The following is a 144179-nucleotide window of genomic DNA, read 5'->3' on the forward strand; positions in this document are numbered from 1 at the left end:
GCGAGACCGAAAGGCGCCCCAAAAAGCAGACAGCTTGGAACCCAAGTTCCGATTTCACTGATGGTCAAGCTTGCATTTGTAGGTACGTCATGCCAACCAATAGAAATTGGGCAACCTCTTGATCACTATCTAGTATTCTGAATTAATCTCTAGTTTAACAGCAAATTGTCATGTATATATGGTGATTTATATATATTTTTTTTCCTTTGGTTCATCCTAGGAGGCACTGTCTTGAGTTTCCTCGAGGCTCGCTAGGGAAAAACATGGAGCAGCTCTTCTCATCGGACTCTCGTTTGTGCGAACTGGCCAGAAGGCCATTCCCAAGTTCGGGAAGTCCATTCTTTGAGGGTCCTATCACTGATGCACCGCAATCGGCACCGCATTTTATAAACCCTGAATCGGTTCAATTTGACCGTTATCTTCATCATCAGCTTCCTCCTAACCATTCAAGTGTTCCTATATGCTCAGCCGATGATGACCTGATGGTTTTGGCTCAAGAATACAAGAGACCGTTGGCGAATCATCAAGTGCCATCTCCTGGAAGTTCACTCGTATCACAAGTTTCAGGTACTTACTAATAAGTGATTTTCCATTCATCTTAGATTGGGGTTTCTGGTTTAACCATTCAAGTGTTCCTATATGCTCAGCCGATGATGACCTGATGGTTTTGGTTCAAGAATACGAGAGACTGTTGGCGAATCGTCAAGTGCCATCTCCTGGAAGTTCACTCGTATCACAAGTTTCAGGTACTTACTAAGGAGTGATTTTCCATTCATCTTAGATTGGGATTTTTGGTTTATTTGGTTAAGAGAAAGTTGCCATTCATGTTCTTTCGCTTCGCTAAATTTACTAGACTATTGTAATAAATACGAAGTGCATACTATGATAGAAGCATATTTGCACATTAATGTGGTTGTAGCAAATGTTAACATGACAAAAAAAAATTCAATGAACTTGCATCAGTTTTCACCATAAAAAAAAAAAAAACTTCACTAATTTGTTCATAAAATATTACCTTATTAGTATTCTTAATTAGATGCGATTAGTACTTGCTTTTAGTAAATGATATTTTTTCTCTGGATGCATCTGGGTGTGCATGTACTAACAATTTCTTAAGGACCTTTTACTTTAGGTCGATAAATGAAGATTATAACTGGGTACTCTATATAGGAGACAATGAGTAGTGTGTTTTTTATTATTATAAAATACATCAAGATTGCCACGTCGCCAACTAAACCAATTTGTTGGTTAGTCTTGTAATATGGACCAATGGTTTATATGTACAAATGATTAAAAAAAATATATGATCTAATTTTATTTGTGGCAAGATAAATTAAGAGAATGTGATCTCATAGTGATACAAAATGGTGCACTGTATATAACAGATATGCTCTTTTTTTTGCATGTTTTTTTTTGCATGCTTTTTAATTATTTTACCTTATGTCTTCAAACGCCAGATTATAATTACGGACCGCCTCCGTTGTTTCCGGGAAACGGAACGATTTTCAGTGGACAATCCATAGGCCACTTGCCAGGAAAGCAAATTGTAGCTTCTTTTAATAATAATTCCGGCAAAGTCACAATTGGCACAAGCCATGGACACCCCGGATATAATCACAACAACAACCCCACCAACATGATGATGGCAAGCAAGGAGCCTTCATACTCAAATGTTGGGATGAACTTCATTCATGGCGCCCCTCCATGGATCAGTCATGACATGTTCAATCAGGACATGGGGCATTATCATTCAGGACCAGGTTCGTCATCGAATGCGCCGGCGATGGATGTGCCTTCGAGCTCATCTTACTACAACATAACAAATTATCATGCCGGCCAAGGATCGCACGGGGAATATAACAATAACAAAGAGCTGTGCATGAATGAGATCAGACCCCATCACGCTCATGCTCAGGACGGACTGATCTACTCAGAGCTCGTTTCCAACCATGATCGTCGTCGTGGTCATCATCCTCAAGATCATCCATCCATGGCAGGCTACAATACACCTCACTTCCTTCCAAGCGAGTACATTATGAATGTAGATGAGGTGAGAAATTGCAGTTGTTTTAGGGGTGATAAGCCACCCCATTTCCCGCCTTAAAAGAGAGTGAGTCATAGGATTCACTTGCATATGTTATCAATTTTAAGTGCACGAATGTCCAACGCATGGAATGTATTCACCATGTTCTACACATCGAAGTTTAGATATTCTTTTTTTTTTTTTTTTGGAAGGCGATTATATAGTTTCAAAATAGATTTCTTTGTTTATCTTTGTGCGCTGATCCTTTCATTATTTCTTTTTTATTCAATTGGAGTTTGTACTTCTAAATGCTTTGGACCATGTATGAAGAGAAAGTGATACGCCGATATCAAGTTCTTTGACAAAATCATAAGTCAGTCTATTTCGAAAATTACGTGATAATAGAACAATATAATTAGGAGAAAGTGATATGCCAATATAATGCTGGAAAGCCCTTGTAATGTTTATGACCCAAAAAAAAAAAAAAAACTTGCAATGAATATCTAAAAGTTGGCCTGGAAAAGAGAATTCATCACTTTTAAAATTAAAAAAAAAAAAAAAAAATCTCCAGGCGCTACAAAATTTTTAAAAAGACAAAAGAAAATAAATGAGCTACGGGACAACATATCGCTTTTGGCACAAATAAAGCATTTTTTTTGCTGGATGGGAAGCTTTTTTTGCTCAATTGTGAACACTAACATGTCTCCACGTTAACCAATGCCATAAGTTTTTTTTTTTTTTTTTAAATGGAAAGACTACATCGAGGGAAATTTAGAAAATTCAATGACTAAATTAAACAAAATAAAAATCCAAGAATGACGAGCTCAATAACAAGTATACTTGACAAGAAAAATTTGAAAATTTCAGTGTTTACATATCATTTGCAGTTTTAACGTGGTATTTTCTTTCATGTTATCCGGAATCCATATTTTGAAAATTAGAAATATTTCTGAACAAATATGCATATACGTTCCATGATGTGTGTTCATATTCAGACACACAATAACAATCTAATTATGATGTCATTCAATTAACTGATTTTTAAATCGAATTTTGTTTTTCTACTTTTATTTGTAATAAGAATTAACTAGGGAAGAGTACCAAAAAATACAAACTTGTTGTGTGTGTGTGTGTTTTTTTTAAAGACTTGGGAACCACCTTACGGTCGGCAACCGGTGACGTAAACCCGAGGTGATCCTAGCATGGGGACCCACTTCCCACGGCAACTTATTGTGTTTATATCAATTCAATCCCAAAATTTTTAATGGGATCAATTTAATCACCGATCATCCTCTGTGACATGCTGGTGCTAATGTAGACATTTTTATATAATATTTAATTATTTTTATTAATTTTTTCATTTTTCTTTTTTTCCTTCTTTCCTTCTTTTCTTTTTTCTTTTTCTTTCTTCCTTATTTTTAGCCTCCATGATGGCCAGCAGAGGTTGTTGTTTGCTAGTGAGGGCGAGGGCCTAAATGCCCTTGTCGGCCTTTGGCAAGGGCTGAGCGAGGCCACCCCTCGCCTAGCCCCACCAGAGGTCGGTGAGAGCTAGGAACCTCTCTAGCCTCACTTGGATGAGGCCCTTCAACGCCATATGCTAGCGAGTGTAGGTGAGGGCTAGCCTCACATGGACAAAGCCCCTCGCGATCCGGGCAGGGTTGCCCTTGCCACAAGGTCCCCACACCAAATCTAGTGAGGGTTGGCCTCATTGGCCTTTGTGGTCTTTGCCAAAGGTCGGTGAGGGCTTTTTAGCAATCATTGGCCCTCCCCAAATTTGGCGAGGGCTGGTCTTGCCTATAGTCGGTGAGGACATCTCAGCCCTTTCCCTCCTTAGCAACCGGCGACCTCCGCCAACCATCATGGAGGCTGGCCAAGGAAAATAAGAAAGAAAAAGCAAAAAAAAAAAAAGAAGAGAGGAGGAAAAAAGGAAAACAAAAAGGGAAAAATTAATAAAAAGTTCAAAAAATAATGTACATGTACATCAGCTTCAGTAGTGCCATGTAGGACATCATCGTCCATGTCATCAATTCCCAGCATAAATTGATCGGATGGACTCAATTGGTATTGATGTAAAAAAGGTTTAAGACTAAATTTGTTAAATTAAAAAGTTTATGACTGAATTGAGACCGATCAATGAGCTATTACGCACTCTTTCAAGGGTGGCTGCTTCTAAGCAAACCTCATGGCTGTCTCTGCACTCCTACCTCCTTTATCACTGTCTCCGACATAAGAAAAGGTTCCATCGGAACAATTATTTAGTTCAAGGCAACCTCATCGTTTTTTTTTTTTTTTTAAAGCGGAAGTGGGGGGGAGAGAAATGTCAAGAAGGTATTGGAATTTCAATTTGATGATGGAAGCGGGAGTTAACTTTCTTGGAGAAATTAAAATTTAAAAGTCTTACTTGGTGGATTTCCTCAAATTTCAGTAAGTGAGATTCAAGGAGAAAAAAAAAAAAAAGAAACATGTAGTTATTGAGTATGAGTAGGATTAGCTTGCGGGCAAGCAAATTACACGGAGTGGTATTAAATAGACTATAATTTCCACGATCGAAAAAAAGAAAACAGCCTTAAAAAAATATCTAATGTCTATAATTATAAAGATGAAATAGGGTGGCAAATCATCTCATTTTATAAAATTAGTGCTAACTCTTCGTGTCGCTCATTTCAAGATCAAAATATTTCAATGTAAAATTTTATTGCAAATTTGTGGAAGATTGTCAAACTCGTGCCAATTTTAAATCAACCGAGTTGTTCTATATTGTGTTCAATTTAGACTCGGGTCTCTCAATAAATTCATACCTTATTCAAATCGTGTTTTCTTTTTGCATTAGAAATCATAATCCAAGTATATTTATGTTCAGTTTAAAAAGATTTTGGAAAAAAAAATGAAACCCCAATTTATCTATCTGATATGCCTATTATATAGTTACTATTCTCTACTTGTGATTTCTCAAATATCACTTGATTAGTTTCTTTAAGTAGTGGTTCTGTTGCCCTCTGCAAGTAAAAATAAAAAGGTGGTTAGAAGTTGTACCGTTACTCATAGAAAGCAACGGTACTGTTATGCCAGTTACTCTGGCCTATACAAAGAAAGTAGAACTACAATCAAGAAGTGGTTCACCTCAAATTCGTTTACATCTTCTCGTTCCCTCCACGTCTGCGTTTCTTCGTTCTGCGAGTGGGGATCTCTCTAGCTTTCTTGCTAGGGTTCTCGGGAGTTTCTGCAACTGCTTCTGATTCTTCCTGCAAAAGCTTTCTTTCACGAGTGAAGTGGAAAATTCGATGAGCACGGGAGGCGAAGAAGATTTTTGAAATCGTGGAGTGATATAGAGTTTCCATCAATTGAGGGAGATCTTTTCATCGGAGGGTTTTCCTGATAATACTCACAATTCGATGGCGAATCCTTCGAACGACAATGGCGATCTGATTGAGGGGACACATTGATCGTCGCTTAAGCAAGAACTTCAGGACCAGAAGTGGACCGTTTTCTCTCCTTAGGATTGGCCATACCAGGTACAATCATACCTTACATGCCCGTGGGTAAAGATATATACAGGATCATCGATTTGTCTTTCATTCTTTAAGATTCTCTTGTGTCATTGATGTGGAAAAATCTGCAGATACAATCTTGAACGTACCTCATATGACGGCGAAGTGGTACCACACGAGGAAACAACTGAATTAGGAGATACTGAAAGATGGTCTGAAGAAGAAAATCGTGGTTAAGTGGTCGAATATTTCAGCCATAAAATTTGTATACGGCGACGACCAAGAAGTTCTTGAAGTTGCAGGGAAGTTCTTGAAGTTGCAGGGATGGATTTGTGATTTTTACCTGGTATTTAGTCTCGATTTCACTCCTTGTGCTATTTAATTATATTCTGTTAAATCCTTTTTCACTCTAGAGATACTTAATTCTATTCTCCATAGTGCTGGATTGGAAGCTTTTCTCCCCCAATTAGGAGCACTAGTATTTTTTTTAGCAATAGCATTTGAGCATTTTCCTTTTTCTGTATGTGGAGAAATAGATAAATAAATAAATAAATAAATATTTGGTAGTATGGAAAATGAGATGACGTGTGGATGAGCTTAGTTTTACTCCCAAAATTAACTAAACTTGTGACTGGGGCATTTTGCGCTTATGTCGTTGTCTCTTCAAAATTTTCTTTTTTTGGATAACAGAAATTCAAAATTATCAAATAATATTTACTTGGGAAGGTATAAATATAAATTAAAACTAGAAGAGTATTGACTTGTTTTCAAGTGACTTAAAAATTGTGTAAAAATAAGCTTTGATACATATTTGTGAATAATAAGTATGGAAAGCGCTTATTTAAAATAAAATAAGTACACTTCTAACCCTAATTGTATCTAGTCAAGTCTAACTGGGGATTGGATCCACGATGACAAAATAAAATAAAAACTTCTTCACGTCCCATTACCATTCCTCTATATTATGAAATTTTTAGTTCAGTTTTCAAGGTATGATTTTGTTTACCATCTAGGTTTTATAGAACTAAAAATCTAATCCTTTTCTTCCTTCAAGCATTTTGCTAAACAGCACATGGGCCAAAAAGTCAACACTTGTCCAAAACATGAAGATGCTTAAATTAGTTTTCTCGTGCGCACATATTGACTAAAAGTTAGCATAAAAACAATGTTCTATTAGTACTGAAGTCAGACTTTAAAAATGAAAAAGTAAAATCCCTTAGTAATAGACTAATTAAATAAGGTAAACAAAGCTAAATTCGAAATATAAAAATACACCGAAAACATAAGTAAAGAAGAAACACTATTTTTGAAGATTTGACCTCAATTTCTCTAGAATTCTGAGATAGGATATGCTTGATGGTCATGAGATAAGGTAGGAAGGCACACCGCCTTTATCTTTATGACATTTTAAACTTTGGGTCAGAAAAATAAACAAAAATAGCTTCAAATTATTTGCCAATGCGCCTACATATTTGTAATGCCCTGAGAAGGCTTCTTTCTTCTCACTAATCCTCGAGAATATATGAACTAAAAGAATCACGTGGCATATTTATAGCTTTTAAGTGCAAATAATACCCAACACATGTGAGAGGTATATAATGGGCTACTTATCAAAGTTCATGTATTCTAATTTTTCTTTTGCCAGAGATAATTTTTTTATTATTATATTTTTCTAACTAGAGTGCGCTATTATATTATCAGAGTTTCTAGGGTCCAGCGACATTTTGTGTCTTCTTAGACCCTTCTCTTGTTCGACTGATGGGACATCCCACAATTTATTATTTATTATACGTAATTAAAATTATGGAGGACAATAAACCCAAAAGCGGATAGGGCAAAAGTGCTTTGACATTTTGTAAATATTATCTTTGGCATCTTAACACCACAAGGGCAAAAAAAAAAAAAAAAAAAAAACTAGGTACTTGAAAAAGATTTAAACTCCGGATCTCTTATTTGTAACATATAAAATTTTGTAGGACCAATTTCAATCGTTCTAAAACTTCAAACTGTTAAATGAATGAGTATCTTAATATTTAAATATTCTAATAATTCAAAACGCAAAAATCAAATGTATATCGGATAAAGTCAGCAACAAATTCAAAATTTACCCTCATCCTTTTTCTCAATGTCAAAAAAGGAGAGCCCACCTAGGATTGGAGCAGGTATATGTATCCCTCCAATTGTTTATCTTTCTCTTGTTCTCTCCACACTCACGTTCCTTCGTCCTGCAATATGCTCCACTCCTTTACCTCCTCATTTGATAAGATCTTGAGTGAGAGTGCAAGTACTATTTCCAAATCCTGCTCACCTCCCTTCAAAATCACCAAAAGCAATTCTTATTTCACGTCAATCTCCTAAAGAAAGGAAAAAAAAATCAAAATTAGCGCGTTATTGGAAAAAGGGAATAATTGGAGAAAAATGGGAGCTTTTTTTTTCTTATGAAAATAGGGTAGAGCCTAATATAGAAATTTTGAGGAGGTAAATATACTATCCCTATTAACATGAGAAAAATAAAAACAAAAGAAAAAAGAAAAACAAAAGTCAAGTTTGGTTCGGAATATGGGGAAAAGTTGTTTGTTGACTTCAGAGTCCATCCGGTACTTAAATTCTCGTTTTTCTTTTTCAGGATGTTATCCAACCAAGCTTTCTCAAGCTGCTTCTTCTTCTCCTCTCTCTCTCTCTCTGGCTTGATTATAAGTGGAGCTCCTTCGATTTTGATTGAGTGGGGTTAGTTTCTTTGGCTCTCTTGCTGGTGTTTAAGGGTGGTTTTGTAGCTATAAACTTCCTCTTCTTCTTGGGATTTTTATTTTCTTCTGTTGAAGAGAAAGAAAACACGGAGCGATATAGAATTTCCGTCACTTAAGCAGCTTCTTTTACCTGTCTGTTCATAAAAAAGCAGCTTCTTTTACCTGAGGATTTTCCGATGGCCGACCCTTTGAATGATGGTGCTGATCATCCGGGTGTTTCTGGGGCACAAGGTAACAATGCACAAGCCCCTGATCAGCAGAGTGCTCAAACAGCGGTTGCTACACCACACGCGCAGGTTCTCTCTCTCTCTCGGAGGTGTTCTTCTTTTTGCTCATAGCTGGATTATATCCTCTCATTATAGGGAGAGGACAGCAGAAAGAAGGCAAAAGTATCAGATTTCGATCAGGCATGTTGAGGGTTTTTAAGAACGTGATAGTTAATTAGATTTTCCAGAAGATATACATCGAATATGTAGCGTTTGTCAATGACATAACAGTTGAATGAGGTCTTAGAGAATCGGTCTTGGTTGCTAGCTAGACACGCTCTTCGCATCATGATATGACTCTGAAATTTTGATTTAACTGCAAGTGAAAGAAATAACAAGTTACAGTGGCCGTGCATGCTTGACCATGCGTGGCATGTATACGTACACAGGGCACTTGATCAGTGGAAGACCCTTTTTTCTTTTCTTCTTCTTCTTCTGGTGACGCGATCTCCAACTTGTTCAGGGCAATTCCAGTGGAACTCTCGAGTCCTCGACCACGCTAAACTTGAAACCAGAGAAGACAATCTATATGCTCAAGCAGACTGAAGCCATACTTCGTGAGACACAAGTCGACCGTCAAACATGTAAAGCACACAAAAAGTCTCCGAAGTTCAAGGCCACAAGTGTACCGTTTAATGTCCTCCGGATTGGTAAATACGAGGTATCTTTTACCTTATATGCATATGTGTGAACATGTATGTAAAGAAATTTCCATTCCGTCATTAAATTGGATTTCCTCTTTTGGAATTATCCCATGGTTTTCTTGAAACTATCTGCAGGCAAGACCTCAATACCCATCTAATTTGATAGCGAAGTGGCACTACTCGAATAAACGGCTGATTTGGGAGATACTCGAAAATTTTGTGATGAAGAAGATTGAAATAAGCTGGTCAGATATTTCAGCAATAAGAGTTGTATATGGTGGCAATGTGGAAATTTTCGAAGTCGAGGTGTAACCCTTAACCATAAATTTTGTTTGCTCCCAATGTCTTTTCCATGATTTTGGATTTAACGATAGTTTCATTAAGTCATCTTCGTTGCCCTTCCCATGTTTCTATAGCTCGTAAGAAGGGTATAAAATGGCTACCTTCTCAACTTCTTATTATAAGCTTTATATTGCCATGTTAGAGACTTCACATGTTCAAATCATCTATCATGAATGTGCACCGCTCTACCTCACACAAAACAACAATATCAGCTTTACTGTTTCAACGGTTTCTTTATATATATATGTAGTGCTAACAAATCAAGCTTACTCTCAGTTATCCAAGCCGCCTCATTTCTACTGTGAGACCGAAATGCGCCCCAAAAAGCATACATCTTGGAAGCCGAGTTCCGATTTCACTGATGGTGAAGCTTGCACTTACAGGTACATCTTGCCGTCCCGATCAAATCGGGCACCCTCTTGTTGCCGTCTATTATTAGATACAGACATAGAAAAAGTCGGACGATACAACCCCTCTAATTAATTTCTAATTCAATAGCATGTTATCCTGTATATATGGTGATTTATATTGTTATTTGTCCTTGGTTCCCCTTATAAGGAGGCACCATCTTGAGTTTCCTCAAGGCAAGCTAGAGAAAAACATGGAGCAGCTCTTCTTATCGGACTCTCGTTTGAGGGAACTAACCAGAAGCCCATTCCCAAGTTCGAGAAGTCCGCTCTTTGAGGGTTATATCAGTGATGCACCGCAGCCAGCACCACATTTTATGAACCCTGAATTGGTTCAACTCCCGCATCATCTTCATCATCCGCTTCCTCCTAGCCATTCAAGTGTTTCTATGTGCTTGCCCAATGACGAACTGATGGTTTTGATTCAAGAATACGAGAGACGGTCGAAGAATGATCAAGTGCTGTCTCCTGGAAATTCACTTACGTCACAAGTCTCAGGTACTTAACAATTAGTGATTTCCTAACTATCTTTTATAGTGGCTTTCAGCTTATTTGCTTAAGAGAAAATCGCAATTCGTGTTCTTTTTGCTTCGCTAAATGTACTAGACCATTGTTATAAATATAACGTACATATTATAATAGAAGCATATTCGCACATTAATGTCATGGATGCACATACTAACTTGATAAAAATTTAATGAATTCGCATCAGTTTGCACCATGGAAACTTCGCTAATTTGATCCTAATATATTACCCTATTATGTGACTAGTACAAGCTTTTGGTGTTATGTTAACAATTTGTTGAGGACCTTTTCCTTTAGGCTGACAAATGAAGATTTACAACAGGGTACTCTATATAGGGGACAATGAGTAGTGTTCTTCTCTTTTCCCGTTGTATTACTATATAATACAACAGGATTGCCACGTCCTAAATAATTCAATTTATAAGTTGATCTTGTAGAATGGACCATTGTTTTATGTATATAGATGACCAAATATAAAATTAGCTCTTATTTTATTGGTGGCAAGATAATAATCATAGAATGTGATTGCACCAATATACAAAATGATGTATTGTATATAACAAATATGCTTTTATTTTTTGAATGCTTTTTCTTAATATCTAACCATAGCAAATTAAAATAATAATAATTTCCTTGTGATTAAAAACCAGACTATGGTTATGGAATACCTCAGTCGTTACCGAGATATGGAACGATCTTCGATGGACAATTCATGGGTCACTTGACAAGAGAACAAATCGGAGCGCCTTCAAGTTATAACTGTGGTGGAGTGACATTCGGCACAATACATGGACACCACGGATATGATTACAACAGCAACGCCACCAACATGATGATGGCAAGCAACGTGACTTCAACACTTGCGGGGATGAACATTGTTCGTCACGCCCCTCAGAGTATCTTCAATCAAGACATGGGACGTTGTCATTCAGGACCAGGTTCATCATCAAATGCGCCGGCAATTGACATGCCTTCGAGTTCATGCGTTTATCCCACAATAAATGATCATGCCAGTCAGGGATCGCACGAGAGATTTAACAACAACAACGAGCCGCTCATGAATGAGATCGGACCTCATCATGCTTATGCTCAGGATAGGCTGATCTACCCAGAGCTTGTGTCCACCTACGATCATCATCATCATCGAGATCATCAGTTCATGGCGGATTACAATACACCTCATTTCCTTCCAAGTGAGTATATGATGAATGTAGATGAGGTGAGAAATTTGAGTTGTTTTAGGGATGACAAGCCGCCCCATTTTCTGCCCTAGAAGAGTGCCAGTCACATGCATGCCGCTTTCCTCCATTTTCATTGCTTATTCTATTGAACCTTTTATGTCTGATAGACGCCTTTTTCTAAACGTTAGACTTGAATTTTATCCTCCAATCATGATGATGGGGAAAGGTTTTCTCGTGTTTTACTGGAAGAACAGGTCTAAGTTTTGCATTATAAATTGTAAGAAGTTCTGGAAAATGATCTAATTTGCTCCTGATGCGTCTCGATCGTGCTTCTATTATGGAGAACACAGGGACTACAAGAATATCCTTGCATATTTTATTAATTTTAAGTCCACAAATAGCCAACACATGCAATGTATACATCATGTGCTACCCATCGAAGTTCAGATATTGTAATCGTTTTTTTTTTTTTTTGGTTAGACGTAGATTTTAAAGTTTCGAAATGGAGTTCGTTATTTATCTTCGTGCACTAATATTTTCATTATTTATTTTTATTGAATTGGAGTTTGTGTACTTCTGAATGCTTCGGGCCATGAATGAGGGGAAAGTGATATGCCAAGATCACGTTCTTTTAAAAAATTATAGCCTAAGTCAGTCAATCTCGAAAATTAAGTGATAATATAGCTAGAAAACCCTTGTAATGTTTGTGCAAAAGAAACCCTTGTTAAAATCTGTTGAATTCGTCACTTTCAAAATAAAGCAAATACAAAATCTCCAGACGCTACAAAATAAAATAAAATAATGCGTCACGCGACAAAATATCGCTTTTGGCACAAATCAAGCATTTTTTTTTCATAAAATGTTGGATTGAAAAGGTTTTTTTTTTTTTTTTTTGCTTAACGATGAACACTAGTACTTTGAGCACTTTTCCTTTTTTTTTTTATGTGGAGAAATATAAGTTCTGTTTTCTTTTGTTTATAGTACTTGACCATGTCTCCACGTCAACTAACGCCACTGGGTTTTTTGTTTTTATGGAAAGACTACATCGATGGAAATTTAAATAAATAAATAGTAACACAAATTGAAATAGTCAAGGTCAGTGAATCGTTTCTTTTTGCCCCAAAACAAAAAGTTAGTGCTCCAAATCTATGATTTCAAGTGAACTCATCAATTTGCACGGATGGAATACTTAACAAATCTCTAAACAAAAAGTTCGTGCACTTTTTTTCGTTTGAAATGCATCTTTCGATTGTTTTAGAAGTGTAGTAATTTTTATCCTACATGTATTTATGAACTTTCAAATATAACACAAAAGAATTTGAGATTTTAAGAGTGGAAAATTTTGTTGCCTTTAAGTAAAAATATGTGTGGTTACTAACTTGGCTTTTATTGTATCTATAATATGTTTAAATATTATCCCGGATATACCATAATTGAATTAAGTTTTAAGTTTTACATTTAAGTAGTTATACAAAGTTAAGACAGATTTCACTTGCAGTAATTAAATTTTCTTCTTATTGGTTTCGGTTCCTTTCCGGAAAGTGTCCAATATGTGTGGATTTATCGTCTGAGGTTCTCTCCCAAATTTGCTGCATGTCCTTCTATAAGTAGGTTCCGGTTGCCAACTAATCCTCAATAGCAGATTGTGGTAAAAAAAAGGCACCGTTATTACTTGTGAATGACAGTGCCGTTAGCTTAGCAACACTTTTTTGCATAACTCACCAATTTAATGATTGATTGTGACTTATTTGAAAGAAATAACTTACTTTTAAATCATTTGAAAGTACTATTCTTTCTAATTTTAGAGAAATTAAAATGTGGCTCATTTGGATGCTTTCCAATCTTTTTTTATTTATTTGAATGTAAATATCATTTATACGATGACATACAAAACCTTAGGGGCATTCCTTAGCATTACAAAAATAACTGAGAACGTAAAAAAATGGAGTGATGGAGTTTCCATATAGTAGCCAATATTACATTTGTCAAGAAAGGTCTGGAATTTTTATAATATGAATCTCGCCCTTTGACAAATTTACAAATTTTAGCCATGATGATGGGGACATCATTTGACTTATTTTGGAAACGTCTACGGTTAGTTCCATCCAAATGCAGTAAATTGTTGCTACTATACAAGATTCTATCCTCCTAAAGAACGACGGATTCTGTATCGCGTGAGGATAATATGGCATATGCTTCCAATCCATGTTCATTGAAAGAATAGATCATCTTAATTTTCCAAACCAAACAATCAAATATTACAATGTATTGCTACTATAAGCATCCAACGTGATATGATCTTTGCTATTGGTAGTTGTCTCTAATCCTCTTTTCTTCTTGTTTATTGTAACCTTGCAAATACAAAGGATTATTAGAGAAAACTTGATTTGGTTTAAATTCATTATTATATAAATATGAATCTTTTGATAATGTCAGCAACGCATTATTGTCCATCATTTTCTTAATTTTGTGAGCAATTATTCACATGTTTGTAAGGTTCATCCTTCTCCAGATGCTTTTTTAAAGTAGGAATACATATTCCTAGACGCTTCCTAATATAGTCGATTACATTTGGTAAGATTCATCCCCTTCCGGTAAACAAACTCTGTTAATTCAAATCTATGAAACAGTCACAAATTTCAAAAGAATGTAAATACGCTCCTAGAAGGCTTCTTCTCACTAATCATCGTGATTGTAGGGACCAAAAAAATAACATTGTGTATTTGCAAAATTTAAAGTATGTATCCCAACACATGTAATTGATATATCACATGCTACTCATCAACGTTCATATATTATAATTTCTATTTTGTTAAAGAATAATTTTAGATTTTTCGAAATAGATTCTGCCATTTTGATTATCTTAGGTTATAGGGTCCAACTAGATATTGTAAATTCTTTTACAGACTTCTCATCTTGGATTGATGGGACATCCACGAATCATAGTGTGTGCTTTGGAAAAAATTAATATTACGTTATTGTGAATTATGTAGAATAATGGTTAGGAAACCTTTATTCTACATAATTTGTAAAAGGAATCCCAAAGGTCATGGGGGAAAGGACTTAAATATCACGACACTCCTCTATACATCTAGGTTGAATTTTGATTTAATACTAAGCATGAAAAATATTATGTAGGACATAAGGGTTATGGAAAATTTGAAAGCAAAATTTCAATTTTCTGATACCATGTCGATTATCATGTCGACTACCGTTAGAAGAAGAAGAAGAAGAAGAAGAAGAAGAAGAAGAAGAAGAAGAAGAAGAAGAAGAAGAAGAAGAAGCAATCCAAAGAAACCTGAATAACACGCCAACTCTGGTTGATTTCCAGGTTGCCAGTTTAAACCGGACTCATCATCGCACTCTTCTTTTCTCTCTCTAACTCCATGGCTTCCGCTGTAGATAGAACTCTCTTCAATTGACTAAAATATTCACGTGGATGATTTCTCTGGCTCTGTTGCTGGGGTATTATTGATCGATTGCTCTCTCTATAGGAAGAGGTCTTACAAAAAGAAGGAAAACTATTAGATTCCATGGAGATGTTTCTTAGGGTCTTTAATGATACAATAGTTATCAGTCTATATTTGGAGAATGTAGGTTTTTCAACGAAAAAACAGTTTAATGAGGCATTAGAGAATCGGTCTTGCTTGCTTGCTAGTTATGTTCTTCGCATCATGATGGGCTCTGAAATTTTGATTAATTGCAAGAGAAAAAAGGAATAATTTACATGCATGAACGTGCACGACGTGCATAGATATATGCAATGGGCACTTGATTTGCGACTTGTTTTGGGGGCGATTTCAGCGTATGTGACATGTTATCTATATAAACTTCTCTCCCATCGTTGAACCGTATATCTCTCTCCTTTAGAATTGCCCCGCAGATTTCCTGTTCCTCTTTCTATAGTTGGATAAGGAAGAAAGAATCTCTACCTTGTCAGCTTGTGGAAAAGGAAGTCAAATTCTGAATTTTCATCATCATCATCGTACACTTTATTGTCATGTTCACATCCTTGATGTTCATGTTTAGACATTCGACATGCAGAGCAACCCATCGACTTTACTAGGTCAACGTTCGACATTCAACATGTGCGTATGTGTGCATACGTTCTGACGTATTCAATTTTTATTTCAGCCATACGAGCCACCATGTTTCTACAGCGGCCCCAAACTTCTCACTAGAATGCGGGTCTCATGGAACCCAAGCCCTGATTTCACTAACAATCAAGCTTCCACTCATGAGTACATTATGTCCTCCTGATCAAAGTCATTCGACCTCTTGATTTGCTGTACATTGTAATGTACTTGTTTTTTTGTATAGGATAATACAAGCCCTCTAATCATTCCTGTAAATAATTCCATACTTTAGCAAATTAATATGACGTGTAAATGTTGATCTATTTTGTTTTCATTGCCCCTTTATTAGGAATCTTGAGCTTCCTCATGGCACACAACTAAAGAGATACATGAAACCACTCTTTATCTTGGACCCTCGCTTGACGGAATCGACCGGAAGACCCTTCTCATCTTTCAGGGGTTATATCACTGGTGCACCAGAAGCACTACCACCATCGATCAACTCTCCGTTGCTTCAACATTACCATATTTCTCCTGATCATTCGAGTGATCCTATATGCTCGAGCAATAGTAAACTCATCGATTCGATATCAACCGTGCGGCAATCAGCAACTCCCTTGTTGCCTTCTCTTGAGGATCCACGGGTCTCAGGTACACAATTAGTAGACTTCATTTTTATATATCTTTCTTTTATTCATTTGCTTGTGAGAAAGTTTCAGTTCGTACACTTTCGCTGGGCTGAATTTACTGGACCACTCTTACGCTTTTCAGTGCAAAATATGCAAGCATTTCATGTCATTTTAGCTTTTATAATATCTATTGAATGACTATGCATGATGCAGAAAAAGCCAAGTAGTAAGCATCTTTTTAGACAAGCAAATACCGTTATTGCATTCTACTTTGGGTTTGGTATTACATCCATTTTTATTTTTTTTGTAACATAGGCATTAAATTCAATTTCTTGAGACAAACGATTATATATACTTAGATGAAGGATAAAACTTTGGGTATCTCAATATTTGTAAGGCAATTTCCTAGGGAAAATGCTTATTGAGAAGTAACCACTTATATATTTATAAAACCAGGTGTACTTAATTGTGACCTCATGTTTAGATTATTTAATCTGAGTAGATTGACCTATTGATAAGATATTCGAATTTTAAATGATTGAACATTGAATTAAATACACGTCAGTAGTTTGCATATAGTACGGGATTAGATTAGATTTTACGACGTTACTCTTCTGTGTACTATATGCATGATGCTTATGTTCAGTTTCCATGCTTTTATATCGAATTAAAAGGGATAAAAACGCAAAAAGGGTGAAACTTACCTGTCTGTTTTGTGCCTTTGGGAACCAGATTACGGCTACCCTCAGCCGTCATCGTCGTTGCTAAGGAGTGGAACAATACTCGATCTAGAACTGAAGCTCAGACGTTCGGAGCCGAGGAGTGGAACAATACCCGATCAAGAACTGAGGATGGGACATTCGACTCTGGGGAGTGGAGAAATATTCGATCTAGAACTGAGGCTGGGATGGTTGGCATACTGCACGACGGCTTCAATTTCTAACCCCAACAACACAAGGCATGGACGCGATGACGACCCATCGTGCATGAGAGCTGGTATGGACATGGGGCGTCATTCGAGACTTGCTTCATCATCGAATCCCCAACTGGATCTGGGCTGGCGCCTCCTTCCCCCTCGACTTGTTACCCCACGACAGATGATCATGCAAGCCATCGACTAGATGATCATGATAAGTGATACAACGACAGGAACAACCAGCAGTCGGCGATGATGACGAGCAGTGAGCCATGCACAAAGGATGTCAATGCTCATGATGGTCATGACGGGCCGATCGATTCGGAACTTGTTTCTAATCCTCAGGAAGGATCATCACCCTCTTCCGTTCATGGTGATTCCTCGCCAAGCCACCACATGAATGGAGACGAGGAGGTGAGAGAAGGAGGGAGTTGATTTTGGTAATTGCATGTTTTGATTTTTGACTTTTTTTCCTTCTAAGTTTGTCATGCGAGTTATTTCTTGTCAGTTCTCATCTCCAGCTCCGAGATCTTTTTGCATAACTCACCCATTTAACGATTGATTGTTGACTTATTTGAAAGAAACAACTTAACGTCAGATCACTTGAAAGTATTGTCCTTTTTTCCTTTAAGGGAAACACAAATGTGGGTCATTTGGATGTTTTCTAATGGTATTTTCTTCTTGTTAATTGCGGCCGTGCAATGGGCTTGGTAAATTATCAAAGAAAACTTGATTCGGTTTAATTGTTATATTGATAATGTTAGCAACGCATTATTGTCCATCATTTTCTTATTTTTTTGGGCAATTATTTAATACGCATGTGTTCCTCCTACGAACAAGTTGGTAAGATTCATCCTCCTTCAGATGCTTTTTAAGTGTGGAGATACATATCCCTAGACGCTATCTTATATAATGTGCTACATTTGGTAAGATTCATCCTCCTCCAGCAAACAAACTTTGTTAATCCGAATTGATGAACCGGTCATAAATTTCAAAAGGAATGTTAACACGCTCCTCGAAGGCTTCTTCTCACTAATCATTGAGAATATAGGGACTAAAAGAATCGCACATGCAATAGATACATCACGTGCTACTTATTGAAGTTCATATATTCTAATTTCTTTTTTGTCAGAGACAAATTTTAGAATTTTCGATATAGATCGTGCCATTTTAATTATCATAGGTTCCAAGGGTCCAACTAATGGTTTGTATTAGGCCAAAAGCCACTTCAACAAATGATGTGTCTAGGCATGAGACAAGGCTACTCCGGGCCATAGTGAATGGTGTAGAATTTACCCCTGCCACATACCATTTTCCGGTACATCTATAGTACTTTGAAGAAGAGATTTGGAAAACTGTCTTACAGATATTTGATAACAAGGAATTCCAATTTCCAGGGCATTCTAATTCCCACTGAGTTAATGAAGGAAAGGTTTCCATCCCTGATAGTTGGTAAGGACACCATGTTATAAATGCATCTGAGGCCTACCGAGGATGGTTGGATGACATCCAAAATTGAAGTGGTGAAAAAGTGGTGATGGTCAATTTGAACTAGCAAAATTAGTGTTGGCAGACACCTTTAGGCTAGGGGTGAAATGAGCAAAGAAGAGAAAAGGTTCAAACTCTTTATCCTCCACTGCAAAGAAGAAGCAAAAGAAGAAGAAGACATCACCAGCTCCTACAGTGAAGAGAGTCATCCATACATTCTTGCAAAAGACTCCTGAGATGTCAACTGAAGCCAGAGAAAAAGAGGCAGAGCAGGATGAGGAAACCAAAATTGAGAAGGAGACACCGGAATCTGAGAGGAAAGCAGAGCGAAAAGAATAGTCTAAAGAGGAAAGTGAGGCTGAAATAGAGATTGAGATGGAATTTGAAGTGGACAATGAAGTAGAAGCAGAAATGGAGGAAGAAAAAGAAGAAGATCAATGTGAGAAAACTGAGATTCTTGAGGAAGAAGGAATGGAAGAAGAAGAGAAAGAAGATGCTGAGACTCAAGGGGAAGGCAAACAAGCAAGAGAGAAGTTTTGAGACTTCTAGTTTGAAACGGTAACAGTGATGAAGAAAATTAGAGCAAACTAGGAAGAGTTGAAGGAGGAGGGTAAAGCTTTAAAGGATGGCATGTCACGCTCTGTATGGTCACTTCAGATCCGCCCAAACTCCACATTTTGAAATGCCATGATCTTGTCGTGGCCAACCTTGATCCATCATTCTTTACCAACACACCTATCTCATCAAAAGTGAAAATGAATTATATTGATGTATTTTTTATTGAGTAAATTTTTAGAAGTTGATGTTTTTGGTTTGTTTTAATGTGTTTGGACTTCAATGTTCTGGGTTAGCATACTCCAAATTGACGTTTGAACAAACTTTTGTTGAAAAAAAATTGGGGTTTTTGTGTTATATTGAGCAAGTTTAGAGATTTTAGTAACACAAAAAATGTTTAGGATATTAGTGTCATAGTAGGTATATCTTGAAGCTTTTTATGGCATTTATATACCCTTGATATTCTTCATGCCTCAAATTTGAAGAGAATGATTGCTCTATGTCCCACGGCTAGCCCGTGTGCATTGAACATGTGTAATTTTTTTGTTGGTTCGTGTCGAGCTCCTAGTCAACTCAGGTTGTGTCTAGTGGCACGGTCAACTTATTCAAAGGACCATATGCCATTTATAAGCAAAAATTAAATAAAATATCATCCTAAAAATTTTCAATATCAGAAAGAACCTTAAATTAATACATTTATGACAATTTTACCATAAATTACTTTTTTATTGTAAAAAAATGAATTGATAGATTTCTGATAAATTTATCATCTGTTAATTTTCATTAATTTGAATTAATATCTTAAAAAAATCACAAAACCTCCAAACCAGTACATCAATTAGCTACCAAGTGTTAATCAACTTAACAATTTAGTGATAAAATTTAACAAAAATTTATATAGGGTAAATTCATCATAGGTCTATTAGTTTGATTTTTAGATGTACTAATTTAGAGTTTTTCATGTTATTAACTAAAATATGGATTAATATCTTGAAAAACCCTAAACTGATATATTTGTGACAAATTTATTTTAAACTAATTTTTTGACCACAAAAAGTTCCCAACTGGTATACATTTAACAAATTTACCTCAAACTGATACATTTATGACAAATTTACCATCCATTACTAATTTGGATGACATTTGACAATGGATTAGTATACTAATTTGGGATTTTACTATATATTTGTCATAATTGTATCATTTTGTGTTTTTTTTTTGTATTATTAATCCAATTTAATAAATTATATATTTGTCATAAATATATTAGCTTGGGATTTATGGAGGTTGAAGAGATAAATTTGTCACAAGTGTATCAAAAATTAATTTGAGATAAATTTATTAGAGGCATATCAATTTGACGGTTTTTCAAGTATTAATCTTTAAAAAGAAAAGAAAATAATGAAGACATTTCATTTTTCCACGATTAACTAAAGGGTGAGGCAACGCATTTACTCATGAAAGGCAAAACGATGCGTTTTAGTCTCTCCATCGCCGCCACTGCCACAACCAAACCCTTCTTCTCCGATCTCTCCCCTCGCCTCCGCCGCGCGACCGCCATGTCGCAGCCGCATTCGATTCCCGCAAACGCCCCCGAATCTCCGACCACATACCCCGTGCCGCTCTCTCCTCCGTTGCCGCCCTTATCGAAGCAGGTGGAGCTGGCCAGAGCCATGTCCGCCTCCTCCAGATCGGGCGCCTTCTCGCTCTCCCGGAGCCACGTGGTCTACGAGGACGAGTGGCTCCTCGCCGTCAACAAGCCCTCCGGAGTTTACTGCGAGAGCGTCCTGGCCTCGGCCCCTCCCGTCGTCCTCGGCGATTCCGGCGTTCCGGGTAGGTTACCGATGGGGCGATTTGCATCCCGTCTCGTGTCTGTGCAGATCGATAATTTACTTTCGCGTTCATCGACCGGCTTGTCGCGGCGTACTGCTTGCTCTTTAGCTTCATGCTGTGATTGAAATTCTCTACTTAGCTCTGCCGATTCTTGGATGTCAATCGCGAGTTACGCGAAATCCATTTGCGGGAATGCGTAGTTGGGAAATCCGTAGTGCGAAATCGAAGTTCGATTCTATGCTCTCGTTTGGGAAAAGGAAATGCGAAAATGGAAAATTTGTAATGTTTTTACTTCAGTTCAGTTTGATGGCATTGAAGCAGTTCATATGATTTCCTGTGCTTTATTTGGGAAAATAGTAGCAATGTGTTTGCATAGTAGCAATGTGTTTCCTTAGGCTTTATTCTGCTACAATTTGGTGTAGATGTTTTGAAATGGAATTAGAGAATCCTACTCCAAAGGTTTAGAGTTGTTGCTGTTTCGGGTGTGGTGATGCTTGAGTGAATTTTCAGCTCTAGATCATAGTCATGTCGCTTGTCCTATGTTTATTAGCTTTAGAAGAAGGCTAGATTTGAATCCAGTATGTGGGTTTAGCTTATTTTTATTCAGTTCTGGCCAATCTTGAAGAGATAATTGGAGCAGATTTTAAGGCTGATTCGATCCATGTATTTCTCATTTCGGGGATGTTCTTGTCATAGAAAATGATCACTCCTTGATACCTGTCTGACTGTGCAGCTTAGCTTTGTCAATTTACGTTCCGTGAAATGGTTATTGTTGTATGATATGTGCTCAACCTACTTAATTGATAAATGTGGTTAAGATGGAGTCAAATTCATCTTTATTTCTCATGGTTTGAATACTTAGGATGCACCTATATTGTCAATACTAGAACAAGTTTTGTCAGAATTCCTGGCCAATTGCATCGTGAATTCAAACAAATGAGTGCACAGAATCCAATATTGACAGCTTACAGTTTTCTGCTGTTAGGGTGCACTGAAGCTGTGCCTGAGCTCCACCTTGCTAATCGACTTGACCGGGACACAAGTGGTGTTATGTTAATAACCAAATCGCATAAAGTAGCTTCTAGGCTTGTGAAGGCATTTACTGAGCATAAGGTGAGAAAAACATACATAGCTCTCTGTGTTGGATTAGCGCCAAAGTGGGAAACAATAACCATTCGATCAGGCCATGGTCGGTCAAAGTTTGGAGCTTGGAGGGTCTATGCAGCACCAGATGTGGGACGGACTCTGCCAGGTGGGTCTTTGGTCAGGACATGGAAACATCATTTGAGGTATTGTCTGTAAATGGTCAATTGAAGTCCAAGCAACCAGTTAAGCAGGGAAAAGATGATGAGAATATCATAGTAGTTGAAGAGAAATCTTTTATCGAGGATAATGGAACGAAAGATGTAGTTTTGGCGAGAGCATACCCTCGGAGTGGTAGGACGCATCAAATCCGCTTGCATTGCCAGTATCTTGGGATTCCCATAAGAGGTGATGTGAAGTATGAGGGTGTGTATGAGGGGGAAGGGCAAATATATGACTACCACACTCTTCATGCGGAGAGCTTGTCCTTTGAGCACCCAGTAACCGGTGTGCCCCTGATGTTTCGGGCACCTCTACCTGCGTGGGTTGCTGAGTGCTGCCCTAATGAGATCCCACCTGCTTTTTCTTCAAATGAAAGTCATGTTAGATGATTTCTTAAGAAGAGAAAAACGACTATTTTTTTTTTTTTTAATTGCACCTGCAATGGTATGTTAGCCAAAGCAAAGAATTAAGCAACTTGATTAAACCCAGCCGCTCATCTGAGGTTATTCCTCTCTATTTGCCTGTTTGTCGGAAGTTTAATCTTGACATAGTTTTAGGAACACTGTTCTTGCTGCTTAGGTTATAAATGTGCAAAACATGAAATATGTCCATTATCTTTGTTTATATGGAGGAGAAACGGCAAGTAATTTGGGACCATCTCTATTCTGGTTGGGATCAATTTCACCATAATGAAAGGTTAGGAACGTCTTATATGATTCTTCGAAGTGAAAGAGACCTTGTATAGCTGTTAATAACTCTATTTTGTGCACCTTCAGTATCCTAACCCTGAGAAAGATGGATGCGAACGGCACATTTTTTGCTTAGATAAGGTGATGCAATGACGCTGTATGATCTTTGATTGGAGGATGACGATTCCGATTCAGTGACTAGAGATTTTTCTTTCACATCGTTGTCTTGATGGAGATTCATTTTCAGTCTCTACTCTAGAAACTGATGGGGCCAGGACTTAATTTCCTCTTTAAATGTGTGGTCCATGCAACCATAAATTTGTCATGCTGTAGCATCCATTCTTGTTCGTTTTTGCCTATTTGCTGATGCTTCAGTAGATCTTTTGGGTGCCGATTTGACTACTGGATTCCAACTTTAGAATGTTTCTTGTCGTTCTTTTGCATAATGGATCCGTGACACATTTGTTATGTTAATTATTGGCAGATGAAGAAAAGGTGACCGATTTGCGTGTGTGCTCAGCATGTGAATTGCTTGTCACGGTTTCATTAGAAATGAAACAAGAATTTTTCTTGAAGGTCACCAATTACCACGGGTCTTTTACCTGGCAATATGTTTGTGCATGATTTTGCTTGGTTTTGTAAACTTGAAAGCCTCGAAAACACCTGGCTGTCAAGTGAGGAATCTTAAGGATGGATGTGGCTGTTGAAATGTTGCTGTCTGACATGTCTCCATCGATGGCGTTTCTCGGATAAGAATGAACCCTTTGAGGTGCTTATTGATCTGAGGTTGAAATGCCGAATGATCTCAAGGCATCGGTCCGTTTCGCTAGCTTTGTCTGTTTCTGGATGATTATCACTTACCAGCTCCTTTTCATTAAATGAAACTTATGGACAGGCAAAAGTGGACCCGGCTTGCCAGAAGTTTTGTGCAATTACGTTACACCAGCTCCTTCGGATCTTACGTGACTTTCTTTAGAAAGCTGGTCAATCAAATTGATGAATCTGTGCATATGCTAAACTTCTCATCTCCTTCGAGAGTAGCTTTGACCGTTTCGTTTGTTACGTGAGAGATCTCCTTGTAAAGCAAGCAAAATTAATGCTACTTTATTTAGAATTGAATTCAACTAAGCCACGGGTTGTGACGAAATTGACCTGTTATGTCTTCTTGGCTCACGAAATGTTTATAGAAGAGAAGATGCGTTTTGCTTTCCTTCTTTCCGAGCAGATTTTCAATTTATTCGTGCTATAACGACAAAATTGTCAAATCAAATCAGTCTTAAAGTTAATGGAAGAATGTCAGTTTAGTTCTTTAACTTTTCAATTTTGTCACTATAATGATGTATCTTTGTGTGAAATTTTAATATAACCCTTTTCGGCTATTAGATGTCAAAAAAGTACTGACGTGGCAAACCATGTAAGATTTCAATTTGAGTAAAGTTTTTTACATTAGAGCATGCATGTAGGACAGGCTAGGATGACTAGATATCATGTCAGCATTTTTTTACGATAATTAATTGGAACTATGTAGGCATTTAATGCAAATGTTTATGTTTATAATTAAATTGATATCCATATAATATGTTTTGAACTAATTTAGTAAATATTTCTCTTTAAAGAGTCATATGCATATACACAAAAATAACAAATTGAGCACAAATAATCTATAGTTATTGTAAAGTGAACGAAAAGGGTGTTAAAATCAAAGGAAATCATCTTGAATTGGTATAGTACGTCAGTTCTGACAAAAACATGTTATTATTCCACCTTCTTAGGAAGTGTTGCGTGTGTTCAAATGTCATTCATCTATCTTTTGTTTTCTCGAAGTCCCACGACTTAATCCGCAAGAGATGCGTGCTTTCCCACATTGAAGCCACCAATAATTATATTTAATGTGCAGAAGACGACTGCTAAACTGAAGTCAGTCATTTTCTCATGATAAAACCACTACAAATCCACATTTTCACACGGCTTTTTGCTCGTTCTTTTTTCTGAATGACGACGCCGTACGATGAACTTGCCCGGAAGCTGGAGCAAGTATGCCAGTTCAAACTTTTCGCCCACCATCATTATCCACTGAATTTACAACTGCAATCCGTACATTATTTTAAGACCCTGTAGTTGATCAACCTTACCACCGACTGACTTGGCCAAAATCTTCCTGCCTAAGCAAACACAATGTGCAAAGCTCAGAGAGAACCAATCATACATCCAATTATATAAACCTGTCATTCAAACCAACCAAGGCGCAGTAAGGGACAAAAGGGAATTGCACCACCTATCAATCAGAACTACCGGTTTTCCATTTCATGAGATTCTAGTGGCCCTGACAGGCTTCTGAGATATTTCTGGATAAGCCTAGTCCTCAGGATCTGTAGATTTTGCTTCAGAAGCCTGGAGGGTGGGTACAAAAAGGGTCCTTTTTAGCACATTCTCCTTAGCTGAATGTGTTACTAGACGCAGGCTAAAAACACAGCACTGAAACTTTGTTGGGTTCCTCAGAATGGCTGTGTTGAGTGAGGCTCTGACGCAGATCCTGATACCAACCAGTGCCTTGATTGGCATTGGCTTTGCTCTGCTTCAGTGGCTGTTGGTCTCGAAGGTCAAGGTCTCGGTTGATTATGGCAAGAAAGATGGGTACAAGGACAAGCTGATCGAGGATGAAGAGGAGGGTGCTGAGAATGCCGATGCCGTCATCAAGTGCGCCGAGATTCAGAACGCCATTTCTGTCGGTAATGAGCTCTCTCCCTCTCTCTCTCTCTCTCCCCCCCTCCTGAAACTTTGGACTGCACATGATATAGGATATATCTGTTTGGTTGAAGAAATGAACAGATTATGGTGCTTCTGATGTAATGGGTCTTCCCTTACTTGATTACATCATATACTTACCTTGTTTTTTCCTTTTGTTTTTCTGGTGGTCGTCAGCCATGCCCCTTGAGCTGTAATGAGTTTTTTAACTTCAATATGACATCTATTCTCAGTTTCTTTTTTTACTCCAGATGGAGAATGTTCTTACTCGCTTTTGAAGGATATAAGACGTATTTCTTCGATCTTTTGACTTCCCATGTCCATTCATCTGATTTGTTCGTTTGTGTGATGAGGTTTTACTCTAGGAATCCACAATACAAATTATTCATTAGACACCTAGTGTCTTTAAGGTATCATTTGTGCAATCTGAACAATTGTCGTGGATCTCGTACTTGTTAAAAGTACATCTGATTCAGTAAGGGTTAAGCTTCTGCGAATAGGTGGGAGAAGTTGGGACTAAACGTTTGGTTTTGACTATGTCTGCTTGATTAGCGAGGATCACAAATTATTCATAAGGACAAAAATGAAAAAAGAACAGAGCAACGTCTGAGATAGGCCACTGAATCCTCTCGCCCATCCTAAAAGTAGTATGAAATAAAAGTGGGAATATGATGATGTCTTTATACATAAGTAAGATCTAGAAATGTGTTTTCTTGGGGTCAAACAGATTGATGTATATATGTATGTGGATTACTTCAGAATTGATAATTATATACACGAGATTATGCTGGTGGTGTTGATCTGTTTCACACCATCCTATGGCTACAGGAGACTTGTTTGTGAAATACGAGACATTTCTCCAATTCATGCGATCTATCTTGAAAGCATTTCACGTGTCAACCATTAATTACTTTCCACTCTAGATTCATGTCCTATGGATGCACCCAGTCTATTACTATTTATCATTCCAATATTTTGCTAACCTATAATTTATGTTATTTGATCTGTTTCATACTATTCTAGGGGCGACTTCTTTCCTATTTACTCAGTACAAGTACCTCGGCATCTTCATGGTCGCCTTCGCCGTCGTCATTTTCCTCTTCCTTGGTTCAGTCAAGGGGTTCAGCACCCAGAGTGAACCCTGCACTTACAATCCAGGAAACCTCTGCAAACCGGCTCTGGCCAATGCAATGTTCAGCACCATCGCCTTTTTGCTTGGCGCGCTCACCTCCGTGCTCTCAGGTTTTCTTGGCATGAAGATTGCAACCTATGCAAATGCAAGAACCACGTTAGAAGCAAGGAAAGGTGTTGGGAAGGCATTCATAACAGCTTTCCGCTCAGGCGCTGTGATGGGATTTCTTCTTGCTGCAAATGGTCTTTTGGTTCTTTATGTTACCATCAATCTGTTTAAGCTGTACTATGGGGACGACTGGGAGGGGCTTTATGAATCTATTACGGGCTATGGTCTTGGGGGTTCTTCAATGGCACTTTTTGGAAGAGTTGGTGGTGGCATATACACAAAAGCAGCTGATGTTGGCGCCGACCTTGTTGGGAAAGTTGAAAAGAACATCCCTGAAGATGACCCAAGAAACCCAGCTGTAATCTACTTTCTCTTTGCTATTTTAGATACCATTTAATGCTATGAACTGGTGAACAATATGCAGAACTGTTTTTTCTTGACATCTTCATGTTATTAAGCAATGAGACGAATGGAACCTTTGCAGGTCATTGCTGATAATGTGGGTGACAACGTGGGGGACATTGCCGGGATGGGTTCCGATCTATTTGGTTCTTATGCAGAGTCATCTTGCGCTGCACTTTTCGTCGCCTCAATTTCATCCTTTGGGATAACCCATGACTACTCAGCCATGTCTTATCCTTTGACCATTAGTGCAATGGGCATTGTAATTTGCTTGATAACTACACTTTTTGCCACCGACCTTGCTGAGATTAGACACGTGAGCGAGATCGAGCCGTCACTAAAGCGCCAACTTTTGATCTCAACCATTTTGATGACTGCTGGCATTGCCGTGGTCAGCTTCTTCGCTTTACCATCTGAGTTTACTCTCTTCAACTTTGGTACCGAGAAGGCTGTAAAGAACTGGTATGCTTCCTTCAACCTGAAATACCATAACAAAAAATTTGAATTCTTTGCCTTTCTTTTATGTCCGTAGTGGTTACATAGTTATATGCGTGCAGGCACCTCTTCTTCTGTGTGTCCATCGGCCTGTGGGCTGGGCTAGCCATTGGATATACCACCGAGTATTACACAAGCAATGCTTACAGGCAAGTTTCCTTAAATCTGATTCATTCGATACATGGTCCGTAAATCGAGCAATGCATTAGAGTTTATCTATATTACCGATTCCAAACTTGATGATGGAAATGGTCCAAAAAATTTGCAACTGTTTACTTTCGACAGAGACTCATTTGTCGTGATCAAGAGAAACTGTGATGCTGCATTAATTGCCTGAATATATCATGTTACCATATGCAGAGTCAATAGAATTTATGAAAGCTTTTCTATTTACGTGCATGTTCGAGGCTGGAGTTTACTTCAATGCTAAATGGGCCAGTATCCTATGTCTTATGCAGTCCGGTGCAGGATGTAGCTGATTCTTGCAGGACAGGTGCTGCGACAAACGTGATATTTGGCTTAGCTCTCGGATACAAATCTGTCATCATTCCCATATTTGCGATAGCCATTGCCATTTACATCAGCTTCAGCTTGGCTGCAATGTATGGAGTTGCTGTTGCTGCATTGGGAATGCTCAGCACTATTGCCACCGGTCTCGCAATTGACGCCTATGGACCTATTAGTGACAATGCTGGCGGTATCGCAGAAATGGCTGGAATGAGCCATAAGATACGCGAGCGAACAGATGCTCTGGATGCTGCAGGAAACACCACAGCTGCAATTGGCAAGGTAAAACATGAGCAAATTCTCCGGCACACAGCATGAATAGTCTTAAGCTTCCAGTGTTCACATTGCCCTGTCCTAAGAACAGTTTTCTGACATTGATTGCCTTGATTTTAATAGGGCTTTGCGATCGGATCAGCTGCTCTTGTCTCTCTTGCCTTGTTCGGCGCCTTTGTAAGCAGAGCAGGCATCAAGACCGTGGATGTGCTCACACCAAAGGTCTTCATAGGGCTCATCGTGGGTGCCATGCTTCCGTACTGGTTCTCTGCCATGACAATGAAGAGTGTTGGAAGTGCAGCATTGAAAATGGTCGAAGAGGTCAGGCGCCAATTCAATACGATCCCAGGGCTCATGGAAGGAAGAGCGAAACCGGACTATGCCAACTGTGTCAAGATCTCTACCGACGCTTCTCTGAGAGAAATGATCCCTCCCGGCGCTTTGGTCATGCTCACCCCTCTTATTGCCGGAACCTTATTCGGCGTGGAGACTCTGGCAGGAGTTCTCGCCGGTTCACTTGTTTCCGGCGTGCAGGTACATATCGAATTCTGGTGTCTTAATAAACTCTGAAACTTTACACTGGACTTTGGTCTTCTTTAGTCTATATTTAGATACTTGAATTGTTGGGTTGCCAAAATCTCACTATGCAATTGTTCTTGACATCTTCTTTTTAAATGGTTTTCTTCACAGGTTGCCATTTCAGCTTCCAATACTGGCGGAGCATGGGACAATGCTAAGAAATACATAGAGGCAAGCTGTTCAGAATTCAAGCTCTTTTTAACGAAACATGCATTTTGATTATTATGGATTCTATCAAGATCGCGGATCTTAATGCGTTCCTATGAATTGATGCAGGCTGGGGCATCTGAGCACGCGAAATCACTCGGTCCTAAGGGATCTGACCCGCACAAGGCTGCTGTCATCGGCGACACTATCGGCGACCCGCTCAAGGACACCTCGGGTCCATCGCTCAACATACTGATCAAGCTCATGGCGGTCGAGTCGCTGGTGTTCGCTCCGTTCTTCGCTGCCCACGGCGGCTTGTTGTTCAAGCTGCTGTGAGTTGGTAGCATCGCCTTTGACTGTTTCAGCAGGTTCATATATATTTTTGGATGGAGAATATAATGAGCTAAGCCACTACCCTGTAACTAGAAGATCTGATCTGTAATTGATGCACCTGATTTATCATGAATAAGCAAGTCCATCATCCTCAAAGCTAAACTATCAGCATACATATCTTGTCTTAGGTGATGGAAGTTCATATGTCGTTTGTCTTGAAAGTCTTTATGTCCTTGTTCTTAATTTTGTCAACTAATTAGGTCACTTCAGTCCTCAATCCGGTAAGAGAAAAAGGGGATCGAATCCGGCCCAAATGATCATAACTTTTATTTGGCATTCGTAATTTTCCTCATTAATGATAATTTACATGTTGCGTACCAATTTATAACTTTTTTTGGAGGACGCAATTCATAATATTCTGAAAAAAAAAAAAAAATCCTGGATGTCATTGCTTCTTCTTGAGAAAATATGTTTATAATCTGTGGGCCTTCTAACTCATGCGTTATTGCTTCTAGCAACATGTGTAATTTATAGTAAATTTTCTTTCTTATTGTTAGTAAATTACCTAAGGAATCATAACTCTCCTGTCCCATGTAAGTGTCCGCGCTAATAGTTGTTTATCTATAAAAATATCTTTTAGTAAATGGCTTAAAATGGTAATCCTAAGTTAAATTAAAATTTACTTGTGTTATCATAAATAAACAATTCACTATTTGTAAAGTTTTGCAATCGAATAATTTTCCTTAATCGAATATAAATTCGATCGCATCTACATCGGTAACTCTTTTTTAACCGACAATAAGCCACAAATGAAAATCAATCTTACATAAACAAATTTGACGGATCACATCATTTTTCTCTTTTCATCCAACGATCCATATTGAGTGCCCGATTGAACCGTGAAAACACTAGTAACAGCTTCAGACAACTTAGATGCTATGAATTGTGTCATGGGCCAAATGGAAATCCCTTGGACTTCTAGATCCATCATCCACGATTGTGGTCTTCTATTGGCCCAATTAAGAGCAGGAATTAAACTAAAATATGAGCCCAGATAAGCAAATCGTGTTGCAAATTGGGTAGCCAAGGCCCACCGAGCTAGAACCCTATCATCAAATTGGATTGCTTATCCTCTCGTTCCTTTTGATTAATTTTAAGTCTTGAATTTGGTAATGGTTGTACTTCATCTGTGAGTTAGTAATCTAAAGTTATTTTCAACCAAAAAAAAAAAAAAACACTGGTGACAGCAGGAACTTTCCCTGATTTTGGCCAAATCCCATGGAGATGTGGCCTCCATCATGTAGACTTTAGCAGGGGCATCATCATCAGCAATTGCATGCAACCTTGGGTCAGCCCAGGGACAGTGATGGAACCATGTTACCTAGAAAATGACCATGGAGTGCCTTCCAATTCAAGCAAAATTCCACACTTGCAAAGGGGCCCAAGCAGATGCAATCAAGATAAGTGAGTGGTGTGGGCTGACTCATCGATTGCATTATTTAATGTGACTCTTTTTTTAACTCTTATCATGGCAAGACCCTTCCTTTGTTTTGTCTTTACGGGGAGTTTGGTGGATGATTCCCTTTGTAACCACAGCATATTCCCTCAACTTCTGGTTTTTTTGGCTACCAGGCCGGCCATTGAGATGAATATATATATTTGCAAGAGAAATAATCACACAAATAATTCATGAATCTTGGTCCAATATGTAATATCGTCTATAAATTTTTAATTTGTTTAATGTGGTCATTAGACTTTAGCCAGATATGAAATGTCGTCCCACAACTATTAATTTGTTTAATGTAGTTCCCAAACTTTCCGTAAATATTTAATATATTTCATTGACTATATGAAAATGTTCGATATTGATTTAAATTTGAATTAATAGAAAAATATTATTGAACATTACTATATAGTTCATGGATTATATTAAACATGTAACAAACATTTAAAGACTCCATTGAACAAACTAAAAGTTTAATGTTCACACTGTATATCAAGTTAAAGTTTATGGACGATGTTATAAATTAGGCCAAAATTCAGGAATAACTTGTGTCATTTTTCCTTTGCAAATACACATTCTGAGTAAATTCCACAATCGCCCAACATTCAGTCGGATAATTTCTCATGACCCCTTTCCTTTACCTATCATCTTCACCAAATTTATTATTCAGGACAGGTTTTCTAATTTTGGAATATGCATCTTGAGATTCTTCCGTTAGTTATGCCTGATGCATTGGAGATTGGAACTCGAACGCGAATTAAGGGAAAAATAAATAAATAGATGGACAAGGAGAAAAATTGTTTGGAGATCGAAATCGGTTCAGGAAAAGAATTTGAACGGCCATAGAATAAGAGAGACATAAACTTAAATTTAAAGTAGGTGAGAGACTTATGTAATCAATAAAAAGCTATTTTATTTTGTGGAAAGAATAGAGATTGATACAATTATGCAAATTAAATTAAAATTTCGTGAGGATGCAATATCTAAATTTGATCCATTGCCTAAGTTGGTTATCCATGATAATTCACTGATTTAACTACTTAGAGAATTGGATAGGCTCGACAAAGGATAAGGCATGAAATTAAGTCTTTTCGCTAACAAGTTCAAAATTGGTGAAGTGAAACTATCTTATCATAAATTTGAGTTCTTTCATAGAATCAAAAATAAATAAATTTCCATCGAGAACAAAGGGTCAAGTCTATTCGAGAAGTATGTGCAATATTTTTCCATAACAATTTGACTCATCAGGTTTAATGAGGTGATAAAATCATACTCTCGTCAATATAATTGCATTTGCTTTGTAATATTATTAATTCAAAATTAAGAGATGTACTTTCATAGCATGTGCACTTTGAATCAGCATGGAAGTCAAGGATAATTATCCATGCCAAGGAAGAAAAGGAAAAAAGGAAGATCTCCATGACTCCAAACTCTTGGAAAAGCATTAAAAGCACTTTGAAAAAAAAATTAGAAAGTCAACATGCTGCACCTCACGACTTCAATCTTTTGCCTTCTTCAGGGGCCGAAATGAAAAATGCCCAGAACGATGTTCTAGAAATAATAAGAGAGAGAGAGACTCAATTTAAATTCCCCACGTTTTTTTTTTTTATTTTTAAACTTTATAATTTTAAAGAATACGATCCAAGAAATGCAGCTAGGCGCAAGGAGCGAGGGCGAGGGGGGACGGGCGGGGCTTTCGGGTCATTTGCCACGCCACTCGCATCCGCCACTCCCAGCGCGCCACGTCACCCCGATGACAGCCGCCGGCTGACATGGCGCGCCCCCATTGGCCGATCCCGTCCGCCCCCACGTCGACGACGTCGCTCCAGGCGCCCCCTCTCCTCGAAACCTACTGCGAGCAAACCGCTCCACCGTGAAAACCAACGAAAAAGAAAAAAAAAAGCCGCTATTTAGCCAGCCCCCTCACTCCCCCATTTTCATCTTCCGGATCAACAGTCCCTGTAGCTTTCTCTCTAGCCTTCTCTCTCTAGAAAAGCCGGATGGCGATGGCGGGCTCGACGGGCCGCCGCCACCAGCAGCTGCTCCTCCTCGCGCTCGCGCTCTCCTCCCTCGCCGCGATCGCCTCCGCCGCCGTCTTCTTCGAGGAGCGCTTCGAAGGTGAGCTTCTCGTCCCTATCGCATTGTGCCGCCGGTAGTTTCGCGCTTCGCGTCGCGGAATTAGGGCTTCCTGAGATTTGCTTTGTGCCGCCTTTTCTGGCGGCGATCGGCGTGCGCTCGTGGCGGAAGTGCTCGTGCGAGATCTGATAGGTTTTGGGCCGGTACGTGGCTTGAGCTTTGGAGTTACTGTCGGTGGACTAGATCTGCGAGGGTTTGGAGATATTCGATCTGGTTCGGTTCGAATCTGACTGAGTTCGGTGCTTGATTTGATGTCGGCGATGTTTTGACCGTGGTTAGTTTAGCATTTTGAGTGGGATCGAGGATGGAGTGGCTGCGTGGTTGTTGACTTAGCTTCGGAAGTAGCGGCATTCTTCTTTTGACTACTGATGTAGGTGTCGGTGTGTTGGAGGTCCGTTCTGATGGTTGCTGAGTGGTGCGCGAGACTGACATTTGATTTTACTGGTGATTTGAATGTTGATGCGGACTGTAGTATGAATATTTCGATTATCGGCCGAAATTAGCTGTTCTTTTCGAGTACTTTCCGGCTGTTATGGGAATTTCCATACCAATGAGCTTACTGCAGAGCATTTGAGTTCACATGCTACTTGTCATCATCTTCGGGAGTGTAAAACGCAACTAAGATATATAGATCGTTTTTCCAAAATGTGTTAAAGTCAGAGACTCTGGAGTTTTCAAACTACTCGTTTCTTCTTTTGGCGATTTGAACATGTCGAAACTATAGAAACATTGTAGGTTATGTCTCATTCAGATAATGCATAATCTTTGCAATTACAAGAAGATTCTTCTTTGTACTTATCCCCCTTTCTCCATTCGTCTGCATGTCTGGTTATCCACAAAAGATGGATGGGAGACTCGATGGGTTAAATCTGATTGGAAGAAAGATGAGAACATGGCCGGAGAGTGGAACTATACGTCTGGTAAATGGAATGGAGATTCTGATGACAAAGGTACTTCGTAATCATCTTTTCCTTCAAATAGACTTTTTGATGCTTGATCAGAATTTTCATTATTTTATTGTGCTTAGCATTAATCTGTCATTGCTTTTGCAGGTATCCAAACAAGTGAAGACTATAGGTTCTACGCCATATCAGCTGAGTACCCCGAATTCAGCAACAAGGACAAGACTCTAGTCTTCCAGTTTTCTGTAAAACATGAACAGAAACTTGACTGTGGTGGTGGGTACATGAAGCTACTCAGTGGGGACGTCGATCAGAAAAAGTTTGGTGGCGACACCCCATACAGGTTTTGCAGCAGATCATATAATCATTTTGTGCTCAATTTGTTGTGTTTCTTGCTGTCCAGCTTATTGAATGTCCTCACCTTCATGCTTATTTATTGGGTTGTTATGTTGTTCAATGCAGCATCATGTTTGGACCGGATATCTGTGGCTACAGTACCAAGAAAGTTCATGCCATTCTCACTTATAATGGAACTAATCAACTGATCAAAAAGGATGTTCCTTGTGAGACAGATCAACTTACTCATGTTTACACTTTTGTCCTCCGTCCCGATGCTACCTATACTATCTTGATTGATAATGTTGAGAAACAAACTGGTAGCTTGTACTCTGACTGGGATCTTCTCCCACCAAAGCAAATCAAGGATCCCGAGGCGAAGAAAGTAAATTATTTACTGAATGCTTTGGTTGGTTTTTGTTGGGCTATATGTCTAGATAATGACCTACCTGGCTAATGTTGGCAGCCTGAAGACTGGGACGACAAAGAGTACATTCCTGATCCTGAAGACAAGAAGCCAGAGGTATTGATCCTTCATTCCTTGACGCTGCTGCGCAATATTCTCTGCAATTCTTTTCAAATGACATTGTGCATGTGACTGCAGGGGTATGATGACATCCCGAAAGAAATACCAGATTCAGATGCCAAGAAGGTAAACCTGCTGAATGATGATTCTGATTTGAAGCTGATCTTCTTCAAAGCTTTTATGAAATTGATGTAGACTAGTTAGATACTAATTAAGATTGTGATTTCAGCCTGAAGACTGGGATGATGAGGAGGATGGTGAGTGGACTGCCCCAACCATTGCCAACCCTGAATACAAGGGTCCATGGAATCCAAAGGTATGAAATGTTCTTGTGAGTCTAATTTCTGGACTGCATTGAGAATTTTTCTTGATGATCATGCATGTTTTGCAGAAAATTAAGAATCCCAACTACCAGGGGAAGTGGAAGGCACCAATGATTGACAACCCAGGTTCTTCATCACTACTTGCTTTCCTAAGCTCCGATATGCATCAATAGTTTTCTTTTCTTTCTTCTTGTTTGAAAGTTCTTTGAAGTCTAATCTTTAGCACTTTTTATAGACTTCAAGGATGACCCAGAGCTCTATGTTTTCCCCAAGTTGAAGTATGTTGGGATTGAACTATGGCAGGTAATTTGCCTGTGACTGTAATCTTGTTATATTTGCTAACAGTGTTCCAGGAGCTCAAACTTTGAATTACTCTATTCTTGATTTGTCAGGTCAAATCTGGAACCTTGTTCGATAATGTCTTGATATGTGATGATCCTGAGTATGCCAAGAAGGTTGCTGAAGAGACATGGGGCAAGAACAAGGATGTATGTGGTTTTGCTATTTATAATTTTTACTTGTGGAAATAGTATGAATATAGATTATTTATGGTGTTTATTTTACCTTTGCAGGCTGAGAAGGCAGCATTTGACGAGGCTGAAAAGAAAAGAGAGGAAGAGGTAACATAGAGCTGTTATAACTTTTTGGGAGATGGAAAGAATCATAGAAATTTTAAGATTAAATTGCTTCATTATTTAGTGCTACCTGAATTGTCTGACGTACTCTTTTCACAAGTAAATGACTATATACTGAAAATTAGTGAGTTGACAGGAGATCACTATGTATTTATGATGCTGGGTATTATCTATTTGCATATTTTTTCCGGCATAGCTTGGGGTTCTTGACCAGACTCAATGTACTTGTGTATATCTGTGCACCACGGGCGGGCACGGGGGAGAGAGGTTATATTCACATTGGTTTGTTCCCCTTTATCTGACCTCTGTTTATCCTTTTCCAGGAAGCCAAGGATGAGCCGGTAGATTCTGACGTAAGCCTTTTATACCTGCTCTTTAAAAGATTCCGAATGTTATTTATTTGGATGGTTCTAACCGTGCACATCTTTTTTTTCAGATTGAGGATGAAGATGATGATGCTGATGCCGATGATGCTGAAGACGATTCTGATTCCGTAATTAAAGCAGAAGCAGATGAGAGTGCTGAGTCTGCTGACTCCAAGGACGAAGTAAAGGTATAATTCTTCACTCGACATGGTCATGAACTTAAAATTGCTGCACTTTTTTCCATGTTTGTTGCATTCATTGATCTTCGTCATTTTGTGCTGTTCACAGGATGAGTTGTAGAAAGAGGGCAGGGCAATAAAGCTGATCGGTTGGGTTCGACATAAGCTTGGCGCCTTCAAAATTTTTCTTTTTCTATCTTTACAATATAGATGTAGGACATTTCTTTAGAGAGGGAGAGAACTGTAGGAAGGCTGATCCCAAGACTTTTGAGTGCCTGATTTCATCTATATCCATTGACTGATTTGAGTTTTCAGAACGAAGGCTAACGTCCATTTTCAGATCAATCGCACTCGTTGAAGAGTCTGGATCTGCTGCATATGGTCTTAAGATAATGCCATCAATCTCTATCGCTCATCTCTCTTTGATTTGGTCAGTCTCTGTCGACAGCTGATGGAAACTTTCGATAAGCCCATTCACATTTTTATTTTATTTTATTGTACGCTGCTTAATGATGAGGTCAAGCACCGTGTCCTTTTTGACAATCGAATTCTATTATTAAGATCCAATCCATTTACAAGGCAGAAAACAAAGAATATGCACATTGTAGGAATATATACACAATAAAACTCGATAATTCTGTAGAAGACAACCTAGGACTAGGACACAACACGGGAAGTATAGATCGAGGTTCAGTCGTTCCTGTTGGTTTTGGGCCTCTTCACTACGAGCACGGGACACTTGACGTTCTGGGCACAGTGATAGCTCACGCTCCCCAGAAAGGCCCTGTGAAATTTCACCAAATCGCAATTAAGTATTGACACGGATGCCACAATTTACCCACAAAAATGAAGAAAGGTTTACAATTAAGAGTAAATCCCTTATTCTACTAATTCGAATAAATCATTGAATATTGAATCAGTCTGAGAGACTTTAAGGTCGCCCACATGTAGGTAAGGACAACCTTCAACCGAGATAAGCAAGAAAAGATATAGATCCGCTAGAGATGGATTTTGAACTCAGAAGTTTAGGAAATCCCATCTTTGCCTCAATCAATATTCCACAAATAGTTTTTTTTTTTTTTTGGTCGTAATATTCCACAAATAGTTCACATGACACGTTTTTTCGAACAATAGTTACGGTACTTCAAATTTGGCTTTATTATGGAAAATTCACATGGTAGGTTCTAAATTCTTAATGTACGATATACCCGTGTTCATCATAAAACCGATTACCCATACTTTCAATGTTAACATTATCTCAAGTTAAGGCTACATAATACATGGCTTCCCTCTGAGGTGATTGATTATTAGAGCTAATGTACGGAGTTTTGAGTGATTAAACAAAATGAGTATTTGAAGTACCTTTTTATAAGACCGTAACCATGGCTCCCCATCACCAGAACATCAGGCACCAACTTCTGCGCCACGCTGCAGATGACATCTCTTGCATCCCCATTCTCCACTCTCGTCTCCACCGCGACCTATCCTCCAACAATAGCAACCACACCCTGGTCACTCGATCCCATTGATCCTTAGGCATTTTCACTTATCGAAACTTGGAAATTTATGCCTCAACAAGAACTCACCTCACCAAAATCATGGCAGATCTTCTTAGCCCTGGCCATCACACGGTCGGCCACCTCATTGTTGTGCCTCTCCATGGTGGCCACTATGTCCGAGGAAAACAAGTACCCTGAACAAAGAACGAAATGGAAAAAGAAAACGTTAAAACCACTCTATAATCGCAGGAGATGGTCGCCAGAGCAGAAGAAGAAGAACATCTTGACGTTTAGTTTTTTACCTGTGCCGTCGAGGGCTGTGTAGGCAGAACGAAGGGGCTTTGCGTAGAGGAGGACGAGGGTGTCCTTGGAGTTCTCGGAGACGACGTTCTTGAGACACCACGACAAGGCGTACATGCTCTCTTCGCTCTCGTCCACCGCCACCAGTATCTTCCTCTCTCTCGCTACCGCCTCAGCCATCCCCCTCTCTCAACAAGGACCAGACAGAGACAGGCCAAAAAAACCAGATGTTCTGTCCTTTCTTGGTACGATTTATGGACAAACTGAAGAGTTCGATGGCTTGTTGGATTCAAGGTAAGATGTGGTGAAGAGGGTAATTTATAGGAGGGAGAGAGAGAGAGAGAGAGAGAGAGAGAGAGATGTTTTGTTGTGTGCTGGTGAGAATCAGAATCTATTAGCCTTGTGTTCTTTAGAGCAGATTGAGTTTGATGGTTTTCATTTCTGAAGACCGTGGGCTCTTGAAGAGCCGCTCTTCTGTTTTAAAATTTGAAGACTGAACAAGAAAAGAATAATCATTCAGAAGCTGACTTGGTTTTCTTTTTCCTTTGTTTTTCTTCTTTCTTGCTTGGAAATTTTGTTGGATAAGCTCCCGCCGACGTGCCTTGAGGACGTTGACCTTTTGTGCCGGTCAACGTGGTGACATCATAATTTATATTTATTGGACCAATCCGGATTGCCTTTTCTCTTTACCTCTCGGAAACCATTGACATGGAATGTGTTACGATTTGCTCCGGTTAATTTCAAATTTAATAGTCTAGTGGACTTAACGCGGAAAATTATATTATAAAGTCTTAAATCTTTTAATTTTGCCAATTGAGTACTAAAATTTCTCACTTTTTATCAGTTGAGTCAATTTGACTAATTTTGATTGGAAATTGTTGATATGAAACTTTTGTCCAAAGCAATCTCAATGATTAGCACATCTCAAAAAGGTTTTATTGAAACCAAGCTGTAAGCAAGGTAAAGTTTTATGTGGGACATCATCAAAAGTAACAAGTTGAGCTATGGTTTGCGGTGCAAATCACGCTTCAAATAGAAGCCATGTTTCTCAGTCAAATTTGGAAATATTATTTGAATTTTTTTAAAAAAATTACTATATCAAATATTAATTTACGTGTCAACATTTACATGTTCCAAAAGTTTTAGGTGTGAAGTCGAAATGCTTGCGCCATGGGATTTTGATTAAATAAAAAACAAAAAGTAAAAGTCAAATTGAGATACTACCTTTAACTAATTAGTGCATCTTCTCTTTTCCCCTGTATTGATTTATTCACTAGTTCCGAATATTAATAGGGGCTGACCGGTTTTGGTTAATTTCATGCCATGTATTATCCAAAACATAAACAAATGAGTGGCTAATAACATGGGAGGCTAAATGTCGACCCCCCATTTTTATGTTTCGTGAAAGCAATGCGTTATGATATTGCCAATTCCATTCCTCATTATTTAAAATTGTAATATTCCACCACTTGAGGAAGACAAACCTAGAATGGTTCCTTGTGGATTCAACAAAAGGCACGATGAAAAGCAAAAGGGGGCTTAGAGATAGCCTTGAATTAAGAATGAATTGCTTGATAGCTCTCCTCTTATGATGGATAAAGATCGATTTCCACAACATAATTATATTAAGCTTGAGCTTAGTATAATAAGGAAACTCATTGTAAGTTATTACTCTAATTGAAGCTTGAGCTTCAGTTTTGGAATCACAGGAAGCTTCACGGAGAGCGAAGCATATCATCTTCACCGGTTGGTGATAATAAAGAAAAAAAAAAGTGAATTAGACAAAGTCGATCTTTCTTACAAGTAATAGCACTTTCGTTTGATTATAAACGTATATCATATGCGGTACTTTTGTTTTTTAAATCTCCGATCTTATCATAATGGTATCTTGGACTCCTGCCTTTCTTTTCCAGGGAAGCAAACTCGCTTTTGAATAAAAAGAAAGTAAAAGAAATCAAGTAATATGAGGGAGCGATGAGAAGAGAACCATCCCTGTCTGAAAACTTTGTCTAACTATCTTATTACGATATATTGAGCAACTTCTTGTATTTATACTATGATCTTATATTGCAGTTCGTCATGAAGAGAGATTATTCATAAAATGAGTTCTGATACAACAGGTGGACACATATTCAAAATTTCTATAATAATGCAAAACATATTGATAGAATGACTCATCATAATCAACCGGAATCTATCATTATGCCGAAGACAGGTCGTAAATTGGAAACTTCCATAAAACAAAACAAAAGGAGGAATAAAAAATAAATCACTGACAGCAATCAATAAACTAAGTACTTTGTTCAAAAGCTGATCAAAATTGGACAACGTTTTGGCATCATTTGAGCGTGCCTCGTTCAAGTCCTTCGCTTTATTACCAATATTTGTCGGGGACAAAAACCTTCTTCAGAAAACAAAATAACAAAACAAGAACAAAACAAACATAATGGCTGCACCAAACACAACAACCCACTCAAGTTCCGACTTCCTTACCGGTGCAACATTCGTGTGTCCTTGTAATACTTGCCGGACATCCATCGGGTTAGATTTCCGTAACCCCTTGAAAAGCATCTCACAATAGCAACCCCGACCACATTTACAATAATTGCGACGGTCGAGCAACCGCTTGCAACGGACAATCAGGCAACATTCTGGCATTTTCAAACAGTACTGCTCACTTGTCTTGGACCAAAAAGGACAAGTCACTAACTGAACAAACCAGATCGCACTAGGTAATTTTGTCAACCCTCCCTTAATGTCCCTCATCCTGAGTGTTGTCAGTTGCTTTAGATTGCTGAATGAATCTGGTAGGTGATCAATACTTATTCCTAACAAATCCAACTCGATTAATAATTGTAATTTCCTAATCGAGTCTGGAAGTTTCTTTTTTTTTTTTTTGGTAAGAGGAAGAATATATATTAAACTTTGGAGAAAAGAACAAGAACAAGAATTCGGCACCGGAAGTTTCTTTATCTTTAAACAACTACGTAATCTCAAAATCTCCAAAGACACCAACGTAGATAAATCAGGTACTCTCCTTAAGTTATAGCAATAGCTGAGATCTAAGACTTTTAGTTTCCTTGCCACCTACAAAAGAATAATATTTATTGAGAAATGACCTACAAAAAAATATAAAAAGAAATGATTTATGGATGCAAGGAGTGAGACTCGTATCATACTTCGATCCAATCGATACTTTCCAACATTCTACAATTTGTTAATCTCAAAATCTCCAAAGACACCAATGTAGATAAATTAGGTGTTCTCCTTAAGTTTATGCAGCTACTGAGATCTAGGACTCTTAGTTTCCTTGCCGCCTGCAAAATAATTTGATAAAATATTCATTGAGAAACGACCTGCAAGAAAAAATGAAAAGAAACGATTTATGAATACAAGGAGTGGGACTCACATCGTACTTTGATCCGATCAATACTTTCTTCTGAAATTTTGCTATTACTAAGGTCAAGAATGACTAAATTAGTCGAATGAAAGTTTTTTGCCTCAAACATGAAAGTGCCACCCTAGCAAGAAAGCCATCTTAAATTAGAGAGAAGATTATTGAAGTCTCCAACAAAGGACACCCGACTCCCTAGAAAGAGCCTCAGCTTTTCTAAATTAGCAAATTCATCAGCCTCCAATAAAGCACCATCTTCAAGAAATCCAAAAAAAAGTTCATAAGGAACATTCCGTTCTCAATCTCCTCTTGTCCCCACAGCATATTCACTGTAGCAGAAATAAATCCAATTCCCTTTCTTGCCAAGACCTTGCCCTACAAGAGAAGAATCCCATTTTTCAGCGCTGTTATCTATGACAGATTTAGGGACTAAAACATGCTTAACACCATCGACAATTTTAGGTACGTAGTACGTCATGTGTAACGTCCTAGATTGCCAATATGCTCTTTTCTTTACAAGTTCATATTCAGATCTTACTTTTTGCCCAAGAATACTTTCTTGGTTCTCTTCCTATTTCTTTCGTTAGAACTCACTATCACAATCAAATAAGCACTTTTCATTGATCAAATGGGAAACTTTGCACGTCTTGCATGATTTTCAATGATAGAGAATAATTGTTTCCATTTCGATTTCTTGCAGATGAAAGCAAAACTGCTCAATTTAGAAAGAGAAAAATTCATCTCTTTTCTTGCCCAGAAATATTCTCTGGAATAGTCTCGAAGCAGTCTTGGATCCAAGCCTACAGGAACTCGGTGGAATGTTACGTGGAAAACAAGGTCCCACATTGGCGATAGAAGAACCTTGACTATATACCGTCAAGATCGTGGGCTTTGTGACTAATGGTTACCATATAACATTTCAGATCAATAAGAGCAAAGCTGACAGGAGAAGCTTTGGATCTCGCAAACAAAGTAATATACTCACAAATTTTGTAAAGCAAAGAAAAGTCTACTAAGCATATCAGAGCAGTAAACTGACAAATCAAGGAATGATGTATTTGTGACAAACAGAATGCCAAACAATTCTTGAAGAAGAGAGCAAAAGCCTTACAAATCTTGAGGAAGAACCCCTGTATTGAGGTACTTCCTAAGATCAGCTTGCGTGACCCATAGAGAGAACACACGTCCAATTGGCAGCCCCATCTTGATGGTGCACAACTTCATTCAAATATGAAAGGACAATCAACAAAAAACAATAGAGAAAATCGCAGTTATCATGCATAATACTAAGTCGATGATGCATCCTGGGCAGCTTACCCCTAGAACTAGACATTCTCATACTCCCAAGACAATCTCCTCGCTTTAAGTATCGTGAATTTCCTTCTTTTTTGTACTTCGCATGTGATGACTGGCTTGTGTGGGCGAGAGCTTCGTGCTCCTGAAGCACCCAAAATTCTTTTGGGGGATGGGACTCTCCATTTATACAGCTGGATAACTTGCACAACTGAACATTGCTCCTCTTTGCAGCCACAACGTGCTGAACCAATCCCCACTTCACCACATCACGGATCTTGCACCTTGCCACCTTGGGCCTTGCAATCCTAGAATTATGGACTCCATAACCCATGCGAGATGGGCAGATCCCAAAATCTGCCCCGCTGCTCAACTCAATGATGAAAGTATGCTCCGGTGTCCACATTAAATTGCCAGGGATTGGAGATGGCACTTGGAAAAGCTCCTCAGGAGACAAATGGATGTTCGGCGCAAACAGATCTTGTGTGTAACCAGGAAGATGACTGCTTTCGCCAGCACTCAAACTGGACAAAAAGTCCTCCCTTGCCAAGCTGTTGAATTACAGTCAGATCAAAGATTTTTGCAGTGATATGACTGTGGCCCCAGACAACCTAATTGTCTGATCTTTGTGACATTGTAGCAGCACGATGGTGAAACCAGTGAGTAACTAAATTCAGGAGTCACTTCTGGTCTATCTGAATAATGATGCATTTCAGTTTCAGCTACCATAGACGTGCATAAAGGTGGATGTGCCAATAAAGAAATGGGAACACTAAACTGTGAAAGATTAAGAAGGCCAAAAAGGAAAAGATAGATGGAAGTGATGTAATAACACAATACCTTGGTTTAGCTCTGTGTAAAATAGATGATGAAGAGGCAGGCTCAGGCCAATTGATGGCTCTGTAGGCAAATTGGTTGGGGCTCTCAGAAGAGAGACGCTGGGCAGGGCGTCGAGCGCCACCATTGATTGTTGTTATTGTAAGCTAGCCATTTCAAGTTCTGCAACAAACTCTGTCAACAGAGCAGCGGGTTCAATCAAGTCCAAAATCAAACGGGTACTTTTTTAAGAGAAGTGCTTGCGGTATATATTCTGCCATGGAAGCAGACTAATCTGATAAATACAGGCCCTTTCTATAGGTCCAGATAGATTCACACTCAGCTACTAGATAGAGATGTTAGGTTTATGATTTATGTACCTTCTGAGAGTGGGCCAATATGTCTACCGACTGGTAAATTTGGCCATCGGGTGTTGCTTGAGCAACTTTCATGACTGAATTGAACACTATACTGGCCTTGTTCAAAGCTTGGCAGAAATACATGTTATCGTTGATCACACAGGGGCTGGCGTGTCTGACAATCGTCTCCCATGTTCGCTTGGTGATTTCATTTCCAAGTACCTGATATAACATCGCACACAAAAGAAGTAGCACGATTTGATATTGAACAATGCTTAGAATAACGTGAACTGGAAAAAAGGGAAATTAGCAATGCTCGAAGAGTAAGAGTCACTTTGTTTCTTAGAAAGGTACATCCACTTCGTACAGCTGGAGGAAATCTTGAACAATGTTGATTCCTCTCGAAGTCATGCACTTGTGCAGAGCGCTGTCTTTGGCTATTTTCTGCAAACACCATACTTCGTCGCTCAGTGATTGTGGATAGTGCTTCTTGTTCACTGCATAGAGCGCCGTATTTGGCTATTTTATCGAAACGCCATTCTTCATCGCTCAAAAATGGACAGTGGTGCTTCTTGTTCACTGCACATAACAGAGGAAACTTGTCAATCTTTAAGTATTTTTAAGATCCACAAATATTATCAATGACAAATCCAACTCAACTAAGGATTGTAATTTCCAAACCTGAGTCTGGAAGTTCCTCTATCTTCGTACACCCTAATAAATCCAACCACCTAAGTTTCACTAGCTCTCCAATCAAGTATGGCAGTTTGCTAATCTGCCTATGTGATACATCAAAGGTCAACAATGACGGCAAATTACCAAATCTCTTTGAAAGTTCATGTAGGGTATTAGGCATGACAATCTCTGCCAAAGCTTGTAGATATCCTATCTCTCCAGGTAACTCTTGAAAAGAGTCACATCCCTTTAGGTTCAATGTAGTTAGGAGCTTTAATTTACCAATGGATGGGTCAATTTCAATTAAGTTGTGACAACCTTCAAGAGTCAATCTCCCCAAGGACACCAACATAGATAAATCAGGTGTTCTCATTAAGTATTTGCAATTGTTGAGATCTAGTACTTCTAGTTTACTTGCCACTTGCAAAACAAAATATATACTAAGAAATTATTTGCAGGAAAAAAATAACAACAAGGAATGAAACATGTATGCAAGGAGTGAGATTCGTACTATATTATGATTTGATTCCAGCCAATCCATTTCTCTGAAACATCGCTATGTGAAAGGTCAAGAACGACTAAATTAGTCAGATGAAAGTTTGTTGCCACAAACTCTTAACGGCACCATCGCTACATGTAGCAGCAGCAGGCATAACATTCAAGCAAAGTTGCTAGAGGAAGTGTCTTATCTTGAGGAGAGTCAACTCCTTGTGCTAACTTCCAAATTATACCATCAATAGTATGAGAGCTTGAGGATCTAGGCTTTAGTAGATGTTTCTTTCTTTTCTGCATGGTAAAGTGGTAGAGACTATACTGAAGAACAACCAATCCTGTTCCAGGGCCAAATCATTTGGTCATCGGAACTTCTCGATCTTATGTGATTTCTCAACACCAGTCACTGCTCCTCCTGCCGCATGCTGTCTTTGATGGGGTTTAAGTTCCAAGTCTTAGTATCCGCATCAATTAGAGACTCCATTCTTAATTCCTTTATCACCTGAGTCAGATTGAAGGATGCAGCATCAAGTCTCAACTCTCCTTCACCAACCTATCCTCCCCAACTTTGACTGATTTCCCATTAGCAATTTATTATAACATGCCTTCCTTAATTAGATCTCTTCTTCCAAAACTCTACTCCATCCCCAAGACATTCTGCCACCTCTTCTAACTTCCATGAAGCTACAAAGGGTAGAGCGCTTCAAATATTTGCACCCAAAATTCCGAGGGGTTGCTTGGATTCTCCAAGCAAGCTTAGCAAGGAGGGTTCTGTCAAACTGTGATAAACTTAAACCTCATTCTAACTTTGCTTCAGTTAAGCTTTCCCAACCAAAAATTGGCTATATCTGCATCCACTTCTTCATGCCACTTCTTTCAAAACTTGAAATAAGACATGGAGTAAGTTTGCACAGCATAAGCCACTGTTTTTACCTGATCTCCCTACCAGCTTGTGACAACAATTTAGATATTCAGCTAGGCATCCTTGTCAAGACTCTATCCTTAAAAAAGCCAAGAGCTTCATGTTTGGACAGCAATCAATGAACTGAGTACTATGTTCAAAAGCTGATCAAAATTGGACAATGTTTTGGCATCAGATGAACGTGCCTCGTTCACTTCCTTAGCTTCATCACCAATATTTGTCCGGGAGAAAGCCTTTTTCATAGAACAAAAAAATAGAACAACAACAAAACAAACAAAATGGCTACACCAAGCACAACAACCAAGCCACGTTCTAAATTCCTTACTGGCGCAACATCCGGGTGTCCCTGTAATACTTGCTGGACTTCCATCGGGTCAGATTTCCATAACCCCTCGACAAGCATCTCACAATAGCAACCGCGGCCACGTTTACAATAATTGCGACGGTCGGGCAACCGCTTGCAACGGACAATCAGGCAACATTCTAAATCCAAATTCGAGGTGTCCACCAGACTCTCCAAAGACCTGCAATCGTGAATCCGCAAACACTTTAGAGATTCCAAGCGTTCCAAACCTTCCATGCTTCTTAGCTTCGGACATTTTCCCACTCGAAGCTCCCTTAGCTTCCTCGATTTCGATAGGTCTGGCAACCTTTCGATCGACCTACAATATGCGACCGCAAGGGATGAAAGGGATCCCAATTCTTCGAGGCCGCGAATCTCGACTAGTAGCTCGCATTCGAACAGATCCACCTCTTGCAGATTCTTCATATGCGACGGCTCAAGTGCTTTTGTGGGCTGATGCCGCTGTCGACGAATCCTCCGACGGTATCTGGACGGGAATTTCCTCTTTCTCAGCCAACACTGTTCAATCCGTCTTGAAAGCGTGTAATCCTGCAGATGGAGTTTCTCCAACTCCGAATCACATATACCAACGAATATCCCCATCCAATAACGACAGTCACTCAGACTCCACACTTCTCGAAATACTGAGTCTCTTAAACTAGACGGGAGCTGGAGGAGGAACCACATGTTTGGGGAGGCCAATATTTGTTTTTCCCTCTGAGATTTGCTACGCTCGAGGGACTCGCGATAAAAAGTGAAATTCTCCGGCTTATCAAGGGGGTAAAAGTTGGGCCGTCTGCTATACCACGCGTCCATCCGAAGTTCACGGATATTAGAGACGAGACTCGCCACGGTGGGTAATCCAAATATTTGGGTCCATGACAAGTCTGGCATTTTCAAACAGTACAGCTCATTATTGTGGGACGAAAAAGAATAAGCCAGTAACTGAACAAACCAGATCGCACTAGGTAATTTTGTCAACCCTCCCTTAATGTCCCCCATCTTAAGTGTTGTCAGTTGCTTTAGATTGCTAAATGAATCTGGTAGGTGATCGATATTTGTTCTTAACAAATCCAACTCGATTAATGATTGTAATTTCCCAATTGAGTCTGGAAGTTTATTTATCTTTAAACAACCATAAAGTTTCAAAATCTCCAAAGACACCAACGTAGTTAAATCAGGCACTCTCCTTAAGTTAAAGCATACGCTGAGATCTAAGACTTTTAGTTTTCTTGGCGCCTGCAAAACAATAATATTTATTGAGAAATGACCTACAAAAAAATATAAAATAAATTATTTATGAATACAAGGAGTGAGACTCGTATCGTACCTCAATCCAATCGATACTTTCCAAAATTTCACAATTTGTTATTCTTAGGATCTCCAAAGATGCCAATGTGGATAAATCAGGTGTTCTCCTTAAGTATTTGCAGAACTTGACATCTAGGACTTTCAATTTCCTTACCGCCTGCAAAACAATTTGATAAAATATTTATTGAGGAACCACCTACAAAAAAAAAAAGTGAAAAGAAACAATTTACGAATACAAGGAGTCGGGTTCGTATTGTACTTTGATCCAATCAATATCTTTTTCCGAAATGTTGCTCATTGAAAGGTCAAGAACGACTAAATTAGTCGGATGAAAGTTTTTTGCCTCAAACATGACTGAGTGGCCATAGCAAGAAAGCCATTTTAAGTTGGAAAGAAGATTATTGAAGTCTCCAACAAAGGATATCCAATCTCCTTGAAAGAACCTCAGCTTTTCTAGATTGGCAAATTCATCAGCCTCCAATAAATTGCCATCTTTAGAATCTTCAGAATATGTAAACGACATCGCTTTAATTTCCCTTCTCCCCTGACAATGGCAACACGAAGTCCACATATGAAGGTCAAAAGCAAACAATTTCAAGTGTTAATATTGATTTATTTTTTCTTTTTACAAGAATAAAATCACAAGAAAATAAATTATTGTTCCATTCTCATACCTCTTTCTGCTTCAAAATGCTTAGCACATGCTTAGAACTCCACACTCTGCTGCGCTTGCAGGGATCATCAAAATTTTCTTTTCTAACAATGTCCCTTCCGAGATCCCGCACTTGGTCATGCATCCAAAAAGTATTGTCATCCTTGATTTTTATCAAGGACATGAGAACGAGGACTTCAAGGGCATTGTGCGGGTAATATCCACAAGCATCCCACATGTAAGAAGGGTATTCTTTACACCTACCAATAAAAAAGCAAGCTATATCCAAAAATACTTGCTTTTGTAAATCATCTAACCTTTCATAAGTTATCATCAACTTCTGTTGGACTTCCTTAGGAGGAGCCTCTTTTAGCTTATTCAATGTGTCTTCCCATAATGCTTTAGATTTATTGGAAAGGAATGAACCTATAACTTCAAGAGCTAAAGGAAGTTTTCCCAAAGTATGGACAATTTTTTGGGAAAGGGAAATATACTGATCTAGTGGAGAGTCTCTTCTAAAGGCATGCCTACTGAAAAGCTTAAGAGCATGATCAAATTCCATTTCACCTACTTCGTAAGCCGAAATATTTGCAAAGCCTTCATCTGTTGCTTCTCCAAGTGTGGTTAGGACACTTTGGTCCCTAGTAGTTATGATAATCCTACTCCCGAAACCGAACCAATTATCTTTTCCTGCTAAATTTTTAAGTTGTTCTTTCTCATCCACGTCATCAAGAACAATGAGAACTTTTTTATTGCAAAGTACTCTCTTAATCATGTTGATCCCATCATCCACATCATGAATTCGGTTGAGAGAATCAAAATCAAGGTATTTGGATAGCAACTGTTTTTGCAAATATACCATACCCTGGCGTTGTGATGATTCTCCAATTTCTGAAAGGAAATTGCATTCATAAAAACTAGAAGATAGTCGGTTAAAGATGACCTTGGCAAGTGTGGTTTTGCCAATCCCACCCATTCCATGGATTCCGAGGAATTGTACATTATCGGATTCCACATGCAACATTTTGATTATAGCTTCTACACGATCATCAACTCCAACTAGATCTTCAGTCACATTTTTTTTAAATCCAATGTTCAACTTAGTCAACACTGTTTGAATTATTGATCGCTTCAGATCTTCTTGGCTGCCAAAATGTAACGACCGTGTTAGAATAAATTTTATATTTACGATTTGAAGAAAAAACGCAAAATAATTTAGGCACCAAAACAATCTGGATTTTTCCCATTCTATCTCCGCTCCCCAAATTTCAGTCACCACACCATTGGCCCCTACCACTACCTCGCTGTCTTTGACATCACTCACCTCCCTGGGCCATCGCTGTCACGTTCCAGCGCCGTTGCCCATCGAGCCCTATTGACCTGCCCGTCTAGGCCTTGCCTCAATCCTCATCATGTGGGTCGTGGCCTTGCGACCGCCAAGGATGGCATCACCGGCCTTGGGCAACACCAGATTTGGGGTTACCGAAGGTCGGCGACTCCGGATATGGGCTTTGTGATGTCGGAAATGGCCTCCTGAGCACAAATCCGACTCATCACAGTGAGTCAAAGGGAGAAATGGGGGCCGCATGGCTCAACGGCGGCTTCTGGCAGCTTGGTGCCAGCCAGCGACGAAGAAGTGACGGCGAATGACCGTCGAGCTGCTGCAATGGCTGGTCGGTGGCTTGGTGGAACTACTCAGATTTTTATTACTGTTCGTGGCTATTGTATTGGAGACCAAGTGTGTGAGGAGAAACAAAACTAGGATGAATAGTGAACTACCACCGCAATAGAACCATCAATGCCTACGATAGAGCTGATTCCGGCCAAAGTGGCCGATAGCAGCAGCGACAACGGCTACGACCACAAGTTACACTAGATAGGATTGATGAGATGAATAAACTATATTTTCACCAATGATACCACAATTAAACTAACTAGGGAGGAAAAGGAAATCTATGGATGACAAGTTGAAAAGTTTAAGACATTTACCTTTCATTTTTCTGCAAGTTCCATCCCTTTATCTTGTCCACATCAACAAGAGCCTTTTTCCATGATTCAACTTCAGTGCAAAACTTTTTCTTATGCTTTAAAAGGGCTTCGCTGTATAAGTTTGTTTTTAGCTTGACATCATCAGGCTCCACATCGAAAAAAATGGGCAAAATCTCTTTATTCCCATTCGATTTGGAGGCGCACTCAACCATGTATGCAAGCTCTCGAAGGCACCAGTGACTCGACGCATAATTCTCGGAGAATATGGGAATGTAGATCTTGGAGTTTTGGATGGCTTGTAGAAGTTCATCGCCAATTTTTTGACCGACATGGAGGGATTCATTATCCCTAAAGATGAGGATTCCGGTCTCAACCATGCCACGGTAAAGAAAATCGGTGAATCCATGACGGGTGTCTCGTCCATGAAAACTTAGAAAAACCTCGTAGGAAGGTCCAACTGATTCCCGAGAATTCGTCCCTTTTGCTGGCACTTCGCGCTTCTTCGAGGTCCGACTGAGAAGGACGTAGACGTATACGAGGAGAGCGATGGAGAGCGCGGAGAGGCTGAGGATTCCGATGAGGAAGTAGAGCTTGAGGCTGGGGAAGGGAGTCTCGCAGGTGAGCTCGTGAGGGAGAGAGCAGTCGAGAGGTCGGCGTTCGCCGAAAAACGCCATGTTTTCAAGCAGAGCGAAGAGCGAGAGAGTTGAAAAGGCTAAGGGAATGCGTGAATGCGTGAGAATTCAAGAATGAGAGCTCTGCGTAGAGAGAGAGAGAGCAAAGGAGCAGTGTAGAAGAGAAGAGAGTCACGTTCAACAATACTATTACGAAAGTGCCATTGTCATGGATTAGTTGTAATAAATCGCGATAAGTGAGAGTGATGGGGTTCAGAATGCATTGCACACCACCCAAAGAAAAACAATTGTTTCAGAAGTGGGCCCGCTTTATTGTTACGCGTGTTTGCATCTAAGCATGCCTCGATCCGGGCCTTAATCGCCTGATGGCCCACTCTAATCCCTCCTGCTCCAGATGGAATCATCCTCAGCCGTTCGATCCGAATGCCTGCTTCCAAGTCAAACCTCGTTACACAACCAGCGGGGCCCAGAGAAGGATAACGTGAGGGAAAGGCACACGAAGTGAGGGTGTCAGCATCATTGAGGACTACTCAACGACGAGGGAAAGCAAGTCAAAAAGCCTTTCCCCATCTTGCTTCAGCTGCAAAAAGAGAGAGCAAAAGCCGACAAAACCTCTCGAAAGAAAAGTGCAAAAGAAAGATCCTGGCGAGGGAAAGCAAGTCAAACGTCTGTCATCGTAAATGTCGGATAATGTTACGTAAATTCAATGTATATTGAACTCTTCAATTTATCTATTAACTCTAAATAACTCGTATTTATCGAAAGTATATATGATAATATTATTATTTTATAATTATACTATTTTTTTTAAATTGAGAAGAGTGATCAGTTCTAGTTATGGTACATGAATGTAAAACCCACGAAAATGCGATGTGTAATGTTAACACAAATATCTCATCAAGAGTTTGAGGAGAGTTGAATTTAATCTATGAAAATGTATGTTGCTTTGATCATTTGTCGACATAGCCAAGATTGGCCACATAATAAAGTTCATCAAATTTTTATCTTTATCCTAATCATCAAATTTTCATCTTTATCCTAATCCATAAAATCCATCTTCTCCCCTACTTGCTCTGCTTGTGCTGATCATGAGTTTTTTTTTTTAAGATTTACATTAAATCCATCATTTTTATGGATCTAGATTCAATTCAATACATAATTAGATTCCTAGCTTCAAAATTAGAGGATATAAGTGGAATCGGGATAGAGCATAAAGATGAATTTTCAGTTTTTCTTTATTATAATCATATTAGAGAAAATTTCCAAAATCTCCTCCAACTTTATATCTATATCAAATATGTTTCCCATTTTTTGACATTTGCAGCAATATTTGTCTTTAGAAAAATTCTTAACTAAAAGATTTAATTGCTGCTCTACAACAAATATGTATCTTAGACATGATGTAATCGATTAATCCACATGGCAGTGCACTATGCATGTCATCCTAATTGGCACTTACATATTGAAAATACTTATTTTTATTGGCTTGTCACACCATGTATAACTGTCATGTGAGACGACTGTTGCATGAAATATCTTCTACTTTACCACACATTTCTCTCTCTTTCTCTCTCCTCACCTTATAGCCAATGAATGACACCATCGACCGTCCTCGACGGTCACCGCCACCACCTTTTGTCTTCATCTCTCTCTCTCTGCGCGGCCCCCCGCCCCCCTCTTTCTCTGCCATTGCCCCACTCAAAGATAGGGGCGTCAAGCTCAAAGCTGCAACTAATGCTCGAAAAGATCTAGCGTCCAGCTCGAGCAATTATGGCATGCATCAAGCTAGAAGGTGTGACGGATTCAGAGTACTTGACTATACCCTACCTTTCTAGATAATTCTTTATAGTTGTGTTGACGAGAAATGAAATGAATGTTTTTTCTATATCATTAGTTGCATAGTACAAATATGCAAAGATATATGAAATCACAAATTTAAACATAACAACAACTATAAACAAAACATTAACAGTACTTTGAATATTGGTGAGATTCGACAGATTGCGGAACACATCAATCAAGATTACACAAATCAAATTAAATGTATATAGCATATTACTCAAAATAAGATGATAGTAATAAAACCAACTTGACTGGAGAAATTAAACTATAGAACAACCTAGATAATTAAATTTAGTAATGGAGTAAAAGTAGACTACCACGAACATTATGTTGTTGCATGAAGCAAAAATCATTTCCAACACACTTGATTTATTCATGAAAAACATCAATATAAGCAACCTATATAACATTGTCAGAGTCATAAAAAAAGGCAGCATCGGATTTCTATGGAACACCCATATCTTCGAGATGCTACCGAAGCCATAAAACTTCAATAGCTGAATTAGCTAAAAATACAATGATGTGCTTTAGCACGAGTTCAAGAATTAACATCTTGCTTTTTACTGCAACATGATATTAGAGTGTTTCTAGGAAAAAAAAAAGCCATAAAGAGATTAACATTGAGATAACCAGCATAATTGGCATCGTAGAAGTCATTCAACACGAGAAGACTTCACTTGAGTGATGAAGTGCTTCATGTAACAAATAGTGCATAGAATTATAGCATAGAGAGTAGTTCTAAACGAGACATGAATTACGCTGATAACATAGCTGCAAAAGCTATATCAAGACAATGTAAATATTAAGGTAAACTAAATTGCCCCACTAGCAGACGACCCAAGGTGGCATCTTTCAATGCTTGACAGTCTTAAGTATTCAACTAGGCATTCGGTTCGAGATGCGTCCAAGTGACCTTCTTGGAGTGAGAGTAAATCCCAGCAGAAGACATAAAGCCCTAGAGATAACTAAGTTTAGTCTGATCTTTTATCTTAAAATTTTGAATAAGAGATAGCTTAATTAACGTATGAAATACCATCAGTGTAATCATAGTGATGATCACGTTATTAACATAGATTAGCAGCAAGTTAATGCCTCGATATCAGACTTCCACAAAATGAGGTAAAGTCATAAGAGCTGGAAAGAAAACCAAACCGTTCTACAATAGCACAAAACGGTGCCTGTTTCAAATCATATACAGGCACCGTTTGAAAACAGTAGACCTTATATGAATATCAATCATAGGGCTTCGCCTCATGAAAGTCCTAATTAGAAAGCATGTTTCAAACATCAATCTGTGACAAGTCCTGACCACGTACTGTAGTAAGAACCAATAGAGTGTCGATAAATATGAGCCAAGCAATTAGTTCAAGATTGTCCTAATAGTCAATGTTATACTATTGCTTAAAACCCTTGGCTACTAGCATGCCTAGTACTGATCAATAGGATCAACAGAGTGAGTCTTAACTTAATAAACCCACTTGTTAACATTTGGTAATTAACCACTCGGGTTTATTCAAGTGGCTATCCTTCTAACATGGGAGGGGAAGGTGGGGGGTTCGAATCTTCACCTTCTCAAGGCCTTCTCAAGGGGGTTAGGGTGATGACGAATTAATTTCAATAGTGGGTTTCGACTCCTACGTCTGCAAGGAGGTAGGACAAAAGTCTGAGGGTGAGAATTAGGAAAGGAGTAGAGTAGGACTAACAAAAAAAAAAAAAAAAACGTTTGGTAATTTTTTCGAGTGGAAGATTCACCATTATCCTACACACGACTCCTTTCTAAAGCTTGCGGGGGTTCTCCAACCCACCACACTTTTTTTTTTCAAATAAAAATTGGATACTACAAAAAAATTAAAATTGGAAAATTTTACTTCAAAATCCCATTAGATTCCTTCATATGAGAAAAGAAAAAAATAACATAGAAAACACAAAATTTTAGAATAAATCAAATACCAAAATATAGATACTAGCAAGCAAAATAATATAATCCGTAGAAAAAAAAAGTTAATGTCATTCGAAAGATCAATTTAAGTCATTTTTTAAAATGGAAAAAACAAAAATAAATATTGGCTTTGAGACTAATAACAAAATTATTGTGCTTTCGAATGGCTTCTCATTCTTTTCGCTCAAATCAAGTCGCTCTAAATGGATTCTCTAATGACTAGAATTAGGATTAGTGATATTGGTAATGTATGATAACAATTAAAAAAAAAAAACCTAAATATGTATAATGAATTAGTAAACAAAAAAATTATATGTTCATTTGAATCTCATATATGAAGATGTGCAAGGACTTAACAAATTACAAGATCAATCTTAGGATGTCATGAGTGAAAGAATAAAGTTAAGAGGAATAATTCAATAACACATGACCATGTGACACCTGACCCTATGTCAATTCTTATGAATTAGAAGTTAATTTTGTGGCAAAGTAATTTTCTTCAAAACAAAACAATAATAAGTACAGTAATGATTTCTTCCTTAATTACATATTATATTTTGAGAATGCCTACGGCAACCCATTTGATCCAATTTCCAAGTGAGTGAAAATCTTTTAAATTCTCTTGATTGCCTCCAAGGGTTAAGTGACCAGGGATTTTTTTTTTTTTAATCATTTGTTATGTTTTATATTTGTTGAACAAGCAACGTAAGACTCCACAATGAAACCGCACCACTATTTAGCGGTGACTGGTCAACGACATTAGTATTTTTATTTATTGTTTTAACGTAATAACTAATTTGAAAAAAAAAATATTACGGTGCCGTAGTCCTTTTTTTTTTTTTCCTTTAGCTTTTTTTTGTCATATTTTCTTTAGCTTCCACTATTGAAGTAATTAAAGGTGTGTATCTTACAAAATTATATTTAAGTTCTTCCACAAGATTAACTAGTTGCCATGAACTTGCAAAACAAATATATGGACAGAATTGCACCTTCATTAATTATAAATAACAGTACCGTCTTCTTAGCAAAGTTCATTGAGGAATTAGTGTGCATCAAAAAGAGACAGGCCAGAGGTAGAGATGCAATCAACAAGACTGAATTGCACGCGAGAGCCACTCATAGTGCATTAGGTATACTAGGTGTAGTGGAAACAAACACTTTACTCTTTTCTAAAGGTAAAATTCGAAGTCACATGGAGGGAGAATGCAAATTAAAGAACCACAAAGAATTCCTAGAGGAACAGAAAAGGCAATAGATTGAACAGATCGCAGTAACACTTTTTCTTTTTAAAATTTTTAGGGCTAGGAGAGAGAAATTCAAAGCTAGCGTTTTTACTTGGTTTATAGCAAGAAAAATTGAATGCGAATAACTTTGGTTGTTGAACTTGTGAAAATGAGAATGCATGGTCCTCATTTTCTGAGTATCGCTCGATAAACAAAGAATATTTGAATAAAAAAATGGCACGCGGTTTACAAAATTGTCGGGAAGTTCTTGTGCATTAATCACATCTAAAAGATATTCCCAAAAACAGAATACAGTTTACAATAATTAGATACTGAAGTGCTTTCGATAGCCGAGGTGAGGTGATGGGCTGGCCCCTCATATATTTTTTATTTATGGGGCCTTGTTGCGTTTTGACAAAAACATGACCATGTGTCAAGTAAAACGAAGTGAGGACTCCGAGACGTTTCACATGACAATATCGTAATAAATCTCTGACAATAGTAATTAGTGACATTACATCTATACTTCAAGTGAATATTTAAGGTAAAAAATAAATTGCCCCACTACCTGGCGACACAAGGTAGCATCTTTTAATGCTTGACCCTCTTTAAGTATTCAACTATGCATTCGGCTTGAGTCTTGAGATGCATCAAAGTGACCTCTTTAATGTGAGAGTACATCCCAGCTGAAGACATATAAAGCCCTAAGAGGTAACTAAGTTTTGTCTGATCTTTTATCTCGATTGAATAAGATACAGCTTAATTAAGGTATGAAATACCATTAGTGCAATCATAGTGATGATCACGTTATTAACATAGATTAGCAGCAAGCTACTGCCTTGATCATACTTTTGCAAAATGAGCTAAAGTCGTGAGAGTGGAATGTAAGACTAATTTTGAATAAAACTTGACGAACTTGATTTATCATTCACGGAGAAATTCGTACAAAATTCGGGACCGATTTGCAGAAACGTAAAGTTCAACATATCTCCAACCATTGATGAAAATTTGCAAAAGCAAAAAACTCTAAAACCTTGGATAGATCCACAAAACATGAATATATGCTTATATGGAAACACCAAATCTGTACGTCTTGTTTCACTAGCCAATACCCTCATATGTGATAGTGTGTTTTTTATAGTAATAAAATTCTGACTAGACGATATGACATTTTATTCCGTTTCTTACTTTACCGACGTCTTTCATCAAAACTGTTATGGTAACATATTAACGGACAAATATCACGTAATAAATGTAGGTAATAAATTGTGCAATAAATTGGAATTAATTGGGAAGAATAAAATTGTTATCACAATTGAAATAATAAAATATATTATAACATTGGATAGAAAACAAAACCGTTCTACAATAGCATAAAACGGTGCCTGTTTCAAGCCATATAAGACTCGTTCAAAAATAGTAAACCTTATATGAATATCGATCATAGGGCTTCACCTCATGAAAGTCCTCATTTAAAAACGTATTTTGAACATCAATATGTCACAAGTCCTGACCACATGTTGCAGCAAGAACCAATTGAGTGTCAGCAAATATGAGTCGAGTAGTTGCTTCAAAATTGTCCTAATAGTCAATGTCATACTCCTGCTTGAAACCCTTGACTATTAAGTGAGCCTAAGACTGATCACTAGGTTCATCGGAGTGAGTCTTCACGATATAAATCCTTTTGCTAACCTATGGTAATTTTTTCGAGTGGAAGATTAACCAAATCCTACACGACACCTTTCTAAAGCTTGCAGTTCCTCAAACATTAGCTTTTGCCAGTAAATGTTGGAATGGGCCTCTCGCTAGGATGGAGGTTCATGAATAGTAGCAAAAATAACGATGATAATGAAGAAGGCGTATTGAAGGTTGTCCTATCATAGGGTTGCAGATAAGGTTCAAATGTAGGAAGTGGTACGATCCATTTACGACCAGATTCTGTAGGGAGAACTGATGTGAGGATCTATTGTGCATCAAGAAGAGACAAACCAGAGGTACAGATGGCATGCGTTTTACGAAATTGTTGGAAACTTCTTGTGCATTAGTCAAGTCTTAAAGATATACTAAAAAATAGAACGGATTAATGACAATTAGATGCTCGAATTAAGACGAAATGACGGGCGTGCTCCCGATTGCCGAGGTCGAGTGATGGGCTGGCTTCCCATCTGTCCATCTATTTATTTATTTTGGTTTAATTGCTTTTTGACAAAAACAGTATCATGTGCTAAGTAAGACAAAATGAGAACTCCGACATACTTCACATGACTGAGATGCATGTGCGAATCATTTGTAGTGCATATATACTAGATGTTGCGGAAGCAATTACTTTATCTGAAAAAAGCAAAATTCAAAGTCACATGGTCATGGTTGCACACAGTTTAAGAATCTTTGAACATCACATGAACCTGGTTTTCTAATTCGGAAAATGACAAATATGTTATGAAATACATGAATGAATAGAATATATGAATGAATATTCATTATATTCATCTTATCCAATGTACTTATTATGGTACATTTGTATCAAATGTTCTAAGTACATCTCCCTATACAATGAACGTTCGTCTCCCTTATCTTGTACATGTATCATTCGATACATTGATATTAATGATAAATACATTCTTGTTCTCCTATAAATAGGAGTTTAGTTTTGATGTACAAAATACAATCACACAGAAACACGACAGTAAGATACTAGAAATAAAGCTCTCTCATCTTGCTTTCTCTACTATCTCTAGTGTTAACTTGCTTTCTCTTCTTAAATCTCTTCTCTATTATATATTCGCCACGCGATATTTTACAACACGTTATCAGCACGAGGATTTACCGATTGAGTAAGTAACTTTTGCAAGCACGAAGATCTACCGACTGAGTAAGTAATTTTTGCAAGGTGGGTATTCTTTTTATTGATCAACTTATACTTCATCTTCTTCTATCAATTCTTCATTTTTATTTTTCTTGGCCCGAAGCCAAAATTCAAATCTAAAAGTATCATTCTGCTCCTGAAGTAGCGGTGGATATTTGGAAATCCTTTTAATTAATTTAAGGATTTATTTTTGCAAGGATTATGACAAATATTGAAAAGCCCAAATTCCACATCTTGGAAGTGAGTGAAAAGAATTATCTATCCTGGCGCCTTAATATGGAAATGCACCTCCAAGGGCAAGGTCTCGCTAATACAATTACAGATGATGGAACCTCAAATGAAAAGGATAAAGCATATGCGCTGATTTTTATTTGCCATCATTTGCATGAGAGCCTGCAGACTTAATATTTATCCGTTCGAGACTCGCATATCTTGTGGAAGAGGTTGAAGGATATGTATAATCATACAAAAACTGTTATCCTCTCTCAAGCACAATATGATTGGCAAAATCTCAGATTGCAAGATTTTAAATTAGTGTATGACTATAATATTGCTTTATTTGATATCGTTTCTCGGCTAGAGTTATATAGTATCAAATTCACTGATGCAGAATTGCTTGAGAAATTTTTTTCCATCTTTCATGCTTCGAATATTATATTGCAACAGCAATACCGGCAACGTCAACTTGCCACATATTCTGAATTAATTTCTGTGCTTCTTACTGCCGAGCAAACTAATGAATTACTGCTAAAAAATCATAATCTTAGACCTGTTGGCTCAAAAGCATTGCCTGAAGCACATGCTAACTTTGAGAAAAATACTGGTCATTTTAAGGGTTATAAGCACAGGCAAGAACATAATCCTAGAAGGGATGACAAGAAATTTAACCGCCCTAGGAAATCAAACCTTGGCCTGAATCATGGCAAAGAAAAGAAGTAAAAGAAGGTGATTAATGAAAGTATTTGTCATCGCTGTGGCATGACTGGGCACTGGTCATGTACCTGTCGTACGCCAAAACATTTTGTTGACCTATACCAGTCATCTTTAAAGAATACGGGCAAGCGTGGTGAATCTCATGCCATTGAAATCAATCCTACTGCCATAACCACTGTTGAGGCCAACAATATCTCCGTTGGTGGGACATCTCTTGCTCCTGAAGTAGCAAATGCATCATTGGATGTCTCTGATTTCTTTGAGGACCTCTGATTACTTTGATGAATCAGATTGGTGGATAATAATTTGAACTTTGAAATTTATGTTGTTTCGCTTTAAATGTATTACTTTTTTATTGTTCTTTATGAAATACTCATGAACCTTATATAATATTTATTTTTGAAATTTTATTCAACTATATAATTAATATGCAACTTTTATGATACTTGACACCTGAAGTTGTCAATATAAATGCAAATGGAAAATACCGAGAAAAATGAAGATGTTTATTTGCTTGATAGTGCAACAACACATACTATATTTTGTAGTAGACACTTTTTCTCGAGTATGACATTGCGTAAGGCACAAATCCATACAATATCAGGTCATGTTTTGATTATTGATGGTTTTGGGAATGCTACAATTATTTTGCCAAATGGCACAATCCTGCATATTGAGAATGCGTTTCTAAGCATTCGATCAAAATAAATCTGCTTAGTTTCAAAGATGTACGCCGTAATGGGTACCATATTGAGACTATTTATGAGCAAGATAAGGAATATATTGGCATTTCCTCTTATAAGATGGGCCTGAAGACCATCCATGAGAAGCTAGAAGCTTCTTTTATCGGTTTGTATTGTGTCATGATTGAAGCTGTTGAAACCTACGCTACCATATCCTGGAGATTGGTAAGCCCTGATCAGTTTGGACTGTGGCATGATCGCCTTGGTCATCCTGGCGCTTCAATGATGCGCAGGATAATTCAAAATACAAAGGGGCACCCTTTAAAGGATATAAATGTATTGTTATCCAAAGATTATAATTGTGAGGCTTGCTCACAAGGAAAGCTTATTATCAAACCTTCTATAACAAAGGTTAATTTTGAATCTCCTTTATTCTTGCAAAGAATTCAGGGTGATATTTGTGGACCAATACAACCACCGAGTGGACCATTTCGATATTTTATGGTACTTGTGGACGCATCCTGTAGATGGTCCTATGTTTGCCTATTATCTACACACAATGTCACATTTGCACGTTTATTTGCACACTTGAAGTGTGGTATACCAATAGGATCACAAGATATTATTCCTAAAAAAAACGAATGGGAAAGAATCAGGAATCTGCTCCAAAAGAGCCTGGCGTTGTGCTTGCTCCCAAAGAGCTTATTGCCCCTGAAGAGGCGCAAACCCATGAAAGGAGCACTAGCCCTAGGAATATTGAGAATTCCATTACATATTGTAATGGAATTTGGGATCGAAATGAAATCATCATTGATGATGCTTTTGCATTCTCAATTGCTCATAAAATTATGGATGATGATTGTGAACCACAATCTATTATTGAATGTTGTCAAAGGCAAGATTGGCCTAAGTGGGAGGAAGCAATTAAAGCTGAATTAGCTTCCCTAACTAAATGAGAGGTTTTTGGACCTGTAACTCGTATCCCCGATAACGTAAAACCCGTTGGATATAAATGGGTATTTATTCGAAAATGAAATGAGAAAAACGAGGTTGTCAGGTATAAAGCCCGACTTGTTGCCCAAGGATTCTCCCAGAGACCTGGGATTGATTATAATGAGACATATTCACCTGTGATGGATATGATTACATTTCGTTTTCTCATTAGCCTAGCAATCTTTGAAAGATTGAAAATGCATCTTATGGACGTTGTAACGGCATATCTATATAGCTCATTAGACTCTAATATTTATATGAAAATTTCTGAGGGATTCAAAATACCTGAAGCATGCACTCCCCGCAATTTATTCTCAATAAAATTGCAAAGATCCTTGTACGGGTTAAAGCAATCCGATCGCATATGGTATCAACGCCTAAGTGAGTACCTAATTAAGGAAAGGTACAAGAATGATCCTATCTGCCCATGCGTGTTTATTAAGAAATCAGAAACCGAATTTGCTATTATAGCAGTTTATGTCGACGATATAAATTTAATTGGAACTCCAGAAGAGTTAGCTGAAACTGCTGAATATTTGAAAATGGAGTTTGAAGTTAAAGATTTGGGTAAAACCAAACTTTGTCTTGGTCTAGAGCTTGAACATAAAGCAAATGGAATAATCGTCCATCAATCAACATATGTTGAAAGATTGCCTAAACGTTTCAACATGGACAAAGCTCACCCATTGAGCACCCCTATGGTTGTAAGGTCTCTAGATCCCCAAAAGGACCCATTTCGTCCTAAAGAATCTGATGAAGAGATACTTGGTCTTGAAGTACCATATCTCAATGCAATTGGGGCTTTGATGTATTTGGCACAATGTACGAGACCAGATATCGCTTTTGCGGTAAATTTATTGGCACGTTTTAGTTATGAACTTACTCGGAGACATTGGAATGGAGTTAAACATATTTTCCATTATCTCCGAGGAACCATAGAATTAGGATTATATTATTCCAAGGATTCCACTAACTCTAGTTTAGTTGGATATGCTGATGCTGGATATAGATCTGATCCACATAAGGCTCGCTCTCAAACCGAGTATTTATTTTGTTATAACGGCACCGCTATTTCTTGGCGTTCTACGAAGCAATCACTAGTAACTACATTTTCTAACCACTCTGAAATTATTGCTTTATATGAAGCTGGAAGAGAGTGTGTTTGGTTAAGATCCATTATAACACATATTCATATTTCTTGGCGTTCTACGAAGCAATCACTAGTAACTACATTTTCTAACCACTCTGAAATTATTGCTTTATATGAAGCTGGAAGAGAGTGTGTTTGGTTAAGATCCATTATAACACATATTCATAATTCTTGTTGCTTAATACCGGTTACAAATTCTCCCACTATAATTTATGAAGATAATGCTGCTTGTGTTGCACAAGTCAGGGGAGGATATATTAAAGGTGATAGGACCAAGCATATCTCGTTGAAAATTTTTCTATACTCATGAACTCCAAGAAAGTCGACAAATTAATGTTAAACAGATTCGATCCATAAATAATCTTGCAGATCTTTTTACCAAATCATTGCCAACATCAAGTTTTGAGAAATTAGTATATGGCATTGGTATGAGGCGAGTTCATAAGATGTAAGATTAATTAGCCCCAGAAGTGACTATATGGCTCTATTGAGGGGGAGATATTATGAACTATGCATTGCAGTATTGATATACAACTAGTTTACAAGATGCAATAATGATTAGTCCCAGGAGTGGCTATATATACATTGCACTCTTTTTCTTTATGTCCGGTTTTTTCCCATAGGGTTTTTCCGGTTAAAGTTTTTAACGAGGCAATCAATGCATCCATAAAAGGGAGAGATCATAACATTTGTGCTCTGTACTCTTTTTCCCTTTTGTCCGGTTTTTATCCTACTGGGTTTTTTCCGGCTTAAGGTTTTTAATGAGGCAGTTTCATTCGATGCACATTTGTAATGAATATGATGAATATTCAAGGGGGAGTGTTATGAAATACATGAATGGATAGAATACATGAATGAATATTCATTATATTCATCTTATCCAATGTATTTATTATGGTACATTTGTATCAAATGTTCTTAGTACATCTCCCTATACAATGAACGTTCGTCTCCTTATCTCCGTACATGTATCATTCGATACATTGATATTAATGATAAGTACATTCTTGTTCTCCTATAAATAAGAGTTTAGTTTTGATGTACAAAATACAATCATACAGAAACACGACAGTGAGATACTAAAAATAAAGTTCTCTCATCTTGCTTTTTCTACTATCTCTAGTGTTCACTTGCTTTCTCTTCTTAAATCTCTTCTCTATTATATATTCGCAATGCGATATTTTACAACAAAATAGACGCTAACCCCACAAACAATCACATGATTTTTGTCCATCTTCTTTTAAGTCATATAAAAAAACTCCAATGTGCGAGCAGTTGAGAAGTGAGATGCCACTAAAGATGAATCAATTGCTTTGATGCTTGCAATCTTCTCATTTAATCAATCAATCAATGGGTAGTCATCCTAGAAGTTTCCTCCTCCCATTCATCAAATAACAAATTTTAAATCTGAAGCCTATTAACAAAGCTACACAAGGGACGGAACAAAATCAAATATTCGTAGCTTTAAAAATAAAGGATTTAAAGTGAAATCAGGATAATTTTTCTTTATTTTTATCACATCAGAGAAAATTTTCAAAATCTTCTCCAACTTTACATGTGTATCAAATACATTTCTCAGTTTTTGACATTTATAGTAGTGTTCATCTTTATACAAAAACCATTAACGAAAAAGTTGAACTATCCTTCTATTAAGGAAATATATTTAATGTACCGGTTACACAATTGATGTGGTATAATTGATCAATCCATATGGATTGTGCACTATATATGTCCTCCTAATTGGCGCTTGAATATTGGAAATAATTGTTTTTATTGATTTGTCATACTACGTGTTACTACCGTCATATGAAATGCCTTTTCTTCTATCGCATAATTTATCCTTCTTTCTTCCCACCATATTGCCAATCAACGTCACCATCCTTGCCCCACACCAACATCGCCACTCCCCCGACCAGCACCACTGATGCCCTCCACAGGTTAGCCCCCACCATTGTGTGCATCTCTTCCCTTTGCCATCGCCTGACTCAAAAATAGAGTTGTTGAGCTCGAAGCCGCAACGGTGGTTGACCATATCTAGTGTCGAGCTTGTAGCGGGCATCGAGCTAGACGCTATATGTCAGACTTTGATTGCTTGACTACTTGTAATCATTTTAGATTGTCACATATAGTTGTGTCAACAAGAGACAAATAAACTGAATGCTTTTCCTATATCGCTAATTGCATAGTAGAAACATTGATGATCTTTATATTGATCTAGTTCCCAAACAAATATGGAAAGATACATGATATCGCAAATTTAACATAACAACTATATACAATTTGAGATGTTCCTCAAACATGAGCTTCTAATAATGAGTGTTGGAACAAGTTTCTTGATAGGATTGAGATTGAGGTTAATGAAGAGTATCATAATAACAACGATAAACGAGAAGACATATTGAAAGGTAGTTCTAATCATAGTGTTACATATACGAACAGATTCTGCAGGGAGAGCAAATCTGAGAAATTAAGTGTGCATCAAGAAAAGATAAATTAAAGGTAGAGACGCAAACAACGTGATTGACCTGCATGTGGGAGCCATTCATGGATGCAGAATAGAGTATTAAAGAGCCACAAAGAATTACCTAGAGGGACAAAAAAGGCAATAGATTAACCGGATCAAGGCAACCCTTCTCTGTTTTTTAATTCTTAGGGTGAGAAAATGTCGAACATCTCGAAATTTTAAAACTAGGAGACAGAAATTCAAAACCGCGTGCTTTCCATCTGAGGTCTGTCGATGGGCTGGCCTCTCAACTTTTATTTATTTATTTTGGGTCTGTTGCTCTTTGACAAAAACATGATCACGTGCTGAGTAAAGTAAGACAAACTGAGAATTACAAGATACTTCAAATGTTCACATGACATTACAGTAATACAGTTCTGATTAAAGTAATTAGTGACATTACGGTGAAATAATTCGGTTTCGGCCAATCTCCTACAGCCCACGGAAGCAGTACTGAGCCCAGTCGTGGCCCAAATTCATAACTCAGCAATTCCAGTCCATTTCCCTTACTGTGAAGAGCCCATCAGTCCAAGAAGCCTGCCAAGATCCTTGGAAGCCTTGGTGCATAAACTGGTTCCTTCTCCACCGCCGCCAGTCACCGCCTTTAACTGACGCAGTATCACTGCCGATCCTCCATCACCGGATGACGACCGACTCCGTTCTCTCTCTCTCTCTTGAGATGCCATATCTCGAACGGAGTCTCTGGGGTCACACTTCTTCATATTCGTTCTTCATCACACCCTCTTCCTCTTGCAATCCAGGCGGCTTGAACGACTTCAATCAGCAGCGACTTGGTTCTAAAATGCGTAGCCCAAATGCCTACCAACCAAATGTTTGTGAAAATTCCTGAATTATAATGGCATGTGTTTTGGTTCAAATTTTGATGGAGAGCCATCTTTTGCTTGAACGATTCACTATTTTCATTGTGTAGACTTTATTTGATAATGTTTTTTCGGGAACCTTGCCATGATTGAACTTTGATCTCGCTTAAATTAATCTCAAGTTCGATGGAACTGGAATCTTTACATGCTGACCGTGAGCTCCCTAGCCTAACTTTATGTTGATTCATCCTTGATTCTTTGCTATTTCAGTCAAGTAACCATATAAGCCAAGGGAGAATTCAGCGCCTATAACGTGCTTAGCGAAAATTTTGACTCAGTAGCGTGCCGGATCATCAATTGTTGCTCATAGCATGTCCTTTTGATTACTGTTGTATTTCTTGCTGGCTGAGTAACTTATGTGAACTTATGAGTTCTGCATTTGACCGAATGAATTTTGAATGGTTGTAAGGGAGATCTCTTGATTTTGTTTGGACGTGAGTTGGTCAATCTATGTTGTTCGACTTGTAGAAAGAGAAGGGGACAGACATGAACATCAGAACTAAACAGAAAGATAGTGAGTGTGCTAATGTGATGAGTGTGTTCTTATGAATGAACGAACGAAGGAGATGAGTGGAAATGAGTTAAGGAAATTCAGCAGAGACAGACACTAGTACTAGGGGGAGTTTTATAGAAAAGAAAAGGGTGACAAAATGGAAACGTTGAAAGAATTTTGTAGAAGCTGTGACATTTACGTGTGTCCTGAAGGTGATGGACCAAGAAGGGGACCGAATAAATAAATAAATAGATAACGACAACGACAAAAAAAATCAAAAATAAGAAAAAATTAGAATAATGTTAGAAAATATGTCTTGATTAGATGTTAAATCTTGGTATGAGATTTGGCTTAGTGTCATTTAGTTGATATTCATATGGTTTCGGGAATTTCATGGTCTTCTAGTTTGGATTAATTTCGGTAGCTTATGGGGTTGTTGTCCCGAGCCTAATTAATAAGGCCAAGTAATATTTTTCTGCCCAACTTGAATTGAGTAGCCCTTCCGCATTCTATCTTTTACTCGGTCTTTTACTACTTTTTAAGACAAATTAGTTGTGATTTCTTTGTATCACTTCTATGTCATGATTTGATTGTTTTATTTAAATGTTTAGGTTACATTTTAGGATAATAATAAACACCAAAAGAACATTGCATTGACACTTAGCGAGTAGAACCTTAGCAATCATAATTTGGTAAACTGATTATGTGGACACTTTAGTTGACAAATAATCAAGTTTAAGTAACATAAGGTCATTAGTTGAATAACTAGTATAATCAAGTTCTTGAATCTAGATCTTTGATTGCTAGGAAGTGAAATATACTCTCGTATCTTACTTGGCTCTTAGTTGATCCCAATAGGTTAGTGGTGAACCTCTTGTTGTATAGAATTTTCGTAGGATTAATCAAATGAAATGAATTTCCCAACATCGCACAAGGTAAGGATTTGGGAGAACCGGCATCTATTAAGTACCATTTGTACTTAATTTGACATTACCTATAAACCTATCTTCCCTTATCATGTCGGGAGGGTTGTCACAATACTTATGAAACATAAATTGTTTAATTTACCTCCATGAGATATGACATGTTACCTATCTTATATAATGGTGTCTCGCAGTTCTCGATTAACTAAATTGAATCAATTAATCGAGCAAATTTCAATTCTAAATAGTGTAAAATTGATTACCCTTTTTGTTATTTTCGTAATTATATGAGATTCTCCTGCCCTAAGATTGAGATCCGCGATTTAATTGAGGTGGCTATCCTTCGATTTGTGCTCTTTATCAACAAGTTCTTGAACATATATAATCAAATGATTTCTTTGGAGAAAAATGCAGGGTACGCTTTATATCAGTCCGTCCCCTTCCTCACCCTCAAGCAAACGACATGCTAAGGTTGACGATTTAGGCAAATGCAAAACAATTGCACTTATATTACATATCTACTCATGTTAGTTTTGAAGCATCATTATTTTCATTAAAACAAGTGAAATAATCAAGTCACCGGTTTGGTTGAAGATGTTTTCTCGTCCCATTCATTTAATAACAAATTTAAAATCTGAAGCCTAATAACAAAGCTACAAAAATCACAGTACAAAGTCAAAGATCCATAGCTTTAAAAATAGAGAATATAAAGTCATAATGGTATACAAGAGCTTTTCTTTTTTTAATCATAGTAGAGAAAATTTCAAAAATCCTCTCCGACTTTTTATTTATATCACATATGCTTTCAGTTTTTGACATTTGCCGCATGATCATCTTCAGACTACAATCCATAATTAAAAGATCAAACTACCCCTCTGCTATGGAAATATATTTTATGTGCTACTTATTGAGATTGATGTAGTATAGGTGGTCAATCCATGTTGCTCGTGCAATATTTGCTACTTAAATGTTGCCAATACTCAATTTTCAATTGGCTTGTAACATCATGTGTCATTATCATATGATACAACTATCACACTCCTCTACGAAATCATTTCTCTTTCTTTCTTTGTCTCTCAACCATACTTTCCAATCAACATCACCATCCATGTCCTCGATGGGCGCTGCCACTGCCTCAACCAACACCACCGACACCCATGACAATAGAGGCATCAAGCTCGAAGCCGCAACTACGCTTGACCATATCTAGTGGGTGACTGGCCGGAGCTCATTGTGCAAGTTCAAGTTCAAGTTCAAGTGGAGAGGGAGAGAGATATTTTTATGGGTGTTTGATAAGCGCGTGCCAAAACTAACGATTCATTTGGGTAGAAAATAGTACATTGTCACCGAGTGTAGACGGGACCACTCTATCTTTGCTTATGTCATCCCCAAAGTCAAGGTAATTCCGTTTGGGAAAACTGAACCTAAATCAAATGAACCATCGCTAAGTTTGGATATATTTTTTGGGAGGTGAAGAAAATGAAGAGGTTGAAAATATAGGCGAAGGAAAATGAGGTGGAAAAAATAGTCAGTTGGAAAGGTCCGAAAAACGAAGGTGAATAAATTAAGAGATCGACTATGTTTTGTTTGAAAGGAGTGGGAAAGTGAAGGTGCAAAAAAAGACGTAGATGTGAAAAAAAGACGTTATTGTTCATTAAAAGAAAATTTGAAAAAAAAATGGAAATATCACATTAAAAAAAATAAAAAGGTTGTGTGGAAAATATGACCAAGTTATCAACAATTCCCCTCAGACCAAAAAAAAAAAAAAAAATTGGCAGTAGGAGTGTATTTTTGGTCTAGTCCAAACTTTCGAGTCTGTAATTTCCAAGCTCAGAAACAAGAAAAAAAAAAAAACCCCAACCCAAAATGGATTATTTAGCCCGTCCATTATTATTTTGGTCTTTTGGGGTTAGGGCTGAGCTAGGGTTGAAAGGTAGCCAACTTAAAAAAAAAAAAAAATGCTAGAAATTTGTTCACCTGTGTAGTATCTTTTATTTTGAAACTTGTTAATAATTTTCACTATTTTCAATAGTGCAATAAATTAATTTTTTCACCTGGAAAATTTCATTTTTCTCATTTATGATTAAATAAATTAGTGAATTACTACAAATATAAATCAATAAAACATGAAAATAGAAAAATCGTGCGTGCAAGGTCATTTTGGGCTACATAGCACGAAGCCGGAAAACCTGGCCTACTTGAAATATATTTAATAAAGGTCGACAATCCGTTCTGGTCTAATTGGGTTAAAAATTTTCATGCTGATTCGGGCTAGGACAATTTTTAAGACTTTCATAATTTTATTTTCGTCCCAATAAAAAATGGACCTTCATTTTCCCTGCTTCTCTCAAAGCGGTGAAACTCTGCCAATTCTTTCCGCATACCCTTCTTTCCTCATCTTATCCACATCCCCAAGCACAGGCCACGGGTTGAAGCGAATGGATTCCTTCATTTTCAGTAAATTGAACCGAATTTAGATTTTGATAGTGTTTAATCACTTTTTATCTTTTTAAATTCAAGGGGCTAGTGACATGTTAACTCAAAATTTATTGATTAACTCTTATCTCCTAACGGATATAAGCAAGTACCGATGGTAGAGATGGAACTGGGACAAGTTTGGAATAGGTTTGCGACCAGGACACTCATCCCAAACTCGTCCCAAACACATTATGGATTTCTTAGACCAACATCACTAAAATAACCCTACACCCATTGGGTACATCCGATAATACTTATATGTAAATAAAATTATCACACTAGATATATAACAAGCCACTTCAAATTTGCAAACAAGACCACTTATTCAAACTTTGTGCATTACGGATCTTCAACTAGACAATCTTCAAAATCGCAACACTAATTCGAAAAATATTTAAGATCAATCATGATAAAAATCTAAAATCTACCAATCCTAGAATAAGAAATCATGCTTGAAATAGTGTTTGTTGTTTTTTTTTTTTTTAATAGTGTTTGTTGTTGAAAATGTTCAATTATAAGTAATTTTGAACATATAATATACTAGACAATGCACATGTATATGCCCAGTTTTGACTTGAAAGTTGTGTAGGTGAGAATATCTACTTCCCAATCATACCATGGCTGAGCAATGAATAGTAGGGTATCACGAGATATAAATTGATTTAACACAGGTAGTGATAGTCATCATGTATTAACGTGACTAATTAAGACGATTAAGTAAATGAGCGAAGAACAAATTGACGCCAAATAGAGAACCTCTCCGCTCAGGGATAGGGAAAGCAAGATCAGGCACACCCAAATAAGTCCAAATGCATTTACGGCAAAACTGGAGGTATTAAAACCCGAATCAAATCATACAATGTAAGCTCAAAACACACAAAACGTCGGCTATAATGCAAACAGATGTGATAAGGTCAGTGAATCGAGTAGGAGGATGCTCTCAGGCAAGCGAAATAACATGAACCAATCAAAAGCAAATCCAAACTATCATAGGGAACTCTCAGCCTGGCATCGACATATCGGTACGTGTGCATATAATGAGCATATCAGTAATACTGATGCAATGCATTAAACAATTCGGTTCAGTCACATATATGCCATTTACACAGAGAACTATGACACTTCCCTATAAACACGTTGACAAGAATCAAAAGACGCCAAAATGAAATCAAGCAAATTCAGAAACTCCAAGTTTCGCAATAGAATGGACATGATCAGTATGGGGCTTCGGCAAATTTTACAGAACATGGGAGTCAATTCAAACACAACTCAACTGGATAAGTTCAGAAATAAGCATACAAGTATAGGAATCACTTTGGTTTCATATGAATTCAGCGAAAAACACATTGGGATCGATTCAATTTTATACATGAGGTTCTCGGCCAGCATTACATAATCGAACACATATGGATCTAGCTCACTTTCTTCAAAATAGGCCTATATGACCAAATTCGATCGACAGTTTAGTAGTGAAGGAAATTCTCCGTTCAGGCATTTTCATCAAAGATGTGATATTCAGCAGAGGAGCTTAGATGCAAAAGTAAAGCAACGATTCACATCCTGATTACCACAAAGGCAGCGCAGGAAGTTCAGATAATTAATAGAGCCTCAATGGCAGCCGATTTTCACACAGGCTGGAGCTAGAGCCCTGGGCCTCTGCTTCATATCCAAATTAAGAAGAAAACAGAGCCGAGACTGATTACCAGGAAATGGAAAGTTTGAGGAAATGCAGATGCTACGCGAGCATGCTGGACGGAAACTCCATGGTTATAACAAAGTCGTATCCAGCCAATGACGAGAATATGGTAACGACCTGTAAAATTCATATCTACTTACGATAACAAAAAGAGAATGGGGATGAAAGTCACTGAATTCTGGTCATTCTTGGTCGAGGTCATTGGGCCAATCTTCTCAACGTACTTCTCTCTACATCATCTCATCTTCAAATTGGCTTTTGATCTTAATGGGTCGTACTTGTTCCCAATGTTGTCATGGGAAAAGCTTCTTCAGACCATCCGAATTCAACTTCAGAGAGAAAAAGAAAAAAAAAACAAAAACAAAAGGAACACAATAAGCCCAACAATAAAGACTTGATCTGACTTCCTTACAGACACAATATAGGGGCGTTCACATCATACTCACCGGACTTTCATCAGGTCGGGCTCAGTGTAACCAGCTCAAAAATACCTAGCATGGGCAGGATCAGTAAACACTGAATCTCCATTGTCATGACATCTACAATAACTGTTACGGTTGGGCAACCGCTCGCAATGTTCAATTGTGGAACATTCTAAACGCAAATTTGAGGTGTCGGCCAAACTCTCCAACGAGCAGCAATCGTGAATCCACAACTTCTGTAAAGATTCCAAGTGATTTAGACCTTCCACGCTTCTTAGCTTTGGACATTCTCCTACCCTAAGCTTCCTTAGCTTTCTCAATTTCGATAGGTTTGACATCCTTTCCATGGAACTGCAATCCACAATCGATAGGAAGCAAAGGGATCCCAGTTCTTCAAGGCCCCAGATCTCGACTAACAAGGAGCATCTGAACAGATTTACCTCTTCCAGAATCTTCATGTGCGATAGACGAAGTGCTCTTGAGGAGAACTCGCACGTACGCATCTCTAAATGCCTCAATCTTTTCGTTTGCCATAGAAACGATTCCCTTTGCTCTTTTTGTAATTGCATCATCTCTACTTGATCCGAAAAAAGAAGCACTCGACCTTTTCCTCCTCAGGGAAAACTGATATCGAACAACTTTGTAATCGCAAGGTTGACAAGTTGCTCAAAAGGGAACAATCCGTCTGTGATGTAATTGACATATTTCCAACTTCAAACTCTCTTAAACTAGAAGTCTGTGATGTAATTGACAGATTTCCAACTTCAAACTCTCTTAAACTAGAAGACAGGAGCTGGGGCCAGAATCGCCGGGTTTTGCCAAATGCTAGTTCTTCCACCTCATGTAAGGGTACGATGCTAGAGTGATAAGCAGAGTCCCCCTCCGGCATATATGTCCTGTTTCCAAAGAACTTGAGAGTATCAAAGGCCCACCTTAGACATCTCAAACTTGGGGGAAGCTGCGGCAACTCATTAAGCTTATAACATGATTCTAGATTAAGTGTTTGGAGATTAGAGAGGTAATACACAGTGATGGGTATTCTAGATATACGTGTGAATGACAAGTCTAAGATCCTTAAACGAGACAACCTCCCAATTTCTTCAGGGATTTCGCCGGTCAAGTGGTGACATCCACTAGCTTCTAACTCTTCGAGCTTCTCCACCAGCCCAATCGCTCTTGGTAATTTTGTTATCCCAATTATGTGGCTCATCCTAAGTACTGTCAATTGCTTTAGATAGCCGATTGAATCAGGTAGGTGTCCCAAACTTGTTGATGACAAATCCAACTCAACTAATGATTGTAATTGCCCAACCGAGTCTGGAAGTTGCTTTATCTTTGAACACTTAGATAAATTCAACCGCCTAAGTTTCACCAGCCCTCCAATTGAGTCTGGTAGCATGCGGATCCTACTATGTGATACATCAAGGGTCAACAATGACTTCAAATTACCAATTGTCTCCGGAAGTTTGAATGCATACGACGAACAAGGCATGAGAATCTCCGTCAAAGCATCTAGACATCCTATTTCGTAAGGCAACCCTTCAAGAGCGTGACATCCATTCAAGTTTAAAGCAGTGAGAAGCTTTAATTTTCCAATGGAAGGGTCAATTTCAATTAAATTGCAACAACCTTCAAGAATCAATCTCTCCAAGGACACCAACATAGATAAATCAGGCGTTCTCATTAAGTCGTTGCAATTGCTGAGATCTAGTACTTTTAGTTTACTTGCCACCTACAAAAAATATATATTAAGAAATGCTTTGTAGGAAAAAAAAATGAGAAAGACAAGAAAAGATACTTGTATACAAGGAGTGAGACTCATATCATACTCTGATTTGGTTCCAGCCAATCCATTTCTCTGATACATAGCTGTGTGAAAGGTCAAGAATGATTAAATTGACCAGATGAAAGTTTGTTGCCACAAACTCGAAAGGGCACCATCGCCAAGAAAGCCATCTTAAATTGGAGAGAAGATTATTGAAGTCTCCAACAAGGAACATCTCATTCCCATCCAAGAACCTCAGGTGTCGTAAATTAGCAACTTCACTAGGCGTTATGATGACTCCACGAGATCCTAGTGACAATGCTTCTATCTTCTTGCTTCCCTATCGATGGAAACACCAAGAAGTCATGTGTGAAGGTTAAAAGCAAACAATTTCAAGCGCTAATAGGGATGGATTTTTCCTTGTTCAAGAATAGGCTACAACAATTCACAGGAAAATAAGTTGTCATTCCCTTTCAATACCTTTTTCTGCTCCAAAATGCTCAAGGCTTCCTGATGATTCCACACTCGGCTACGCTTGTGAGGTTCTTTGAAATTCTCTTCACGAACGATTGCCCTTCCGAGGTCCCGCACTTGATCATGCATCCAAATGGTATTGTCATCTTTGATTTTTATCAAGGACATGAGACAGAGGATTTCAATGGCATTGTACGGGTGGTATTCACAGTCCTCCCACATGTAGCAAGGGTAGGTTTTATCCTCATTAACAAAAAAACAAGTTATATCCAAAAATACTTGCCTTTGTACATCATCTAACCTTTCATAAGTTATCATCAATGTTTTTTGGACTTCTATAAAAGGAGCTTTTTCTAGCTTCTTCAAAGTGTCTACCCAAAATTCTTTGGATCTACCGGAAAGGGATGAACCAGTGACTTCAAGAGCTAAAGGAAGCTTTCCCAGAGTGGAGACAACTTTTCTGAAAGGGAGACATAATCATTGGGTGGAGAGTCTCTCCTGAAGGCATGCCTACTGAAAAGCTTAAGAGCATGGTGAAATTCCATTTCATGTACTTCATAAGTCAAAACATTTGCACACTTTATAGGACTTTCACTTGTCGCTTCTCCGTCAATCATTAGGACACTTTTGTATCTAGTAGTAATGATAATCCGACTACCAGAACCAAACCAATTTCCTTTTTCTGCCAAATTTTTCAATTGCTTGTTTTCATCCATGTCCTCAAGAACAATGAGAACTTTTTTATTATGAAGTACCCTCTTAATCATATCGATTCCATGATCCACTTCACTAATTTGGTCAACATAACAACGATCGAGGAACTTGGATAACAATTGTTTTTGCAAATGAACCAAGCCATGTCTTTCTGATGATTCTCGAACATCCGAAAGGAAATTGCAGCCTTGGAACCGAGAAGACAATCGGTTGAAGATGACTTTGGTTAGTGTTGTTTTGCCAACGCCTCCCATTCCATGGATCGCGAGAAATTTCACACCATCATATTCCACATCCAACATCTTAATTATAGCTTCTACACGATCATCAACTCCAACTAGGTGCTCAGTCACATTTTTATATCTGACATTCAGCTTAACCAAAACAGCTTCAATTACCAATTGGATCAAATCTACTTGGCTGCCATGACATAACAACCGTGTTAAGGACAACTTTTATGTTGTAAAAAGCTACTCCTCAAGTGACTCAATTGCCCTCACATGTTGAGGAAATTAGCGAGAAAAAAAAATAGATGCTAAAAATTTCTGATTTTTTCAATCTCTCTCCACTCCCCAACTTCAGTCACCATCACCGTTGGCCCCTACCACCATCATGCCATTGTTCACATCACTTGCATCCCTACACCGTCACCATTGCATCCCAGAGTCCTTGACTAACACACCCGATTGACCCACCATCTTAGTCTTATCTCAATCCTCCACACCACACAGGTCACGGCCTTGCGATCGCCAAGATGGCGTCCAGCTTTAGGAGACACCAGATTTGGGGTCCCCAAGGCTAGCAATGCCGGATATAGGCAAGGTGATGTCAGACCCAACATGGATCTGACTTGCCAGTGAGTGAAGGATAGAAAGGATGGGAGCTTGGATAGTTGCGGCAGGTTCTGGATGTCTAGTGTCAGGCTGGCGATAAAGAAATGGCAATGATTGATGGATGAGTTGCAATGGTGGCTGGCTGGCGGCTTGGTGAAGCTGCTCAAGATGTTACTGTTTGTGGCTACTATGTCAGAGATAGAAAGTGAGAGGAGAAAGAGAATTAGAATGAGTAGGGTGTGCCACCACCGCATCGGTGCCAACCGCTATTGGCTACTACCTATGAGAATTCCATTCTCAACGATATGAATAAACTATATTTTTCACCAACAATACCGCAATCGAATTGAATAGGGAGGAAAAGAAAATCTACGTAACAATTGAAAAGTTTAAGACATTTACCTTTCATCTTTCTTCAGGTTCCATCCTTTTATCTTGCCCACTGCAATGAGAGCCTTTTGCCATGACTCTGCTTCAATGCACAACGTCTTCTGGCGCTTTGAAAGAGTTTGTTTATACAAGTTTGTTTTCAGCTTGACATCAGCAGGTTCCACATCCAAGAAAATAGGTAGAATCTCCTTGGTCCCATTTGATTTCGAGGTGCACTCGACCATGTACGCAAGCTCTCGGAGGCACCAACAACTTGAAGCATAATTTGCGGAGAATATGGGAATATAAATCTTGGAGTTCTCAATTGCTTGTAGAAGTTCAGCACCAATTTCTTCACCGACATGGAGGGATTCACTATCCCTAAAGACAAGGATTCCAGCACCAACCATCCCACGGTAAAGAAAATCAGTAAATCCATGACGGGTATCCGCTCCTTGAAAATTTAGAAAAACCTCGTATGTAGATCCAGATGATAGCTGTGAATTTGTGCCTTTCTCCATGGAAGGATCTCTAAACACCAGATATCTCAGGAAAGTTTGCTTTGGGTGTGCTTAAATCCAAGTGAGGGCTGTCAATATGATGAGCGCTCAGTCTCTGGCGTCATGGAGGGGGAAGAATCTCCGAATATCCCTTGAGTAAATATAGTCAATGCCTTGAGTCATGCGAGAAGTTTCCGAGAAGTTTCCTAAAAGTTTCCATGAATCATTCATGAATCAATCAATGGGTTGAAGTTTCTGGGTCCCATTCGTTGAAAAAAAAAATTAAAATCTGAAACCTAGCAACAAACGAAAGTGACAGCACAAATTATTGATAGATTCATGGCTTCAGAAACTCACTTGTCTAGCTCTTGTAGAGTTCCTTTTATGAATGAATGAAAGCACTACTTCATCCAAAAAAATAAAAATAAAAATAGAGTTTATAAAGTGAAACCAAAAGATAGAGCAGAAAAATGGTTTTTGAGTTTTCCTTTACTTTAATCATATTAGAGAAAATTTCAAAAATACTCTCATCTCTATCATATATGCTTCTCTGCTTTTGATAATTGTAGGATATTCATCTTTAGAGAAAAATCCTCAACTAAAAGATCAAACTATCCCTTTTACTATGGAAATGTATTTTATGTGAAATTGCCAAATACAATATGCATGTCATTTTAATTGGCGCTTAAATATTGAGAATACTCAATATTAATTGATTTATTATATCACATTTTACTATCCCATCATGCAATTATTACTTAAATTTTTTTTCTTCTTTACCATAATATTTCTCTCTCTCCCAACATATAGCCGATCAACGTCACCATCTTCGTCCCTGAATCACACCGCCACTCCCCCAATTGATCCCATCACAACCTCTACAAGTTAGCCTCCACCTTTGTCATGGCTTAGCTTGAAAATAGAGGCGTTGATCTCAAAGCAGCAACACTACTCAAACAGATCTATCTTCGAGCTTGAGCTATTCTGCATGCACCTAGCTTGAAAATAGAGGCGTCGATCTCAAAGCTGAACACTACTCAAATGATGGAGCTTGAATTTTGCTCAATCCCACGATGGGCTGTCATTGATGCTGAAGAGAGAGAGAGAGAGAGAGAGAGAGAGAGAGAGAGAGGCGAGCACAGACGTTCGTCACTCGGAAGAGCAACGGTGCGGCGACTTATAAGGGCGGCCATCAAAGCTCGCTTGAAGCATCGGCCAACACATGGGTGGCTGGCTGGGCTTCTAGCCAATTTTCGGTCTGGGCCAAGCTTTTAGGCCTGGAATTTCCAAGCCCGAAGAAAAGCCTGAACCGGGATGGACTACCTAGCCCGTCCATTTTAATTTCGGGCTTTTGGGATTCGGGTCGGGCTCGCCCAAAAGATAGTAAACTTTTTAAAAATTTGCAAATATTTTGCTCCCTTTAATAAGTGTCTTCTCCTTTTCAAATTTGCAAATAATTTTCATTCTTTTAATAGTACAATAAATTAATTTTTTAACTTGTAGAATTTCTTCTTCTTTTTTTTAACTAGGATTACAAATATTAATGAACACTATAAGGATAATAAATAAAATACGAAAAAAAAAATTGGACAAATCAATCCATTTCGAACTACACAATGTGAGGCCTCAAAGCCCAACCCCTTCTGAAATATACATAATAAAGCTTGTATCCATCTTGTTCTATTTGGGATAAAGGTTTTCAAGCCAAGACAAACTTATTTACTTTCAAACAAAGCAACGTCGATTTTATTTTACTTGAGCCACATGAGTGTCATGTCGTTTTAACATCGTTTGCTTTTCTTCATGTAGATATATTTTTAATGGTGCTTGTGAAAAAGAATGAATATGTCAGATAAGTACAAGTTGGAGATTTATTATATCACAAAAAAAAGAATAAATATACCACAATAAGTGTAATTTAGGCATTTTGATAGCTTTTACCCTTTTTATTTTCAATCTTGCCAATTGAACTTAAAAATCTCTTGATTAACTCTCTTGGAACAAATATAAATGGTGGGGATAAAGGTAGGGCTAGTTAGGGACGACCATCTTTGTCTCAAACTTGTCAAAAATCCATCTCATTAAAATAACCTCATCCCACCGACAAAAAAATAAAAATAAATAACCTCATCCCCATAAGTACCCTAATATGCCATTGTACTATTTTCATAAATAAATTTCTTGCATGGGTATATAATAAGCTACCTGACCCGAACTGAAGCATTCATGAGCTGTGCTTGGTACGGCCCGACAGGAGACCCGACCCGTATACGGCCCAAACCGGAATCGCGGTTCGGGTCGGGATTCGGGTCTCTTTTATCTTTTCTTCTTCTTCTTCTTCCTTCGCTCCTGCTGCTGCTGCTTTGATTTGCTTTATTCAGTGTTTTTCTACCAAAATACACGAAAAACTCACCTTCGAAGCCGGAAGCTCCCGAAGCCAAACTGAACCAAGCAAGATCAACATCCAGTTGAGAGTCGAGACCCAACAAATGGAAAACGATTTTCTTCCGAATAGATTTATCGTGGCCGAAGAAGCAGAAGCAGAAGCAGAAGAAGGTATGCCAGGGCTCACTCGTGCGCGCCGCTTCCAGCTTCCGTCCTCCAATTCTACGGATCCCATGGCCTCCTCTTGTAAATCAGCCATCGCCACCATCTCATTCCCATCTCCCTCTTTCCAAACCCCAATGTCAACCCATGAAGCAAAAAAAAAGAAAAAAAATCATTCGCCGTCTTCGGCCGACGATTGCGACAGCAACGGCATCGTTCGGAATCGAGAACCGGCGGACGCCGGACGGCGAGAGGACTGGTTCAGTGGAGGAGGAGTGGGCGGTGGCCGTAGCGACAAGAGAGGGTGCTCAGTGCTCCTACAGATTTGAAGAAGCGTCGACTAGGATGGAGAGAGGACAGGACGGGGGTTATCGTGGAGACGGAGGACATAGGTGGAATTTTAGAGATTTCTCTGGGCGGGTCTATTGCGTTTCGATTCGGTTCGGGTTTAACCGTAATGATACCCGAACTTTTTTGACTTTTACCGGAAACAGAACGATGCCCAATCTTAAAACGCCCTTTTTTTTTTTTTTCTGTTCCAAACCTAATCTATTGTCACTAATCTATTTTCGAAATAAAAAATTTGACTGACGTGATCAAGTGGATTTTTATTTTTTCTTCTATTCTATGTAACAAAATAACAGAAAAATTTAGGAACAGAAATGTTACGTAACAAGCCTAAGTAGACCTAAAACCTGTACTATCACCCAAAACCCACTTACATTCTGTAAAAGATAAAGTGTTTGAGATTGTTTACACCCTCAAAAATCACTTTCTATATATCTTTTTTTGCCTTTTGTTCAAGCTCTCATGGTTTCTTTGCACAACCCTAATGACCAGAGAAAATCCATCCCCCCTCAAGACTACTAATTTTGTTCAAGTACCCTACCACATTGTGATAACAAAAACTTCCCATAAAAGTCCAATTAAATTTTGAAACTTTAAAAAATGCAATCAAATTCTAAAATTTGTCCAATTTGCACAATCAAGTACTTTTGTCCAATTTATCTAACAAAAAGTGTCAACATATTAATTTTAGATATTTTTTGGCACCACAATGAGACGACAAGTAGAGGGTTCTAAGGGGACACTACACCACTGCCCTGCTTTTGCCAGCAATGGTCATCGGCCCTCATTAGGGACTCAACAATGACCATCGACTCTCTCTTAGCTAGACCTAGGTGAGGGCTCCTAGGCCCTAGCGTAGTGATGGATGAAGGCTACGCAGTGGTGGGCAAGGGCAAGGGCTTGTCAGATGTTTGTGTGGCTTCTACCCTCATAGGGGGTGGTGCCACAACTCGTTACGCAATGGTTATGTTCCTCACAAAGCTCCACCTTGAGCTCCAATTTCTTCAAATCAGGGTAGTTGTCACAATTCTACTCGCAAAAAATTATAAAAATGAACAAAGTTGATGGAACATTTTCGAATGGCAAGAAATAGAGACCATGAATCTTATAAGAGTGAGGATTTACCAAGAAATTACAAAAGGAAAAATCAAACAGAGACCACTGAAAATTGTTAAGAGTAGGGATTTTCCAAGGAAAATTAGGGAAATATTAGAAATTGATGAAGGGGAAACACAGATGGTGAGCTCGTCTCCTTCCTCGATGAAGTCGCCATGCCACCTAACACTCATAGTTGCATGGGATATAAAAGTTAAGAAAATCATTGGATCACTTTAAAGATTAAGTACAAACGCTAACTTGTCTTATAATGTTTCATTCCTTCCTTTTGTTTCCCTTATTGTTATGAAGTCTAGCTAATTTTAGTACTCAAAGAAATTTGAGAGAGTATTCATGCCTATCTAAGGGGGGCAAAGTCCCTATCAGGCAACTAAGGAGATATCCTGAGGCTTACAATAAGTTGGGTTCCTTCTCCTGATAAGCTAATTTTTTGGGATGAGTTCTTCCACTCATTGTAATGCATTAACATGTTATTAGAGCTACTCCTTGGGCGCCACCTTCTGGCACTTTATCCTTGAGTTTGCGTTCCCTTGTCAATAACCTAACACGTCGGCCTAGAGGAATTTCTGTGAGCTCACAAATTCCTTGAAGAAGGGGAGAATGAGTTCCACATCAGGCAACTAAATAGATATTTTGGACTCATAATGGATTGGGTTTCCTCTCTTGGTAAGTTAATTTTTTGGGATGAAATCTTCCACCCATTGTAACATATCATGTGCTCCTCCTGTGGCACTCATTTTGCATGTGTGATTACAAGCATAATAAAGATACGACATGGCATACCCTAAGGCCCTCATTTTACACATAAGTCTTAAATTATTCGCTTAGTACATTCACTTAATTATAAGATAGAAAAGTAATCTTATTTTGTATAAAGTTTAAAGGTTGTAATATATTCCAATATTTGATATTTTGAACTGAGTGAATTGATAAGATATAGACGTTTGTATGTAACTTATCATGGTAATAGTTAGATATATAATTCCTATTACTTCTTTTGGTCTTCATAATTCTTGCCACTTTAATATACATCAATACTAAAAAAAATAACTGGTTATTTATTTATAACTTGAGTTATTACATTATTATATTTATTTATTTCATGCGTTCTAAATCCTTTTCACTCATTTTTTTTTTTGGTAGAATCTTAAGAATAAAAATATTGCACAATTTATTTATCCATAAAATATGCGCAATTAATTCAACCTATTTTCAGCGTTTGAAATCAAATTGTTTCAAAAATATTGTATACAATTCAACCAACTCCACTTGATTGAGATTAAGAATAAAAACAAAACCTAGATTTATATCAAGATACACTTAATTTGAAATTAAATATTTGAAGGAGTCAATAAGGATAAAGTTCTTGAGTTTTAGCTTATTAGTTTGTTGTATCACCCCCATTTTCTTTCATTTCACAATAAAAATAAAATTAAAAAATAATAGATAAAGAGAAACGATCTTGAATATTAACTCAGGACATTAGAAAAAGATTGAAACAAAACCATGTAAAGAAGACACGCAAAATAAGCAAATCCACCTACTCTAAAATAATATAAATTCGAATAACGAGATAACATAACAAAAGTAGATTTTTTTTTTTTTTTTAATTTATGTATTTTTATTCATTCTTTTGAAGTACATTCAATTAAACATAACTTATTTCATTCAAAAGAAACCGCTTTGTTGAAATTAAAAATGTAAATAGAGACCCATTTAATTCAAATTGAAAAATACATTAAAGAGGCCTACTTAAAGAAGTAATGGATAAAGTGAGCTCTAGCTTATTAGGGTTACAAAGTAAAACATAAAACACATTGTCTTCCTACTCCTTCCGATCCAAATTCTTTTATAGATGTACCCAATAAAAAAGATGGAAAATTAGTTTTACTAAATTGTATGTGTTTTTGTGCAATAGAATATTATCATACTACAGCAGAATGAACATGATAAACACAGATGAACATTCATTTAAATTTTAGCAGACTGAAATTTCAATTGATAACTTAGCTTATTCGAAAACTTCCGAAAAAAATGATGAAGTTGCCAAGACAGATAAATAACCTTAAAACGAAAAATGTAAGCTGCTCGAGAATTTAGTTATCAAATATATTATACGGTTACTCTCCATACCCCTATTAGGGTCGATATTATCTACATCAAAACACTATTTAGACTTAACTTTATCTATTTGTGTTTCCCCTATTTATCAAATATGATATTATAAAATCTTTATTTCTCTATATATATTATTGTGAGTCTCCTTGAATTATGATATTCTAATTTTACCAAGAGATAAAAATAATTATCCAATAAACCTCCTCTATCCTATTAATCATAATGTGCTATATGTATCATTGGTGGCGCTACTGATAATAATATAAAAAGTAAAAAATATAAATATAAAGGAAATTTGACTAGATCAATCTCTAATTTCTTACAAATCTTAATTTTGCTATATATGTTCCTTTTTTTTTAGCTTAAATATTCTAATCAAGGATGTTCAAACACCATAACAAATTTCACAGTGGTTGCATATCAAAACGATTTAGCAATTAAACTTTCGAATTCTTTATCCTGCTACATGTAATCCCTTTTGGTGCTTGGTAGTAGATCAACAGTTCCATGATTCTATCTTACATATTACAGTTTAAAGTTTGAACCCTTCACTTTTGTATTTAACACATCTAATCTCCTATCTAATCTATTCTTTTAGAGATCTTGACTTCTAGATCTGTCGAATTAGGCTCAAATGACTAAGAATTGATTCTATGTCGTCTTCTAGACAAGTGAGAAGCAAAAATGTAGGGACCGCAAAAAGAGGAAGAACAAACGATTTTTGCTTGTATGAAATAACCTATTTCAACAATGTCCCACGAATAGGATGATTAGGAAACAAACCCATAACGTTTTCAAATTGGAATTCAATTAATTCATCACAATCGCAAAAATTAAACTCAAGGCTTAGGATAACGTTAACATCCGATTTGCCAGAATCGTCATCTTTCATTTTGAATCTTTAGTAAATATATTCTTATATTATCTTTCATTTTTTTGTTATAAGAACTCCATACCACAGAATCGCCCTTCTTCAATCTCTGGTCGAGCCAAAAGAGAAGAAAAGTTAAAAATGGGGAAGTTCAGTTTCAAGAGCCTCATGGCCGCATTCGCTGTTGCGATTTTCGTGTGGTGCATAAGTTGTTGTGAGGTTTGCAATGCTAGAGAGGTTACTGATTGGAGATCCCATGCAGCAGCCGTCGCCGACGATTCTACCACAAGGAGCTCTTTATGGCTGTGGAGAGGACGCTGGAGGATTCCTCACTTCCCTCTCCCCCCTTTCCCCTTCTACCGTCCGTGGCCTTACTTGCCCTTGCCCCGTTGGCCCTATTTGCCCCGCCCCCGCCCGGTTGACCCTCGTCACGGTCCCCATCGCCAAGGCCCTCGTCACGGTCCCCAAAGCAAATACCACCGCCAACACCAATGGTGGACCCGACATTGCGGCCACCAGTATCAATACCACCAGTGGCAGAGCCAACACCATCGCCACCCCAAGCACCGATAGCCAAGCCCACACCTTCGGCATCACCGACACCACCAGCTGTGCCAACACCTCCGGATTCACCAATAGCTCCGCCATCACTGACGCCACCGGCAGTGCCAATAGAGCCAACACCTCCGACACCACCAACACCATCAGTGCCGAACAACTCTACCACCTTCAATGTGCTAGATTTTGGCGCCAATGGCAATGGGAACACGGATGATACAAAGGTCATACACTTGTGCTCTACCTCATTTTCTATATCTTATACTCTTTAAGTTGTTCCAAAAATGTCCTGTAGATATCATGTGATATTTATTTAGAATGCATCACTAAAAGAAAAGAAAAAGATGAAACCTAATTTATGATGCAAATTAAGTGTCCGGGTAGCACTTTGCCTCGCTTCATTAAACTAAACATTAATGTCTAGAGGGTTCTAAACCTTAAAAGTTTTGAATAATCTTCCCAAATCACTTGACTAAACGAGTTCGGTAATCAAAATCTAATCCCTAGCCTTGCTTAACTGAGAAGGCACTAGTCAACATAAGCCTAACTATTAATAAAAAAACCTAATTGCTCCATGATCTCTTGTTGACGTTAAGATTTAGCTAGATAAGCAATTGAAGTTTTTATTTTCCTTCTGTTGCGTCTCACAGGCATTCCAAGATGCATGGGCAGCTTCATGCGACGTGGAGGCATCAACGATGGTGGTTCCTGCAAACCATGTCTTCCTTGTTGGGCCCATCTCCTTCGTGGGTGAACACTGTCAAGAAAACATTATACTCCAGGTACAGATATATCACAACAAACGAGAGGGAAAATATTAGAATTGCGCATTCTTTTTACAAATCTATTCAGATAACACAATTGCACAGGATCTCACCCAAAAAAAAAAAAAAAAATACTTTTGCTGTAATCCGTTCTGATCAACACTATGGTTTGGATATTTTTTCAGCTAGACGGGACGGTAGTTGCTCCGACGGATCCCCAGGTTTGGGGTGGCAAGCATTGGCTTCACTTCGACAAGCTGAGTCGCTTCACATTGCAAGGAAGCGGAACCGTCGACGGCCGAGGCTCCGTTTGGTGGCGCCGCTCACAGTCTGAGGATCTCAATGATGACTTCTCGATGTCGATAATGATGCCGACGATGGAATGGACTCCAAGGACGCCGATACACAGGTGACAAAGGCCTTCGACGGTGGCTTCCGCTCTGCTAATTAAAGATGTTTCAATTTGACGCCACTATCGACCAAAAAAATAAATAAATTTGACGCCACTATTTTTTCCTTGAATTCGCACACGACTTATTAATATTACAATTGGGAAGTAATCACTATACTATATCCGTGTCGTTGGGCTTGGGTACCATATGCATTTTCTTGCAAAATCATTGCTTGAGAATTCGACTAATCGTGTTTCCATGTCTACTCTTTTATCGAACTTGTGGCAGGCGAAAGAGAGTTGAGTTCAATGCCCCGGAACAAACCGACTGTAAGAGCCACTAGCCGATCATCCCTAGCTATAATCGCCTGAGTTTTTTTCCAAATTGTGTGATCATGCAGAAGATTGATATGGTCTCCTCTGATGGTTTTATTAGTGATGGGCTTAAGGCCCGTCTGCCCAAGTTGGGCCCAAAAAGCTCGGCCCACGGGAATACGGCCCGGGGATGGAGGGATATATAAAAGGGGAGGAGAGAGAGAGAGAACGTACCTGTTGAAAATAGAAAACGTACGTACGCATCCCTCCTTTTTTTCTCTCTCTCTCGCTTTCTCTCCCAAAAAGAAAACAGCGAAGCGCAAAAGGCGAATTTGCTTCATCGGATCGAACAGGGCTAGGTTTCTCTTTCTCTATCGGCATCGGTGTTTAATCTATGGCTAAAAAGGTACGCTCGAATCCGTGGTGTGCTTTAGGATCGGTGATACGTGTTGTTTTCCATTGATTTAGGGTTCGATTTAGTGTCGAATCCACTTTTCGGGATCCGTTATTCCCAACATTGGTACCCCTAGTTCACGTTTTCCCAACCTATTTAATGTTTTTTGATTGATTTTTTGTGAAAGTAATTCGGCCGTACGGATCGGGGCGAGAAATTCCGACACCCGAGCGCTGTTCGCCCATTTTTCCGAGTTTTTGTAAGTCAAAATCAAATTCTTATGGCATAGGGAGAAAGGGGTCGTCGAGACGAGTCTGGCGATATGTCGAACGCTGGGGAGACGCCACACACGCCCACACGCGCGACCAGAAGCCGCTGCGCGTGGGCGCGACGTGCCTGGAAGCGCTGGCTCGCCCAGCGCATGCGACACACGCGCCGGTCAGCGAACCGGCACGTGCTCGCCGCCGGCCGGTGAACCGGCACGCGCCGATCGGCGGACCGACGCGTGCGACATCGGCATGATGTCACCCAACGGTAAGTAACCGCTGGGGTGACGTCATCGATGATGTTAGCACGACGATAGTTGGCCGGGCGGTCACCGGCCGGCGACCGGCGACCCAACCTGAACCGTGGACGCCCGGCACGCACGCGCGCGGCGCGTGCCGTCGGTTCACCCTAACCGCCCGACTCCGACCCGAGTCCGACGACCGGTCCGTTGGTTCGTTGACCGACGACCGTTGACCGTTGACAAAAAAAAAGGGAAATAATGTGTTTCTTTTTCAATTAACTCTATATGGATTATTTGTGATCCCTTATTTTTTCTGCATTTGTTGCCGAAACAGTTCTGCATTTGTTGCACGAACAATGCCTCTCTTGAGGTTGCGCACACCTATTCGCGCAGTTACCGATGAACAAATGGATAGGCTGTCTAAGTTGATAGCTGAGCTGACTGATCATCGATGGGAGAGTGGTGACTTAATTGATCACGTCCTGAAAGTCAACGGGAAAATTCAACAGGTCATATGGAATGGTCGTCCTATGCCACAGTCAGAGATGGTGCGATTTTTCATAAACACTCTTCCACCTGAATGGCAAGATGTATTGAATCGCATATGAGATGTCAACGGAGCTGCTTCATATAAGAAAATTGTGATGGATTTTGTAAATGAATATTACTGCATTGTTACAAGGGAAAAGATCAAAAAATTGAACAAAATAGGATCTTTCCTAGTTCGTGTGCTGGCTTGGTGTTAGATGTATTGGCTGTTTTTTTAGTTAAGTGTGCTTTGTGGACATCTTATGTAATGCTTACTACCTGATTGTTGTTGATGTAGCAACCTATATGTTAGTTGTATTATATGAAAGCATTATTATATTGTATGTCAATTATCTGTTATTTTCTGTTATTGCTAGTTGTTGTGGGTAGTTAGCTGTGGGTAGTTATAGAAGTTTTTATAACTTCATAGAATTTATTTTGCATAAGACAATTATATTAATGATAGTTTTAAGTTAGGATTTTGGAGGATGATTGGAAACATAGTGACCTTTTGATTTTGAAGCCTTACTTGAAATTATTCATTAATATGATGGGTCTATGCAAATAGAGATGCATAAATCATAGGCATTAATAATTCGTGCATATATGTCTGATGTGTTCAGATCAATGGCTTCAGCCACGAAGAACATAGTTGTCGAGCTGAACAAAGGTGAAAAGCTCAATGGTGACAACTATGAGATATGTCACATGAAAATCCAATATGTGCTGAAAGAGCAAGAGGAAATTGAGGCTCTTAACCTGACCATGGTAGAACATGAAGAAGGAAATACTGCACAGCACAAAGAGATAAGGAAGCTTTTGCTGCATGAAACGAAAGAACTTCTCTTTCTCGCATCACATTGCTTGAGCAGCATGGAAAATGACGTCATGCAAGAGTTTAGGCGTTTTGACAATGCCAAGGAAATGTGGGAGGCATTGGCAGCTAGATTTAGTCATACTTCGGTGACCAGACTGAGACAGCTCACTATTAGGTTTGACTCCTATAAGAAGCCTCTTGGTCATACCATGAAGCAACATCTTAAAAGATGTCAAACATGATAAATGAGCTGAAAGATGCTGGCCATGTCCTCACGGAGTGAGTAGCGGTGCAAGCGATGATTTGTTCCTTGCCTTAGAGTTGGGAGCATATGAAGGTGCACCTGACCCATAATGAAAATATCAAATCTTTTGAGGATGCAAAGGCGCCATCTTGAACTGGAAGAGGACCGCCTCTTGGCGGCTAAGCCGGATGCTGAACTCTATCATGCTAGTTCTAGCTCAAATGGAGCTTCGAGCTCCAAGCGCAAACATCTTAACTGGCTTGATAAAGGAAAAGGCAAGGAAGAAGGTCCTTCGGGAAGAAACCCAAGTTTAACCAACATGGAAGAGGAAAGCGTCCTCGCATGAAAAAGCTTGCAAGGGTGAAATGCTACAACTGTGACAAGAAGGGTCACTATGCTCGCAACTGTCGTGAGCCAAAGAAGGTATGCACCCCTTGTACTTTTTAGAACTTTGCTTTTGTGTCGAGTTATGTGTTTTTAACTGAGTCTAATCCTTTGTGGACTGTGGATTCAGGAGCGACATACCATGTAGCGAAGGATAGAGGATCCTTCGTGGAATTCCGACGAGTACCAACTAGAACTAAGTGGATCTATGTGGAAAACAACTCTAGAGCTGAAGTGAAAGAGATTGGCACATGCCAACTGAATATGCGTGGTGGACGCATTTTGTTCCTACATGATGTATTGTATGCTCCGGAGATTCGTCGAAATTTAGTGTCTGTATTAGTGTTGGTTAAATTAGGTTTTAATATGAACTTCTATAGTAGAGGTGTGAATTTGTTTTTGGATACAAATTACTATGGTTGTGGTTATTTTCTGGATGGTTTCATTGTATTAGATATTGATTATGTTAATGCAAATGTTTGTTATTATTCCCTTCTCACGTCTCCTAATAAATATGATAATGATGTGAAAGTGTGGCATGCAAGACTTGGTCACATTGGCCAACAGCATATGAATAGACTAGCCAAAGAGGGCTTATTGGGCAGCATTGAAAAAGTCGATTTGTCCATATGTAAGCATTGCCTAGAAGGGAAAACGACAAGGAAACCATTTGGGAAAGGTAAAAGAGATGAATTTCCTCTACATTTAATCCATTCTGATGTCTGTGGTCCAATGAATGTGAAAGGAATGCATTGGGCTGTTTATTTCATCACCTTTATAGATGATTATACTCGATTCGGATATGTCTATTTGATTTCTCATAAATTTGAAGTAATAAGTTGTTTCAAAAGGTTTATGAACCTGGTAGAAAATCAATTAGACAAGAAAATAAAAGCATTGAGATCCGATCGAGGTCAAGAATATTTATCTGATGAATTCAGAAAATTATGTGATGAAAAAGGAATAGAAAGACAATTGTCTATTCCATATACTCCTCAACAAAATGGTGTTGCGGAGAGAAAAAACAGAACCCTACTGGAAATGGTTAGGTCCATGATGGTGCATGCTAACTTACCTATTACCTTTTGGAGTGATGCGTTGTTAACCGCTGCCTATATACTTAACCGTGTGCCTTCTAAATCAGTTACTTCCACTCCATATGAGTTATGGACAGGTAGAAAACTGGACTTAAGTTTTCTTAAGCTATGGGGTTGTGCAGCCTATACACATGAGTTCTCTCACAAGTTTGGGAAATTGGGTCCCAGAGGAAAGAAGAGTATTTTCATAAGATACTCTGAACACTCGAAATGGTATGTGTTCATAGGTGAGCAGGAAAGTGGGAGTATGACTGAATTTGAATCACGGGATGTCACATTCTTAGAGGATGAATTTCCTAAGAAAGGCGAAATAGGAGAAGATTACTCCCTATTTGAGACATTGGATCGGGATAATGATGTTAGTAGAGTTCATCCAAGTAGGAGTAATATGAGAAGTGATGAATTGAATTCAACTCATTCTCAATTACAACCACATGATGAGACGACATCATCATTACCTAATCCAAGTGGGAGCATGATGGGGAATGATGTGCAAAGTGTACAATCTCCCATACGGCGAACAAGTCGCCAAAGTATTCCCCGTCGACATTTTGACATTGAAGGGGAAACTTTTATGGTTGCTCCGCAATATGAGGATGAGCCAATAAATATTAATGAGGCTATGAATTGCCCTAGTAAGGAAAAATGGATTCATGCAATGGAAGAGGAAATTGAGTCAATGAAATCAAACAAAGTCTAGGAACTGGTTGATCTTCCAAAAGAACGCAGAGCTATTGGGAACAAGTGGATTATCAAAATAAAGCGAAAGGCTGATGGCTCGATAGAAAGGCATAAGGCTCGCCTTGTAGCGAATGGGAATAATCAACGGGAATGAATTGATTATAAAGATACGTTTTCTCCTGTAGTAAGATTTACCTTGATTCGCATTATTCTGGCAATAGTGGCTGGTATGGATCTTGAGTTACATCAGATGGATGTAAAGATTGTTTTTCTCAATGGAGAATTAGAGGAAGAAATATATATGGAACAACCTGCTGGTTTCATAGTGAAAGGCCAAGAAGAAAAGGTATGTCGACTTTTGAGATCGATATATGGCCTTAAGTACTCATCGAGACAATGGTATATACGTTTTCATAATGCCGTGATGGCATATGATTTTACAATGATTGATGAGGATCATTGTGTATATATCAAAAGATCCAATGATCAATTTGTAATCATATCATTATATGTTGATAATATACTAATTGCCGGAAGTAATATGGAGTTTGTTCATACTGTTAAGAGTTGGTTGTCTTCCAACTTTGAGATGAAAGATATGGGTGAGGCTGCATACATTCTTGGAGTTAAGATTTCAAGAGATCGTTATCTCTTTCGCAAGAAACATATATAAACAAGGTTCTTGAACGATTTCGTATGCAAGATTGTAAACCCATAGACACTTCTATTGCAAAAGGTGAATGATTGAGCCATAGACTGTGTCCAAGGACTCCATAAGAGAAGGAACAAATGAAACATGTTCCTTATGCTAGTGCTGTTGGGAGCTTGATGTACGCAATGATGTGTACAAGACCCGACATATGTTTTGCAATTGGAATGGTGAGTAGATACCAATCCAATCTAGGTCCAGCACATTGGAAAGCCGTTAAGAGGATACTTAGGTATCTAAAGGGAACTGCTGATTACAAGTTGAGTTACCAAGGAAAGGATCTGCAACTTGAATGCTATTCAGATGCTGATTGGGGGGGAGATTTAGATGAAAAGAAATCTAGCTCAGGATTTGCTTTCTTACTGAGCAATGGCGCCATATCATGGAGTAGTAAGAAGCAAATGTGCATAGTCTTATCCACGATGGAAGCTAAGTTCGTGGTATTATCAGCTGCAGTACAAGAAGGAGTTTGGCTTAAGAGATTCTTGAATCATTTAGGTGTTATTGAGAAAGCTGCAAATCAATTATTGGTTAAATGTGATAGCCAAGTAGCTATAGCATACACCAAAGATCCAAAGTATCATGGCAAGACCAAACATATAGATACAAAGTATAACTTTGTAAAAGATATGATTGCACGAAAGGATGTGAACTTACAGTACATATCTACGCATAGAATGGTAGCAGATCCTATGACAAAGCCAATACCTAGAGATGTGTTTTGTGGTCATGTAAAATCTCTAGGATTGCATAGAGTCTGATGTACTGGATTGTAATTTCCCTAAGTTGTTCACATTTATGAACTAGTGTTGTTTCATTATTAATGCCTATGAATCTTTGTTTGATCTTTATGCATCTTAATACTCAGTGTATTATTTTAAGTTGAGGAAGTATGTCGGACGATAAAAGATTAGCCCACTCACACGGGTAATCGCCTCTATTTACTTGTGTGATAAATAGAGATGAGACTGTTTTTAAGCTTATTATCTAGGTGATAATCGAGAGCTCAAGCTTAAAATACGTATGTCACCTTAACTGAGTGTTAAGATGAGGACATAATACTTACTATGTCCGAAAGTAAAATACCCCACATATTTTACTTTATCTGTCTAAGATGCCAGATGTGAGTTTTGATGAATTTTGTAAATGAGTAGATACGTGAACTCAAGTTAGACATTGGGTATGTCTGAACTATCATATGTACGATATTGAAAGGTGTAGACATACGCTCCATGGGAAAGGAGTTAATAATGTAATACGTATTTCATACTACGTATGCATAAGCCGACCAATAAGAGTGGCAAAAAGTTTGATCTCAACTTTTATGACGTGTGAGACTCTTGAGGAAAAGAGTTCCTCAAATTTTAGTGCTCTCATGACTTTTACTTATTCTCAAGGTTTCTATTTAGTGTTTGCTATCTTAGAATGTTGCCAATGGTTATGAGTTGATTCGATCTAATGGGACATTTCTAGAAAAGCAAGCTGAACTGAAATTGAGAGTTTGAAGGAAAGAGGAAGATCGATTTTGGGAAATCACATTGTAGTTTTGTATTCACTGATCGACCAATTATGACTGTCTTTGGGATAATTATAATTGCGAATACAATATATATATATAATATATATATATATATCATGTTTAAAAGAGATCAAGAGAGATATAAAATGTGATCGATCGATCTAGGGTACTGCATACTAAATCTATTCAAAGCGTGACACCCATTATGAGCTGCTATATATTCATAACAGATGTATAGCAATGAGCTCTCAAAGTATACTGGTCGCACGGATTATTCACCGGTATGAATGTTGAAAGAGGTAAAGAGAATCTTGTTCGGCTCACCATGTGCGAGTGGGAGATGATGGTTTTATTAGTGATGGGCTTAAGGCCTGTCCGCCCAAGTTGGGCCCAAAAAGCTCGGCCCACGGGAATACGGCCCGTTGATGGAGGGACATATAAAAGGGGAGGAGAGAGAGAGAGAACGTACCTATTGAAAATAGAAAACGTACGTACGCATCCCTCATTTTTTTTTCTCTCTCTCTCTCTCGCTTTCTCTCCCAAAAAGAAAACAGTGAAGCGCAAAAGGCGAATTTGCTTCATCGGATCGAACAAGGCCAAGTTTCTCTTCCTCTATCGGCGTCGGTGTTTAATCTGTGGCTAAAAAGGTACGCTTGAATCCGTGGTGTGCTTTAGGATCGGTGATACGTGTTGTTTTCTCGGGCTCGTCTTCCGTATTGATTTAGGGGTTCGATTTAGTGTCGAATCCACTTTTCGGGGATCCGTTATTCCCAACATCCTCTTTCTTTTTCATGGCTTTGGTTGATCAGGCAATGAGATTCGATCACTGTCTCAACGTCACATTCAGCGGCATCAAGATCCAGAACAGCCCCAACTTCCATCTCACGTTCGACCACTACGTCGGCGTTCTCGTGCGCGACATGAGCATTTCGTCCCCGGGTGACAACCCCAACATCGATGGGATCCACCTTGGGAACTCCCAAGACGTGACGATCCACGATGCTACTCTCGCCTGCCGTAACCACAATTTCCGCGAAAATTTCATTGGAAATGCATAGATATCGAATGTTACATTTCTTCAATCTAGTAGAATGCTCGACTTGGATTCTGTTACCGTGTTTCATACAGGGGATGACTGCATTTCGATCGTCAGCGGATGTTCCAACATTAACATACATGACGTGAACTGCGGTCCGGGGCACGGGTTCAGCATCGGAAGCCTAGGAAAAGACCACTCCAGAGCATGTGTGCACAACATCACCGTTCGAGATGTCGATCTGCAAGGGACGACGAACGGCGTTAGGATAAAATCATGGCAGGTAAAAAAAAAAAAAGTTTGCGTCCTGAACGACATTAAAACATGAACATCCTTGAAAATTGACAATTTATAATGTCCTAGCTTTTTTAATGTCTTTTTACGAATGATATGTGTCGGATGCAGGGTGGGTCAGGATCCGTTTATGGAGTGAGGTTCTCGAACATTCGAGTCTCCGAGGTCCGATGGCCCATCATCATCGACCAGTACTACTGCGATCATGCGACGTGCACGAACCAGTCATCGGCCATGGCGGTGCGAGACATCACTTACGAGCACGTCTCGGGGACGTACACAGAGAGGCCAGTGGATTTGGCTTGCAGCGACAGCATGCCTTGCGAGGAAATCACCCTGTCGGCGAAGGACTTGAGGCCGTCATCGCAGAAGCCCCTCTCATGACGACAGCCCCTTCTGCTGGCAGACCTTTGGGCAGCTGACCACGCCGATCTCCCTGCCGATCGACTGTGTGCAGATCGGGAGGCGGTCTAGCAACGGGATTGGGTCGGGTCAAGACTCATGTTAGAGATTATATACATATATAGTTTTATATAGTTTTCTCTTACGGAGTCTCCTTTGCTTGTTGACCCCGTTTACATGTTGACGGAGTTTTGTTTAGGGACATCGACGCTTTCATATAATAGAAATTTTTTCTAGGTTTGCTTCCTTGTTTCAGAGCAAGAGCTTTAAGAGGCTTGGCAAATGGTGTGTGCAAGGCGTGCCGTTCCCACTATCGTTTCACCCGCCGACTCTACCGGTGATAGATTATATTAATTATAGCTAAAGTTCATACTAATTATTATTAATTTGTTCATATTTTTATGTAATTCTAACACCAATTACAATTTTTTTGGCATAATTTTATATTATCGCATATAATGTACTAAAAGATATTTTGTTTACGTATTGATGTAAAAAATTATGTGTTGTATACAATTATTATTACATTAAGGGTGCATTTGTTTCACAGAATGCTCAAGATTTGGAAAACATTTTCCGAAAAATGATCACTTGTATCGCTTAAAATAATTAATGAATAAAAAATATCTTCATCACCCACCAAAATAGTTAGTCATAAATTGTTATTGATGTGGCTTTTGTGCTTTCAGCTGTTATATACCGTTTCCATTGTATTCCTTCTGCAGAGATCGATCATGCCGCGGAGGAGAGAAAGGCAGAGCTCTACGTTGAGTGCTCTCTGTACATTGACGGTGCTCCATTTGGTCTTCCCACCAGAACGAGGTGCCCACCTAATTTAATCCGGTCCTCATGTGCTGATCCTTTTTCCCATGCATGATCCTTTTGTTATCTGCCGTGCCAAGTACTACTTCCCAGTGACATTTTCTTCTATTATATCTTGGTTCACTATTTGTAGAGACAATTGAAAAAGGTTTTTTGCTTTAAGGAAACATGATGGACGACGATGAGATATCTGGGTAAACTTAAAATTGTCTATTCACTTCACAAGAGAACTTATATTATGTGACATAGTTCTGGGGAAGGACGTTGCTGATTTGTAACACAATGGATCTCTTTTGTGGTTTCATGCCGAAGTGGCTGTTTAGAGGAGCGAGAGAGATGAACACAAGTGAATCTGGTACCATCAGCGTGGCCTATGTTGATGGTTGGGAATGTGGGATGTACTTCATCGTATCGATCGTTTTAGGGCATTAGTTGACGTTGCATGTTTTTCTGGCACAATCTGTCTGTTGCATAAGGTAGCCTTGTAAAGAGACAGACTCCGATATTTCATGCATGAGTGGCAATGAAAAGTTTAAATGTAAATTCATATGCCTGGCCTCAATAGTCATAATTGTAAACCCTACAGTTGGTGGTGTTTAAATCCATTAGCAGTTTCTGTCTTTTTTTTTTCTCTGTTGGAAGCTCTGTGTTCAAATTAGTCCATTGGAATAATTATTTCATATTCCTATTAACTGAATGATACGTTTATCTGGAGCTTAATTCGGCACTTTCTGGCTCATGTTTCTTAGAAAGTATGGGAGTCTGTTGCTTTCGAGGTTGCTTAAATCAAAGGCCAGAGACCGTAGGAATTTCAAAAATAGTTTGTTTTGGGTATATCTTTTAGATGATGCTTATCAATTTCTTAGATTTTATCCTAGGAGATGGAAGATGAACCAAATAACACAGTCCTATGTTAATGGCCATCAATGGACGAACTATTGAAACAAAAAAATCTCATGGTCTTTATTGACAGCTAGTTGCTATGAGAAGATTTTGTTCTTTTGTCTTCATTTTTCAGAAGACAAAGTCACGCAATTGGTTTTGCTTTCGATATCTGTTATTTATATACTCAACTCTGTTCATGGTTGGGCAATAAACATGCTGACAAATAAATTGTGGTAGACGTTCAATTTAGTTTTTACTTATATTATGGATGAACAATTGCCTGCTGTTACAGGTAGATGTTGGGGGTCCAGCATAGTGGTCCCCCTGACAGTGATCGACTGAATATAACTCTTTTTGTTATGTCAATAAGAGTATATGACATGGGTAGTTGGAGATTTAGATTCTGTTCAACGTTAATCCAAATCTTAGCTACTCATTTCAATGCCAGGTTGGAATCTGCAAGGCACCATATTTTTGGAATGAACTCATCACTCTGAGTACGGGACAATGACCCCTGTAGTGTCAAAAGTTAGCACAAAGGAACACTTAAGTGCCAAAAGTTATGAAAGGTACACTTAAGTATCAAAATCGGAGCAAAATGAATCACTTGAGTGCCAATCTGGCCAAAATGCCGACGTGGCATTTTTCCGGCGAACCGAGCCCAAAACGACGCTGTTTTGCACGGTGACATGGCCAAATAATGTAAAAACGACGTCGTTTTGGGCTCATGTGATAAAAATAATATAAAAATTAAATAAATTAAAATTAAAATTAGATTTAGTTAAAATATTAAAAAAAATTAAAATTAAAATTAGTTAAAATATTAAATAATAATAATTTTAAAATTAAAAATTTTAAAATTTTAATTTTTCTTAAAAAATTAGAAAATTAATAAAAAAAAAATTTTTAATTTTTTTTTTTTTTTTTTTTTATTTTTTTAATTTTAAAGTTATTTTTTTAATATTTTAACTAAATTTAATTTTAAAATTATTTTTTTAATTTTTAACTAAATCTAATTTTAAATTTTTTTTTTATTTTTTTTTTTAATTTTTTTAATTTTAAAGTTATTTTTTTTAATATTTAAACTAAATTTAATTTTAAAATTATTTTTTAATTTTTAACTAAATCTAATTTTAAAATTAATTTTTTATTTTTTTTAATTTTTTAATTTTTTTTAAAATTATTATTTTTAAATATTTTAACTAGATTTAATTTAAAATTATTATTTTTTTAATATTTTAACTAAATCTAATTTTTAAAAGAAATTATTATTATTAATTATTTTTAAAATTTTAAATTATTATTTAATATTTTAACTAAAATTATTTTTAAATTATTATTATTTAATATTTAACTAAATTTAATTTTAAAATTATTTTGTTAATATTTTAACTAAAATCTAATTTTAAAATTATTATTTTAATATTCTAACTAAACCTAATTTTAAATTTAATTTATTTAATTTTTATAGTATTTTTTAACGCTCAGTGGCTGAGGGTACTATCACCACATTTGTCTCCCAAGTGATGAGGCAATGGTTTCATCTCGCAGATGCAAATGGTTTCATCTTCACTTGCAGATGCAAATGGTTCATAAACTTTTATCCTCCTTGTTGGGCATCAAATGTGGTTTGATCCATAGTGAAAGGCTGTTTGCGGACCATATGTTCTTTACTGTATTCTTTATCATCCCAGAGAATTTGATGCTTGCACCCTCGGTGTTAATCTATGGGATCTAATTGAATTTTACATCTAATCGAGAGCAAAAAAATCTTGTTTTGACATAAAATTTTTAGGTCTGGGATGTTTCTTGTGGAAAAGAGGAGGGGTTGATTGGTGGGGCTACGATTCTTCTATTTAGCAGCAAAAAGCAGCTAAAACTGGGAAGCAGAAGCTTAGACTTTGGCAAGGAAAGGAAGCTGATGGCTCATTTCCAACAAATACTCCTGGAAAGGTTCTGCTTGTTACATGTTATGCTGGTGATTACAACTTTCAGATTGGGCACGGAAGCGATGATGATTTTGGGTACTTACGATATGTTTTTAGGTCCCTAAGCATGAGCGGGGCGAGCTGGAGCGCTTGGAAAAGCTTATGAATAAATATGAAAAAGGACAGATTCAACGAATTGATTGGCTAGACCACCTTGCATTTAAAGCTATGGACAAAGTCAAGGAACGGGAGAGCAATAAAATTGGAAACTCCCATCTATACCTGGTCGTTGACTTTTGTAGCTTTGAACTTCAAGTTGTTTTCCAGGTAAACATTCAGGAAGAACGCTATAACAATGTTGTTATCTCTTAAAAGGTTTGTTTGTTTTTTGTTCAAGTTGTGCACATTGCCTTGAAAACTTGTCCATTAGACCAGACAATGAGCCTATTGAAAGCACAATGTATCATCGTCATGACTTTCTCTTGTCCATCTATTTTCTTCATTCCTCTTCATCAGGTGTCTTAACTTTGCATAAAGTTATAGGCCTCTCATTCTGTGTGATGGTGCTTGTTGTGAAAAACATTTAGACGCTAGATATTGGGTTATCAGACATTATTTTGGATGTAGTATCTTCACCATTGAAGAAAAGAATCTGTCTTCTTATTATTCATAGAGTGATTACAATGTGTATAAATACATGAACAGAGAACCTAAATTAGGTAAGAAACCTATTTAGGTAAAGATCCTAATTAGCCTCTAATCTCTATCAATAGCTAATTTACAGCAGCTAACAAAATCAAATCAAATCACATAATATCACGTAATATAATCAGGGAGAAATTATAGAAGATTTTCCAATACATTCCAACAACCATGATATGAGCAAATGAAAATTAAGTATGTTGCTGGTGCATTCCCTCTATTCCTGGGTTAACACATGCTTTGTTGACAAAAGATAATTTGAAGTGGAATTCCGTTTCATTTTCCATAGTTTGTTATCTTGTTCGTCACAGAAAAATTCATGCTTACCTGTAATGTCAGTTAGTGCTGGTTTTCCTCATCTTGTTTAAAGCTCCTTCTCCCGGCCAACAGTAGGAAATCCAAGAGACATTCCATATGCTTAATATGACAGCTATCTTGCTTGTATTGGTAATATCATTAGTAAAGCTGATGTCAATATGAAGCATTGGTTTCCTAAGAGTGTGGATGGAGGAAAGGGGGAGGAAATATACTTGCCAAGAGTATTTGCCCTATTTGGTTAATTGAAAGGAGAAAATGTGCAGAAGTTAGAGGAAGCAATTCCTTCTAGGACAACATTATACGAAGGAAATGCACCCAGGCACCTTTCCATTACTACCTAACTTTTGTTTGAATTGTGGACAATACAAAGGTCATTTAGGTCCATTACCTAACTTCATTATCATTTTTGTATTTTCCCTTAAATATGCTTTAGTGAAGGAAACTAAGATGTTTTTTTATTGTTCCTTTAATTTCCTTTCTCTACTTCTCTGTTAATCTCATACCTTCCTAACTCTAATTGTGAAACATGATGTAAGAAAAGAGGTTGTATTCACCTACACTGATAGATCCGTCTTATTGTGAATGTGCATGCAGAGTGGCTGGAGTTCAGTGCTGTAACTCTCTCAGTGTACTCAATCCCCGTATTTTCTTAGAGTAGGGATTTCTTTGTTCTGGAGAAAATCTCTTTGATGTCGATTTTAAGGATTTATTCCTAGGAAGAGTTTCCCTTCTACTACATGTGATTAGATATTCAATGTACTTCCGTGACCCTAGTCCTACTTACTACAAAACTTCTGCGCCGTAGCATTAATTTTGAATTGGTGAGCATATGGGATAAAGACGGTCCGCGACTCGACCGCCACAGCCTCGCTGACCTCAAACAACTCGACGCCCCCCTTATCAGACGGTCACCACGCGACGAGACAAATGCCCCCCGCACCCCCCCTTTCTCTCTCTCTCTCTCTCTCTCTCTCTCTAATGTGAGAAGCCGAGAGAAACTCCGACCATCCACTCTCTCTCTATCTCTCTAGCCCTTCCCCATCTCTCGCTGCGAGACTTTCACGTTCCATGTTCAGTTTCTCCGTTTCGATCAAAACAAGCGAGGGAAAAACAGGGTTCGACCACACTCGTTTGCGTTGAAACTCATATATAACAAAGACAAAAGGAGGAATAAAATGAAAATCATGGACAGCAATGAATGAACTGAGTACTTTGTTCAAAAGCTGATCAAAATTGGACAATGTTTTGGCATCATATGAGCGTGCCTTGTTCACTTCCTAAGCTTCATCACCAATATTTGTCCAGGAGAAAGCCTTTTTCATAGAACGAAAAAGCAAAACAACAACAAAATGAACAGAATGGCTACACCAAGCACAACCACCAAGCCATGTTCTAAATTCCTTACTAGTGCAACATCCGAGTGTCCCTGTAATACTTGCTGGACTTCCATCGGGTCAGATTTCCACAGCCCCTCGAAAAGCATCTCACAATAGCAACCCCAGCCACGTTTACAATAATTGCGACGATCAAGCAACCGCTTGCAACGAACAATCAGGCAACATTCTAAATTCAAATTCGAGGTGTCCACCAAACTCTCCAACGACCTGCAATCGTGAATCCGCAAACACTTTAGATAATACAAGCGGTCCAAACCTTCCATGCTTCTTAGCTTCAGACATGTTCCTACTGGAAGCTCTCTTAGCTTCCTCAATTTCGATAGGTCTGGCATCCTTTCGATCGACCTACAATATGCGACTGCAAGGGATGAAAGGGATCCCAATTCTTCGAGGCTGCGAATCTCAACTAGTAGCTCGCATTCAAATAGATCTACCTCTTGCAGATTCTTCATATGTGTTGGGAATGACTGATCCCCGGAAACGCGGATTCGACACCGAATCGAACCCCTAAATCAAGCGGAAGACGAAGCCCAAGAAAACGACACGTATCACCGATCGTAAAGCACACCACGGATTCGAGCGTACCTTGATTGCCACAGATTAGACACCGACGCCGCCGAGGAAGAGAAATCGAGCCTTGTTCAATCCGAGGAGGCAAACTCCTTCAATTGCTTCACCGTTTCGCTTTTGGAGAAAACGGGAGAGAGGGAGAGAGCGTTGAGAGAAAACAGCGTACGTACAATTAACCAACGGTAGTTTTTCTCTCTCTCCTCCCTTTTATACCCCTTCTTTCCACGGGCCGTATTCCCATGGGCCGGGCTTTCCGGGCCCGGGCTTGGGCGAACAGGCCTTAAGCCCTTTAATTAAATAAAGCTTTCATCTCCCACTCGCACAAGGTGGGCCGAACAGGATTCTCTTTACCTCTCTTCAACATTCATACTGGTGAATAATCCGTGCGACCAGCATACTTTGAGAGCTCGTTGCTATACATCTGTTAGGAATATTTAGCAGCTCAATAATGGGCGTCACACTCCGAGTAGATTTAGTATGCAGTACCCTAGATCGATCGATCACATTTATATCTCTCTTAATCTCTTTTAAACATGATATATATATTGTATTCACAATTACAATTATCACAAAGACAATCATAATTGGTCGACCAAAGAACACAAAAACTACAATGTGATTCTCCAAAATCGATCTTCCTCTTTCCTTCAAACTCTCAATTTCAGTTCAGCTTGCTTTTCTAGAAATGTCCCATTAGATCGAATCAAACACATGACCATTGGCAACATCCTAAGATAGCAAACACTAAATAGAAATATTGAGAATAAGTAAGAGTCATGAGGGGACAAATAATTGAGGAACTCTTTTCCTCAAGAGTCTCACACGTCATAAAAGTTGAGATCAAACTTTTTGCCACTCTTATTGGTCGTCTCATGCATACGTAGTATGAAATACGTATTACGGTATTAACTCCTTTCCCATGGAGCGTATGTCTACATTGTTCAATATCGTACAGATGATAGTTTAGACATACCCAATGTCTAATTTGAGTTCACCTATCTACTCATTCACAAAATCCATCAGAACTCACATCTGGCATCTTAGACAGATAAAGTAAAATATGTGGGGTATTTTACTTTCGGACATCACAAGTATTATGTCCTCATCTTAACACTTAGTTAAGGCGACATGTGTATTTTAAGCTTGAGCTCTCGATTATCACCTAGATAATAAGCTTAAATACAGTCTCATCCCTATTTATCACATAGTAAATAGAAGCGATTACCCGTGTGAGTGGGCTAATCTTACATCTGTCCGACATACTCCTCTTAACTTAAAGTAATGCACTGAGCATTAAGATGCATAAAGATCACATAAAGATTCATAGGCATTAATCAATGAAAATCAAAATTTCATAAATGTGAACAACTCGGAAATTACAATCCAAGACATCGACTCTACGCAATCCTAGAGATTTTACATGACCACAAAACACATCTCTAGGTATTGGCTTTGTCATAGATCTGCTACCATTCTATGCGTAGATATGTACCGCAAGTTCACATCCTTTCGTGCAACCATATCTTTTACAAAGTTATACTTGGTATCTATATGTTTGGTCTTGCCATGATACTTTGGATCTTTGGTGTACGCTATAGCTGCTTGGCTATCACAATTAACCAATAATTGATTTGCAGCTTTCTCAATAACACCTAAATGATCCAAGAATCTCTTAAGCCAAACTGCTTCTTTGTACTTCGCCGATAATGCCACGAACTCAGCTTCCATCGTGGATAAGGCTATGCATGTTTGCTTCTTACTACTCCATGATATGGCGCCATTGCTCAAGAAGAAAGCAAATCTGAGGTAGATTTTCTTTCATCTAAATCTCCTCCCCAATCAGCATTCGAGTAGCCTTCAAGTCGTGAGATCCTTTCCTTGGTAATTCAACTTGTAATCGCCAGCTCCTTCGATACCTCGGTATTCTCTTAACGGCCTTCCAATGTGTCGGACCTGGATTGGATTGGTATCTACTCACCATTCCAACCGCAAAACATATGTCGGGTCTTGTACACATCATAGCGTACATCAAGCTCCCAACAGCACTTGCATAAGAAATGTTTCATTTGTTCCTTCTCTTGTGGAGTCCTTGGACACAGTCTATAGCTCAATCCTTCACCTTTTGTAATAGGAGTGTCTATGGGTTTACAATCTTGCATACGAAATCGTTCAAGAACCTTATTTATATAGGTTTCTTGCGAAAGAGACAACGATCTCTTCGAACGATCTCTTGAAATCTTAACTCCAAGAATGTATGCAGCCTCACCCATATCCTTCATCTCAAAGTTGGAAGACAACCAACTCTTGACAGCCTTAACAAACTCCATATTGCTTCCAGAATTAGTATATCATCAACATATAATGATATGATCACAAATTGATCCTTGGATCTTTTGATATATACACAATGATCCTCATCAATCATCGTAAAATCATATGCCATTATGGCATTATGAAAACGTATATACCATTGTCTTGATGATCGCTTAAGACCATATATCGACCTCAAAAGTCGACATACTTTTTCTTCTTGGCCTTTCACTATGAAACCAACAAAGTTGTTCCATATATATTTCTTCCTCTAATTCTCCATTGAGGAAAGCGCCTTCACATCCATTTGATGTAATTCAAGATCCGGACTAGCCACTATTGCCGAATAATGCGAATTGAGGTAAATCTCACTACAGAGAAAACGTATCTTCATAATCAATTCCTTCCCGTTGATTATACCCTTTCGCCACAAGGCGAGCCTTATGCCTTTCTATCGAGCCATCAGCCTTTCGCTTTATTTTGAGAACCCATTTGTTCCCAATAGCTCAAGGTCCCTTTGGAAGATCAACCAGTTCCAGACTTGGTTTGATTCCATTGACTCCATTTCCTCTTCCATTGCACGAATCCATTTTTCTTTACTAGGGCACTTCAGAGCCTCATTGATATTTCTTGGCTCATTCTCATCTTGTGGAGCAACCATAAAAGTTTCCCTTCAATGTCAAAACGTCGACGGGGAATACTTTGGCGACTTGTTCGCCTTACGGGAGATTGTACACTTTGCACATCATTCCCTATTACGCTCCCACTTGGATGAACTCCACCAATATCATTATCTTGATCCAAAGTCTCAAATAGGGAGTGATCTACCCCTATTTCGCCCTTCTTAGGAAACTCATCCTCTAAGAATGTGACATCTCGTGATTCATAGTCAGTTACACTCCCACTTTCCTGCTCACCAATGAACACATACCCTTTGAGTGTTCCGAGTATCTTATGAAAATACTCTTCTTTCCTCCGGGGACCTAATTTCCCAAATTTGTGAGAGGACTCATGTGTGTAGGCAGCACAACCCCATGGCTTAAGAAAGCTTTAGTCCGGTTTTCTACCTGTCCATAACTCATATGGAGTGGAAGTAACTGATTTGGAAGGCACCGGTTAAGTATATAGGCAGCAGCTTAACAATGCATCACTCCAAAAGGTGATAGGTAAGTTAGCATGCGCCATCATAGACCTAACCATTTCCAAAGAGGGTTCTCGTTTCTTCTCTCTCGCAACACCATTTTGTTGAGGAGTATATGGAATAGATAACTGTCTTTCTATTCCTTTTTCATCACATAATTTTCTGAACTCATCGATAAATATTCTCGACCTCGATCGGATCTCAATGCTTTTATTTTCCTGTCTAATTGATTTTCCACCAGGTTCATGAACCTTTTGAAACAACTTATCGCTTCAGATTTATGAGAAATCAAATAGACATATCCGAATCGAGTATAATCATCAATAAAGGTGATGAAATAAACAGCCCCGTGCCTTCCTCTCACATTCATTGGACCACAGATATCAGTATGGATTAAATGCAGAGGAAATTCAGCTCTTTTTCCCTTTCCAAATGGTTTCCGTGTTGTTTTTCCTTCTAGGCAATGCTTACATATGGGCAAATCGACTTTTTCAATGTTACCCAACAAGCCCTCTTTGGCTAGTCTATTCATACGTTGGCCAATGTGACCAAGTCTAGCATGCCACACATTCACATCATTATCATAAGTATTAGAAGATGTGATAAGGGAATAACAAACATTTGCATTAATATACTCAATATCCAATACAATAAAACCATCCAGAAAATAGCCACAACCATAGTAATTTGTCTCCAAAACAAATTCACACCTCTACTACGTGTTCACAAAGAAACCTAATTTAACCAACATCAATACGTACACTAAATTCGACGAATCTCCGGAGCATACAATACATCATGAAGAAACAAGGTGCGTCCACCACGCATATTCGCTTGGCATGTGCCAATTCCTTTCACTTCACTCGGAGTTGTTTCCCACATAGATCCACTTAGTTCCGGTTGGTACTGTCGGAATTCCACGAAGGATCCTCTATCCTTCGCTACATGGTCCGGTCGCTCCCGAATCCACACCACAAAGGATTAGACTCGGTTAGAAACACGAACTCGACACATAAGCAAAGTTCTGAAAAGTACAAGGGGTGCATACCTTCTTTGGCTCACGACAGTCGCGAGCATAGTGACCCTTTTTGTCACAGTTGTAGCATTTCACCCTTGCTAACTTCTTCATGTGAGGACGCTTTCCTCTATTATGTTGGTTAAACTTGGGTTTCTTCCCTGAAGGACCAGCTTCTTCCTTGCCTTTCCCCTTATCAAACCAGCTAGGGCGCTTGCGCTTGGAGCTCGAAGCTCCATTTGAGCTAGAACTAGCATGATAAAGTTCAGCATCCGGCTTAGCCGCCAACAGGCGGTCCTCTTCCAGCTCAAGATGACGCATTGCATCCTCAAAGGTTTTGATGTTTTCATTGTGAGTCAGGTGCACCTTCATATGCTCCCAACTCTGAGGCAAGGAACGAATCACCGCTTGCACTTGCTGCTCATCTGTGAGGACATGGCCAGCGTCTCTCAGCTCAGTTATCATGTTTGACATCTTTCTAAGATGTTGCTTCATGGTCTGACCATGAGGCTTCTTATAGGAGTCAAACCTGATAGTGAGCTGCCTCAGTCTAGTCACCGAAGTATGACCAAATCTAGCTGTCAATGCCTCCCACATTTCCTTGGCATTGTCAAAACGCCGAAACTCTCGCATGACGTCATTTTCCATGCTGCTCAGCAACGTGATGCGAGCTAGAGAGTTCATTCTTTCCACGCAGAAAAAGCTTCTTTGTCTCTTTTGTCTTTGTGCAAAGGGTTCCCTCTTCGGGTTCTACCATGGTCATGACAAGAGCCTCAAGTGCTTCTTGCTCTTCCAGACATACCGGATTTTCATTTGCCAAATTTCATAGTTGTCACCATTGAGCTTTTCACCTTTGTTCAGCTCGGCAACTATGCTCTTTGTGGGTCGGAAGCCATTGATCCGAACAAATCGACAAATATGCACGAATTATTAATGCCTATCATTTATGCATCCCTATTTGCATAGACCCATCATATTAATAAATAATTTTAAGTAAGGTTTTAGAATCAAAAGGTCACTATGTTTCCAATCATCCTCCAAAATCCTAACTTAAAACTATCATCAATATAATTGTCTTATGCAAAATCAATTCTATGAAGCTACATAAACTTCTAAAACTACCCACAGCTACTTTTAGCCACAGCAACCAGCAATTACAGAAAGCAATAGATAATAGATATCAAATAACACAACAATGCTTTCATCTTTTATAATACAATCAATACATTGGTTGCTACATCAACAACTATCAGGTAGTCAAACAGTACATAATATGTCCACAAACACATTTAACAAAAAATAGTAAATACAACTAACACCGAGTCAAGACACGAACCGGAAAGATCCTCTTTTGTTCAATTTCTTGATCTTTTCCCTTGTCATAATACAATAATATTCATTTACAAAATCCATCACAATTTTCTTATAGGAAGCAGCTCCGTTGACATCCCATATGCGATTCAACACATCTTGCCATTCGGTGGAAGAGTGGTTATGAAAAATCGCACCATCTCTGGCTGTGACATAGGACGACCATTCCATATGACCTGTTGAATTTTCCTATTGACTTCAAGGACATGATCAATTAAGTCACCACTCTCCCATCGATGATCGGTCGCCATTTATCAACTTAGACAAACTTTTCCTTTTGTTCATCCTGGCGCCGCGCGAATAGGTGTGCGCAACCTCGGGGAGGCATTGTTCCTGCAACAAATGCAGAACAAATAAGGGATTACATATAATCCACATAGACTTAATTGAAAAAGAAACACATTCTTTTCCTCTCTTTTTTTTTTTTTTTTTTTTTTTGGGTCAACGGTCAACGGTCAAAGTCAACGGTCAAGTCAACGGTCAACGGTCGTCTGACCGGCCGGACCGGACGGACCGGTCGGACCGGCCGAGCCGGTCGGGCCGGTGGGCCCGGCTCGCGCGAACCGACGCACATGCCACGCGCGTGCGGGGGATGACGTCACGCAGACATCATCCGCACGTGCCTGCGACATGCCTTGGTCTCCGGTGGGTCGGGTCGCCGGCCGGTGACCGTCCGGCGAAACGACGTCAGCGATGACGTCATCGGTGACGTCATCCGAACGGTTACCGACCGTTGGATGACGTCACGGTGACGTCATCACGTGACGTCAGCACGCGTCGGTCCGCGGACCGGCGCGTGCCAGTTCGCCCGCCGGCGGCGTGCACGCGCTGGCCAATGCCAGCGCTTCGGGCGCGTCGCGCCCACGCGCAGCGCCTTCCGGCCGCGCGTGTGGGCGCGTGCGGTGGCGCCCGGCGGCGGTCGACACATCGCCGGACTCGTCTCGACGTCGCGCTTCTTCCTATGCAATCAAAAAACAGTTTCGACATACGAAAACTCAGTGAAAAAGCCGAAGAACGCTCGGGTGTCGGGATTTTTGTCCCAATCCGTACGGCCGAGAGTTTCTTCGCGAAATTTCAAACAAAAACACATCAAATTGATCGGGAAAACGTGAACTAGGGCTCTGATACCAATGTTGGGAATGACTGATCCCCGGAAACGCGGATTCGACACCGAATCGAACCCCTAAATCAAGCGGAAGACGAAGCCCAAGAAAACGACACGTATCACCGATCGTAAAGCACACCACGGATTCGAGCGTACCTTGATTGCCACAGATTAGACACCGACGCCGTCAGAGGAAGAGAAATCGAGCCTTGTTCAATCCGAGGAGGCAAACTCCTTCAATTGCTTCACTGTTTCGCTTTTGGAGAAAACGGGAGAGAGGGAGAGAGCGTTGAGAGAAAAACAGCGTACGTACAATTAACCAACGGTAGTTTTTCTCTCTCTCTCCTCCCTTTTATACCCCCTTCTTTCCACGGGCCGTATTCCCATGGGCCGGGCTTTCTGGGCCCAGCTTGGGCGAACAGGGCCTTAAGCCCTTTAATTAAATAAAGCTTTCAATATGCGATGGCTCAAGTGCTATTGTGGGGTGGCCGTTGTGGAAAAGTATTCAAGTTTCCCCGAAACTGTTACGAGCTGTCTTGAAAGCGGGCAATCCTGCAGAAGGAGTTTCTCCAACTCCGAATCATATATACCAACAAATATCGGTATCCAACTAAAAGAATAATCTGAATATCGCAAAGACGAGGTCGGCAGTTCTCGAAATACTGACTCTCTAAAACTAGACATGGTCGCCAGTTCTCGAAATACTGACTCTCTAAAACTAGACGGGAGTTGGAGGAGGAACCGCATGTTTGGGTAGGCCAATATTTGTTCTTCCCTTGGAGATATGGTACGACTCCCTCGAAAGAACCGTAGGTTTTGTAAATCAGCAAATTCATCATGCTTTAGAATTTTGTTTTCACGAGTGAATCCGAGTGAAAGAGCTTCTATTTTCTTACTTCCCTGAGAATGGAAAAACCAAGAAGTCCAGACGTGATGGTCAAAATCAAATAATTGCAAGCGCTAATAGAAACTAAATTTTCCTTTTGCAAGAATAATCTACAGCAATTCACATGAAATTAAATTGCTACACCCTTTCCATACCTCTTTTTGCTTCAGAATGTTCCAGACTTCCTCACAATTCCACACTCTACTACGCTTGTTGGGATCTTTGTTCTCTTGACGTACAATTTCCCTTCCGAAGTCTCGCACTTGATCATGCATCCAAAATAGTATTGTCATCTTTAATTTTGATCAAGGACATGAGAAAGAGGTCCTTAATGGCAACGTCTGGATGGTATCCATAGGCATCCCACATATAGAGAGGGTATGTTTTATTCTCATTAACAAAAAAACAAGCTATATCCAAAAATACTTGCTTTTTTTTTTATTATCTAACTTATCATAAGATATCATCAATTTACTTTGGACTTCATCAGGAGGAGCATCTTTTAGCTTTTTCAATGTGGCTTGCCAGAATTCTTTGGGTTCATTGTTAAGGGATGAACCTGTAACCTCAAGGGCTAAAGGAAGCATTCCCAAAGTGGAGACAATCTCATTTGAAAGGGAGCCAAAATGATCTGGTGGAGAGTCCCTTCTAAAGGCATGCTTACTGAAAAGCTTAAGAGCATCTTGAAATTCCAGTTCACATACTTCGTAAGTCAAAACTTTTGTAGACTTTTTTACATGGCCTTCACCTATTGCTTCTCCCACAATCCTTAAGACCCTTTGGTCCCTAGTAGTTATGATAATCCTACTACCAGAACCGAACCAATCGCCTTCTTTTGCTAGACATTTGAGTTGCTCTTTCTCATCCACGTCATCCAAAACAATGAGAACTTTTTTATTGCCAAAAACTCTCTTAATCTTGTCGATCCCCTCATCAACGTGATGAATCTTGTTGAGGTTCAAATGAAAGTTGGATAGCAATTGTTTTTGCAAATATACCAGTCCATGGTGTTGTGACAACTCTCGGACATCTTGAAGGAAATAACAATCTTTAAAGTGAGAAGACAGGCTGTTGAAAATGACATTGGCAAGTGTTGTTTTGTCAATTCCGCCCATTCCGTGGATTCCGAGAAATTGTACACTACTAGATCTCAAATCCAACATTTTGATTATAGCTTCCGCACGATCATCAACTCCAACTAGATCTTCAGAAACAATGTTTTTATTTCCCATATTCAGCTTATCCAGCACAATTTTAATTATGTCTCGTGTCAGATCTACCTGCCTGCAACAACGTAACAACCATTTAAGAATATATCGCAAAACTACTCCCTAAGTGACTCAATTGTCCTTACAATTTGCAGAAATTACGCAAACAAATCTAGACGCTAAAACAATCCGAATTTCCCCGGTCCATCTCTGCTACCCCAATTTAGTCATCATCACCGTCGGCCCCTGCCATTACCAAGCCGCCGATAACGACGCTCACCTCCGCGGGCAATCACTGTCACATTCGAGTGCCGCCGCCTGATGCACCCCATCCACCTGCCCATCTCAGCCTTTCCTCTCCTTCAAGTCAAGTGGGTTGCAGCCTTGCGACCACTGGGGATGGCTTTGCTGGCCTTCGCTAACACTAGATTTGGGGTAGCCCAAGCTCAGCGACGCTGGATATGGGCTTGGTGATCTTAGACCCGACATCCCGAGCCCGAATCCGACTTGCTATTGAGTGAGAGAAAGAAAGGGTGGGGGCCAGATGGCTCGGCGGCGGCTTCTGGTGGCTTGGTGTCCGGCCAATGACGAAGAAGTGGCAGGGACGGACGGAGAGCTGATGGCTGGCCGGCGGCTTGGTGGAGCTGCTAGGAGCGATCGCCACAATAGTGCCGAGAGCTTTTCACCTTTTTAAGTAATCGTTGCATTCTAATATTCCTTAACCATCCACTGGCCCTTATACTTCTATATTTTTATTCAATGCTTATGAAATCGAAAGTAAAAAATCGCACTGCCATGTAAGTGAGGATGAAAGATACAAGAGGACACTACCCAAAATCCCCTTAAATTACGGGTAGTACACATTTATTCTGAAACATTCAACTGTTATGCAATATTTCCCGCACTTTTATTTGTTAAAACCGTTATCTCTCTATTAGCTTTGTCGTTAGCAGTGTAGTGCACATGATTTTTATGTGATTGATATATATATATATATATATATATATATATATATATATATATATATATATATATATATATATTGGTAAAAAATGTGATTGATATATTTTTAGCTCAATTTTTAAGAAAACTCTCTTTCATACTTAAACACGGTGAAAAACGAAATAAAATTAGAAAATGGGAGAAAAATGAAAAGAATGAAATAATAATTTTTCATCCGGAACACTGCAATTAAACTAAATAGAGAGGAAAATGAGATCTACAAATAATAATTGAAAAGTTTAAGACATTTACCCTTCATCTTTCCTCCGGTTCCATCCCTTTATCTCGTCCACTTCAATGAGAGCTTTTTTCCATGATTCAACTTCAGTACCGAACTTTTTCTGGTGCGCTGAAAGAGCTTTGCTTTATAAGTCTGTTTTGAGCTTGACATCGTCAGGCTCCACATCCAAGAAAATGGCAAAATCTCTTTATTCCCATTCGATTTGGAGGTGCACTCAACTATAAATGCAAGCTCTCGGAGGCACCAGTGACTCGATGCATAATTCTTGGAGAATATGGGAACATAGATCTTGGAGTTTTGGATTGCTTGTAGAAGTTCATCACCAATTCTTTGACCAACATGGAGGGATTCATTATCCCTAAAGACGAGGATCCCAGTCTCCACCATGCCATGGTAAAGAAAATCGGTAAATCCATGACGAGTGTCTCGTCCATGAAAACTTAGAAAAACCTCGTAGGAAGGTCCAACTGATCCCCGAGAATTCGTCCATTTTGCTGGCACTTCACGCTTCTTTGAGGTCCGACTGAGAAGGACGCAGAGGTATACGAGGAGAGCGATGGAGAGCGCGGAGAGGCTGAGGATTCCAATGAGGAAGTAGAGCTTGAGGCTGGGGCAGGGAGTCTCGCAGGTGAGCTCGTGAGGGAGAGAGCAGTCGAGAGGTCGGCGTTCGCCGGAAACCACCGTGTTTTCAGCAGAGTGAAGAGCGAGAGAGTTGGAAAGGCTAAGGGAGTACGTGAACGTGAGAATTCAAGAAAGAGAGCTCTGTGCAGAGAGAGAGAGAGAAAGAGAGAGAGAGCAGTACAGACGAGTCCCGTTTAGGAATGCTCTTACGATTAGTGGCTTTTGTTTCTGTCGTATGGATGGTAGTAAGAAATTGCAAAAAGTGAAGAGTGATGGGGGCTTGAGATTGCATCGCACACCACCAGAACGAAAACAATTGTTTCAGAAGTGGGCCCGCCTCATTGTTACACGTGTTAGCATCTAAGCATGACTCAATCCGGGCCTTAATCGCCCGATGACCCTCTCTAATCCCTCTGCTCCAGATGGAATCATCCCCAGCCGTCCGATCCGAATGCCTGCTTCTAAGTCAAACCTCGTCACACAATACTGATCACTAGGATCAAAAGAGAGTCTTAGCTTAATAAAAACCCATTTGCTAACCTCTGGTAACTTTTTTCGACTAGAAAATCAACCAAATCCTACACGACTCTTTCCTAAAGCTTGCACTCCCTCAAACATTAGTTTCTGCCATTAAGTGTTGGAATAGGCCTCTCGATAGGATGGAGGTTCATGAAGAGTAGCAAAATGACAATGATAACGAAGAAAACACGTTGAAGGCAGTCCTATCAGAGGGTTGCATATAAGGTTCAAATTTAGGAAGTAGTAAGATCCATATACGACCAGATTCTGTAGAGAGAACTAATATGAGGAGTCAGTGGGGCATCAAGAAGAGACAAACCAGAGGTAGAGACGCAACCGACTTGACCGACTTGACCGTGAAAGCCATTTGTAGTGCATACGGATACTAAAAGGTAAAATTCGAAGTCACACGGAGGCAGAATGCAAATTGAAGAACCGTAAAGAATTCCCTAGAGGGACAGAAAAGGCAATAGATTGAACAGATCTCGGCAACACTTTTCTCTTTTTTAACTTTTTAGGGTTTGAAATGAGGTTTTGATTTAATTTCAAACATCTAGAATTTTTAAAATTAGGAGAGTTAAATTCAAAGATAGCGTTTTAACTTGGTTTATAGCAAGAAGAATTGATTGTGAATTACTTTGGTTGTCGAATATGTGAAAATGAGAAATTATGGTCTTCGTTTTTTGCAGTATCACTAAGTAAACAAAGAACATTTGAATAAAAAAAAAAAATGGCGCGCGATTTACGAATTTGTCGGGAACTTCTTGTGCATTCTGAAAAATAGAACGCAATTTACGACAATGAGATGCTCAAATTAAGGCGAAATGGCACGCGTGCTTCTGATTACCAAGGTTGGTTGATGGGCAGGCCTCTCATCTATCTTTTATTTATTTTGGTTTTGTTGCTTTTTAACAGAAGCATGATCTTGTGCTAAGACAAAGCGAGAATTCCGAGAAACTTCCCATGACTGAGGTTGAAAGAAACCGAAGGTGATAGAGAGAAGGTGATCGAGAGTGATCGAGAGAGGAATAATAGTTTTATGTATTTCCTCAATTATGTCTGTAGACTATACAAATCCTAAGATATAGAACTAGGGATGTACAATTAATGAAAATAAAGAATTCTATGTATCAATCTAGATTTGTATCAGGCCTCTCATCTATCTTTTATTTATTTTGGTTTTGTTGCTTTTTAACAGAAGCATGATCTTGTGCTAAGACAAAGCGAGAATTCCGAGAAACTTCCCATGACTAAGGTTGAAAGAAACCGAAGGTGATAGAGAGAAGGTGATCGAGAGTGATCGAGAGAGGAATAATAGTTTTATGTATTTCCTCAATTATGTCTGTAGACTATACAGATCCTAAGATATAGAACTAGGGATGTACAATTAATGAAAATAAAGAATTCTATGTATCAATCTAGATTTGTATCTAATCTCTAATTGATATGTACATAATCAAATCAAATCACAATCTCCCAAGAGAATATCGCATATCTTCTAACACTCCCCCTCAAGCTGGTGGCTTGTAGACATCCAGACGCCTAGCTTGCTTAGTAGATATGCGTGTTGTCGATGACATAGGGGTTTGGTGAAGATGTCTGTTGGCTGCTCTGCTGTGCCCTCAATTACCCCTTCTTGAATCTTGTCTCGTGTGAAATGACAGTCCACTTCTATGTGCTTAGTTCTCTCGTGCACTATAGGGTTTGCTGCCAATTTGAGAGCTGCATCGTTGTCGCAGAATAATTTTGTCGCTCCTCGTACTTGTATTCCGAGGTCCTTAAGCAACCCTGTATCCACACTACCTGACAAGTAGTTTTTGCCATAGCTCGATACTCAGCTTCGGCCGAAGACAAGGATACAGTAAGCTGTTTCTTGGTCTTCCATAAGAGAAGCGAATCTCCTAATTTGATGCAGTATCCAGTGACTGATCTTCGACTAGTAGGGCATGTAGCATAATCAGCATCACAGTATGCCCTCATCTTCATGTCACATTGTTTGGACAAAAGAATTCCAAGTCCTGGACACTTTTTCAAGTATTTCACAACCTTCAATGCAGCTTCCAAATGAGATCGCTTTGGACTGTGCATGAACTGACTAAGTGTCTCATCGCATAAGAGATGTCAGGTCTAGTCATGGTCAGGTATATGAGCTTCCCGACAAGTCTTTGATACCCTGATGGATTTTTGAGTATGGGATCATCATTTTGTGATATACCCTTATCATATTCTGCAGTGGTCAACTTAGTGTTCTGCTCAATAGGAATCACAGCTGGTCTACATCCTGATAGGCCTGCTTCTGATATAATTTCTAAGACAAACTTCCGTTGACTAAGAGAAATTCCTTAATCATATCGAGCAATTTCAATTCCAAGGAAATATTTAGGTGCTCCTAAGTCTTTAATGTGAAAGGTAGCATGTAAATAATCCTTGAAATTGTCTATGGCAGCCTTATCATTTCCCATAACAAGTATGTCATCAACATATATCATTAAATAAATGGATGACATACCTTTAGTCTGTGTAAATAAAGCATAGTCATGTTTAGACTGCTTGAAGCCTGCTGTTGTCAGAGCATTCGCAAATTCAACGTACCATTGTCTGGATGCTTGCTTCAATCCGTAAAGGGATTTGTGGAGACGACATACTCTATTCTCCCCCTGTCTCTGTAAGCCTTGAGGAATATCCATATAAATTTTCTCATCAAGATCCCCATGCAAGAAAGCATTATGCACATCCATTTGATGTAGACTCCAATTATTAATAGCAGCAACAGACAAAAAGGAACGAATCATGACATCGGTGGCAACTGGAGAAAAGGTCTCGTGGTAGTCAAAACCTTCCTTTTGTGTGAATCCTTTTGCAACCAACCGTGCCTTGTATCGTTCAATGGAACCATCATCACGATACTTTATCTTGTAGACCCACTTGTAGCCAATTGGCTTGCGACCAGAGGGTAGTGAAACAAGATCCCATGTTTTATTTTCAATCAATGCTTGCAGTTCCGCCTTCATGGCCTGTTGCCATTTTGGCTCAATGGATGCCTCATCATAACTAGATGGCTCCTGTTCTTCTGATAGGCGACTAATACAACATCTATGTTCCTGTGATAATTTATGAAAGGAAACATATGATGAGACTGGATATTGAGTACCTGGAGAATGACGAGTTGCACAGATATAGTCTTTAGTCCAGGTAGGAGGTCGTGTGGTGCGACCAGAACGCCTTGGAGGAGTGATGTCTGTATTTGTCGCACTGGTAGGTGCCGACTCTGTATGCTGACTTTCCTCAGTATCATGGGAATCTTCGAGTCGTGGTTCTAAAATTTCTTCTGAGCGATTGGTCCTCTCAACAGGTGTTGATGTTGATACTGGAAGAATTGAATCAGTGGGAGGAAAGTACCTTGATTCTTCCATTGGTATATAGGTAGGACCTTGAGGCACTGTTTCATCAGATAAAATGCTATGGGGAGAAGCTGTCATCCCTGTATTTGCATTTGAAGTTGTCTGCTCGGAAAAAGGAAAAATGTCTTCATGAAAGATGACGTCACGGCTTACCAGAAATTCCTTTATGGTAATGTCAAGAACCCGATACCCTTTTTGCAAATTGGGATATCCCATGAAAATGCATTTCCTAGCACGTGGATTGAATTTGTCTCTTGGCCCAACTGTTGCAACAAAACAAAGACATCCGAAGACCTTGAGGTGCTGGAGTTCTGGCTTCTTCCGAAATAATAACTCAAAAGGAGTTTTCCCTTTAAGTATCTGAGTTGGCATACGGTTGATTAGGTAAGTGGCTGTGACCACACAATCTCCCCAATAATCGTCTGGAACTGACGCTTGGAATTTTAAGGCTCGTGCGACTTCTAATAGATGACGGTGTTTCCGTTCTACCACGCCATTTTGTTGTGGTGAATAGACACAGGAGCTTTCATGTTGTATGCCATGTGTAGTAAATAGTGAGGAGCAATCATGGCTGAAGAATTCTCTTCAATTATCAAAACGGATCCGCTGTATGGATTTGCCAAACTGATTCTTTGAGAGTGAGATAAAACTCTTCAAATGAGAATATGTCTGATTCTTAGACTGCATCAAGAAAGTCCAAGTCACACGAGAATAATCATCGACTATAGTGAGAAAATATCGAGACCCGTCATGATTTAATGTGTGGTATGGTCCCCATATATCCACATGAATTAAGGAAAAAATCTCACTAGTCCGAGTATTACTAGACGGGAAAGGCGAACGAGATTGTTTAGCAAGAGGACATATATGACAATGTGGATATGGAAAAGAAGCACTGTGGCCCAATCTCAAATGCATAATGGAATTTCTATCATTGGTAGTCAGGTTACACAATGATGGCTTATTCAAATAATTGCAAGGAAAATTACTTGAAAAACTATTCCAGAAAAATAGACCTTCAGAGAGACTACCCAAGCCCATCAGTTTCCCAGTCGATAGGTCCTGAAAGAAACACGTGTCAGCATTGAAAATGGCATGGCATGAATTTTCTTGACAAGCTTTGGACACAGAGATCAGGTTAAACTGGAATTCTGGGACATAAAGAACATTTCTAAGAGTAATTTGTGAGCTGAGATTGACTGTTCCTGTTTCATGGACATGAGTAATATCCCCGTTGGGCAATTGCATGGAAATAGGGAAATTCAATCTGTCATTTATACTTGAGAAAAATCCCTTGTCACATATAATATGGTCGCTTGCCCCTGAATCAATTATCCAAGTCTTTCTAGATATTGAGTTAATCAAGCAATGAATAATACCTGAGAAACTCGCTCCTCTGTTTGTTGTGTCCATTTTTTGAATTGCCTCCATCAACTGATTATACTGACTATATGAGATGGGCTGGTCAAATTTTTTACCGCTCGGCCCAGTAACTTGATAAGCTACTAAAATCTTTTTTTCTTTTTCACCAGGCTTTCCATGCAATTTCCAACAATTATCAATTGAGTGATTAGTACGTTTGCAAAGAATCACAAAATAATTTATTCTTGCCTTTAAAATTTCTTCTGAAATTTCTTGATGACGTGGCAAGCATCTGACCGTCCGTTCCTTTAATTGCAGCGAAGATCTAGCCGTCCGATCCTTTGGACGCGAGCTGCTGTCCACCGTTGGATCCGATCGAGGGATCGAAAGCTTGCAAGTCGTCCGATCCTCGCATCAGATCATGACCTTCCATCCGGTCTGATTTAAATACCCTGAACCCCTCTTCTGCGAACCCTAAATTCGCCGCTTGCCTTTCTCTCTCGCGATTTAGGTTTTGGGTTCTGGTGGCCGCGTCTCGCCGATCTCCAAGGGCTGCGAGTGCGACGCTCTCGCCGCTCCTAGTGTGGTCCGGCGGCGTCGCGTGTCGCTGACTCTCTTCCTGCACGACCAATTGAAAAATCCGCCCAATCGGCGGCATGGGATCCATGGCGAGGATCTGTGAGCGAAATCCGAGGTAAGTCTCGTTCAAAATGAGGAGAAAGCGTGTAGCTTTCTCCCTATCTTTGATGGATCTGTATTGCTTGAGAGTGGACTCCGGTCCCACGAGTTTCTCCTCAGCCGTCTCGAGATTGTTCCACAGAGACGAAAGTTTGTTGAAAACGGCTGTGACTGTCATATTACCCTGTTTCAATTCACTGAGCTCTTGCATGAGATTAAAAATTTTCGCCTGGTCCAGCTTCCCGTACATTTCCTGGATATTTTCCCACATTTCTTTTGCGTCTTCTGTTGGTGGGAGTCCGGCAGCGACCTCGGAGGAGACGCAATTGCCGATCTAGGTTCGGATCAGGCAGTTGCTCTTCCTCTAGAGTTGGGCCGGACGTTCTTCTACGGAATTGGAATGGTTCCGTCAAGGAAACCATCTTTATCTTTGGTTGCCAGGGCGCGCCGGAATTCCTGCGACCATCTTGTGTAATTTTATGGCCCAGTCAATTGCTGGTTAATGAGCCGTAATTCTGGTCCGTCGGCATTAGAGACGAACAATGGATCGCCGGGTTCTGGTCGTCCGGCGAGCGCCACCGCCGGAAAAGGTAGAAAACTGGGTGCGAGGTTCGGGTAGGTATTTCCTTGACCCGATTCGTTCGCCCCAATTGGATAGTTCGCATGATAAAAAGCCAGGTAGGGATTTGTTCCCATACCCGGCTCTCCCGACCCGCTCAACTGCTCCGATTCGATGGCTGGGGTTGCCCCGTTTGTGGTTGGTGGGCCCCCATCGGTTTGGACGTAGCTCTGGTGACCCACATATGCAGACGATGATGGATTTGGGCTTGCCCCAAAATAAAGTGGATATGGAATCCACTGGTATGGTTGGCCCGCCAAGGGTTGCCCCACATTGAGCTGAGTCTGCGTGGGTCGCCACTGAGGGGGTTGAAATTGAGTCTGCTGACTTATGGCTGCAAGTGTTGCAGGTTGAAGATCAGCCTGCAGATCTTGGGGAGTTACTTCTTCAGTCGGTGAGTTTCTAGAAACAAAGATGCTGGTTTGCGGGGAGGTCATGGTGAGTAAAAGAATCCTTCGGATATTAATTCTAATGCCAAACAGAACCCCTTTTTTTTGTAGGTTGAAGAACTATTCGGCAGAAGAAGAGAGAGGAAGCAAATCAGAAGCATGGAGGCTCTGATACCATGAAAGAAACCGAAGGTGATAGAGAGAAGGTGATCGAGAGTGATCGAGAGAGAATAATAGTTTTATGTATTTCCTCAATTATGTCTCGTAGACTGCATACGTATCCTAAGATATAGAACTAGGGATGTACAATTAATGGAAATAAAGAATTCTATGTATCAATCTAGATTTGTATCTAATCTCTAATTAATATGTACATAATCAAATCAAATCACAATCTCCCAAGAGAATATCGCATATCTTCTAACAGAGGTGCACGTGAGAATCATTTGTAGTGCATATATACTAGGCGTTATGGAAGCAATTACTTTACTTAAAAAACCAGTAAAATTCGAAGTCACATAATTACACGCAATTTACGAATTTGTTCAATAAATTCTTGTCCATTAGTCTCATTTATAAGATATGCCGAAAGATAGAACGCGGTTTACAAATCTTTGAACATCATATTAACTTGCTTTTCTAATTCAGAAAATGACAAGTAGATGCTAACCCCACAAACAATCACATGATTCTTCTTCATCTTCTTATGAGCTATATAAATAACTCCATCAAAAGTGCGAGCAGTTGAAAAGTGAGATTCCACTAAAGATGAATCGATCACTTTGACGATTGCAATCTTCTCAATTTTATTAATCAATCAATGGGTAGTCATCCTAGAAGTTTCCTCTTCCCACTCATCTAATAACAAATTTGAAATCTGAAGCCTATTAGCAAAGCTACAAAAGGGACGGCACAAAATCAAATATTCCTAGCTTAAAAAATTAAAGGATTTAAAGTGAAATTGGGATAGTTTTTCCTTATTTTAATCCAACTTTTCATCTGTATCAAATACATTTCTCAGTTTTTGACATTTGCAGGAGTGTTCATCTTTAGACAAAAACCATTACTAAAAGGTTAAACTATTCTATTAAGGAAATATATGTAATGTGTCAGTTACACAATTGATGTGGTATGATCAATCAATCCATATGGCTGGTGCACTATACGTCATCCTAATTGGTGCTTAAATATTGGAAATAATTGCTTGTATTGGTTTGTCACAGTATATGTCAACTTCAGACAAAAACCATTACTAAAAGGTTAAACTATTCTTTTAAGGAAATATTTGTAATGTGTCAGTTACACAATTGATGTGGTATGATCAATCAATCCATATGTCCGGTGCACTATACATCATCCTAATTGGTGCTTAAATATTAGAAATAATTGCTTGTGTTGGTTTGTGATAGTATATGTCATCTGACAAAAACCTTTACTAAAAGGTTAAACTATTCTATTAAGGAAATATATGTAATGTGCCAGTTACACAATTGATGTGGTATGATCAATCAATTGATTTGGCTGGTGCACTATACGTCATCCTAATTGGTGCTTAAATATTAGAAATAATTGCTTGTGTTGGTTTGTCATAGTATATGTCATCTCTAGACAAAAACCTTTACTAAAAGGTTAAACTATTCTATTAAGGAAATATATGTAATGTGCCAGTTACACAATTGATGTGGTATGATCAATCAATTGATTTGGCTGGTGCACTATACGTCATCCTAATCGGTGCTTAAATATTGGAAATAATTGCTTGTATTGGCTTGTCACATAACAATTGATGTGGTATGATCAATCAATTGATATGGCCGGTGCACTATATGCCATCCTAATTGGCGCTTAAATATTGAAATAATTGCTTTTATTGGCTTGTCACAGTATATGTCACTACCATATAGTTCAACTGTCATATGAAATTCCTTTTCTTTTATCATATCGTTTCTCTCTTTTTATTTCTCCCCACCATATTGTCGATCAACATCACCATCCTTATCCTTGATGAACATTGCCACTCCCCTAACTGGCCACACCGATGCCCTCCTTCCACCTCTCTCTCTCTCTCTCTCTCTCTCTCTCTCTCTCTCTCTCATCTTTGCCATCCCCCAACTCAAAAATAGAGGTGTCGAGCCCGAAGCTGCAACGATGCTTGACCAAATCTAGCGTCGAGCTTGAGCAATTTTAGCAGGCATCGAGCTGGATGTTGTGATAAACTTTGATTGCTGGACTACTCATTATAATTTTAGATTGTCATATGTAGTTGTGTTAACAAGAGACAAATAAGCTGAATGCTTTTTCTATATCACTAATTGCATAGTAGGAACATTGATGAACTTTCTATTGATCTAGTTCCCAAACAAACATGGAAAGATACATGATATTGCAAATTTAACATTACAACAACTATATGCAACTTGAGATGTTCTTCAAACATTAGCTTCTGATAATGAGTGCTGGAACGAGTTTCTTGATAGGATTGAGGTTAATCAAGAGTAGAAAAATAACAATGATAAACAAGAAGACATGTTGAAGGTAGTTCTATCATAGTGTTGCATAAACGAACAAATTGTGTCGGGAGAGCAAATCTGAGAAATTAAGTGTGCATCAAGAAGAGACAAACTAGACGTAGAGAAGCAGCCAACATGACCGACTTGCATGTGGGAGCCATTCATGGATGGAGAATGTAGTGTTAAGAACCACAGAATTACCTAGAAGGACAAAAAACGAAATAGATTAATCGGATCGAGGCAACACTTACGAGATGCTTCACATGACAATCCGAGGAAGATGTGTCTCACTAAAGTAATTAGTGACATTATATTGAAATAATTCAGTTTCGGCCCATCTTGTACAGCCCACGGAAGCATTACTGAGCCCAGTCTTGGCCCAAATCCACCGAACTCATCGATTCCAGTTCATTTCCCTGACTGTGGAGAGCCCATCAGTCCAAGAAGCCTGCCAAGATCCTTGGAAGCCTTGGTCCAAAAATTGGTTCCTTCTCCACCGCCTCTGACTGCCGCAGTATCACCGTCGATCGTCCATTACCGGATGACGACCGACTCCATTCTCTCTCTCTTGAGATGCCATATCTCGAATGGAGTCTCTGAGGTCACATTTCTTTATATTCGTTCTTCATTATGCCCTCTTTCTCTAGCAGTCCAGGCGGTTCGAACGACTCCAATCAGCAGCGACTTGGTTCTAAAATGCATAGCCCAGATGCCTACCAACCAAATGTTCGTGAAAATTTCTGAATTAAAATGCAGTGTGTTTTGGTTCAAATTTTGATGGAGAGCTATCTTTTGCTTGAACGATTCACTATTTTCGTTGTGTAGACTTTATTTGATCAATGATTCTTTTGGAACCTTACCATTATTGAACTTTGATCTTGCTTAAATTAATCTCAAGTTGGATGGAACTGGAATCTTTACATGCTGACCATAAGCTCCCTAGCCTAACTTTATGTCGATTCATCCTTGGTACTTTGCTATTTCAGTCAAGTAACCATATAAGCCGAGGGAGAATTCAGTGCCTAGAACGTGCTTGGCGAAAATTCTGACTCAGTAGCGTACCGGATCATCAATTGTCGCTCATAGCATGTCCTTTTGGTTAATGCTCTATTTCTTGCTGGTTGAGTAACTTCTGTGAACGTATGAGTTTTGCATTTGACCGAATGAATTTTGAATGGTTGCATGGGAGATCTCTTGATTTTGTTTGGACGTGAGTTGGTCAATCTATGTTGTTCGACTTGTAGAAAGAGAAGGGGAAAGACGTGAACATCAAAACTAAACAGAAAGATAGTGTGCTAATGTGATGAGTGTGTTTTTATGAATGAACGAACGAAGGAGATGAGTGGAAATGGAGGTACGGACACCTAGAGTGCCAAAACTTAGCACGGAAGAACACTTATGTGCCAAAAATTAGGAAAGTGACACTTAAGTGCCAAAATCAGAGCAAAATGGATCACTTAAGTACCAATTCGGCCAAAATATTGACGTTGCGATTTTCTGGCAAGGTAAGCGCAAAACAACGTCATTTTGCATGCTAATGTGGCTAGAAAATGTAAAAACGACATCATTTTTGTCTATGACATGATAAAAAAATTAATATAAAATTTAATAAAATTAAATTTAAAACTAAATTTATTTAAAACATTTAAAAATACAATACAAATATTTATAAAAAAAAAAAAATAGGGAGGGAGGCGGCTAAAGGCTAAGCCCTCGTTGCCGCCACCTCCCGCCACCATCGGGAAGGGGCGGCGAAGGAGGGGGAGGGTCGGTTGGGGTCACCGGCCTTGGCGACCGGCGGCAAGGGCTCGTAAGCCCTCGCCCAAATTTGGGGTGAGGGTCACGACCCTTACCTAGATCTCGGCGAGGTTCGTAAACCCTCGCCGCCTCCCCGCCCTCACCGAGAAGGGGCGGCGACGGAGGGAGAGGGTCGGCCGAGGTCGCCGGCCCTCGACCGACCGGAGGCAAGGGCTTGCGAGCGACGGCCCTCGCCTAGATCGGGCGAGGATCGCAACCCTCCCCCAAATTTGGCGAGGGTTCATGGGCCCTCCCTACCATCACCGGGAAGGGCCGACGATGGTGGGGGAGTGTCAGCTAGGGTCGCCAGCCACCGGCCTTCCTGGCGACAGGGAGGCAGCGATGGCGAGGCTCACCCTTACCCGCTACCTCCTCTCCCCCACCTTTTTAAAAAAAAAAAAAAAAAATTAAAACAATTATTATTTATTTTATAATTTAATTAAAATTATTTTTATATTAACATTTGAATTCGCTCAAAAACATCGTTTTGCCTCTTTTTTATTGAGTCAACATTCCAACAGGCTACGTAGATGAAAAAAATAATAAAAATTGTCATGTAGGATTTTCGATGGGATTCATCGAAGATGGGACTTAGGTGTCCTACTTAAAAAAAAAAAAAAAAAAAAGTAACACTTAAATATCATTTTCCTAACTTTTGGCACTTAAGTGTCCCTTCGTGCTAAATTTTGGCACTCGGGTTGTACTTTTGCCAGTGGAAATGAGTAAAGGAAATTTTGCAGAGAAAGACACTAGTACTTGGGGAGTTCTATAGAAAAGAAAAGGGTGACAAAATGGAAACGTTGAAAGAATTTTGCAGAAGTTGTGACATTTACGCGTGTCCTAAAGGTGATGGACCAAGAAGGGGACCGAATAAATAAATAAATAACAAAAAAAAATCCCAAAATAAGGAAAAATTAGAATAATGTTAGAAAATATGTCTTGATTAGATTGTTAAATCTTAGTACAGATTTGGCTTAGTGTCATTTAGTTGATATTCATATGGTTTAGGGAATTTCATGTTCTTCTAGTTTGGATTAATTTTAGTAGATTAGTCTCTTTTAAAAGATTGGACCCGATTTGATTTTAGCTTATGGGGTTGTTGTCCCGAGCCTAATTAATAAGGCCATGTAATATCTTTTTTGCCGGACTTGTATTGAGTAGCCCTTTCGCTTAGTCTTTTACTACTTTTTAAGACGAAATTAGTTGTGATTTCTTTGTATCACTTCTATGTCATGATTTGATTGTTTTAGTTAAATGTTTAGGTTACATTTTAGGATAATGATAAATAGTAAAAGAACATTGCATTGACACTTAGTGGGTGAGAACCTTAGCAGTCATAATTTGGTAAATTGATTATGTGGACACTTTAGTTGATAAATAATAAAGTTTAAGTATCAAAAGGTCATTAGTTGAATAACTAGTATAATCAAGTTCTTGAATCTAGATCTTTGATTGCTAGGAAGTAAAATATACTCTCGTATCTTACTTGGTTCTTAGTTGATCCCAATAAGTTAGTGGCAAACTTCTTGTTGTATAAAATTTTCATAGGATTAATCAATGAATTTCCCAACATCGCACAAGGTAAGGATTTGGGAGAACCTGCATCTATTAAGTACCATTTGTACTTAATTTGACATTACCTCTAAACTTATTTCGCTTATCATGTCAGGAGGGTTGTCACAATACTTATGAAACATAAATTGATTCAATTTACCTCCTTGAGATATGACATGTTACCTATCTTATATAATGGTGTCTCGCGGTTCTTGATTAACTAAATTGAATCAATTAATCGAGCAAATTTCAATTCTACATAGTGTAAAATTGATTACCCTTTTGTTATTTTTGTAATCATATGAGATTCTCGAGCCCTAAGATTGAGATCCGCGATTTAATTGAGGTGGCTATCCTTTCATTTGTGCTCTTTATCAACAAGTTCTTGAAAATATATAATCAAACGATTTCTGGGGAGAAAAATGCAGGGTACGCTTTATATCAGTCCATCCCCTTCCTCACTCTCAAGCAAACGACATGCTAAGGTTGACGATTTAGGCAAATGCAAAACAATTGCAATTATATTACATACCTACTCATGTTAGTTTTGAAGCGTCATTCTTTTCAATAAAACAAGTCAAATAATCAAGTCACAGGTTTGGTTGTAGATGTTTTCTCGTCCCGTTCATTTAATAACAAATTTAAAATCTGAAGCCTAATAACAAAGCTACAAAATTCACAGCACAAAATCAAAGATCCATAGCTTTAAAAATAGAGAATATAAAGTTATAATGGGATACAAGAGCTTTTCTTTTTTTAATCGTAGTAGAGAAAATTTCAAAAATCCTCTCTGACTTTTTATTTATATCACATATGCTTCTCAGTTTTTGACATTTGCCGCATGATCATCTTCAGACTATAATCCATAATTAAAAGATCAAACTACCCCTCTATTACGGAAATATATTCTATGTGCTACTTATTGAGATTGATGTAGTATAAGTGGTCAATCCATGTTGCTCGTGCAATATTTGCTACTTAAATGTTGCCAATACTCAATTTTCATTGGCTTGTTACATCATGTGTCATTATCATATGATACAACTATCACACTCCTCTACGAAATCATTTTTCTTTCTTTCTCAATCTCTCGACCATACTTGCCAATCAACATCACCATCCATGTCCTCGATGGGGGCTGCCATTGCCTCAACCAACACCACCGACGCCCATGACAATAGAGGTGTCAAGCTCGAAGCCGCAACTATGCTTGACCATATCTAGTGGGTGATTGGGCGGAGTTCATTGTGCAAGTTCAAGTTCAAGTGGAGAGGGAGAGAGATATTTTTATGGGTGTCTGATAAGCACGTACACAAAACTAACGATTCATTTGGCTAGAAAACGGTACATGGTCACCATCGAGTGTAGACGGGACCACTCTATCTTCGCTTACGTCATCCCCAAAGTCAAGGTAATTCCGTTTGGGAAAACCAAACCTAGATTAAATGAACTATCACCATGTTTGGATATATTTTTTGGGACGTGAAATAAATGAAGAGGTTGAAAATATAGGCGAAGGAAACTGAGGTGGAAAAAAATAGTCATTTGGAAAGGTTCGAAAACAAAGGTGAAGAAATTAAGAGATCGACTATTTTTTTATTGAAAGGAGTGGGAAAGTGAAGGTGAAAAACTGTAGATGTGAAAAAAGACGTTCATTAAAAGAAAAAAATGAAAAATGGAAATACCACATTGAAAAAAAAAGAAAAAAAGATTGTCTGGCAAATATGACCAAGTTATCGACAATTCCCCTCTGACCAAAAAAAAAAATGTGGCAGTAGGAGTGTATTTTTCGGCCTAGTCCAAACTTTCGAGGCTGGAATTTCCAAGCTCTGAAAAGAAAAAAAAAAAAAAAAAAGAACCTGAAATGGATTTTCTAGCCCGTCCATTATTATTTCGGTCTTTTGGGGTTAGGGCTGAGCTAGGGTCGAAAGGTAGCCAACTTAAAAAAAAAAAAAAAATTGCTAGAAATTTGCTCACTATTTTCAATAGTGCATAGTATCTTTTATTTTTGAAATTTGTTAATAATTTTCACTATTTTCAATAGTGCAATAAATTAAATTTTTTTCACCTGTAAAAATTCATTTTTCTCATTTATGATTAAAGAAATTAGTGAAATGCTACAACTATAAATCAATAAAACATGAAAATAGAAAAATCGTGCGTGCAAGGCCATTTTGGGCTGCATAGCACGAAGCTGGAAAACCTGGCCTACCTGAAATATACATAATAAAGGTCAACAATCCGTTCTGGTCTAATCGGGTTAAAAATTTTGGTGCCAATTCGGGCTTTAAGACTTTCGTAATTTTATTTTCGTCCCTATCAAAAATGGACCTTCATTTTCCCTGCTTCTCTCGAACTGGTGAAACTTTGCCAATTCTTTCCGCATACCCTTCTTTCCTCATCTTATCCACGTCCCCAAGCACTGGCCACGGGTTGAAGCGAATGGATTCCTTCATTTTCAGTGAATTGAACCAAATTTAGATTTTGATAGTGTTTAATCACTTTATATCATTTTAAATTCAAGGGGCTAGTGACACGTTAACTTAAAAATTTCTTGATTAACTCTCATCTCCTAACATATATAAGCAAGTACTGATGGCAGAGATGGAACTAGGACGAGTTTGGGATAGGTTTGCGACAAGGAAATCATCCCAAACTCGTCCCAAACATATTATAGATTTCCCAGACCCAAGTGACTAAAATAACCCTGTACCCATTGGGTACGTCCAGCTTGCCATAATATTTATATGTAAATAAAATTCTCACACTGGATATATAACAAGCCATTTCAAATTTGCAAATGCAACCATTTATTCAAAATTTGTGCATTGCGGATCTTCAACTAGACAATCTTTAAGAATCGCAACACTAGATCAAAAAATATCTAAGATCAATCAAGATAAAAATCTAAAATCTACAAATCCTAAAATAAGAAATCATGCTTGAAATAGTGTTCATTGCTGAAAATGTTCAATTATAAGTAATTTTGAACATATAATATACTAGACAAATGTACATGTATATACCCAGTTTTGGCTCGAAAGTTATGTAGGTGAGAATATCTACTTCCCAATCATACCATGGCTGAGCAATGAATACTAAGGTATCACGAGATATAAATTGATTTAACACAAATAGTGATAGTCATCATGTATCAACGTGACAAATTAAAATTATAAAGTAAATGAGGGAAGAACAAATTGATGTCAAATTGAGAAGTTCCCCACTCGGGCATAAGGAAAGCAAGATCAGGCACACTCAAATAAGTCCAAATGCATTCACGGCAAAACTAGAGGTATTGAAACATGAATCAAAATCATACAACTAAGTTCGAGACACACAATTGAGTAGGAGAATGCTCTCAGGCAAGCGAAATAACATGAACCAATCAAAAGCAAATCCAAACTATCATAGGGAACTCTCGGCCTAGCATCAACATATCGGTACGTGTGCATAAAATGAGCGTATCAGTAATGCTGATGCAATGCATTAAACAATTCGGTTCAGTCACATATATGCCATTTACACAGAGAACTATGACACTTTCCTATAAACACATTGACAAGAATCAAAAGACGCCAAAATGAAATCAAGCAAATTCAGAAACTCCAAGTTTCACAATAGAATGGACATGATCAGTATGGGGCTTCCGCAAATTTTACAGAACATGGGAGTCAATTCAAGCACAACTCAACTGGATAAGTTCAGAAATAAGCATACAGGTAAAGGAATCACTTTGGTTTCATATGAATTCAGCGAGAAACACATTGGGATCGATTCAATTTTATACATGAGGTTCTTGGCCAGCATTACATAATTGAACACATGGATCTAGCTCACTGTCTTCAAAATAGGCCTATATGACAAAATTCGATCAACAGTTTAGTAGTGAAGGAAATTCTCTGTTCAGGCATTTTCATCAAAGAAGTGAGATATTCAGCAGAGGAGGTTAGATGCAAAAGTAAAGCAACGATTCACATCCTGATTACCACCACAAAGGCAGCACAGCAAGTTCAGATAATTAATAGAGCCTCAATGGCAGCCGATTTTCACACAGGCTGGAGCTAGAGCCCTGGGCCTCTGCTTCATATCCAAATTAAGAAGAAAACAAAGCCGAGACTGATTACCAGGAAATGGAAAGTTTTAGGAAATGCAGATGCTACGCGAGAACATGCTGGACGGAAACTCCATGGTTATAACAAAATCGTATCCACCCAATGACGAGAATATGGTTACAACACGTAAAATGCATATCTACTTACGATAACAAAAAGAGAATGGGGGTGAAAGTCACTGAATTCTGGTCATTCTTGGTCGCGGTCATTGGGCCAATCTTCTCAACGTACTTTTGTCTACATTTCATCTTCAAATTGGCTTTCAATCTTAATGGGTCGTACTTGTTACCAATATTGTCATTGGAAAACCTTCTTGAGACCAACCGAATTCTAATTCAGAGAAGAAAAAAAAAACAAAAACAAAATGAACACAATAAGCCCAACAATAAAGACTTGGTCTGACTTCCTTACAGACACAATATACGGGTGTTCACATCATACTCACCGGACTTTCATCAGGTTGGGCTCAGTGTAACCGGCTCAAAAATACTTCGCGTGGTCAGGTTCAGTATCTGAATCTCTATTGTCATGACATCTACAGTAACTGTTATGGTTGGGCAACCGCTCACAATGTTCAATTGTGGAACATTCTAAACACAAATTTGAGGTGTCAGCCAAACTCTCCAACAAGCAGCAATCGTGAATCCACAACTTCTGTAAAGATTCCAAGTGATTTAGACCTTCCACGCTTTTTAACTTTGGACATTCTCCTACTCTTAGCTTCCTTAGCTTTCTCAATTTCGATAGGTTTGACATCCTTTCCATGGAACTGCAATCCACAATCGATAGGAAGCAAAGGGATCCCAGTTCTTCAAGGCCGCAGATCTCGACAAACAAGGAGCATCCGAACAGATTTACCTCTTCCAGAATCTTCATGTGCGATAGACGAAGTTCTCTTGAGAAGAACTTGCACGTACGCATCTCTAAATGTCTCAATCTTTTTATTTGCAACAGAAATGATCCTATATTTAAACCGCTCCATCTTTCCATTTCCGACACAACCGATTCCCTTTGCTCTTTTTCTAATTGCATTATCTTTACTTGCTCCGACAAAATGGGGCGCTCAACAGGTAAAACATCAAAGTAATCTGATATTGAACAACTTTGTAATCGCAAGGTTGACAAGTTGCTCAAATGGGAATAATTCATCCATGATATAATTGACAGATTTCCAACTTCGAACTCTCTTAAACTAGAAGACAGGAACCAGGGCAAGAATCGCTTGGTTTTGCCGGATGCTCGTTCTTCCACCTCATATAAGGGTACGATGCTAGAGTGACAAGCAGAGTCCCGCTCCGGCATATATGTCCTGTTTTTGCAGAACTTGAGAGTATCAAAGGCCCACCTTAGACAACTCAAACTTTGGGGAAGCTTCGGCAACTGATTAAGCTTAGAACATGATTCTAGATTAAGTGTTTGGAGATTAGAGAGGCAACAAACATTGATGGGTAACTTGGAAATACGTGTGAACGACAAGTCTAAGATCCTTAAACAAGACAACCTCCCAATTTCTTCAGGGATTTCGCCGGTCAAGCCATGACATCCACTAGCTTCTAATTCTTCAAGCTTCTCCATCAGCCCAATCGCTCTTGGTAATTTTGTTATCCCAATTATGTGGCTCATCCTAAGTACTGTCAATTGCTTTAGATTGCCGATTGAATCAGGTAGGTGTCCCAAACTTGTTGATGACAAATCCAACTCGACTAATGATCGTAATTCTCCAACCGAGTCAGGAAGCTTCTTTATCTTTAAACACTTAAATAAATTCAACCGCCTAAGTTTCACCAGCCCTCCAATTGAGTTTGGCAGCAAGCGGATCCAGCTATGTGATACATCAAGGGTCAACAATGACTTCAAATTACCAATTGTCTCTGGAAGTTTGAATGCATACGATGAACGAGGCATGAGAATCTCCGTCAAAGCATCTAGACATCCTATTTCATAAGGCAACCCTTCAAGAGCGTGACATCCATTCAAGTTTAAAGCAGTGAGGAGCTTTAATTTTCCAATGGAAGGGTCAATTTCAATTAAATTGCGACAACCTTCAAGAATCAATCTCTCCAAGGACACCAACATAGATAAATCAGGCGTTCTCATTAAGTCATTGCAATTGCTGAGATCTAGTACTTTTAGTTTACTTGCCACCTGCAATATATATTAAGAAACGATTTATAGGAAAAAAAAAAACGAGAAAGACAAGAAAAGATAGTGAGACTCGTATCATACTCTGATTTGGTTCCAGCCAATCCATTTCTCTGATACATAGCTGTGTGAAAGGTCAAGAACAATTAAATTGACTAGATGAAAGTTTGTTGCCACAAACTCAAAAGGGCACCATCGCCAAGAAAGCCATCTTAAATTGGAGAGAAGATTATTGAAGTCTCCAACAAGGAACATCTCATTCCCATCCAAGAACCTCAAGTGTCGTAAATTAGCAACTTCACTAGGCATTATGATGACTCCACGAGATCCTAGTGACAATGCTTCTATCTTCTTGCTTCCCTATCGATGGAAACACCAAGAAGTCACGTGTGAAGGTTAAAAACAAACAATTTCAAGCGCTAATAGGGATGGATTTCCTTTTTCAAGAATAGGCTACAACAATTCACAGAAAATAAGTTGTAGTTCCCTTTCGATACCTTTTTATGCTCCAAAATGCTCAAGGCTTCCTGATGATTCCACACTCGGCTACGCTTGTGAGGTTCTTTGAAATTCTCTTCACGAATGATTGCCCTTCCGAGGTCCCGCACTTGATCATGCATCCAAAATGTATTGTCATCTTTGATTTTTATCAAGGACATGAGACAGAGGATTTCAATGGCATTGTATGGGTGGTATTCACAGTCCTCCCACATGTAGCAAGGGTAGGTTTTATCCTCATTAACAAAAAAACAACTTATATCCAGAAATACTTGCCTTTGTGCATCATCTAACCTTTCATAAGTTATCATCAATGTTTTTTGGACTTCTATGGAAGGAGCTTTTTCTAGCTTCTTCAAAGTGTCTACCCAAAATTCTTTGGATCTACCAGAAATGGATGAACCAGTGACTTCAAGAGCTAAAGGAAGCTTTCCCAAAGTGGAGACAACTTTTTTGAAAGGTAGACATAATCATCGGGTGGAGAGTCTCTCCTGAAGGCATGCCTACTGAAAAGCTCAAGAGCATGGCAAAATTCCATTTCTGTACTTCATAAGTCAAAACATTTGCACACTTTATAGGACCTTCACTTGTTGCTTCTCCGTCAATCATTAGGACACTTTTGTATCTAGTAGTAATGATAATCCGACTACCAGAACCGAACCAATTTCCTTTTTCTGCCAAATTTTTCAGCTGCTTGTTTTCATCCACGTCGTCAAGAACAATGAGAACTTTTTTATTATTAAGTACCCTCTTAATCATGTCGATCCCATGATCCACTTCACTAATTTGGTCAACATAACAACGATCAAGGAACTTGGATAACAATTGTTTTTGCAAATGTACCAAGCCATGTCGTTCTGATGACTCTCGAACATCCGAAAGGAAATTGCAGCCTTGGAACCGAGAAGACAATCGGTTGAAGACAACTTTGGTTAGTGTTGTTTTGCCAACACCTCCCATTCCATGGATCATGAGAAATTTCACACCATCAAATTCCACATCCAACATCTTAATTATAGCTTCTACACGATCATCAACTCCAACTAGGTGCTCAGTCACATTTTTATATCTGACATTCAGCTTAACCAAAACAGCTTCAATTACCGATTGGATCAAATCTACTTGGCTGCCATGATGTAACAACCGTGTTAAGGACAACTTTTATGTTGTGAAAGCTACTCTTCAAGTGACTCAATTGCCCTCACATGTTGAGGAAATTAGAGAGAGAAAAAAAATCTAGATGCTAAAAATTTCTGATTTTTTCAATCTCTCTCCACTCCCCAACTTCAGTCACCATCACCGTCGGCCTTTACCACCATCATGCCACTATTGACATCACTTGCCTCCTTGCACCGTCACCATTGCATTCCAGAGTCCTTGACCATCACACCCTATCAACCCGTCATCTTAGCCTTATCTCAATCCTCCATGTCACATGGGTCATGGCCTTGCGATCGCCAGGATGGTGTCGCCAGCTTTAGGAGACACCAAATTTGGGGTCCCCAAAGCTGGCAATGCCGGATATAGGCAAGGTGACGTCAGACCCAACTTGGATCTAACTTGCCAGTGAGTGAAGGATAGAAAGGGTGGGAGTTTGGATGGTCAAGGCAGGTTCTGGCTACCTGGTGTCAGGCTGGTGACAAAGAAATGGTGATGATTAATGGATGAGTTGTAGCGGTGGCTGGCCGGCGACTTGGTGAAGCTGCTCAAGATGTTACTGTTCGTGGCTACTATGTCAAAGATCAAAAGTGAGAAGAGAAAGAGAATAAGAATGAGTAGGGTGTGCCACCACCGCATCGGTGCCAACCGCTATTGGCTACTACCCATGAGAATTCCATTCTCGATGAGATGAATAAACTATATTTTTCACCAACAATACCGCAATCAAACTTAATAAGGAGGAAAAGGAAATCTACATAACAAATGAAAAGTTTAAGACATTTACCTTTCATCTTTCTTCAAGTTCCATCCTTTTATCTTGCCCACTGCAATGAGAGCCTTTTGCCATGACTCTGCTTCACTGCACAACATCTGTTGGAGATTTGAAAAGTTTGTTTTCAGCTTCACATCAACAGGTTCCACATCCAAGAAAATAGGCAGAATCTCCTTGTTCCCATTCGATTTCAAGGTGCACTTGACCATGTATGCAAGCTCTCGGAGGCACCAGCAACTTGAAACATAATTTGCGGAGAATATGGGAATGTAAATCTTGGAGTTCTCGATTGCTTGTAGAAGTTCAACACCAATTTCTTCACCGACATGGAGGGATTCACTATCCCTAAAGACAAGGATTCCAGCACCAACCATCCCATGGTAAAGAAAATCAGTAAATCCATGACGGGTGTCTACTCCTCGAAAATTTAGAAAAACCTCGTACAAAGATCCGGATGATGCCTGTGAACTCATCCCTCTCTCCATTGTATGATCTCTAAACACCAAATATCTCAGGAAAGTTTGCTTTGGGTGTGCTTGGATCCGAGCGAGGGCTGTCAATACGATGAGCTCTCAATCTCTGGCGTCATGGAGGGGGAAAAATCTCCGAATATCCCTTGAGTAAATATAGTCAATGCCTTGAGTCATGCAAGAAGTTTCCGAGAAGTTTCCTAAAATTTTCCATGAATCATTCATGAATCAATCAGTGGGCTGAAGTTTCTGGGTCCCATTCGTTGAAAAACAAATTTAAAATCTGAAACCTAGCAACAAACAAAAGTGATAGCACAAATTGATAGATTCATGGCACTCACTTGTCTTAGCTCTTGTAGAGCTCCTTTTATGAATGAATAAAAGCAATACTTCGTCCAAAAAAAAAAAAATTAAAAAAAGGAGATATAAAGTGAAACCAAAAGACAGAGCAGAAAGATGGTTTTTGAGTTTTTGAGTTTTTCTTTACTTTAATCATATTAGAGAAAATTCCAAAAATACTTTCATCTATATCATATATGCTTCTCTGCTTTTGATAATTGTAGGATGTTCATCTTTAGAGAAAAATCCTCAACTAAAAGATCAAACTATCCCTTTTACTATGTAAATGTATTTTATGTGAAGTAATCAGTCAATTTACATTGCCAACTACAATATGCATGTCATTTTAATTGGCACTTAAATATTGAGAATACCCAATATTGATTGATTTATTATATACATTTTACTATCGCGTGATGCAATTATTACTTAAAATTTTTCTATTCTTTACAATAATATTTCTCTCTCCCCACCATATAGCCGATTACAATAATATTTCTCTCTCTCCCACCATATAGCCGATCAATGTCACCATCTCCGTCCCTGAATCACACCACCACTCCCCCAATTGGCCCCATCACAACCTCTATAAGGATCACACCACCACTCCCCCAATTAACCCCATCACAACCTCTACAAGTTAGCCTTAGAGCTGTTAAACAGGTGGAATAGGTCGGGTTTGGGTCGGATCATTAATGGTTCGCCCAAATTGACCCATTAACTCATTTATGACCCATTTAAGTCTAATGTAAAATTTTCAACTTATACCCAACCCGATCCATATTAATAAAATATTTTCATATTTAATCAAATTTAGGAAAACTTATTCTTATGTTGTTTTTTAAAAGATTATATTACTAAAATACTTCCAAACAATACAAATCTAATCAATAATTTTTCAATTTTTTATACTTTTTCAAATTTTTTTTTTTTTTCTCTTTAGATTCTTTATGGGAGAAGCACTAATCAAAGTATGGGTTTTAGCTGATCAATTTGGTCATGGTTGGGAGTGGGGACTAGACCGTGACGAGAAACAAAATAAGTTTGACCTTATTTCATTTACATTATTTTGTAAGTATTGCTGGATATCTTGGGTTTGGTCCCATCAGATCAAGGTTCCATTTATTGAAGCTAGAATTGCAGTCATTTAGCAACTTTGGTCTTTGTGGTTATCTTGTAATATTTGTCGTCATTATTGTTGGATAGATTGGGTTGTTGTTGGCCTTTCTTTCCCTTCAGTTCATTTCTTCGCTCTTTTCTCTTTTTGGTGAATCATCTGAATGGAGCTAAATGTTTGATCCAGTGCCTATTTCTTTGATAGTCAAGATAATGTAGCTCACATTCTGTTTGTTTCGAATAAGCAAACTCATAAACAATGTAGGGGATCGTTACAGCATTTCACCCGTGAAGAAAATACAGCATTCCGTCTATGACTCCAGGAGTAGACAGGGCTGCCGAAAAGAAGCTATAATAACAGAGTGGAGGAATACGATGTCGAAAGAGCAACTGCTGTTCACTAGAACATTGAAAAATCGCAGCAGTCATCAAATTCATCCTTACCTTCTTTTAGAACTTTCTGGGCTTAAGCTTGAGGAACCGCAACAACTCACTATTCGGAAGATACCACCCGCTGCGACTCCACTGGATCCGGCTCTCCCTCCCTGGTGCTGAGCCCGCTCGCCACAGTCTTGTCTTTGGGCAAGTAACTCACAAAGCGGTCACCACCAGCGGTAGAGTGAACTGATTTGCAGTAAGGGAAATAAAAAATGAAGATCAACTGCAGTAAATGGCTGTCAATGGTAGGAGCAGCACATAGGTAACGCTACATCTTACCAGCAACAACTGATTTGCCTCAATACACGAGGTGTCTTAACATGGTGGACTCACAACCAATGTAACTTACAAGTCACCATCAGAAAACCAAAATGTTCCAACCTAACTCTTAAATAAAAAGGTCCAGGAAAAATCATCCACATGGAACAGGATTGACAATAACAAACTATAAATGGGCATTAGCAACACTATGAGACCAATGGAACCATGAGTTACACAGTGTAGTCCAACCAAATTAAACAAAGACAACTATAAATAGAGGTTTACAGCTGTTATCTACAAGTAACCAACTCCTAAGAAATAAAACACTACTCAATGCATAACCCACATTAAAATTTGGTCATGACACTGCCTAATAATTATATTCACCAAAGTCACTTTCTAGATTTCAAACCCATGTTTTGCTGTAATATTTTCTCCTAAAAGGAGTACGTCATCTGACAATTAAAATGTTCTTCCAATTCACTCGTTTCTGAGCTCAACAAAGGGTCTTGAACACCTCAATTTAGCTAAAATAAAATGCACAAACTAAGTTCCAGTTCCAAATAGACTAATTCCTCATTCAAGACAACTTACCTCCTGCAACAGAGTACCATCAACCGCATTAAAGACCCTAATGAGAGTCCCTTTCGTGCTCGCTGTAGCCAGGAACTTGCCGTCTTAAGAGAGCGCAAAGCATGCAATCCGTGAATCGTGCGCCGTGATGAATTTCGTCCTCTTCGATGCGTAATGCTCGATCCTCACCTGCCCCTTTTGGAGCCCGGGCCAGACCAGCACGAGCGACCCTGCAGTCGGCGTCGCAGACCCCCTTGGGTTGGCGATCGTCTCAATCTGGTGCAGACTAGCACGACCGACCCTCCTGCATCCTCGCCGACCCGAACCCTACCGCTGGTGTTGACCGCTGACCGGAGAGATTTATTTGCAAAAACTGCAAGACGAGCGCCACCGTGCAGGACGAGCGACACCGATTGAGTTGTCGGACAACCTCGGCCACTAGAGACGGGCGGCGACAAGGCGACGATGGGCGGCGGCAAGCGGCAAGCGGCGACGAGGCGACGATGGTGGCGGCGAATCAGATTCGTGGAAGCGAAAAGGGGTAGGGTAGACGATGGTCGAGCTTGAGCTATTCTGCATGCACCAAGCTAAACGCTGTGATGGAGCTCGAGTCGAGCTCGATCCCACGATGGGCTGTCATTGATGCTGAAGAAAGAGAGAGAGAGGCGAGCACAGACGTTCGTCAGTCGAAAGAGCGACGGTGCGGCGACTTATAAGGGCGGCCATCAAAGCTCGCTTGAAGCAGCGACCAACACATGGGTGGCTGGCTGGGCTTCTAGCCAATATTTGGTCTGGGCCAAGCTTTTAGGCCTGGAATTTCCAAGCCCGAAGAAAAAGCCTGAACCAGGAATGGACTACCTAGCCCGTCTATTATTATTTCGGGCTTTAGGGTTCGGGTCGGGCTCGGCCCAAAAGGTGGTGAACATTTTTAAAAATTGCAAATATTTTGCTCCTTTTAAGTGTCTTCTCCTTTTCAAATTTGCAAATAATTTTCACTCTTTTAATAGTACAATAAATTAATTTGTTAACTTGTAGAATTTCTTTTTTTTTAACTAAGATTACAAATATTAATGAATACTATAAGGATAATAAATAAAATACGAAAAAAAATGATCAGACAAGTCAATCCATTTCAAACTACACAATACGAGGCCTCGAAGCCCAACCCCTTCTTAAATATACATAATAAAGCCCATATCCATCTTGATCTATTTGAGATAAAGGTTTTCAAGCCTAAACAAACTTATTTACTTTCAGCTAAAGCAACGTTGATTTTATCTCACTTAAGTCACATGAGTGTCATGCCATGTCAACATCATTTGATTTTCTTCATGTAGGTAAATTTTTAATGGTGCTTGTGGATAAAGAGTGAATATGCCACACAAGTACAAGTTGAGGATTTTTTATATCACAAAAAAAAATTTATAACAAATGTACCACAATAGGTGTAATTTAGGCGTTTTGATAGCTTTTGCCCTTTTTATTTTCACTCATGCCAATCTCACCTTCGAGTTTCCTTACTTCTCCAAATATGGAAAAACTATTCCAATTCTTTCCACATGCTTTCTTTCCACACCTTTTCCACATTTCCTAGCATAGGCTACAGGTTTAAGTGCATGGATTCCCTTCATTTTCAAAGATGAAACTGTATTTAGATTTGGTGGTGGCTAATCACTTTGTATTTGTATTGAATTTGAGGAGCTAGTGCCAATTGAACTTAGAAATCTCTCGATTAACTCCCTTGGAATGGATATAAGCAAGCATCGATGGTAGGGATAAAGGTGAGGCTAGTTTGGTACGACTATCCTTGTCTCAAACTTGTCAAAAATCCATCTCATTAAAATAACCCCATCCCCATTGAGTACCCAAATATGCCATTGCACTATTTTCAGTAAACAAATTTCTTGTATGGGTATATAATAAGCCACTTCAAATTTGCAAGCACAATCATTTTTCCAAAATTTATGCATTCCATATCTTCAGCTAGAAAATTTAATGAATCTCAATATTAGATTGAAAAATATTTAAGATTGATATGATAGAAACATTGAAATGTAACAATCCTAGAATAAGAAATCATGCTTGAAATAGTGTGTGCTGCTGAAACTGTTGGATTATAACTCATTTTTGTCTTGGACTTCAAAAATTATATAAGTAACCCTAAGTTTTTTAAATAGGCAAAAGGTAATTTGGCAAATGATTTATTGAGTTCAAGTTCGAGCCAATTATCCGATAAAATAAATTTCAGATCCGTCCATATCTTTGTAATGTTCCAATAATATTGCATGTTTAATAAATAACCTTATGATTATAAATGAAATAATGACATTTTGTAATTAAAATATATCAAGTTTGGGAATCGAATTTTTCCAACTATATAATCGCAGATCCTTCTGAAACCTTATACGGTTTTCTACTTAGGGTGTCAACACACCCGACCCTTTTGACCTCCAAAAAAAGAAAACAAAAAAACATACCTGACCCGAGCTGAAGCATTCATGAGTGTGCTTGGTACGGCCCGACAGGGGACCCGACCCGTATACGGCCCAAACCGGAATCGCGGTTCGGGTCTGGATTCGGGTCTCTTTTATCTTCTTCTTCTTCCTTCGCTCCTGCACGCTGCTGCTCTGCTCTGCTCTGCTTTGCTTTGCTTTGCTTTATTCAGTGTTTTTCTACCAAAATACACGAAAAACTCACCTTCGAAGCCGGAAGCTCCCGAAGCCAAACTGAACCAAGCAAAGATCAACATCCAGTTAAGAGTCGATACCCAACAAATGGAAAACGATTTTTTTCCGAATAGATTTATCGTGGCCGAAGAAGAAGAAGAAGAAGAAGAAGAAGAAGAAGAAGAAGAAGGTATGCCAGGGCTCACTCTTGCGCACCGCTTCCAACTTCCGTCCTCCAATTCTACGGATCCCATGGCCTCCTCTTGCACCCATCACCGCCATCTCATTCCCATCTCCCTCTTTCCAAACCCCAATGTCAACCCATGAAGCAAAAAAAGAAAACCCATCATTCGCCGTCTTCGGCCGACGATTGCGACAGCAACGGCGTCGTTCGGAATCGAGAACAGGAGGACGCCGGACGGCGAGAGGACTGGTTCGGTGGAGGAGGAGTGGGCGGTGACCGTAGTGACGAGAGAGGGTGCTCGGTGCTCCTACAGAGTTGAAGAAGCGTCGACTAGGATGGAGAAAGGACAGGACAGGGGTTATTGTGGAGACGGGAGGACATAGGTGGAATTTTAGAGATTTCTCTGGGCTGGTCTATTGCATTTCGATTCGGTTCGGGTTGAACCGTAATGATACCCGAACTTTTTGACTTTTATCGGAAACAGAACGAGCCCGATCTTAAGGGCACGCATGACAAAATTTATGTTTTTCGATTTCTCTGTTTCTCTGTTCCGGACAGGTTTGGAAATCCGTTTGGTAACGAAATTTGATTTCTCTATTTCTAAAACAGATTTCTATTCCGAAATAGAGAAATTGAAGAAATCGAAGTTGAAAATTTTAACTTCTCGCTTTAAATAAAAATCAGAAACTGAAATCAAACTATATAAAATAACCTTGCGCTTTCTTGCTAACTTAATTCATTCATAACCACAACTTCACAAATTATTGCTAATTTTCTTTTTCTTATTTTTCTTGTGTTTTTTTTTTTTTTTTTTTTGCATTTTTTTCAATTTTTTTTTTTTATAACTTCTTCTTTAGGATGAAAGGCAATCGAATGGGTCCCCAATTTTCAAAAATGACCAAAGTTCTTAAATGCTTACTTAAAAACAATGGGGCTCTTTCCTCCTAGAACAGGCACGCACATGGCCAGTTGAAGAAAAAGTTCTTACGTAATAGATAAATAAAAAACGTGCCTAGAAATTTAACCTTATTTTTTTACGGATTCAAAATTCTTGCAAAATCAAAATAATTAGATTGTTACACAATCTTGAATTTTAATTCGAAGGCAATAGATTCAAGAGAATTTCTCTTTGCTATGCAATGGCCATTAAAGGTTCATTGAGCAACAATAAAAAAAATTAGGGATGAGCAACTGGACTGATTCAATTCGAGAATCAAAATAAACCGACCTTCCCCCAATTGGTTCCTAACCATAAACATTACTTTAAGGTAGAATTCTTATATATTCCTTTACACCATTAATTTTATTTTGTTGATAATCTTGTATAATACTAGTTTTTGATAAAATGACAAGGCTGTATAGGCACCATTGATGGCACCCATATTCATGCTTCCGCAGTACTTGTCTGAACCTATGCAGGAAGAGCTTGCAAACGATACATTGACCGATGAGGGAAACCAAATAAATACGCTTAGGAAAATAATTGCTAATAAAATGGCAAGGGATAATAATATACCGAAATTCCATAAAATTGTATTTTCAACTTTTGTAATGTATTAGTATTATTTCGACTATTATTTTGTATTTGAGGATTTCCTATGTTGTTTTAATATTATTTCGACTATTATTTTGTATTTGAGGATTTCCTATGTTGTTATCTAATTAATTTCTATTTCTAGAAATAGAAATTTTGTTCTCATTATCAAACGGATTTCTGTTTCGAAATAGAAATTTTGAGTCGTTATCAAACGGGTTTCTTTGCTCAGAAATTTGTCCGGGGAATAGAAATTAAGAAATTGATTTCTAGCAAGAAATCAATTTCTATTTCAGAAATTTTGTCATGCGCAGCAGCCTAAAAGGCCCTTGTTTTTTTTTTTTTTTTTTTTTCTGTTCATCCATTCTCTTGTCGCTAATCTATTTTGGAAATAAAAAAATTGACTTATGTGACCAAACGAAATTTTTTTTTTGTTCTAGAGAACAAAAGAATAGAAAAATTTAGGAACAAAATGTTACCTAACAAGCCTAAGTAGACCCAAAACACGTTTTATCACCCAAAACCCCACTTACATTCCTTAAAAAAAAAAGCATTTGAGGTCATTTACACCCTCAAAAATCACTTTCTATTTATCTTTTTTTGCCTTTTGTTCAAGCTCTCGTGGTTTCTTTGCACACCCCCAGTGATCGGAGGAAATCCATCCTCCCTCCAGACTGCTAATTTTGTTCAAGTACCTGCCACATTGTGATAATAAAAACTTCCCACAAAAGTCCAATTAAGTTTTAAAGCTTTTAAAAAATACAATCAAATCCTAAAATTTGTCCAATTTGCACAATCAAGTACTTTTATCCAACTTATCAGACAAAAAATGTCAACGTATTAATTTTAGATATTTTTTGGCACCATGTTGAGACCACAGGTAGAAGGTTTTAAGGAGACACTACAGCTGCGCATGACAAAATTTCTGAAACAGAAATTGATTTCTAGCTAAAAATCAATTTCTTAATTTCTATTCCCTGCACAAGTTTCGAGTAAAGAAACCCGTTTGATAACGACTCAAAATTTCTATTTCTGTAACAGAAACCGTTTGATAACGAACAAAATTTCTATTTCTAGAAATAGAAATTAATTAGATAACAACATAGGAAATCATCAAATACAAAATAATAGTCAAAATAATACTAAAACAACATAGGAAATCCTCAAATACAAAATAATAGTCGAAATAATACTAATACATTACAAAAGTTGAAAATACAATTTCATGGAATTTCCGCATATTATTATCCTTGCCATTTTATTAGTAATTATTTTCCTAAACGTATTTATTTGGTTTCCATCCTCAGTTAATGTATCGTTTGCAAGCTCATCCTGCATAGGTTCAAACAAGTACTACGGAAGCATGAATATGGATGCCATCAATGGCGCCTATACAGCCTTGTCATTTTATCAAAAACTAGTATTATACAAGATTATCAGCAGAATAAAATTAATGGTGTAAAGGAATATATAAGAATTATATCTTAAAGTAATGTTTATGGTTAGGAACCAATTGGGGGAAGGTCGGTTTATTTTGATTCTCGAATTGAATTAGTCAAGTTGCTCATCCCTAATTTCTTTATTGTTGCTCAATGAACCTTTAATGGCCCTTGCATAACAAAGAGAGAAATTCTCTTGAATCTATTGCCTTCGAATTAAAATTCAAGATTGTGTAACAATCTAATTATTTTGATTTTGCAAGAATTTCGAATCCGAAAAAATAAGGTTAAATTTTTAGGCACGTTTTTTATTCATCTATTACGCAAGAACTTTTTCTTCAATTGGCCATGGGGTGCCTTTTCTAGGAGGAAAGAGCCCCATTGTTTTTAAGTAAACATTTAAGAACTTTGGTCGTTTTTTAAAATTGGGGACCCATTCGATTGCCTTTCATCCTAAAGAGGAAGTTATTAAAAAATTGAAAAAAATAATGCAAAAAAAAAAAAAAAAAGCAAAATAAGAAAAAGAAAATTAGCAATAATTTGTGAAGTTGTGGTTATGAGTGAATTAAGTTAGCAAGAAAGCGCAAGGTTCTTTTATATAGTTTGATTTCAATTTCTGATTTCTATTTCAGAAACTGAAAAGTTAAAATTTCAGCTTCGATTTCTTCAATTTCTCTATTTCGAATAGAAATCTGTTTAAATAGAGAAATCAAATTGCGTTAATAAACGGATTGTTCCAAACCTGTTCCGAGGAACAGAAACAGAGAAATCGAGAAACATAAATTTTGTTATGCGCCTACACTGCCGCCATGCTTTTGCCAGCAATGGCCATCGGCCCTCATTAGGGACTCAACAATGACCACTGACTCTCACTTGGCTAGACCTGGGGTAGGGCTCCTAGGCCCTAGCACAATGATGGATGAGAGCTACGCGATGGTCGGCTTGAGCGAGGGCTCGCCAGATGTTTGTGTGGTTTTTGCCCTCGCAGGGGGTGGTGCCACAACTCCTTACGCAGTGGTCATGTTCCTCATGAAGTTCCGTCTTGAGCTCCAATTTCTTCAAATCAAGGTAGTTGTCACGGTTGTACGCGCGAAAATTATAAAAATGAATGAAGTTGATGGAACATTTTTGAATGGCAAGAAATAGAGATCATGAATCTTATCAGAGTAAGGATCTACCAAGAAATTACTAAAGGAAAAATCAAACAGAGACCACTGAAAATTGTTAAGAGTAAGGATTTTCCAAGGAAAATCAAGGAAAGATTAGAAATTGATGAAGGGGAAACACAGATGGTGAGCTCGTCTCCTTCGTTGGTGAAGTCACCATGCTTGAGTTCAGGGGCCGGGGCCAACGAACTCTATTTACCGCACAATCCTCATAG

General features: G+C 38.7%; 8 protein-coding genes, 1 long non-coding RNA gene and 1 pseudogene across 30 annotated transcripts; 5 read left to right on the forward strand and 5 right to left on the reverse strand.

Annotated features, from left to right (window-relative positions):
* The first annotated feature begins 20743 nt into the window (after positions 1 to 20743).
* LOC104428251 (RNA pseudouridine synthase 1) lies at positions 20744 to 22904 on the forward strand. Its single transcript, XM_010041250.3, is given in 3 exon segments — positions 20744 to 21120; positions 22106 to 22384; positions 22387 to 22904. Coding segments are annotated over 3 exon segments (1083 nt in total). The 5' UTR covers position 20744; the 3' UTR covers positions 22815 to 22904.
* A 2710-nt stretch (positions 22905 to 25614) lies between these two features.
* On the forward strand, positions 25615 to 30216 carry LOC104428252 (pyrophosphate-energized vacuolar membrane proton pump). The gene is made up of 8 exons (XM_010041252.3): positions 25615 to 25843; positions 26883 to 27457; positions 27584 to 27963; positions 28059 to 28145; positions 28455 to 28785; positions 28900 to 29310; positions 29467 to 29526; positions 29632 to 30216. The coding sequence occupies exons 1-8, from the start codon at positions 25615 to 25617 to the stop codon at positions 29836 to 29838; spliced, it is 2280 nt and encodes a 759-aa protein (XP_010039554.2). The 3' UTR covers positions 29839 to 30216.
* Positions 30217 to 33269: 3053 nt separating this feature from the next.
* Positions 33270 to 37175, forward strand: LOC104428253 (calreticulin). The gene is made up of 14 exons (XM_010041253.3): positions 33270 to 33457; positions 34318 to 34425; positions 34528 to 34720; positions 34840 to 35098; positions 35180 to 35236; positions 35318 to 35365; positions 35469 to 35555; positions 35631 to 35688; positions 35798 to 35865; positions 35955 to 36050; positions 36135 to 36182; positions 36521 to 36550; positions 36634 to 36750; positions 36851 to 37175. Exons 1-14 carry the CDS (start codon positions 33340 to 33342, stop codon positions 36860 to 36862), a joined length of 1299 nt encoding a protein of 432 aa, XP_010039555.2. The 5' UTR covers positions 33270 to 33339; the 3' UTR covers positions 36863 to 37175.
* Positions 36936 to 38924, reverse strand: LOC104428287 (universal stress protein A-like protein). The gene is made up of 4 exons (XM_039307436.1): positions 38543 to 38924; positions 38328 to 38434; positions 38104 to 38222; positions 36936 to 37525 (listed from the first exon to the last, which is right to left on the reverse strand). Exons 1-4 carry the CDS (start codon positions 38718 to 38720, stop codon positions 37432 to 37434), a joined length of 498 nt encoding a protein of 165 aa, XP_039163370.1. The 5' UTR covers positions 38721 to 38924; the 3' UTR covers positions 36936 to 37431.
* Positions 38925 to 43048: 4124 nt separating this feature from the next.
* Positions 43049 to 51589, reverse strand: LOC104430208 (disease resistance protein RUN1-like). 15 transcript variants are annotated; one of them, XM_039306363.1, is made up of 7 exons: positions 48820 to 51589; positions 48405 to 48689; positions 47243 to 48302; positions 45589 to 47153; positions 44424 to 44981; positions 44068 to 44238; positions 43319 to 43922 (listed from the first exon to the last, which is right to left on the reverse strand). In XM_039306363.1, the coding sequence occupies exons 1-3, from the start codon at positions 49819 to 49821 to the stop codon at positions 48132 to 48134; spliced, it is 1458 nt and encodes a 485-aa protein (XP_039162297.1). In that variant the 5' UTR covers positions 49822 to 51589; the 3' UTR covers positions 43319 to 43922; positions 44068 to 44238; positions 44424 to 44981; positions 45589 to 47153; positions 47243 to 48131. The 15 variants fall into 15 exon arrangements, with proteins under 15 accessions (XP_039162306.1, XP_039162305.1, XP_039162304.1 ...); XM_039306362.1 differs by having other exon boundaries at positions 44424 to 44624; positions 44770 to 44981; positions 45589 to 48302; XM_039306359.1 differs by having other exon boundaries at positions 44424 to 44624; positions 44737 to 44981; positions 45589 to 48302.
* A 20038-nt stretch (positions 51590 to 71627) lies between these two features.
* LOC104429998 (disease resistance protein RPV1-like) lies at positions 71628 to 79813 on the reverse strand. Of its 4 annotated transcripts, none has more exons than XM_039305108.1 (6): positions 79304 to 79813; positions 76632 to 77304; positions 74689 to 75816; positions 74273 to 74548; positions 72468 to 74175; positions 71628 to 72350 (listed from the first exon to the last, which is right to left on the reverse strand). In XM_039305108.1, exons 3-5 carry the CDS (start codon positions 74998 to 75000, stop codon positions 73018 to 73020), a joined length of 1746 nt encoding a protein of 581 aa, XP_039161042.1. In that variant the 5' UTR covers positions 75001 to 75816; positions 76632 to 77304; positions 79304 to 79813; the 3' UTR covers positions 71628 to 72350; positions 72468 to 73017. The 4 variants fall into 3 exon arrangements, with proteins under 4 accessions (XP_039161042.1, XP_039161050.1, XP_039161044.1 ...); XM_039305110.1 differs by having other exon boundaries at positions 74689 to 76403; XM_039305114.1 differs by lacking the exon at positions 79304 to 79813 and having other exon boundaries at positions 76632 to 77914.
* A 4511-nt stretch (positions 79814 to 84324) lies between these two features.
* Positions 84325 to 94845, forward strand: LOC120290616 (annotated as a pseudogene).
* A 622-nt stretch (positions 94846 to 95467) lies between these two features.
* Positions 95468 to 98664, forward strand: LOC120290425. Its single transcript, XR_005548417.1, has 3 exons — positions 95468 to 95561; positions 98242 to 98399; positions 98492 to 98664. It is a non-coding gene; the product is annotated as an uncharacterized LOC120290425 (long non-coding RNA).
* Positions 98665 to 100671: 2007 nt separating this feature from the next.
* On the reverse strand, positions 100672 to 112451 carry LOC120290617 (disease resistance protein RUN1-like). Its single transcript, XM_039306946.1, has 6 exons — positions 111652 to 112451; positions 109616 to 110473; positions 109345 to 109435; positions 101048 to 101136; positions 100800 to 100998; positions 100672 to 100707 (listed from the first exon to the last, which is right to left on the reverse strand). Exons 2-6 carry the CDS (start codon positions 110419 to 110421, stop codon positions 100672 to 100674), a joined length of 1221 nt encoding a protein of 406 aa, XP_039162880.1. The 5' UTR covers positions 110422 to 110473; positions 111652 to 112451.
* Positions 112452 to 128841: 16390 nt separating this feature from the next.
* LOC104429828 (disease resistance protein RPV1-like) lies at positions 128842 to 138013 on the reverse strand. Of its 5 annotated transcripts, none has more exons than XM_039306644.1 (7): positions 136997 to 137659; positions 136148 to 136327; positions 133791 to 134448; positions 131845 to 131954; positions 131432 to 131707; positions 129651 to 131350; positions 128842 to 129535 (listed from the first exon to the last, which is right to left on the reverse strand). In XM_039306644.1, exons 3-6 carry the CDS (start codon positions 133795 to 133797, stop codon positions 129686 to 129688), a joined length of 2058 nt encoding a protein of 685 aa, XP_039162578.1. In that variant the 5' UTR covers positions 133798 to 134448; positions 136148 to 136327; positions 136997 to 137659; the 3' UTR covers positions 128842 to 129535; positions 129651 to 129685. The 5 variants fall into 5 exon arrangements, with proteins under 5 accessions (XP_039162578.1, XP_039162577.1, XP_039162576.1 ...); XM_039306643.1 differs by having other exon boundaries at positions 131845 to 132971; XM_039306642.1 differs by having other exon boundaries at positions 131845 to 133575.
* Between the last annotated feature and the right edge of the window lie 6166 nt (positions 138014 to 144179).

The sequence above is a fragment of the Eucalyptus grandis genome, chromosome 2 (assembly GCF_016545825.1).
Source record: "Eucalyptus grandis isolate ANBG69807.140 chromosome 2, ASM1654582v1, whole genome shotgun sequence".
Lineage (NCBI taxonomy): Eukaryota > Viridiplantae > Streptophyta > Magnoliopsida > Myrtales > Myrtaceae > Eucalyptus > Eucalyptus grandis.

What these genes read in the sequence shown, in the direction of transcription:
- LOC104428252 (XM_010041252.3), top strand. Translation starts at nt 25,615, where the DNA reads ATGGCTGTGTTGAGTGAGGCTCTGACGCAGATCCTGATACCAACCAGT. An exon ending in TCAGAACGCCATTTCTGTCG is followed by an intron (nt 25,844 to 26,882) that starts GTAATGAGCTCT and finishes ATACTATTCTAG; the next exon opens with GGGCGACTTCTTTCCTATTT. An exon ending in TACACAAGCAATGCTTACAG is followed by an intron (nt 28,146 to 28,454) that starts GCAAGTTTCCTT and finishes TGTCTTATGCAG; the next exon opens with TCCGGTGCAGGATGTAGCTG.
- LOC104428253 (XM_010041253.3), top strand. Translation starts at nt 33,340, where the DNA reads ATGGCGATGGCGGGCTCGACGGGCCGCCGCCACCAGCAGCTGCTCCTC. An exon ending in ACCAATGATTGACAACCCAG is followed by an intron (nt 35,689 to 35,797) that starts GTTCTTCATCAC and finishes CACTTTTTATAG; the next exon opens with ACTTCAAGGATGACCCAGAG. An exon ending in TTGGGATTGAACTATGGCAG is followed by an intron (nt 35,866 to 35,954) that starts GTAATTTGCCTG and finishes TTGATTTGTCAG; the next exon opens with GTCAAATCTGGAACCTTGTT.
- LOC104428287 (XM_039307436.1), bottom strand. Translation starts at nt 38,720, where the DNA reads ATGGCTGAGGCGGTAGCGAGAGAGAGGAAGATACTGGTGGCGGTGGAC. An exon ending in CACAGCCCTCGACGGCACAG is followed by an intron (nt 38,435 to 38,542) that starts GTAAAAAACTAA and finishes TTCTTTGTTCAG; the next exon opens with GGTACTTGTTTTCCTCGGAC. An exon ending in GGTTACGGTCTTATAAAAAG is followed by an intron (nt 37,526 to 38,103) that starts GTACTTCAAATA and finishes GAAATTTCACAG; the next exon opens with GGCCTTTCTGGGGAGCGTGA.
- LOC104430208 (XM_039306361.1), bottom strand. Translation starts at nt 49,821, where the DNA reads ATGTTGCATGTGGAATCCGATAATGTACAATTCCTCGGAATCCATGGA. An exon ending in GCATTTTGAAGCAGAAAGAG is followed by an intron (nt 48,690 to 48,819) that starts GTATGAGAATGG and finishes TGCCATTGTCAG; the next exon opens with GGGAGAAGGGAAATTAAAGC. An exon ending in AAGATATTGATTGGATCAAA is followed by an intron (nt 48,303 to 48,404) that starts GTACAATACGAA and finishes ATTGTTTTGCAG; the next exon opens with GCGGTAAGGAAATTGAAAGT.
- LOC104429998 (XM_039305108.1), bottom strand. Translation starts at nt 75,000, where the DNA reads ATGATAACTTATGAAAGGTTAGATGATGTACAAAGGCAAGTATTTTTG. An exon ending in GCATTTTGGAGCAGAAAAAG is followed by an intron (nt 74,549 to 74,688) that starts GTATTGAAAGGG and finishes TTCCATCGATAG; the next exon opens with GGAAGCAAGAAGATAGAAGC. An exon ending in TTGGCTGGAACCAAATCAGA is followed by an intron (nt 74,176 to 74,272) that starts GTATGATATGAG and finishes TATTTTTTGTAG; the next exon opens with GTGGCAAGTAAACTAAAAGT.
- LOC120290617 (XM_039306946.1), bottom strand. Translation starts at nt 110,421, where the DNA reads ATGGGAAATAAAAACATTGTTTCTGAAGATCTAGTTGGAGTTGATGAT. An exon ending in ACATTCTGAAGCAAAAAGAG is followed by an intron (nt 101,137 to 109,344) that starts GTATGGAAAGGG and finishes CGCATATTGTAG; the next exon opens with GTCGATCGAAAGGATGCCAG. An exon ending in GACACTCGGATGTTGCACTA is followed by an intron (nt 100,708 to 100,799) that starts GTAAGGAATTTA and finishes TCTATGAAAAAG; the next exon opens with GCTTTCTCCTGGACAAATAT.
- LOC104429828 (XM_039306643.1), bottom strand. Translation starts at nt 132,156, where the DNA reads ATGATAACTTATGAAAGGTTAGATGATGCACAAAGGCAAGTATTTCTG. An exon ending in GCATTTTGGAGCATAAAAAG is followed by an intron (nt 131,708 to 131,844) that starts GTATCGAAAGGG and finishes TTCCATCGATAG; the next exon opens with GGAAGCAAGAAGATAGAAGC. An exon ending in TTGGCTGGAACCAAATCAGA is followed by an intron (nt 131,351 to 131,431) that starts GTATGATACGAG and finishes TATATATTGCAG; the next exon opens with GTGGCAAGTAAACTAAAAGT.